This window comes from Crassostrea angulata, chromosome 2 (assembly GCF_025612915.1).
Source record: "Crassostrea angulata isolate pt1a10 chromosome 2, ASM2561291v2, whole genome shotgun sequence".
Taxonomy (NCBI): Eukaryota; Metazoa; Mollusca; class Bivalvia; order Ostreida; family Ostreidae; genus Magallana; species Magallana angulata.
Genome location: NC_069112.1, coordinates 17594500 through 17738678, shown reverse-complemented (window position 1 = coordinate 17738678; position 144179 = coordinate 17594500). Strand labels below are relative to the sequence as shown.

The window sequence follows — 144179 nt, the reverse complement described above, 5'->3', positions numbered from 1 at the left end:
TGGGTTTGTTAATTATAGATTAGAACAACAAGGAATATCAAATAAAGTTGGTTGAAATAAAACTACTTAAACAATAGGGATCATGTCGTTGTAACAAAGAATATTAGCCCAAGTTAAAAATTGGCCCGCGTTTCATTTTTCAATATTGATTATTGATTCGGGGAGGGGGTGGGGGTGGTGGGCTTTTTTAACGTTGAAAACTGAGACCAAAAGTCGTGAAATGTATTCCCGGATTTCATTTTTCAACATTGATTATTGATTTGGGATATTGGGGGGCGGGGAGGGGGGGGGGGGAGGAGGGGCGGGGGCTTTTCTAACGTTAAAACTGCGACCAAACGCTCAAAAAAGTTTTTTTTTCTAATCTCCGATGACCTCAAACGTTGAAAATTGACCAACTACAGGTTTTTGAACTGTCTCTGAAATGGAACTTGCTCTACCTAATTATTTTGTATCTGATAAAAAAATTCAGCTCCATGGTTAAATTCCTAATATTGTCCGATATTCATGCTGATATGGATTTTTGTTTTTGCTTGTTTTTGTTTCGGGTTTTTTTCCCGATAGCAGCAGTTTGTTATTAAGACTAAGAATTCTGTCTCTTGTTGTTAAACTGTGTAGATAGAGCTAAAAGGAATATATGTCAAACAACATCGTCTCAAGCCATGGTCCGGTGTCCGTTTATATATATATATCTCTCCACCATGATCGTTCATGTTGACCGTGGTTTGCTAAGATTGTCAAACCAATACCGGCCGTTTATGTTATATTTCCGGTAAATCGCTTCAACTTTAATTTATTTTGAGAAGTCATGATAATTAACTGACAGCACAATAATGAGCAGTTTTCATATTTTTATCAGACAAGTCGCGATCAGTGATTATTTAATTAATTCAACTTAGCAATAACTTTTCTTAAACTTGCAAGATTAACAAAATTATGATTAATAAGCTACTTATCTTGATTTGACAGAAAAAAATATTGTGTTCAATACAGATACAAACACTACACAGAAACTTTTTCGTGGGTGTGTTTAGGGAGTATTGGACATTTATGACGCATTCGCCGGCGTAACGAGGAATCTTGACCCGGGTTGAAATTTGACCCGGATATCATTTTTCAACGTTGAAAAATTGATACCAAAAGTCGTGAAATTATACCTGGGGTCAGTTTTCAACAGCTTGAAAAATATTTTTCAAACTTCTAAGGACATCGACACGTTGAAAACTGACCCTGTTGAAAATTGACTCCGACTTCAAAGTTTTGAACTGTCTTTGAACAGAAGTGTAACTTGCTCTTCACAGTTTAATTGTACATGTGTGTACTTAAAAGTTTCGGTTTCAAAACTTTAACTCTTTCATACTATCCGCTATATTTGCCGTCTTGGGTAATTTGACATTTCAAAGGTTGATTTTTCTGACTTCAATCATTTAATATTTCATTTGACTGAAAACGTGGTATGTAGCAACCTCTTTTATTATACTTTCATGTTAAATACTGAAATCTGATTGGTTTAGACGCAGTTGATAATTTGCTCTATTACCCTCAGCGTTAGCAACACACTTGGCAACGGGTAACACAACGAATTGTTACATGCGCGTAAATTATGCGCGTACAGTTCGCCGTAGAATTCACGTCATTTCTATACAAAAGCAGAAAAATTTCTTTAAAATTAAGACATTCAGTATAATAAAATAAAAAGTGCCTATTTGGGAGGATAACAGTTGAAATTGACACCCCTCGAAAACCATTGTCAACCGACGCGAAGCGGTCGGTTGACAATGGTTCTCTCGGGGTGTCAATTTCAACTGTTAACCTCCCAAACAGGCACTATTTATATAATGATACACTGACCACTAACGATATAATGTTGCATTAGTGGACAGAATGTTGACCACTAATGATATAATTTTATCAAACCCGGGTCAATTTTTAACCCGGGTTAACATTTTTTGTTACACCGACATAATCACCATTGTTGAAGTAGTTTTAATTCAACCAACATTATTTCATATTCTTTGTTGTTCTAAGGTATAATTGACAAACCCACATATTCAACTTAACAATAAATTAGTGATTCAATTGTGCTACAGACCATAATAGCAAATAGTCTTGTGTTGTCTATGGTTTAATTTTAAAATTCTTCAGAAATATTTTTTTACAAGCTAACCACTTTGAGTTTAATATACCCGGTAATCATTTTTGGTACAAGTTAACTATATCTGGTCAATCACTCACTTCCTGTCAGCCTTACTGACCAGTCCGATCTCACTTTGTCAATCGTCTTCAATCTTGTTAGATGCGTGCCTCGAACCACTAAGTAAGTCTTTTTTATTGAAGTAATTGCTCAAATTTGTTAGTATTAAATTGTATTTTTGAAGTATAGTTACAGATGGAAATTTATTTTACAGATAAAACATTCTTAAAAGTATGGCACACCATTATGGTCTTTAAAGTAATTTACAGTTAAAGGTATAAAGTTAAATTCTATATATTCCTATTTAGTAATTTGTTATTTCTATTTGTTGTAGTTTTTTACCAATATTATTCATGACGGCAACGTTTCCACACAAAATATGAAACCCGTGTGACTTTTGTTTGCGTTGTGCAAGAATAGCTATCTGCCTGCACCAGGCAGAATAAGTCTTATGAATTGGACCTTTTTCATGTTAATAAAATCCCGCTAAAAGTTTATCAATAATGTTTTAATATCGTAAAATTGCTTTTCTTCAAACTTTCTTCAACTAAAAATATTTAGCACAAGTACTTTTTGATTAATGATAATCAATTTGGATCTTCAAGTAAACAGACGAAGTCATAAAAGGTATGTATTTTGTCTGTATGCGACTATTTCAGTTCAAGTAAAAAGGCAAAATATCAGGGTAATGTCAGAATGGTGTATTTTACAATAACGGACAAAATACATGTATATGATCAAATAAAGCCCCCCCCCCCACCAAAAAAAAAATAATAAAAAATTAACCAATTCTTATGCAGTATCGTATGAAAATCAAATCAAAAAAAAATATATATATATATATATATATATATATATATATATATATATATATATATATATATATATATATATATATATATATATATATATATATATATATATATATATATATATATATACAATTTTATATTAAATTATATCCTATTATATCATTAAAGGTTGCAAATCCATCCACTAATGCAATTAAAAATGTGTGCAAATGTGTATCATTAGTGGTCAAGGTAGTCCTTATTTCTCATTTTTTTCCCATATCATTAGAGGCTACGGTTTTTGACCGCTAATGATATAAATCTAAAATTATATCATTAGCGGACGGTTAGGTTGTTCGTTAATGATAAAATTATATCATTAGTGGTCAACATCCTGACCACTAATGCAACATTATATCATTAGTGGACGTTGTATCATTAGAGGTTGCTACAATGCTGGTTTCCACTAAAACGATATTTTTTAAGTCAAAATGGCGGACAGCCAGATTTCATATTTTTTTCTTTAAAGTTTCTTAAAACGGAAAAAAAGCTTGAGACCAACACGTTTAATTTGGTCCAGCAAAGTTTATCAATATAACTAAGACATGCTGAGTCTTAAGAAATATGCTAACTATAAAGGAAATTCCGTAAAATAGGTCAAAATGGCAATTTAAAATGACCTACAGCCAGATTTTATCACTTTCTATTTAAGTTCTTTGACAAGAAACAAAGATTTAAAACAGTTTTAAACCGGTCCAACAAATAGTTTTTATTCATAACTAGGGTATGCTGAGTTTGTACAGAGAGAGAGAGAGAGAGAGAGAGAGAGAGAGAGAGAGAGAGAGAGAGAGAGAGAAGGGAAAGGGGTAGTGGCATTGTTTACATACGATATAATATATAAACCATATTCACGTGATAGGACCCTGTTCTACATGGATACTTGAAAGCGGATAAAGAAGTTTAAGAAAACCTATTGCAGTTCTAAACAAAATGGAAAAAAAAATCACAATAAAGAAACAATTTAACCATACATACTACAGTACTACAGCTTATCACATCATTTTGCTATAGCTTTTATACTCCTTATATCTACAATCTTTCATTAGCATACATTTTTGCGTCAAAACCATTTCTATTATAACAGTTTCTAATTCATACATATTTGGATTTGCGTTACTTTTAAATTTACAAGAAAAAATATCTTGCTTCACAATAAGAACTACTAGATCAAAAATTGTATAAATTTCTCTATTTTCATTTTTCGAAAAAGAACTGATTGTTTATCAAATGTTATTTACAAATCAAACTGTATCAAAATCTATTCTTCAACATCAGTTCATAATTCTTTTACTACAGTTCATTCATAAAATAAATGTTAGATACTCTCTTCATCTCTTTTATAGTATAGTCCTAATTTCTAAAAAGAGCTCTAGAAACACGTTTTAACGGCAAATTATTATCATTTGGTCCAGACTATTTTTTTTTTAATGATAATTAAAGTATGTTGAGTCTAAAAAAAATATGCTGGTCTTCATGAAAATGGTGTTAAGTAGGTCAAAATGGCGATTCAAAATGGCGGACAGCCAATCTTCAAATTTTTCTATTAAAGTCTCTTCAATGGGAACAAATAATGACAAACACTAATGAATTGATCCAAAAAGTATTTCATCATATCCAATGTGTGCTGAGTCTGACAAAATATGCTGGCTTTCCACAAATGTGGTTAATAAGGTCAAAGTGGCGATTTAAAATGCGGATAACAAATTGTTAACTCGTCTTATATTTCTGAAATCAACATAAAGCGTGAGACAAACAATGAATATATAGTCCAGCTAAGTTTTTAATCATAACTTAGGCGTGGCTAGTCAAGAAAATGTCGTAAATTATCTTTAAAAAATGGCGATTCATAACGGTGGACATCCAGATTTTATATTTTTCCCTCTAGTTTCTTAAAGGGTAAAAAAGCACGAAACAAGGAATTTTTTTTTTTTAAATAAATTTTCAAATCATAAAAAAGACGTGCTAAGTCTGAGGAATCATGCTGGTTTCCACTAAAACGATATTTTTTATGTCAAAATGGCGGACAGCCAGATTTCATATTTTTTTCTTTAAAGTTTCTTAAAACGGAAAAAAAGCTTGAGACCAACAAGTTTAATTTGGTCCAGCAAAGTTTATCAATATAACTAAGACATGCTGAGTCTTAAGAAATATGCTAACTATAAAGGAAATTCCGTAAAATAGGTCAAAATGGCAATTTAAAATGACCTACAGCCAAATTTCATCACTTTATTTTCAAGTTCTTTGACAAGAAACAAAGATTTAAAACAGTTTTAAACCGGTCCAACAAATAGTTTTTATTCATAACTAGGGTATGCTGAGTTTGACGATAGATGTTTACTTTCACAAAAATGGCGTTGTCTGGGTTAAAATGGCGTTTCATAATTCTCTTTTAAAGTCGTTTACAGGGATAAAACGTGTAATTCTTACATTATACAAATATGCACATGAAAAATTAGATTGGAACACTTTTACGAAGAAAAAAGAACAGTTCCATATTTTACAATTTTTTTCCGTTTTGTCTTATTAAGGAGTATACAAGTATCTTATTTAAACATGCTTTGTTCATGCTTTTCAATATCCGTCTTGTTTCTAAACCTTTCTGGGGTTTTTTTAAATTATACTTTATGTACCGATTTCTTCGACCTGCAAGTTCATGAAATACAACACATGCTTACAAAGCAAAGTTTGAGAGAGGAGAAATATTTTTGCACTATAAATCTGGTGATTTTGGGCTTTTCGGACATCGATGTCATAAGCTTATATGATACAATCAGGTACTTAGGAACAGTTTACGACATGAAGAACTATTCTAGTATATGTCTGTTTCTTCCTTTAATACCTTTCCAGCAAAAAAATCTAACTAAAATATCATCATATAAACTGGAAAAGCTCGTGATTCAAAACGAGTCGAGATCAGCATATCGTCCAGCTTTATATATAGTAATATGTATGCGCAATATGTTTTGGAGAACCCAAATACTTTTACTCTTTTTAACATTACTAGGGACAATTTATATATTGTATAAGTAATCAAACTGTCTTTGTCTTCGTTAAAGATAAAAGAACCTCTTGCAAAATTGTTAACATGTGTTTGACCAAATTGGCTGAGGAAATTATAGCAATGCGTGTCCATATCCTCATAAGTAGGTTTGCTGATCATCGTCAGGCATACCACCACACACTCACTACCCAGGCCGGGACACCTACCACCACCCAACCACTACCCAGGCCAGGACACATTCCACCACCCCACTCACTACCAAGGCCAGGACACATACCACAACCCACCACCCACTTTCTACCCAGGCCAGGACACATACCACCACCCCACTCACTGCCCAGGCCAGGACACATACAACCACCCCACTCACTACCCAGGCCAGGACACATACCACCACCCCACTCACTAGTCAGGCCAGGACACATACCACCACCCACTCACTAGTCAGGCCAGGACACATACCACCACCCACCACCCACTCTCTACCCAGGCCAGGACACATACCACAACCTCACTCACTACCCAGGCCAGGACACATACTTCCACCCCCTCACTTGTCAGGCTAGTGACCAGACTTCCACCTATGGGAACACTATCACATCCAATAATCAAAGTTAATATGTCATTTTTTTTTAACTTATTAATTCTTCCCATATTTATTTTCATGTGTTGCTTTATTTACTGTCAAAAACCCCCAGCATCACTTAACTCTTCCAAATGTTTTTCAAATGATTGCAATTGGTGACAATTATTATGTAATACTAAATGATACCCATGATTTAATTTTTGAGAGAGAAAAATCATTAAAAGTCATGAAATGCATGAAAACAAACAAAACTTGAATTTAATTTTTTTTATTTTGTTTGCATGCTATTGATTATTTCAATTCATTACTTTATGTTTTAATTTTATTTCTTTGATTTTTTTTTCTTTTTGTGTATGATATACTAATTCCTGTTGCTGAATGTCTTGTGCATGTAAGTAGCTGAGTCACTCAATATTTCACAAACTGTATTGATATAATATTTAAATGCAGTCTGTCTTAAATTGAGTTAAACCAGAATAAAGGAGATCTAATTTCTTTGGGGTTTTTCAACATTTGAACTTAGTATTGGGGTTGGGGATGAGGTGTGTATTTCGTAGATGCAGACGCCGCCTCATCGCCAGGAGGAGGAGGTACGAAAACCGTCTCAAAGAAGAAGTAAGTATTGTTTTATATTAGTATTTTAACTATCTTTAGTTCTTTACTATGAGTCACATTAAATACTGTAGACGTACTTTTGTCCGCGTGATATTAATTTACGCTATGAACGCGGGCACAAATTTTCCGTGGAATTTTTTCCCTGTTTACTGGAAAGAAATTTTGAAATTGCATTACATGAATAAGGATAATAGGAAGTTACTACATTATATAACACTTGCATATACGTGTACGCAAAGTATATCGTTTTTATCTATGCAAACTGTCAAACAAATTTTTATTGAGAATTCTCATAATAAATAATTTAATCTCCTAAAGATTTGAATTTTCTGTAAATTTGCTTGCATGAAATTTAAACCTCCCAGCTTGAGATAACGACACGTGTCAGACGACAAATAGCCCCAAGCGGGCCTGTCTTTCAATGACCCAATTAACTTCACGCTAAGACCCGTGTTTTTACTGCAAGTTTTAGATCCCTTTGTGCTCTGACTTTTAATTGATAAAACTGATCAACTCATAATTTAAACGACACGTGAACCAATAAATTGACAGTTAATAAAGATTCAAAGTATTTTAGCCAGCGTTGTAACATCTTGACGGCTGACTAAAGGCTATCGACCAGTGCACATCCGATGATTACTGTTCACTGTGAACAGTTCTTACAATTTAAGTTGGACAAATTCTAGGTAATGAAAATCGCTCAGAACTAATAATTATTCGAATGATTTTTTTTTCATTCAAAGAATCCGTGTAAATTTTTACCCGCGGATTCAATTGATATAATTGTGATTCCGCGGAATTATGACCCCGTGGAAAAAAATGCGTCTTCAGTACACTTTTTTATGTCAAGTAACTTGCAGCTAAATTGTTTGTAGAATATGTCTTTGTTTCATACATAGATTGAGATGGGATTGAGGTCAGAGGGGTATGCTCCCACCCCCACCGCCACCATCACTTTAAAAATAGCGAATTGTGGGGGCCAAATTTGACTAATATCATGTATAGTTCTTTGACGTAATGTATACTGAGGCTTTTTTTATTAAATGAAATAAGTTTAGGTATACTTTAAAAATAGTCCGATTTTAAATAGTATGAACAATTTGGATATGTTTTGCAGTCGTATGTATTCCTACGCCGGAGTTCAATATACTCTCGTTCAACCATCTGCCTGTCGGGGATTTATGGAGACAGCCGAGAGTCAGTCTATATTAAGAGGTCGCGTCATCAAGCTGTCACGTGACCTGCCTCTTGCTTTTCGGAGATTAACGAAAACAGCTGAGCAATTGGTTGAACGAGACTAGAGTTCATTTTTGCATAGATCCATACAATTTCTGAAATATTTCGATTACTGATACATAATTTGATGGAATCAATTCTATTTTTAAATATTACACAACATGATTCATAAAGGTTTTTTTTTTCGAAATTCCTGTTGGAATAGCCTAAGAATTCATATTATGATAGTGTGCGTAATTCAAATACAAATTATAAACTACTTGCCAAGCAAAATAACATATTGTTGATTTTAAAATAAATAATAATCGATAAAATCAACTCCCGTTAGTACTTCAGTACTTTATTTAATAAGAAAAGGACATGTTGTGTAATACCATTAACCGCAAATCGTAATTTGAAGGCATAGCCCTCTTATTAAGACTGCATTTTAGTCAAATCTTTTATGAATGTGGTAATCTTTGTGATAAATTTTAATTTCTGTACCAAGGTTCAGAGATTCATGATGAAGTTTAATCTACCGCTTTTGGGTCAAATTCTCTATCAGTGTATCAATCTATATCGTGATGAATGGTCATTTCTCTACGGTGTCGTCTGTTTATGGTGAAATTCAAGTCTGTTCACAGATCCGCAGTGAAATTTAATCTTAAGATCTCTGTGTACTGAAATATTACACTGTCATTGCATTCAGGTGAAAAATATCTGACTTCTGTAACACGCCAGAGTATTCAATGAAGCCTAAAAAGTATTCGTGTTGGCTAAATGTTCTGATGTATAATTTTAGAGAAATTACTAAAACTGCTTTTATTATAGAAATGACGTGTTGCTAACGCTTAGGACAATAGAACGGATTATCAATTGCGTCTAAACCAATCACATTTCAGTATTTAACATGAACATATAATAAAACAGAATATTTGCTACGATATCACAGAAAAGCCCTAGGGTGTTATGTAGCCCAATGCTTTCATCTTGCAATATTACACTTCAGGGTTTCTTGTCACCGAGGGACGTCTATTCTGGTATTGTTGCCGAAAAAAAACCATGCAATATATGTTATATAATTTTTTTTAAACATCAATCAAATTTATCTTACGAAAAATTCATTTGATTAACAAGTATATTTTTTTGAACATATTCATATTTTACAAATCAATGAATGTAAAATATTTTGTAAAAAGTCGACCGATGATTGTTAGTTTCAATAGATTTAATGATAATGTGCATTAGTGTTGCTGTTTAGGGTTGGCTGAAATTTTGGAATGCTGTTTTTTTCCACGAATTAACTTTTCTTGTTTTCCAGCATGTTTGAGTAGGATTACAATAATTTTATTCATCATTTTTTTTCTAATTAATTAAACAATTAAGGTACCACTGAATTTAAGACGAATCGTAGACGTTCTACATACATTCTGATTTTCTAGGAACTGTTAACATTTGCATAGCAATTTGAACGTCGAGTCCAACGTGATTATTATGCCGAGTATTTGTACTTGATAATTGATAATCGTTCAACATATTTGTTGATGTGTAGAAATATTTAAGAGGTGTGCAGGTAATGAATGCAGAACGATTAGCATCATATAAATGCATATACACTAATTGAAAACATATTAACCGTTTTCGCTTAAGAATCAAACATGCCTGCATGAATGCACCATAATCCACGAGGTGCAAATAATTGTCAACATGCAAGTATGTAGGTAAGTAAGTAAATGATTTATTATAGTGACGTGATTTATAAACAAATATAGATACATGTACGTATATCGTATATTGTCTAAAAACTTGATAAATAAACCCGGACCATCGGACCTACGTGTCACTTTATAAACATGAGTAAACAAATAATAATAAGTTTACGCATTGTTATTTTTTTATATACAGGATCAATTGTATGCACATAAAAGCTAAATATGCACATTTTGCAGTTTGTCTAGGAAAGTTAGATATGAGAAAACCAGTGCAGTCTGACACGTTTAGTAATCGATTATTAAAACCAGTACTTCGGTTCTAAGTTTCGAATAAGATGTACAATGTAATAAAAATGAAACTCGTTTTCTATTGCTTCTTCAGAACATGTCATACATAGCCCATCGTTTTCTTCCACCCCCCTAAATTGCCCTGTTTCTATTCTGATAGGAAGAACGCCACACCTAAATTGTGCTAATATAGATCTGTGAGGTTTGGGGTATGTCCATAATTGCTTGGATCCATACAGTTTTTGGAATATTTCGATAACTGCATGATAGTTTGATGTAAATGATTTTATCATAGTACATAACATGATTCACATGGGGCTACAATTAAATTATGGAATAGTTTTGATGCAGAAATAAAACATTCATCATCTATGTCTATTTGTCACACACTGGTTTCTACCGTCGTGACTAATTGTTCGGGGAAATTAGCTCAAGGATTAACCTGTGTCTAATTGCAATAAATTTGCTTCCACAGCACCTGAATGAATCAAAATAAAATCCGTAAATCAAATTAAAGACCGTCTTTATTCGATTGCTGCAAGATGGAAAGTGTTTTAAAGAAAATGAATGAAATAAATAAATAATAAAATAATGTTATAAATTCAAAAAGATGACAAAATTTCCGAAACACAAATAAAACAGATAAACAATAAACATAAAAAGAAATCAATATCGAGCATAGCACTAACCTAAAACATGATTCCTACGTGTGAACATTGTTGATTAATAATATCGAAAGATATGTTAAAATAATGAATTAAACTTGTTTTGTAAATTTAGCGGAAAAAGTTTCTATTTTCCTTTTTGTTTACGCTAACGTATTTATCTCCTCACGCAGAAGAGTTCTATCTAGCAGGGCGCGGTAAAGTTTGTTAAATCTTTAAGGAATAAATTTTAGAGTATAAAATAATACGCAATAAGCATAATTTAAAGTGTAGAATTAAAAGATTACAAAGTCACTTAATTAAGGCGGACAATTTTTTAGCGAATAACAATTTAACATTGAAGTAATGAAAGAAATTTAAAAAATATCTAATTAATTTGATCAGGGTAAATTATTAAAAAAAAATATTTCAAAAATATCCTTTATTTTAAAAAAATAAGTTATAAAAACCTTAAATGAAATTTAGCTTAAATAATGAAAAGAATAAAACAGTAATTTCAAGCTTACCTGAATGAATCAAAATAAAATCCGTAAATCAAATTAAAAAATGTCTTTATTCGATTGCCGCAAGATGGATAGTGACTTTGTAAAAGTCACTCACCATTGCGGTCAATCTACGGACTTTAGTTTTGACCAATCAGGTAACTTGTTTTAAAAAGGTTTACGCCCAATTTCGGCAAAATTTCTTTGATGCTTGATTAGCTAAGCCACAAAAGTTGTTACAACAATTACTCGTAATTCCGCGGAGAAGGCCTGTAACAAAGACAGGATTAGCTATGTGGAAATTCGAGGTGTCAAGCCAAAAGCGTAATTTACCTCCAAAGGAACCGAAATAAGAATGTCTTCTTAGTATCTAACAGCTTGTCAAACTCTGTTCTAATTGGGAATGTCATCCCTAGTTTACAAAAGATGTGCGAATGAATTAGCTAACAAAGGGAACAACAATTTGTTTTTCAGAAAAATACTTAAAGGAAATTGTGAGAAATAGTAGATATTATTAAACTAAAATAAAAAAAAAAATTACCCATACATGAAGAAAATCCTAATTGAATGTTAGAATTAATCTAAAATATAAAATCAAAAATATCATGAATTATAAATTCATGTTAATCATAACTGTTACCGTATAACATTATTTTTAAGTCAAAACTCAAAAACCAAAATATACCCAAAACTTGCAAACATCACAGCTTTGATAATAGGAAAGAAAATATTAGTTTATGTCAATTACGGAATAAAACTAGCAATTTAAATGCTCATTTATTTAAGGATTTTTTTAATTGATGATAGTCGATGTGTCGTGTCGTATTTTTGACTACGATTGAATTCTATAACTCGCTTGCAGTGTGAGGACCCGTTTTGCAATGTCCAGTCCAAAAGGTTAGGGACGATTGCACTGAAATTAGAATAGGGAAGCCTTTAGACAATTAAAAGATGACGTTTATTGTTGCATGTCTCCTATTAGAATAACCGAGGTAGGGTACGCTATCTCAATCGGAGACCTGGGCTTCCCTGATCTATTTCAGCCAATCAAAATTTAGATTCTTTGTTCGGACTCAATTTTGGTAATTAAAAATTAACCCACGTGACCCTAATCTCAGGACACTGGCCATAAAGAAATAATTAAGTTAACGTAGATAATCCCCTAACAAAGAAAAATCTGCTGACACCTGAGCACATCTTGATCTTGACACTAGATAAAAAAAGATAAAAGGAAACCTTAATAACAATTATAAACATCGTAACACCCATATGTAAATTAACTTGGTCGTTGAACTAATAAATTGCATAATACTACATTTTTGCGACATTGTTACTCCGCATACCTAACAGGATAAGTTTTGATAAGTAATTAGACAACCTTTAGGTATTTATTTTGAACAGCGTTGCTTTGTACAAAAAAAACTGCAACTGTTGGATATGCCGAAAACGACTTTTAAAGTAATCAGTGTATTCAACATGTTGTAATGTATTTTGAATTAAAAGAAAAAGGCAATAAATGTATATATTGCTGTAAACCATAAACCTGAACAAAATATTGAGATCAATAAAACAACATTACTACTCTACTTTATCAAACAAACTATGACTAAAAATGCCTCTACTAATATTCTTCACTAAACAATTTAACTCATATATATATATTTACTTAAACATACATACACTGTTAATAAACATAAGTAGTCATGTTGTATATTTTATTTGATAAAATGAAATATATCAGAAAGGACAGATGTACAAACTGTGGGTCTGAATCTGAAGGTAATATACATTTTTTTCTTGAGCGTCCAAGATACATTCAACAAAGAGTTAAACTTTTTAATCAATTTAATATACCTTTTCATATTAACTATATTCTTTATGGTAGTTCTGACTTTTCATACAACTTAATTTGTAAAAATCGTTTCTTATGATTAGTTATATCATAGCTTCTAAGAGTTTTTGACTTTTTCTTACTTCTTATTTTTTTTACTGTTTCTTTCAAATGGGCTGGATCATGACATCAATATTCTATGTCTGTCGATATGAATGAATGAGGTGATGGATTTATAAATGTAGGAATGAATGTATTCATGTATATGCTAAACAACAAATTAACTTCTAATTTATAATTAGATGAAAAAAGTGAAGATTATTAATAATTATCAAATTATCTTTTGTCTTGTATACAAAAAATATCAAAAATGTATCACTCTGTAAACTGGTAAATTATATTATATACTATATACTATATTCTATGATTATTTTATAACACCACTTTTTGACTTTGTATTTTGGAGGGGGTTTATATAGGCTTTGCCTGTTGCCTAATCCATTTGATTACTCAATAGAATGTTTTTAAATTAAATTACATGGGGCTTTTTCGAAATTCTTATAGAATAGTCCGAGAAATCATATTCTATAAATGTGTGTAATTCAAATAATCTTAAAAACTACTTGCCAAGCAAAATGACATATCGTTGATTTTAAAATACTAGTAAATGATAATCGATAAAATCAACTCCCATCAGTACTCCAGTATTTTGATTAAGGTTTTTTTTTATAAGGTGTTCTTGATATCATTCTGCACAAAGCAGCAAATTAAGCATTCAAACTATTTCAAAGACTTCTAAAGAAATGCGCCCAATTTGTATTCCACATGGAAAAGGGATCAAAATGCTAATTTACGTATGCTTGACAACAACTGTATCTGGATTTTGATCTCAACAAAGACTGACATTGTTTCAAAGTTCTAGAGCTTTTTGTAAAGAACTGTCCCAACACTATTGCGTGATTTTTGTGTTTAGGACTGTATGTGATTCACCGCGTCGTCGAGATTATGCGTGATAACAGCCGTATCTTGATTTTGATCGCAACAAAGACTGAAATTGGGTCAAGGTTTTAAAGCTTTTTGTACAAAAAGCTCTAAAACTTTGACCCAATGTCCCAACACTATTGTGTGATTTTTGTGTTGAGGAGGTCATGTGATATCTGATATATATTATTAAGTTATTTTAAACTAACAAAGACAAAGTTCATTATTCCGAAACCCAATATAATATTTATAATCCAATTTTAAGAATATCAAGAGAAATGTGAACTTGATACACGGTGAACGCTGCTGAAAAATCCTCACAATATCTAAATTGTAGGTTAGGCATATGCGTAAACTATTTTTGATATAGAATTTACATATCTTTAAATGCGCGATTTGATTTTTCAAAATTAACATTATAAACATACTGTTGGTACATGTGTCTGTTTTTTCATGTACAAAAAGACATGTATTTTTCTGTAAATGTTAATTTCTAAACAAATGTTACGATTTTCTTATAAACGTAAACTATTTTTGATATAGAATTAACATATCTTTAAATGCACGATGTGATTTTTCAAAATTAACATTTTGTATATACTGTTCGTGCATGTGTTTGTTTTTTCATGTACAAAAAGATATGTATTTTTCTGTTAATGTTAATTTCTAAATAAATGTTACGATGTTCTCATTGATTTTTGTTTAATGCACTTGGCAGATCATATGGTTTTCCCACATTACAAATCGGGGGTCGTACATAGTGTTTTGAATTTGTTAGAGTGTAATGGAGCGCTCGTCCATATTAATGGATATTAATAAATCATCATTACAATTGATATTAAAAATACATTAAAACCAAATTACTATCAGCGTTTCCTTTGCGTCCATCTTTATGTCCGGCTGTCTGTCCCCTTTCAGTTTTCCACTCTTTTTTTCTTCATGCGTTTGAGGAATAGAATGAAACTTGTGAACTGCTTCAAAATGTCAACTACAAATCAAGTTTACCCTTTTGTAGCGTCTGGTCGAAATATTTTCGAGAAAATTATTTTTTTATTTTCCAATTTGTAATGTTCGTGTCCGTTAACGGGTTCGGGTCACGTGGGTATTGAATATGCGAGGCCAGTATGTGGTCAGTATTTAAATCGAGCATTATTTGTCCATTCCTTTGATCATTTCTAACAAGCAAAAAAATTCTGTAAAATAGAGTCAAGCATTGTGTTGTTAATTTAATCGGCAGGAATTTCTGTATTATAACAATCGGGTTCGTTATCGGTATGTGCTGTTTATCTGTTTGGTATGATTTGGGGTACAGAAGACGATAAGAAATGTTTTTGTGCATAACAGTGCATTGTTTTCACAAATTTCTATCAGCGAATACTAAATGGACTTAGCGAAATTACAGGAGATAAAATAAAAGCGTATTATTTTACTCACTTTGTATTTAATTTCGATATCAACTATATGCATGTAGTTTGATTTTCCACTCTTCTTTTATTTCTGAATAATAAAGCATAACATCTCGTTTATAATTGTTTTGAAATAGTTATATGCTCCGAAGCTTCCACGTAATAATACAAACCGGTAGAGGGGACGTGTGTTGCTTATGCAATACTTTCATGCAATGCTTGTTTACATTGATGATATGTATGTCTAGAGACCCCTAAAACCCCTAAAAATAAGCTGGTAATAAAAAATCATTTAAACGCAATCGCATTACTGAAGCATTTTTAAAAACATGCCATTACATTACGATATAAACTATGAATCATAAAGTATGTACACAATTTAGTGGGTCTTATTAATCGTAGAGCATTTGCAGGTTATTGTCTGTCCGTTCGATATTCGAATTACGCGATGATGACCGATACCAATGGACGAATCGTCAAAAGACATTATAGCCAACCCTTTTACATGGTTTCGTACACAATTAACACATATTTGCAATTTTCTCAAGCAAAAAATGCATAATATTAGAGTATCACGTATCGTAACGAATTCTTCTGCAGAGGAAAATTAGTCTCTGTTCATTGCTCAATAGCAATAAATCTTACACAGCTGCCATATTATGGCTTTAAGGGTAACCTTCAATTAACAGACCTTATAACCACATTTAACAATATGCTCAAAAGAATAACGATGCAAAAAACTAGCACTACTGGCTCTAAACAGTACTGAAAGTGCCATTTTTTGCTGATAATTTCTGATATTTACTGATTGTGTACTGTTAGTGCTGAGAATTGGTGATATTTACTGATAATTTTACTGTTGTTAGTGATAATTGCTGTTAGTTCTGATATTTACTGATGCTTTTGCTGCAAGTTCTGATAATTACTGAGATTTACTGTTGTTAATGAGAATTGCCAATAATTACTGATGATATTTTAAGGCCCAAAACATTGTCTTTTAATTATTAAATAACACATATTTCAGATTTAACACAATTTATTTAATAATATATTCCTTTTTTATTTACTTGATATTCAGCTTCTTTTGAACTTTGGAAGCTCACATTTTAGATTTAATATTAGAAAGCCAGTCAAAAACTGGTAACTTAAATTAGGCAGACTCAACAAAAAATTTAATTTCTAAATGCGGTGGACATTTTTTTTTTTCAACAATGAAAAACACCATATTTCTTAACATGATCATTTTTTTTTCAATATAAAGAAGATACCCGGTCAGGACTTCAAAATGTATTTGAGGTTTTACTTCACAGAAAGATTAGCGAGGCAGTATTTGTGTATAGTACACATACTTTCAGCAGATCAAGAGGTTTGAATGTCGCAATTCAACCTTGCAAATTGTCAGTCTGCCAACTTGTCTATGACTTTACGAAATATCCGTATACAGGTATCCATGTTTTTGAGAATATTTATATAAAGTGAAAAGTGTTATTTTTATTGACAACAATATAAATAACGTATTAGAATGATTTTCATATTCATAATTTTAGTTGTTGTGCGTTTAATTGATTCAAATAAAGCTGGATATATAATATTTATTACTACATGTAGAATTCCCCTCTCTCTCTCTCTCTCTCTCTCTCTCTCTCTCTCTCGCAGATAATCTACCTAAAGTAAATTTTGAGGCGTCAATGCAGAAAGGCATAAGCATGATTCCTTAACATATGAAAAATCTTCAGAAGCTATACAATTATATAGCTTTTGAAGATTTTAAAATTAAAGCGCTTAAGCTATATTGAACGTTTTTCATGTTTTCTTTTTTTTTAATTTTTTCTCTATATAACATATATACACACACACACTCATTTCATCTTCTTATCTATTTTCCTAATCTGAAGTTTATAAGCAAGTTCAATTTTCTCATGAAAACAATGTTAAAAGTTCAAAAAGCTGAATCCAGATTGTGATTTTCTTCTTACCCTCAACGTCATGGTTTACCTTTGAAACTTTCTTTTGCTTTTATTAATGTAAAAATATCATTATTAACTGAGTTGTTTTTGCTATTAATTATTATATTATATTATATCATATATAATATTAGATACTATATTAATTTCTCAGAAAAATCCACAAGCAGTTTAAGGTACCTCAATATACCTAGACTTATACTGTTTAAGACAGTAGATCACAACATGATGATTTAAATGTTTTGTTCAATTGTTTATGTGAACTAGTTTGTTGTAGCTCAGTATCAGGCTTGTGATTTCCAGATCATGAGTTCAAATCCGCCTTGGCCTTTTGTTCATAATTACTGAATAAAATTCTTGAAAATATAATTTTTATCCAAAATTGTATATGTTTTAATTCGCCTATTTGACTCGTACATTTCTTAACCATTATGCTATCTGTCACAATCAATTTATTTTCTGCTCAAACTATTTCAAGGTATAGTGAGCCACCTTCAAATCAATAAAAAGCCATAGAAAAAATCAGTTTGATCAATTGCAACAAGTGTGCATCACACTTTGTAGTCTTTACCTTCATCAAAATTATTGAGAGGACAAAGTACATGTAAATTGATCAGCATGAAAAAGTATATAATACATGTGCTACTTGCCTCATTTTAAGCGATCGTAATTTTCTGTCACACTCTTCTCCAGTGAAATTATGGCCCTCTAGACACATCATCTCCGATACTTTCTGCCACGCATGTTTCTGTGTTGTCAAATTGGATGAAAAAAATTCTAGAGTGTTCTTTTTTCAAAGTAATCAAGCACATCACTGCTTCGTTGCTCCATTTATTTACAACAGAGTCTGAAATGTATTGATGCATCACTCACTTGCTGAAATCAAAATAGGTAACAATCGGCGAAGATAATTGACCGACCTTTCACTCTTTCTCTTTTAATACACGTGTAATATATCTTCTGTCGCACGGCTAAGTAACGTTGTCATGATCTAGTGACATTATCTTAAATCAGCCCACCCCTTCTCTCTCTCTCTCTCTCTCTCTCTCTCTCTCTCTCTCAGAATAATCTACTAAAAGGTATTTTGAGAGGTCAATGCAGAAGGCATAAGCATGATAAAGTCCCATTACAGAATCACAACCGCTGATTGCAACAGCGATTTGATTTTAAACCTCTCTCTCTCTCTCTCTCTCATTCTCTTAAAAAGGATTTTGTTTTAAATATGAATTAAATCTACATAGGAGTTGAAAGCTCTGTGGTTAAAAATTGTGGACAAAAAAGAAATTTATATTAGAATGAACACTGTTCATTAAATGAAAATGCATTTTCCAAAAGTTTGCTGAAAGACATTAATCTTAAAAAAATGTTAATTTTACAGAAAGTGATGCCTCTGCCACAAATGCCACCACTGCTGAAGATTGTTGTAATATTAATGAAGACTCTGTAGGCATATCTGAGAAACAAGGTTCTTTTTTTTTTTTACAAAATGTATTGAAGGAATTAATATCCTATTGCTTTATCAAATCTTCTAAATATCTTATTAAATAAGCTTTGAATTTGTAATATTTGTTCTAATCTTTTTACAGAGCTTAATTTTTAAAATTGTTCATTAGTAAATGACCGTACTATGCTCACATAGGAAAACCAAACACAAAAAGACCACCCTCCAAAAAAGACGACAACAAGAGCCATCGTGGATAGTTGAAATATACAGCAGAATTAAAGACCATGCACGCAGAGCGGATGGAGTTAGATAAAGAGAAACTTAAACTAGAGGAAAGGATGGTTGCTGTGTTAGAAAACTATTAAAAGACAATTAAAATTAATAACTGATGTGTTCATTTATTTATTGACCTAATTGATTATTTTTTTCATTTATTTATTTTAAATTTATTTATTTACTAGCATACATTTAATGTGTCAAATCCTCTTGTTCATCTGATGTCATTGATAGCTACAGTTTACTTATTCAAAGTGAAATTCTTAAGCGAAGTTAGAAAATCAGATATTTGTTTCATATATACTGGTATATTGTAGATGAAAAAAAGAAGTTTTTTCTTTATACACATAGAAATACTTTACCTATATATTACTATCAATTAATTAATTACAGTGTAAAAGATAATTATAATAATTCATGTATTATTTTTAACTCGGCATTTATATGCAATTCTGAAGATTTGATGAAGAGTTTTGTGGACTTTGTGTTAATGCCCCTTTATAGAGAGCCATATTTCATTGATAAAGCTCAAAAATAGGGTATGGTAGTTGAACTAAACAAACTTATATTAATCAATATTTGCATAAAAATGATGCAAAATTTGGTTGAAAATGGCCAAGTTGATGCACTTCAGGATAAATCAGTAAAATAAAAGATGTGTTAATTTTGAAAAGCTTTGACAGATGCAAAAACAATGGATAAAAGAACAATTCTGATCAAGATAGCTTAATAAACACATATTTGACTAATTATCTCAAATGATCTAGCTTAAACAAATATCCCACTAAGTGCTGCAGAAAGCTAACGCATATCATATATTTTGGATGAAAATTACAATTTTTTCTGTAAAAGTTACAACATTAAAAATTGATTCGCATACACATACTGATACTTTGCATGAACTATAATCTATCGCAACAAATTCATTATTTCTTTGCGTTTTTCAATACCTGAAATGTTTTCAGCACTCCTCTCAGAAATCTCAGAAGTCTCACTCCCACTCTCATTCACATTCTCATCCCTCTCAAACTCAACCATGTCTTCATCAAAACTCTCATTCATTAAAATAAAAATTATGTAAAACACAACAAGTCACTATTACACCAGAAAATGCCTCAACATTTCTCATATCTAGAAATTTTAACTTTCTTAATTTGCCTTTTAACAAGCCAAATGAACGTTTAATGACCACTCTGGTTGAACTCTGGGCTGTATTGAATTCTTTTGCTTTGATATTAAGTGGCCATTATCACGAAAGGGTGTCAATAACATACTTGATAAGGGGTATGCTGAATCTCCCAATAGATGGTACTTACCTGGGAGATTCTGGATAGCATCATGAAGAGGGCTATTCCTGAAGACTCTAGAGTCATGGACAGAACCAGGATATCCACAAAATAATTTCTCAGATATTTGAGTGCATTCTACATCTGACATCGGCCTTGAAATGAGATTTTTTAGAATCTGGTGCCTCTGCATGACCTCTGTAAACTTTGACAGGTAAAGATGCAAGTTACCCTTGCTTACACCAAATCTATCTGAAACACTGCGGAATGTCTCAGTGACATCTCTGGCCCAATTAGCAGTAGTAGTTTCTGAAAATACAAAGTTGCATAATTTTTCAAGCTATCCAATTAATTGGTGAATGCAAGGACCTTAGTATTACATGAGCATCATTTAAATAGTGTACCAGTAATAACAGTTTGAATAGAAACTAAATAAAACCCATTACTACATTTGAAAATATCTTTGATTAAAATGGATGATTTATATGTATTGTTTTCAAGTCACCAAAACCCTCTAACATATATGAATTTCTATACAAAGAGTAAGGGAAGGAGTTGTAGTTAGTAATTTCATAGTGACCAACCATAATTTTTACACTACTTTTGGCCAAAATACTGTGTGCAGCATAATTTTCACTCTTTTAATTGGTTTATTTCTTCTCCCACTAAAAGAAGTTTATATGCATGTATGTATATTGTACTTGTGAAATTTAAAGTTGAAAACTGAGATTTTTTTCTCTTCAACCATAATAGCTTGACAGAAGCTGAGAATAACATTGTACACAGTATGTTTATGAAAGTGTAGTGGTGGGGTTCGAACCCACAAGTCCCTTTAAATAAGACAGTTAGGGTACAAAAACAAAGGATTATAACATACACATACATGTAAATATATCCATGCAGGGTAAACACTTTGGTAAAAGGTAGAATAGGGAAGGAGTACATGTACAGGGTATTAAAGACATACAAAAAGATAAAACACACGTCGTATGTACAGCACAGACATCACTGATCAATGTTTGACTTCAAAATAGACGAGTTCACTTACTTACCTGAAATAAATCAATCTAGCATTAAAACTATACACAACTTATTAGTATAACTATAGATACATGTATATTATAAATGTACAAAATAACCCATTCTTACAAGTTTAAAAAAAAAGATAAATATTTCTGAAGATTTAGAGGTATCAACTGAGTAGTTTATTGTACTGGTTTTTTTTAATGACATAGTTTTCAATATTTAGTTGATGCATCCGAAAAATCTAAAGAAAAATAAAAATAGACTGAGATCTTATTTTACAAATCAAGAGTATTTTCAAGCTGGAGAGATCGATGTAAACATAAGTTTATCACTTAACAAATTAAATACCCAATAGTTCAATACCTCATAAGATGACCTTGTCATCCTAAAATGTGCTCTAAACATTGGATCTGTATATGTTGGTACTGTCTCTTCCACATAATTTTCAATTCGTCCTGGTCCAAAGGGAATGCAACTTTTATCAGATATACAAGAGCTAATCATGGGGAAAACTTCCACAGCCGTTGTCAGGTAGTCAAATTGCATATCTTCATAACTACAGTCACTTTCCAGCAATGGCAAAATTGAAGTTATACTGACAAAAATAAATATGGATAATTTTCTTTCAACTGATATATGTTATATAGAAAACACGAAAAGTATGAATCTAATATAGCTTAAGCACTTGCATTTTAAAACCCCCAGTACACTTACAAAGTTTTGGTGGGTGTTGATTTACACAAAAACCATTTATAAAATCATTCTTTAGGTGATACACTATTTAAAATCATATACTTACCCCACTCTTTGAGAACCAATGCTCAAAGACATGATGGATGGAAGCAGACGATTTTGATATGCAACAGACGAACCACTTAAATGATACTCTGTTTTTAACGTATGATAACAGAGACAAGAAAATGGTATAATATATTACATCTCTTGATTGGGCTAACCTTTGATCCATAATCTCTCCACAAGACATCTTGGATAACATATTTCGGAGAAAAGATTGTAATTGATTTGTGCCAACAGAAACTTCCCCAGTATAGTTAAAGTTTAGAATCAAGTCCGGTTTATGATTCCGAATTCATCACCGATGTTTTTTTTAAATCACATCTCTCTACATACTTTCAGAAATTTTAAAATGAATAATTAGTTACCAATTGGACGCCATTTTTGTTCCAAGGGCGAGCGCTCGCTTCTGTTCAGCACATCACTGTTCACCACTGTCGAATGTGACAGCGAGCGCTTGCGTTGTTGAACACGCCTCCGGTTTCATTGTAATCTTCGGGAGTTTTGAACAATGACCATAGATACATAGATACATACATTTCAAATGATCATTGTGACGCCATATAACATCAAGTATATGTTGCACTTTTCAAAGTTCACTATGACGTCATAGTATACGCGTTTAGTAATAGTACGAGAAAAACATAAAATATATTCAAATATTCTATAATTGTCCATGCAAAACATAAAATATATTCAAACATTCATTTTTTTAATGCATTCAGTTTTGGTTTATATAATGAAATGAAATGGGTTTTTTTTTTGTTTCACGTTCTTTCTAGGTTGGTGTTTTATAAAATTTATAGATAAGACACACTGTAAAGTTCGGAAATATGTTTTTGGCACTGTTTCTGAGATATCCGCTAACAGGCTTGCAATGGTATTTTGTTTCACGAATGTGTTGTCGGTGGACGGTCATTCGATGTCTGAGGGTATCCCGGTTTGACCAATATAGTGTTCCCCACATCCAGCACATGTTATAACGTAAATTAAATTGGATCTTTCACATGTAATAGAGGAATGTATATTAAAATTTCTGCCGTTTTTGAATTTGAATTGTTTGCCTTCTTGTAGGTAAGGGCAGGTTACACATCTTGGCTTCTGGCAATTACGGACAGCTGGTGTTTCTTCGATATTTTCAAATTTGGCACTGGTTTAAATCTTTTTTAGAGAGGGACTTTGTCGCTTACTTCTAATGATCTGAAATTTGTTTAAAATTTCGTTCATTTTTTATCAGGTTCTAAAAGTGGAAGGTTGCTTTTTATAATTTGGTAAAACTCGGAATTTTTCGGGTTGTGTGTTGGGACGTATGAAATAACACATTTTTCTGCTTTATCTTTTATCTGTAGTAGCTCATTTCTCTCATGGCATGTGACGTTTTTGATTCCATGTTCAACTAGTGATTTAGGGTAGTTCCTTTGTTGTAGCAGGTAGCGTAGTTCACTTAGTCTGGAATTTAGAAGATTTTTGTCCGATATTATAGTACAAAGGCGCCTGGCTAAATTATAAGGTATGTTGTTCTTCATGTATTTTGGATGGCACGAATCATAAACAAGGTATTGTTTGGTGTCCGTAGGTTTATAATATATATCAGTAATAATTATGTCCTCTACATAATAATCATGAATAGTGAATAATAATTAGGTAGAGGATGTAATTATTACTGATAAATATTATAAACCTACGGACACCAAACAATACCTTGTTTATGATTCGTGCCATCCAAAACAGATTAAGAACAACATACCTTATTATTTAGCCAGGCGCCTTTGTACTATAATATCTGACAAAAATCTTCTAAATTCCAGACTACGCTACCTGAACTACGCTACCTGCTACAACAAAGGAACTACCCTAAATCACTAGTTGAACATGGAATCAAAAAAGCCACATGCCATGATAGAAATGAGCTACTACAGATAAAAGATAAAGCAGAAAAATGTGTTATTCCATACGTTTCAACACACAACCTCAAAAATTAAGAGTTTTACCAAATTATAAAAAGCAACTGTCCACTTTTAGAACCTGATAAAAAAATGAATGAAGTCTTAAACAAATTTCAGATCATTAAAAGTAAGCGACAAAGTCCCTCTCTGAAAAAGATTTTAACCCGTGCCAAATTTGAAAATATCGAAGAAACACCAGCTGTCCATAATTGCCAGAAGCCAAGATGTACAACCTGCCCTTACCTACAAGAAGGCAAACAATTCAAATTCAAAAACGGCAGAAATTTTAATATACATTCCTCTATTACATGTGAAAGTTCCAATCTAATCTACGTTATAACATGTGCTGGATGTGGGGAACACTATATTGGTCAAACCGGGGATACCCTCAGACATCGAATGACCGTCCACCGACAACAAATTCGTGAAACAAAATACCATTGCACGGCTGTTAGCGGACATCTCAGAAACAGTGCCAAAAACATTTTTCGGAACTTTACAGTGTGTCCTATCTATAAATTTTATAAAACAACAACCTGGAAAGAACGTGAAACAAAAAAAAAACCTTTTCATTTCATTATATAAACCAAAACTGAATGCATTAAAAAAATGAATGTTTGAATATATTTTATGTTTTGCATGGACAATTATAGAGTATTTGAATATAATTTATGTTTTTCCCTTACTACTACAAAACGTGTATACTATGACGTCATAGTGAACTCTGAAAAGTGCAACATATACTTGATGTTATATGTCGTCACAATGATTATTTAAAATGTATGTACTTATGTATCTATGGTGATTGTTCAAAACTCCTGAAGATAACAATGAAACCGGTAGAGTTTTGAATTGGTTTTCTGTTATTTTTTATTATATCGCATAGCCCCCTAACTCCGTCACTACCCTAACTCCGTCACTTTCAGGAAACTCCTCGCCGTTTGAAATCAAGTACGATTATGACGTCATTTTTTTCATGTCAAAAATCTTTAACCAAATGTCAACCATATACAACGGTTAAATTTTAGAATGTGTCAAAAAATAACAGAATTAAACCTTGTTCATTTTATGCACCATTAATTGTGTGAAATCAGCTAAAACTTTTTCACAGGTGCACTAAAATATTGATATTTCTGACATGCGGGACCATTCGATCATTTACGGTGGTCAGCCATTTTAAGAGAGGTCAAGATGAAACATTTCACATGAAATACATTTTTGATTAAGGTAAATAATACATTTTTTTCAGTCCGCAATAGCCTTTATGCACTACTCTTGATGATAACGTCAAATCGCTCATGCCGATACTTTTGCCTTATACAGGGTATAGATACATCCGGTACATCGCTATTTAAAATATGCTACATTTCTAAATATGTAACAAATGAATAATATAATAAGTAATATATTAATTAATGATATAAAATATTTGAAATATGTAAGGACATAAATCAAACGGCATCCATACATTCTGAAAGGGCCATTGTGATTGTTGTTACATGGACCCATTTTTTATTCTGGCTATCATTTCAATTCGATGAAATTAAATACAATTTAAATTTCATGCACCATTTTTACTTATTATAACTTGGCCTAGATACAAATGGAGTTTTAACTAAATTATAAATGTGTCTTCATTCCCTACCATATCATAGAGCATGTGGGTGACGGAGTTAGCTAGGTTCATAAGATATAATAAGCACGCGTGATAAACGTCGTATTCAGAGGGCTTATTTGAATAATAATAGAAATATTTTTGTTAATAAGTTTATAAATTATATTGTTTCAGATTATATTTAGTGATTGCAAATGATAAAAACCACAAAATATGATTTACAGAGAAACGCGGGAGGTTTTCTGCTTATGGTGACGGAGTGTGGGTACTCGGGGATATATATATATATATATATATATATATATATATATATATATATATATATATATATATATATATATATATATATATATATATATATATATATAATCCAAAATGAGTAAAGTTAATCCACACAAGTAATATGCATTTTGCTAGTGTATCAACTGTTAATAATGAACCAGGTATGCCTCTGCATGGACCAGGGCTTCCCAATTATTTAATTGCTTATTTTGTTATTACAGAACAAGATGTACTGGATCAGCTACAAGTATTAAATGTAACAAGACCTTCAGGCCCTGATAGAATGTCTCCTTTGGTTGTACGAAATATTGCTAAATCTATTAAAAAACCACTTACAAAAGTTTATAACAATTCCCTTACAATAGGTCAACTTCCAGATATTTGGAAAAACTCCCAAATTTTCCTATTTAACTCCTATTTAAAAAAAAAAAACAAGGGGAGTGCACATTATTTAAATTTAGATTGTTGTAGTAGGGTAACTTCCTCTTAAATGAATTTTGAAAAGTTTTTGCCTGTCCCTTATCTCCATAAAACAAACTACGGAGACCCGTACCAAAAGCATTTAAGAAATAATACTTAACTTGTGTAAATTTATAATGATGTTATCGTTATGCGAAGCACGCATTTTTGTTGAAAAAGCCACCTTCCGTACTTGCCATTAAATACCTATTAATCATCTCCAAAAAATAGCATATTATTGATTCTTTTTTTACAGTAATGTTAGATTTAGAGATAACAAATGTTAACAAGCAGAGTACACTCACATACTAGAGTATTTCAAAGACTGATACTGGATTTGACCACGCTATCAACCCAGAATTTTTTTTTTAAAAGAAACCTAAATAACTAGAACGCTCTAAACATGTAGTTTGTGTTCAGTTTCATCCTTGCCATATTTCAAACTAGATACGATCACGTTACGAGTAACGAGTAGATCTTCCGTTCAATTTTTAAACGATACAATTAAAATATCAATGAAATTTCAGCATTCCCCTCAACCTCTCCCTTTCAGATAATGTATTGATTGTCAATACCCTTTAAAATGCTTAACAAAGAGTTTTGCTTTTTCACATACAACACATTAAAGATTTAAGATTTTAGTCCCCTAAAATTCCTGATAACGTCATCACTGGGTTTGGAAATGAGTTTTAAAACTAATATTGTTACAATCAATAACTTTGTTTCTACAATGCATTACAAAATCTGTATCGTTTTTAGGTTATCTGTAATAGAGTTTACGAGAGTCTTGGCCCCTAAATAATAGATCAGCCCCTTTTCCATGAGTTCATTCGAAAGGTCTCACAAATAATCATCTTTTTGTTCTTACACTTTTCTAGAATTGCTGTTTATTTTTTAGATACAAATGATTGAATATTTTAGGGGCCAGCCCTGAAGGTTCTTAATGGGGAAAGACATTGGTGTTTTGATTAATGGAATCGATTAGAATTATCAATGCAGATATTTTCTCTTCTACAGTGCTAAACAAAATATGTCTCCTTCTCTAGATAATTTGCGCCAAAGTTTAAGTACATTGGCCCCTAAAAATCCCTAATTACGTAATAAATGAGCGTGACAATGATTTTTTCAGATAGGTATTGTAAATATCAACAACTTTGCTTCTATAATGCATTACAAAATCTGTATTGTTTTTAAGTTATCTGTAATAGAGTTTACGAGAGTCTTGGCCCCTAAATAAAGGGGCCAGCCCCTTTTTTCCTGAGTTCATTCGAAAGGTCTCACGAATTATAATATTTTTTTGTTCTTTCACTTATCTAGAATTGCTGTTTATTTTTTAGATACAAGTGATTGAATATTTTAGGGACCAGCCCTGAAGGTTCTTAATAGGGACAGACATTGGTGTTTTGATTAATGGAATCGATTAGAATCATCAATGCAGATATTTTCTCTTCTACAATGCTTAACAAAATATGTCTCCTTCTTTATATATATTGCGTCAAAGTTTAAGTACTTTTGCCCCTAAAAATACCTAATTATGTGATAAATAAGCATGGCAATGATTTTACCTGATCTGATAGATATTGTAACTATCAACAACTTTGCTTCTATCATGCATTACAAAATCTTTATAGTTTTTAAGTTATTTGCAATAAAGTTTAAAAAGATCTTGGCCCCTAAATAAAGTGGCCAGTCCCTTTTACCTGACTTTGTTAGAAAGAACTTTGGATTCTCTACCACTTTTGTTATATATGTTTCAACAAAATATCAACTGATAAAAAGATACAGATCAAAACGCTGGAAAAATTTGATTCAAAATTCGTACTCAATTTTCGTGCCAAGGTGAGCTCCAAGAAATGGTGCCACTGGTGTAAAGTAATATAATAGTGAACAACTTCAAACTATAGACTACCTATCCTGAAAGTTTCATAGTCATATCTCTGATAGTTTCTGAGATCAACTCTGCACAAAATAGGTCGTAAAAATGTGCAAACTGGCCAATAAATCGGTACTGGAAGTGATGACAACAAAAATTCAAAAACCATATACAATTCAGATTACATCTCATCATCTGTGAGAAAATAGTTGAATTCAGTCCAATAGTTTTTGAGAAATCGCGTGCACAAAATTTGGAGAAAAAAATATTAACTAGATACGATCTCGTTACGAGTAACGTTCAGGTCTTCCGTTCAATTTTTTAAACGCTACGAATAAAATATTAATTAAATTTCAGAATTCCCCCTCAACCCCTCCCTTTCAGATAATGTATACGATTGTAAATATCCTTAACAATGCTTAACAAGGTATTTTGCTTTTTCACATACAGCACATTAAAGATTTAAGATTTTAGTTCCTTTAAATCCTTAATTATGTCTTCAATGGTTGTGGCAATGAGTTTTACAAACTGATATTGCTACCATCAACAACTTTGCATTTATAATGCATTACAAAATCTTGATCGTTTTTTAGTTTTGTGTAAAAACCTTTACGAGTGTCTTGGCCCCCAATTTTAGGGGACAGCCCCTTTCTCTTGAGTTCATTCAAAAGGTCTTAAGCATACTAACATTTTTTGTTTTAATAACTATCTAAAATTGTTGTTCATTTTTTAGATACAAATGATTGAATATTTTAGGGACCAGCCCTGTAGATCCTTATTTGGGACATACCTTGGTGTTTTGATTAGTGGAATCGGTTAGAATCATAATTGTAAGCATTTTCTCTTCTACACTTTGTGACGAAATATGTTTCCTTCTCTTGATATATTGCGTCAAAGTTTAAGTACTTTGGCCCCTAAAAATCCCTAGTTACGTAATACATGGGCGTGGCAATAATTTTTCCTGATAGATATTGTAACGATCAACAACTTTGCTTCTATAATGCATTACAAAATCTTGATCGTTTTTAAGTTATTTGTAATAGAGTTTACGAGTTTTTTGGCCCCTAATTTAAGGGGACAGCCCCTTTTTCTTGAGTTCATTCAAAAGGTCTTAAGCATACTAACATTTGTTGTTCTTATACTTATCTAAAATTGTTGTTCATTTTTGAGATACAAATGATTGATTATTTTGGGGGTCAGCCCTTAAGATCCTTAATGGGGACAGATATTGGTGTTTTGATTGGTGGAATCGATTAGAATTATTAATGCAAACATTTTCTCTTCTACATTGCCTAACAAAATGTTTCCTTCTCTAGATATATTGCATCAAAGTTTAAGTACTTTGGTCCCTTAAAATCCCTTATTACGTAATACATGGGCGTGGCAATAATTTTTTTCTGATAGATATTGTTACGATCAACAACTTTGCTTCTATAATGCATTACAAAATCTTTATCGTTTTTAAGATATGTGTAATAGAGTTTACGAGTGTTTTGGCCCCTAATTTAAAGGCCCAGCCCCTTTTTCCTGATTTTGTTGGAAAGAACGTTTTATTCCCTACCACCACTTTTGTTATATATGTCTTAACAAAATATCAAATGATAAAAAGATATAAATCAAAACGTATGAAAATGTTGAAAAATATTTGTACCCAATTTTCGTGCCTTTGCGAGCTCCAAGAAATGGCGCAACAGACATTTAACAACTACATGCTGCACAACTTCAAACTATAGTCTACCTATCCTGAAAATTTCATATTCATATCTCTTATGGTTTCCGAGTTTATAGCTGCACAAACTGAGTCGTCAAAAATTATAAAATGGCCGACAATGCAGTACTGGAAGTGACTTCGAAAAAATGAAGAAAAATTTATGAAGTTTAGATCACGCCCAAACATCTGTGAAAAAATGGTTGAGATCGGTCGAATAGATTTCGAAAAAAAGAAATAATAATAGGAAACAGTACGAAAACAATAAGGTCTTCCGCTGGAAACGGAAGACCTTAAGAAGAAACAGTACGAAAACAATAAGGTCTTCCGCTGGAAACGGAAGACCTTTACTAGATACGCTCTCGTTACGAGTAACGAGTAGGTCTTCCGTTCAATTTTTAAACGATACGATTTAAATATCAATGAAATTTCAGAATTCCCCCTCAACCCCTCCCTTTCAGATAATGTATGCAATTTTCAATATTCTTTCAAATGCTTGACAAAAAGTTTTGCTTTTTCACATACAGCACATTAAAGATTTAAGATTTTAGCCCCCTAAAATCCCTAATTACGTCATAAATTGATGTGGAAATGAGTTTTACAAATTGAGCAATTTTCGAGGCATAGTATTAAAATTACCTTATTTGTGACATAATGAGAAAACTTAAAAGAAATGTTACATGTGTATATCCAAATGGGGCACAGCATTTACAAGCATGGAGTCTGGATCGTAATTAAGACCTCCGATTGATTACTAAAAAAGGGGAAAAATTCAGCATATTTAAGAGGTGTGCAGGTAATGGATGCAGAACGGTCAATGATCAGGTCAATGAAATTACTTAATACTAGTCAACGTATTTTATGCGCACTTTTACACATCTATACTACTACATTAAAATAAAAGAAGTAGTAATAGCGACCATACAGGGGGTATTAAACAATAGAGCTATTGTTCTGAGAACAATGGGAAAGGTAATAGGATAGCCTTAGGGGAGAAAACAATAAGAGGTAAGGGGTGCCCCCTTCAAATGACATGGGAGGACTAAAGGGATATCCCATATAAAATGACACAAAGAAGAGTGAGGCTGATACCCTAATAAAGGTTATATGATAAGTATATAAGTAGATAGTTTGAGGGTAAGGTACTATCTTATAAAAATGGTAAGTATGTTATCAAGGTATTTAACAATGAATCAGCTAAAATCAAAATTTAATGCGATGTGTAATCGATGGAGACAAATTGACCTTTGCTTATTTTATACTTTCTGAGTGTTCAAATGGCGATTTTTTGTATAAACTTGTACATTAACAACCACATTTGAGTATACAAGTTCAAACTACCAAATATATCAATTTGATTTTTTCAGTTAGACAAAGTTATCTGTACAAATCAAAGTAAACGGATGCGCTCAATCACATGTATATACTATATTTGTATATTCTAAGATTTTAAAGTGACATATAGTCCAATGGTCTGGATGTAACTCGACGATGTATAATATTGTATTGTAATATACTTTTACTTACTTACTGAAGGGAGCGACGCAGTTGTGAAACCCAGCTGGTGATGCTGGTAGACCTTGCTCGGAACTACCGAAGGATAAACAAACCGACCTGATCATGCTGGACTTCAGCAAAGATTTTGAAAAGGTCTCACACAATAGATTACTCTTTAAACTACATCAGTTTGGTGTTCGAGGCCGAAACGTAGCATGGATTAAGGGGTTCCTCAGTAATCGTTCCCAGAGGGTAGTGGTAGATGGCGAGTTCTCTACATCCAGTCCTGTCACATCTGGGGTCCCCAAATGGCGCAGTCCTTGGTCACATTCTTTTCCTTGCATATATAAATGACTTACCAGAGCAAGTGAATTCACAAGTCAGACTCTTCGCCAACGACACTGTCATCTATATTACATGTACTTTAGATGACAAGGGACGTCAGTCAATGCTCCAAGAGGACCTAAGGGGACTTGCGCACTGGGAGACCCGTGGGATATGGAATTCATTCAAGTTATCCGTGTAAGGGTGTTGGTATGTGTTCTGGCCTGGGTAGTGAGTGGGTGTGGTATGTGTCCTGTCCTGGGTAATGAGTGGGGGGGGGGTATGTGTCCTGGCCTGGGTAGTGAGTGGGGTGGTGGTATGTTTGATGATGATCAGCAAACCTACTTATGAGGATATGTTGCAAATTAACACTGGCATGGCATAAACAAGCTTCAACTTTTCATCTGATTATGGACATGCATTGCTTTACTTTCCTCAGCACATTTGGCCAAACACATGTTAAAAATTTTGCAAGAGGTTCTTTTATCTTTAACGAAGACATAGAAAGCTTGATTCCTTATACAATATATAAATTGTCCCTAGGAATGTTAAAAAGAGTAAAAGTCTTTGGGTTGCCAAAAACATATTGCACATACTTATTACTTTATATAAAGCTGGTTGATATGCTCATCTCGACTCATTTTGAATTACAAGCTTTTGTTCCAGTGTATTTGATTATATGTTAGTTAGATTTATTGCTGGAAAGTTATTTAAGGAAGAGACATACATATACTAGAATAGTTCTTCATGTCGTACATTGTTCCTAATTACCTGATTGTATCATATAAGCTTATGACATCGACGTCTTTAAAGCATTTTATAGGGCAGAAATATTTCTCCACTCTCAAACTTTGCTTTGTAAGCATTTGTTGTATTTCATGAACTTGCAGGTCGAAGAAATCGGTACATAAAGTATAATTTAAAAAAAAAAACCCAGAAAGGTTTAGGAACAAGACAGATTTTGAAAAGCATGAAGACAGAATGTTTAAATAAGATACATGTATACGCCTTAATAAGACAAAACGGAAAAAGTAACAATTTTTTTGTAAAATATGGAACAGTTCTTTTTCTTCGTTAAAGTGTTCCAATCTAATTTTTCATGTGCATATTTGTATAACGTAATAATTACACGTTTTATCCCTGTAAACAGCTTTAAAAGAGAATTATGAAACGCCATTATAACCAAAAGAACGCTATTGTTGTGAAAGTAAGCAAAAGTCGTCAAACTCAGTATACCCTAAGAATGAATAAAAACTTTTTGTTGAACCGGTTTATAATTGTTTTAAATCTTTGTTTTTTGTCAAAAAACCTAAAATGAAAGTGATGAAATTTGGCTGTAGGTCATTTTAAATTGCCATTTTGACCTATTTTACGGAATTTCCGTTATAGCTAGCATATTTCTTAAGACTTAGCATGTCTTAGTTTGGTTGATAATAAACTTTTCTGGACCAAATTAAACTTGTTGGTCTAAAGCTTTTTTTCCGTTTTAAGAAACTTTAAAGGAAGTGAACATGAAAAAAATAATTGTTGCTTGATAAATTTTAAAAGCCTTTTGAAACTTAAAAATGAGGTCTGTTACCTTTTTGTTTATTTCTATCAAGAGATTTTATCAATTAAACACTCTCAGTGAAAGGTTTATGGAGGTAATCCATTATTCCCCAGCATGCATCTGTTCTCTGACGTAGATAAGCCACATTGCTGCTGGTGACTGGGTCAATGTTGGAACTAGGCCAGTGTTTATGTACAGAGTTGATAAAAGTTAAGAAGAAAAAAATATGCCTTGATGTGAAAAAAAAATTTGTGTACTGTCATGAGAAGACAAGGATTTAGTACATTTCTATAAATGAACCTCAGATAACTATTTATAATTTATACAAAAAATGAATATAGATAAATTAATTTGTGAAATATAAGACCATCACATTCCAGATCTTTCTACGGAGATGCATGTGGCAGTCAGTGTTTACATAAATGAAATGCTGTTTTTAGATTTCAATTTGAATTAATATAAAATTGTAATTCCATTTTCTTTGTGGGCTTTCTTACCATTACTTTTTATTTAAATGCCCTGGAAATTTTTTCATTTGTTTTTTTTTTATACATAAGATCTTGATGATATGTACGCCGGTTCTGTTTATGCTGTCAGAAGAATAACAGGACTAAGACACTTTTTAAAAGTCAGGATGCTGTGTAGTGCACCTGGTGTGCTCATTTATGTAGCACACATAATGTTCAAACCCATAAACAAGAAATTCCCGAGTGCAACAAAAAATAGGTCACAATAACACTGATCCACGGACATTCCATTCTAGTTACATGTCACATTAACTGCTGGTGGGAATGCATCATTCTGAGATCCAAAATCTTCCTCCATAAACACTGTTTAAAATGACAACTCTTTACATTCCTTTCAAGTTTCCATTCACATTTTGATGATGGCATTTTATCTCTGTTACTAAACGTGTGTAAAAATGCAATGTGTCTCACTGACGGCAGCATCAGTGCTGCCCTCTCTTAGATGCTTAGAGATAACCCAGCAGGGAGGTAATGATTTTAACAATATGGCAGCTCTCATGGATTGCAAGAATTAGTTATTCTAAGTGGTATATCTTTTTACTGCGGAAAGCTCTGTCTAAACGGTTTTCAGATATCATTATACACATCAAACAGACAAATTTGAGCCCTTGATAATTTTTTCATGTTCACTTCTTTTAAAGAAAAAATATGAAATCTGGCTGTCCGCCATTTTGACATAAGAAAAACCCATCGCTTTAGTGGAAACCAGCATGATTCCTCAGACTTAGCACGTCTTATTTATGATTTGAAAATTTATTTTAAAAAATAATAATTGCTTGTTTCCTGCTTTTTCACCATTTAAGAAACTAAATGAAAAAGAATATATAAAATCTGGATGTCCACCGTTTTGCATCGCCATTTATTTTATTTTTTTTGATAATTTGCGACATTTTCTTGAAAATGGCATATTATTCCTGACTAGCCACACCTAAGTTAGGATTAAAAACTTAGCTGGACTGAATATTCATTGTTTGTCTCACGCTTTATGTCCATTTCAGAAATATAAGACGAGTTAACAATTTGTTATCCGCCATTTTAAATCGCCACTTTGACTTAAGTAACCACATTTGTGGAAAGCCAGCATATTTTGTAAGACTCAGCACACATTGGATATAATGAAATACTATTTTGGATCAATTCATTAGTGTTTGTCATTATTTTTTCCCATTGAAGAGACTTTAAGAGAAAAAATTGAGGATTGGCTGTTCGTCATTTTGATTCGCCATTTTGACCTACTTAATGCCATTTCTATGAAGGCCAGCATATTTTTTTAGACTCAGCATACTTTAATTATTATAAAAAAAAACATGCTGGACCAAATGATAATAGTTGCCATTGAAACGTATTTCTAGAGCTCTTTTTAGAAATTAGGACTATACTATAAAAGAGATGAAGAGAGTATCTTACATTTATTTTATGAATGTACTGTAGTAAAAGAATTATAAAGGGATGTTGAAGAATAGATTTTGAGACAGTGTGATTTGTTAATAACATTTGATAAACAATCAGTTCTTTTTCGAAAATATAAAAATAGAGAAATTTATACAATTTTTGATTTAGTAGTTCTTATTGCGAAGCAATATATTTTTTCTTGTAAATATAAAAGTGAAGCAAACCCCCAAATATGTATGAATTAAAAACTATTATAATATAAAGGTTTTTGACCTTAACATGTATGCTAATGAAAGATTGTAGATTTAAGGAGTATAAAAGCTATAGCAAAAGAAATATGTGACAAGCTGTAGTACTGTAGTATGTATGGTTAAATTGTTTCTTTATTGTGATTTTTTTTCCATTTTGTTTAGAACTGCAATAAGTGTTTTTTTTTTTAACTTCTCTATCCGCTTTCAAGTATCTATGTAGAACAGGGTTCTATATTGTATACATATGTAAACAATGCCACTACCCCTTTCCATTCTGTCTGTCTGTCTGTCTGTCTGTCTGTCTGTCTGTCTGTCTGTCTGTTTGTCTGTCTGTCTGTCTGTCTGTCTGTCTGTCTGTCTGTCTGTCTGCCTGTCTGTCTGTCTGTCTGTCTCTGTCTCTCTCTCTCTCTCTCTTAAAATTTACTTTAACTACACACAAACTGTACAGTATAAAATATTCAAATAGTCAAAAGGTTTCCATTTTCATTGTATCAACTAATGCACGAGATAAGTCACGTTTGTACATGCATATGTTGTGACAGTGGACAATTCGATTTAAGAAATAGTAAACAACGAAGTCATCATCAACGTGTTGCATATTGCATACATAAAGTCAGGAAGGGGGTCCTTTACAATATTGCAATGTACATGCACTTGACGGTTCGTTATAGGTCTGATTAGAAGATTATTTTAGGCAAAATGCATCTGTCAGGTAAACATCACTCGGTCTAATATAGCGTCATAATTGAATCACTGCAACATTGCATTCTCTACTTACTTGATTCAGCGATCACATTTATCATTACCTTTTGATTAGAGTAAAGTTTCATGCATGTGTATATTTAGGACACAATTTAGGAACTTCAATATCAGAACATTGAATAACGCAAAACGTTTTGTGACCTTTACTGTTTGTTGAAATAAGCACAAATTGGTCTCTGCAAATAATTTTTTTCTCAAAAAAAGTATTTGATATAGGTATTGGTCGATACTGAAAACAGTCTGAGTTAAATTACAATGTACATTGAACAAAATCCATGCCATGCTAATACAATGACAGTATTACATTCGAAAATTAATTTGGAATTTAAAACCAGACTTGATCAAAATATATTAGAATCAATCACTCATATGTGTACCTGTAGTCATAAATATGTTTCAATGGAATATAAGACACTAAAAGCCATGTAGAGTGATGATTTATGTTATTGCACTAAAATCCGTAAAATTCAATAAAATAATCAAAACGTATGTGTATATCAAATATGAAATTAAAGTAGAGGCCAGTAATTTTTTTACAGGCTAAATTTGGGGCCAAGCCAGATATGGAGACCAAAAGTCCTCATTCAAATTAAAGGCCTGGAGGGCCTAGTCGACTCGCTATGAACATGTTGTCAATATTTTGATGTATTTGTTTTTATTACATTGTTAGGAATACATAAAAAAATTCTGTCTTTTGAAAAAAAAAAACTAACATAGGTGGAAAAAGATTACAGGGCTCATTGTGGCAGAATCACCTTTATGAGACCAGTTTTATCATATTAAATTATATGATAATAATATCTAGATATCCTATTTATTTAAACAAGAGAAAAGCTGTCAATGTGACAGCAAACCGGGTTTTCTTTTATGTGAACTGTATCCATAATCCTATCAACACGTATCCAGTGAAATGGAGTACCCTATATGCAACATTTTGCCAAAAAATGACTAAGTTCAAAAGCTAGTATTTTTTTCATAAATTATCGGAAATCAAAATCCTAGCAATATGCACACCTCTGATATATGTACAATTGATCTGCAAAAGAACAACTTCCTATCTCAAAAACTGTAGGAGGAGTTATCCGTACAATGAGGGTACCCTATATGCAACATTTTGCCAAAAAATGACTAAGTCCAAAAGCTGGTATTTTTTTCATAAATTATCAGAAATCAAAATCCTAGTAATATGCACACCTCTGATATATGTACAATTGATCTGCAAAAGAACAACTTCCTATCTTAAAAACTGTAGGAGGAGTTATCCGTACAATGAGGGTACCCTATATGCAATATTTTGCCAAAAAATGACTAAGTCCAAAAGCTGGTATTTTTTTCATAAATTATCAGAAATCAAACTCCTAGCAATATCCACACCTCTGATATATGTACAATTAATCTGCAAAAGAACAACTTCCTATCTTAAAAACTGTAGGAGGAGTTATCCGTACAATGAGGGTACCCTATATGCAATATTTTGCCAAAAAATGACTAAGTTCAAAACCTGGTATTTTTTCGATAAATTATCGGAAATCAAAATCCTTGCAATATGCACACCTCTGATATATGTACAATTGATCTGCAAAAGAACAACTTCCTATCTTGAAAACTGTAGGAGGAATTATCCGTACAATGAGGGTACCCTTTTGGCAGCCGCCCGCCCGCCCGCCATTTTCACCATTTTAATAACCGGATTTTTCCGTTGGAAAACCCGGTTAAAAAAGTATCTTTCACGATTCATGATTTTTTTTTATCTTTGAAATGTTGAATCTAGTAATCATAAGATAATTCTATACTTAATTCATGATTATTTCAAATTCTGCGTGTTGAAAGCAGAAAAAGGTCAACAAATGTCTGATTCCTGAATCATCAACTCGTGGCAGTACTTTCAGTACTTTCATGCAACACGTTCTGTTGACATTTCAATAATAGACTGGCAATGGCTGCCAGACTGGCAATGCATAATCTCGTAGTATAGAGACAAAGGACCAGTGAATTTCAATGACGAAGCAATAAGAGCTATTTGCATTATAACGCACAGTATCAATTCACGTTTGTGCTCAAAATCCACTCCAAGAGATCCGATGACAGCAAGGGTCTTCTCGCTTCGCGACCTGGGTTTTTCTAAAGATAGATTTTACGCTAAATATGGAACAAGGTTTTCCCCGTGTAAGTTAATGGGCGGCGATTGAACAAAAATTACATTGTTTTGTTTTATTTTTTGAACGTCAAGAAAAACTTCAAAAATATATGTTTAAAAAAAGATTAAATTGTTTAACCATTTCAAATCGGGAATCACGCAAACAAAATAGGTTAATGCATGCACTATTTTCGTTAGCGCATGAATATTGTAGTGTAAAATTTTCGCAGAAACGGCTATGATAACAAGGACTCGCTCGCTTCGCGAGCCGACTCAAAAAATGTTTGTTTTTGTTTATTTGTTTTCCAGCTTCTAGTTTCGAGAGCTGGCCACTTTGTTTATCGTTAAAACAAGTTGAATTCCAAACCTCTCCTCCCATGGTAAAATTTTTAAGTTTGTAAAGAAATTAAATTTAGAAGGACCCCCCCCCCTTCCGCGTCCTTGGAAGCAGATAAAAATTATAGCCCCCCCCCCCCTCCCACGCATTAGGATTTTGAAAACTGGTGAAAAATATTTTCTTTTTTTCTTCCCTCCGCCTGTCCTGATTTCGGATTAGTCTGTCCTGTTTCCTTTAAAAACGACACTACATGTACGTGTCTGTATTGTTCCGAATTTACATGTGAGTTGCTGTCTTATGTGTACCTGTAAGATAAGTCTGTTGGTATAACAGTGTTTTGTTAAGTTGTCAGACCTTCATTGTAACCAAATAGAGCAGATACTAAAAATCGGCTTTATTTGTCGAAATTTCACATCTGTCTTCTGGGTTTTTTCTTCTAAAATATACAATACTTAGTTTATGTTTGTCTATTAAATCATCTACTATAATAATGGGGCCTATTTGGTAAAGTGGGCATAATGCAGAAAGAGAGCGCATGCGAGCACTTCGTAATGCATATACCGGGGGGAGGGGGTGGGTGGGGGCAACAACCTTAAAGGGGCTTAGCGAATGGGCAAGGCCACAAGGCAAGCTGACAAGTACATGTACTTCAAGATAAACCAAGGTCGCTTTGGTCAAAGAGATGTTGTAAATGTAAAAAGGGTAAAACGTGAGGCGCATACTTAGTTTTGTATAATCTTAAATATGCTTTTGCTGCCCCCCCCCCCCCCGGGACACTCATCAAACATGAATGCTAAACGCCTTTCATTTCTATATTTTCTATGTAATTTATATGAGGTAAAAATTCTATGGGGGTCAGTTTTCAACGTGTGGGGGGTCGTAGATCAACAGGTCTGGAATATTTGGCCCCCGGTTCAATATTCTACGGGGGTCACTTTTCGTCGTTACACCAGTATTCACACCATTCCACGGACACGTGTTAGGTAAATCATCACAACCTGTCGTGTGTATAGTCTGAATATATCTTACTTCTAGATCTACTTTGCAGTGACAATTACAGTTGAATAGTGACTGAACTTTTCAAAAAAAAATTGAATTGATTACAAATGTACATTGAACATATATCTATATTTGATTTAATTTGAATACTCTCATTTGACGAAAAAATTAAATGCTTCATTTCATTTTGCCTAAAATAAAGTTTCTAACTTAACTAATCAGACCTATAACGAACTGTCAAGTGCATGTACACTGCAATATTGTAGAGGACCCCCTTCATAAGTTTCTGTATGCAATACGCAACACGTTGATGATGACTTCGTTTTTTACTCTTTCTTAAATTGAATTTTCCACTTTCACAGCATATGCATGTACAAACGTGACATATCTCGTACATTAGTTGATACAATCGAAATGGAAACCTTTTGACTATTTGAATAGTTTATACTGTACAGTTTGTGTGTAGATAAAGTAAAATTTTGAGAGAGAGAGAGAGAGAGAGAGAGAGAGAAAAAGGGGTAGTGGCATTGTTTACATATGTATATAATACATACACCATATTTACGTGATAGGACCCTGTTCTACATGGATACTAGAAATCGGATAGAGAAGTTAAAAAAAAACCTTTTGCAGTTCTAAACAAAATGAAAAAAAAATCACAATAAAGAAACAATTTAATCATACATACTACAGTACTACTATACTCTTTATATCTACAATCTTTCATTAGCATACATTTTTGGGGTCAAAAGCCTTTCTATTATAACAGTTTTTAATTCATACATATTTGGATTTGCGTTACTTTTATATTTACAAGAAAAATATATTGCTTCACAATAAGAACTACTTAATCAAAAATTGTATTAATTTCAAATCAAACTTTATCAAAATCTATTCCTCAACATCAGTTCATAATTCTTTTACTACAGTACATTCATAAAATAAATGTTAGATACTCTCTTTATATAGTATAGTCCTAATTTATAAAAAGAGCTCTAGAAATACCTTTTAACGGCAATTATTAATTATTTTTATTTGGTCCAGCATGTTTTTTTTTATAATAATTAAAGTATGCTAAGTCTGAAAAAAATATGCTGGCCTTCATAGAAATGGCGTTAAGTAGGTCAAATCGGCGATTCAAAATGGCGGACAGCCAATCTTAAAATTTTTCTCTTAAAGTCTCTACAATGGGGAAAAATAATGACAAACTGATAATGATTTAAAATGGCGGATAACAAATTGTTAACTCGTCTTATATTTCTAAAATGGACATAAAGCGTGAGACAAACAATGAATATTCAGTCCAGCTACGTTTTTAATCATAACTTAGGTGTGGCTAGTACGGAATAATATGCCATTTTCAAGAAAATGTCGTAAATTATCCTAAAAAAATGGCGATTCATAACGGTGGACATCCAGATTTAATATTTTTTTCTTTAGTTTCTTAAATGGTGAAAAAGCACGAAACAAGCAAGTATTATCTTTTAAAATAAATTTTCAAAAAGGAGCGATCCTGTGACGCAAGCAGATGAAGAAACTTTTTGTGATACCGGTGTTTTTCCCTTTTAATACGGCCGAGGGAATATTTAAACGCTGTGTTCTATTACAATGGAAAAGCATTCGGATTTGGAGGGATGGAGTGGCATAAAAACATAAAAACGCAGAGCAATACGAGATAAAAACTGACCCTGAAAACAAATTGAAATACATTCAATTTACTGCTAGAGTTTCCAAAAAAAAACATACAGGGAACGCTAAAACATAAAAATGTAGAAAATCAAATTGTTCAACAATACGAACAACCGTCCAATTCTCGGTGTTTAGAAACACTGTTCTCATTTTACTTATCGTTGATTCCCCGCGTTGGTCCATTCTACAGAAAAACGTTGATTGAAAGTGTCATTTCAAGTGGTGAAAACAAAGTCCCGCGATTCAGTGCTGGAAAAATTCCAATAAACAAATTATCTACAATGTTTAAGAAATTTTATGAGGAAGCCGGAAATTCCTTAGATGGTCGCATTATTACAAATCCCTCCGGGAGGGTAACTCTATGCACAACACTATATAATAGTGATTTTAATGACAAAGCTGTAGCCAGCAGAAGTGGTCATCGTTCTAACGCCATACAAAAATATCAAAGGTAACAATATCCTATTCTTAAGGAAATAAGCAACACTCTTGCTCCTCTTATGGCAAAGACAGATGACAACCTCTTAAAACGTTCCTCACAGAGACAACCCTGGATTCCGATACGTCTGTGCTTGACGATGCATGTGTATTTTTGTCTGTGCCGAAATGTGTCAAAAAGGTTATAATTCAAAAAGGTGATAACAAAAATTGCTGTGGAAATTTAAAACTAAAATGTGCAAATTGTATTGCAAATTTAATAAAGAATAAAACAATTGTATTTGTACTACTTGTATATAACTTTGAGTGTTGGGGATAAATTATATAAAGTAACGCCCATTTACTGCTTCTTGATATTGAACGGACCAATCAAAAACTCTTTAGTATTTCAGAAAAAGATTCTTCGCCATTAAGAATGAATTATTTACGAGAATCGGAGTCATTTGATTGGATAAAGACTTGGTTATGTTCTAAGTGGAGCGACAGCAGCTCTTGGGGTCAATTATAATACCAGATATCTTCTTAAAGGATACATACTATGTTAAGCAGGAGTGACACCAATAATTAATGTAAGATTTTTTTCTTATTTTATATATAGAAGAGCATGTAAAATGAAAAAAAAATCGCTTTGAGAAAAACTCAATATTTAAGACTTAGTGTCATCGTGCAAATATAACCGCCAGCTTTGTACCGTATGGGGTATTTTCCGTACCGGGCGATTACTAGGGAATTAGCTCAACACACGCAGTACTTTCCACATCTTTTCCAGTTAATATCACAATTATAAAACTCGCTTATTAATAATTCTAACTTAATGTTAACCTACATATGACAGTGAGGGAAAACGTAACGCCTTATCCAGACGACTTTTATCTTGACTCGTAACCTCCAACTATCGAACTCTAACTCTCTACTCTCTGCAACTAACTAGGAATTATCTATAAAACATATAATAATATTTTACTGGCGTGACCATCTAAATAATTGACATGTATAAATCATCATATTCAGGGAATATTTCTTTATCCCTAAACTGACCATCTCCCAGGTAAACGCCCATTTATTCACCTGCGTTAATCCGGTGATTGTTATGTATCTGCTATAAGTCTATAAATGTCAAACACATATTTGGTAGCTGAAACCATTGTCCTTCAATCCTGCCTTTCTAATAAGTATATTTCCTAAAGCTACACTTGATTACTTTGATGTCCTATTTCTTTGTTACAAGTAAGACGTTTGATAAACATTAATTTACATTCTATCGCACCACAGTCAGGAGGAATTTCACGATAATTAAGACGACTAATTAAAGAACGTTAATTTACCAACAAGCTAAACTATAGAAAATGTTTGCAACATGTAAAATATACATTTTATATGGTGATCACCATGTAAAATGTATATTTTACATGTTGTGAACATTTTCTATAGTTAAGCTTGTTGGTTAATTAACGTTATTAAGCCTTCTTAATTATCGTTAATTTACCAACAAGCTAAGCTATAGAAAATGTTCGCAACATGTAAAATATACATTTTACATGGTGATACAAACGTCAGAAATCTCAGAAAAGGAACTGTTTGCTCTTTAAAATTATGGATATTTTATCCTTAGCCAAAAAAAAAAAAAAAGAAAAGAAAAATAAATTAAAAAAATAACCTATTCTCTTTTAAAGCAATATGAGCTGCATTTTTCATGTTGAATTCTTTTTTTTACTAAAATGTTTTTTCTTCTAAAATGACAAAAATAACATAGTTTTTAAATTTCTGTTAGCCATATTTTTGTATAAAAGGTCGCTAAGAAGCCTTAATTGGAACAAAGAAGAATTATTGTTGTCCTGTACAAAAACTGATTTGCTATATATTCATATCCAATGTGTGCTGAGTCTTACAAATTATGCTGGCTTTCCACAAATGTGGTCACTTAGGTCAACGTTGGGATTTAAAATGGCGGATAACAAATTGTTAACTCGTCTTATATTTCTAAAATGGACATAAAGCGTGAGACAAACAATGAATATTCAGTCCAGCTACGTTTTTAATCATAACTTAGGTGTGGCTAGTACGGAATAATATGCCATTTTCAAGAAAATGTCGTAAATTATCCTAAAAAAATGGCGATTCATAACGGTGGACATCCAGATTTAATATTTTTTTCTTTAGTTTCTTAAATGGTGAAAAAGCACGAAACAAGCAAGTATTATCTTTTAAAATAAATTTTCAAAAAGGAGCGATCCTGTGACGCAAGCAGATGAAGAAACTTTTTGTGATACCGGTGTTTTTCCCTTTTAATACGGCCGAGGGAATATTTAAACGCTGTGTTCTATTACAATGGAAAAGCATTCGGATTTGGAGGGATGGAGTGGCATAAAAACATAAAAACGCAGAGCAATACGAGATAAAAACTGACCCTGAAAACAAATTGAAATACATTCAATTTACTGCTAGAGTTTCCAAAAAAAACATACAGGGAACGCTAAAACATAAAAATGTAGAAAATCAAATTGTTCAACAATACGAACAACCGTCCAATTCTCGGTGTTTAGAAACACTGTTCTCATTTTACTTATCGTTGATTCCCCGCGTTGGTCCATTCTACAGAAAAACGTTGATTGAAAGTGTCATTTCAAGTGGTGAAAACAAAGTCCCGCGATTCAGTGCTGGAAAAATTCCAATAAACAAATTATCTACAATGTTTAAGAAATTTTATGAGGAAGCCGGAAATTCCTTAGATGGTCGCATTATTACAAATCCCTCCGGGAGGGTAACTCTATGCACAACACTATATAATAGTGATTTTAATGACAAAGCTGTAGCCAGCAGAAGTGGTCATCGTTCTAACGCCATACAAAAATATCAAAGGTAACAATATCCTATTCTTAAGGAAATAAGCAACACTCTTGCTCCTCTTATGGCAAAGACAGATGACAACCTCTTAAAACGTTCCTCACAGAGACAACCCTGGATTCCGATACGTCTGTGCTTGACGATGCATGTGTATTTTTGTCTGTGCCGAAATGTGTCAAAAAGGTTATAATTCAAAAAGGTGATAACAAAAATTACTGTGGAAATTTAAAACTAAAATGTGCAAATTGTATTGCAAATTTAATAAAGAATAAAACAATTGTATTTGTACTACTTGTATATAACTTTGAGTGTTGGGGATAAATTATATAAAGTAACGCCCATTTACTGCTTCTTGATATTGAACGGACCAATCAAAAACTCTTTAGTATTTCAGAAAAAGATTCTTCGCCATTAAGAATGAATTATTTACGAGAATCGGAGTCATTTGATTGGATAAAGACTTGGTTATGTTCTAAGTGGAGCGACAGCAGCTCTTGGGGTCAATTATAATACCAGATATCTTCTTAAAGGATACATACTATGTTAAGCAGGAGTGACACCAATAATTAATGTAAGATTTTTTCTTATTTTATATATAGAAGAGCATGTAAAATGAAAAAAAAATCGCTTTGAGAAAAACTCAATATTTAAGACTTAGTGTCATCGTGCAAATATAACCGCCGGCTTTGTACCGTATGGGGTATTTTCCGTACCGGGCGATTACTAGGGAATTAGCTCAACACACGCAGTACTTTCCACATCTTTTCCAGTTAATATCACAATTATAAAACTCGCTTATTAATAATTCTAACTTAATGTTAACCTACATATGACAGTGAGGGAAAACGTAACGCCTTATCCAGACGACTTTTATCTTGACTCATAACCTCCAACTATCGAACTCTAACTCTCTACTCTCTGCAACTAACTAGGAATTATCTATAAAACATATAATAATATTTTACTGGCGTGACCATCTAAATAATTGACATGTATAAATCATCATATTCAGGGAATATTTCTTTATCCCTAAACTGACCATCTCCCAGGTAAACGCCCATTTATTCACCTGCGTTAATCCGGTGATTGTTATGTATCTGCTATAAGTCTATAAATGTCAAACACATATTTGGTAGCTGAAAACATGTACAAAAACTGATTTGCTATATATTCATTAGAAGAGAAATATTTCCTTTGACAAAAATTATTGATTTTTTCAAATTTAATTTAGCATAAAAGTTGAAGTTATATGCACACTTATCATACTAGCAGGTTTTTGCAGCAAAATAAAGTTTTGAAAAATACAGCTCATATTGCTGAGCTGCAATTTTCAAGGTGAAATTTTTTTTTTTACGAAAATGTTATTTTCTACTAGATTTGCAAATATATCATGGTTTTGAAAGTTCTGTTAGCCATATGTTTATTGAAAAAGCCGTAATTTTTAATTGAAGCAAAATTGAATTATTGTCGTCCTGTACAAAAATTGATCTGCTATATATTCCTTAGAAGAGAAATCTTTTTTTCTGACAAAATTAATGATTCTTTCAAATTGTATTTATCATAAGAGTTTAAGTTACATGCAGACTTATCATACTAGCAGGTTTTTGCAGCTAAATAAAATTCTAAAAAATACAGCTCATATTAAGTTTTTTTAGGCGTTTAAGAAGGACTATTGTTTTTTAGTTCATGGATGCTGTATGTAGATTGACTTTGGAATTTAAATCCTTTTAACTCAGTCAAGATGTTTAACACACAATAAAACGTGTTCCGACACCTAATACTAGGGGTGTGTTCAACAGAGCGGATACCCACGAACGCTCGCCGAAATTCCATATACCTGCAACAAAGTTTGGCAAGCGCTCAGGTATCAATAGCTATTAAAAAAGAGGCACGCATTCAAATACCGTATTTGTTTCGGATAAATTCTCACATCATGAATGTTTATATGAATGAAGGAGTTTAAGTGTCATGATATTTTACAACTTTTCATGGTTAATGATTTTGTCTACTTTGTAAAAAGGGGATATAGAGGGGATAAGTACAAATAAAATGTACATTCTAAACAGTGAATTTAGTTAGTTTTATTTTTGTTTTCCTCGCATGGTTTAACATAGAAATAAAAACAACAGCATTTATTTTACCAAATGCTTTGGAAAAGAAACATGTATTTTGCATTGAAAAAATTCCGTAAGTAAATGCATTAACATATTCATTCCTAAAGTGTCCAGCTGTATACCTAAACATCAACTACAATTTCAGTTATTTTTTTTTCAGTTATTAGAAATGTGGTTTATAGTGAAATTATTTTTTGAACGAATATTGCATCCATAGCAAAAAAATTAACCTATTCTCTCTTTAAAGTTAAGTAAACTAAAAAAATATTTGACACTTAACAAACACTACTTCTTTATAATGCAATCGAATTCTTTGGTACATGTAGCTTATTTTCCTTTTTCTTTGTTTTATTACGGCATATTCCTACTTTATGAGCTCTATCAAGCACTAAAATAAAAATAACTTGTTAACTTTTAAATTACTGGATTTTATTTTATGAAAAATACTTCTAATTGTGCACAATAAACTCCTAAATCATTCCACCGAGTCTCAAAATCTGACTGTCAAGAATACCCCGTTTGTTAAAGAGACCATGGGATGCACTGATGATACAGACCCTGAAACGTACTACTACACCACACGCTCGCTGCACGTTCGCTACACGCTCGCTAAACGGTTCATACGAAACGCTGAACGGTTTACACGAAACGATGCACGATTTGCCCGAAACGCTAAATGATTTACACGAAACGCTGAACGGTTTACACGAAACGCTGGACGCTTTGCCCGAAACGCTAAACGATTTACACGAAACGCTGAACGGTTTACACGAAACGATTCTTGCACGAAACGACTTGCTCGTTTTTCACACGCTTTGGACACGCATTTATAAGATCGCTTTTCGTTTCCTTCGGGTCCTCTCGGATTTTTCCTTTGACTTTGTTAGTATGAATTAATTTTAACAAAACAAGAAATAATAGAAATACTAATATTAGAAACATGTATGTACATAAGTATTAAATTGATTAATTAAATGAAATTGATACTATTATTCAGAGGAAAAAATACTTATTCATAGAATTAACAAGAAATACTACTAAATATATTTATTGCTCAAAAGAAATATCCACTGTTCTTATCAGTGCCGTAAATAATAAAAAATCAAGAAAAAAGTTACCTTAACTCAATAATCAATACCAGAAATAAAATCCGTATGATTATAAAATAAAATCGGTTGTTCAGTAGTCTGCGGGATTTGATATTTCTTCCCACTTAAGTATTTTTATTGGTTTCAGAAAATACGATGTAAAAAAACTAACAGTAAATAAACCTGTCATTATTTACATTGATGATGTTGAAAAATATTTAAAATTAAATTAGTCACATACGTTAAAAAAACAAATGTTATACAAACAACCGATTATTTTTTTCTTATGTCGTATCATTCGCGTAAATAAATATGTTCCATACATATATCACAAGAAAAATTCAAACGATTAAACAAAATTAAAGTTGTAATTACTATTTTGGAATTTAAAAAAAAGAAGTAGTTTAACATTGTATTGAAAAGAACAAGAAACTAGATACGATCTCGTTACGAGTAACGAGTAGGTCTTCCGTTCAATTTTTAAACGATACCATTAAAATATCAATGAAACTTCAGAATTTCCACTCAACACCTCCCTTTCAGATAATGAATACGATTTTCAATATTCTTTAAAATGCTTAACAAAGAGTTATGCTTTTTCGGATACAGCACATTAAAGATTTAAGATTTTAGTCCCCTAAAATCTCTTAATACGGCATCAATGGCTGGGTAATGAGTTTTACAAACTGATGTTGTTACGATCAACAACTTTGCTTCTATAATGCATTACAACATTTTGAACGTTTTTAAAGTATTTGTAAGAGACTTTACGAGTCTCTTTGCCCCCTAATTAAAAGAGCCAGCCCCTTTTTTGAGTTCATTCAAAAGGTCCCGCGAATACTAACATTTTTTTGTTTTTACATCCATCTAAAATTGTTGTTTATTTTTGAAATACAAATGATTGAATATTTAAGGGGCCAGCCCTTTAGATCCTAAATGAGGACAGACATTAGTGTTTTGATAATTGAATCGACTAGAATCATCAATGCAAACATATTTTCTTCTACCATGCTTAAAAAATATGTTTCCTTTTCTAGATATATTGCGTCAAAGTTTAAGTACTTTGGCCCCTAAAAATCTTTATTAACGTATTGAATGGGCGTGGCAATAATTTTTTCTAATGGATATTGGTACGATCAACTACTTTGCTTTTATAATGTATTACAAAATCTTCATCGTTTTAAGTTATTTGTAATGGAGTTAACGAGTGCCTTGGCCCCTAAAAAAAGGGGCAAGCCCCTTTTTCTTGATTTCTGTGAAAAGGTCTTAAGAATACTAACATTTTTTGTTCTTACACCCATCTAAAATTGTTTATCACTTTTGAGATACAAATGATTACATATTTTAGGGGCCAGCCCTCTTAATCCTTAATGGGGAGAGAAATTCGTGTTTTGACATGTGGAATCGATTAAAATCATAAATTCAAACATTTTTTCTTCTATGATGTCTAACAAAATATGTATCCTTCTCTAGTTATATTGCGTCAAAGTTTAAGTACTTTGGCCCCTAAAAATCCATGATTACGTAATAAATGGGCGTGGCAAAAAAATTGTTCTAATAGATATTAGTACGATCAACAACTTTGCTTCTATAATGCATTACAAAATCTTGATCGTTTTTAAGTTATTTGTAATAGAGTTTAAGAGTGCCTTGGCCCCTAATTTAAGGGACCAGCCCCTTTTTCTTGATATCTTTGAAAAGGTCTTAAGAATTCTTACATTTTTTGTTCTTACACCCGTTTAAAATTGTTGATCATTTTTGAGATACAAATGTTTTACTAATTTAGGAGCCAGCCATCTAGATCCTTAATGGGGACGGAAATTCGTGTTTTGATAAGTGGAATCGATTTAAATCATAAATTCAAACATTTTCTCTTCTATGGTGTCTAACAAAATATTTTTACTTTTCTAGTTATATTGCGTCAAAGTTTAAGTACTCTGTCCCCTAAAAATCCCTAATAACGTAATAAATGGGCGTGGCAATAATTTTTTCTAATAGATATTAGTACAATCAACAACTTTGCTTCTATAATGCATTACAAAATCTTGATCGTTTTTAAGTTATTTGTAATAGAGTTTAAGAGTGCCTTGGCCCCTAATTTAAGGGACCAGCCCCTTTTTATTGATTTCTTTGAAAAGGTCTTAAGAATACTTACATTTTTGTTCTTACACCCATTTAAAATTGTTGATCATTTTTGAGATACAAATGTTTTACTATTTTAGGGGCCAGCCATCTAGATCCTTAATGGGGACGGAAATTCGTGTTTTGATAAGTGGAATCGATTTAAATAATAAATTCAAACATTTTCTCTTCTATGGTGTCTAACAAAATATTTTTACTTTTCTAGTTATATTGCGTCAAAGTTTAAGTACTCTGGCCCCTAAAAATCCCTAATTACGTAATAAATGGGTGTGGCAATAATTTTTTCTAATAGATATTGTTACGATCAACAACTTTGCTCCTATAATGCATTACAAAATCTTGATCGTTTTTAAGTTATTTGTAATAGAGTTTAAGAGTGCCTTGGCCCCTAAATAAAAGGGCCAGCCCCTTTTTATTGATTTTGTTGGAAAGAACTTTTAATTTTCTACCACTTTTGTTATAAATGTTTTAACAAAATATCAACTGATAAAAAGATATAAATCAAAACGTGTGAAATTTTTAAATGAAAATTCGTACCCAATTTTCGTGCCCAGGTGAGCTCCAAGAAATGGCGCAACATGCATTAAACAACTACATGCTGCACAACTCCAAAGTATGGTCTACCTATCCTGAAAATTTCATATTCATATCTCTTTTCGAGTTTATAGCTGCACAAAATGGGTCGTCAAAAATTACAAAATGGCCGACAATTCGGTACCGGAAGTGACTACGAAAAAATTAAGAAAAATGTATTAAGTTTAGATCACGCCCTAACATCTGTGAAAAAATGGTTGAGATCGGTCGAATAGATTCCGAGAAATCGCGTGCACAAAATTTGGAAAAAAAAATAATAATAACTAGATAAGATCTCGTTACGAGTAATGAGTAGGTCTTCCGTTCAATTTTTTAACGATACAATTAAAATATCATTGAAATTTCAGAATTTCCTCTCAACTACTCCCTTTCAGATAATGTATACGATTGTCAATATCCTTTAAAATGATGAACAAAGTGTTTTGCATTTTCACATACAGCACATTGAAGATTTAAGATTTAAGTCCCCTAAAATCCCTAATTGCGTCATCAATCGGTGTGGCAATGAGTTTTACAAACTGATATTGTTACGATCAATAACTTTGTTTCTATAATACATTACAAAACTTTGATCGTTTTTAAGGTATGTGTAAAAGACTTTACGAGTGTCTTGGCCCCTAATTTAAGGGACCAGCCCCTTTTTCTTGAATTCATTCACAAGGTCTGACATTGGTGTGTTGGTCAGTGGAATCGATTAGAATTATCAATACAGACATTTGCTGTTCTACAATGCTTCACAAAATATGTCTCCTTCTTTAGATATATTGCATCAAAGTTTAAGTACTTTGGCCCCTAAAAATCCCCAATTCCGTCATAATGGGTGTGGAAATAATTTTACCTGATAAATATTGTTACGGTCAACAACTTTGCTTCTATAATGCATAACAAAATCTTGATTGTTTTTAAGTTATCTGTAATATAGTTTACGAGTGTCTTGGCCCCTAATTTAAGGGGCCAGCCCCTTTTTCTTGAGTTCAATCGAAAGGTCTCACGAATACTAACATTTGTTGTTCTTACACCCATTTAAAATTGTGGTTCATTTTTGAGATACAAATGATTGAATATTTTAGGGGCCAGCCCTCTAGATCCTTAATTGGGACATACTTTAGAGTTTTGATTAGTGGATCCGATTAGAATCATCAATGCAAACATTTTCTTTTCTACATTGCCTAACAAAATATTTCTCCTTCTCTAGATATTTTGCGTCAAAGTTTAAGTACTTTGGCCCCTTAAAATCTCTAATTACGTCATAAATGGGTGTGAAAATGATTTTACCTGATAAATATTGCTACAATCAACAACTTTGCTTCTATATTGCATTACAAAATTTTGATCGTTTTTAAGGTATGTGTAAAAGGCTTTACGAGTGTCTTGGCCCCTAATTTAAGGGACCAGCCCCTTTTTCTTGAATTCATTCACAAGGTCTGACATTGGTGTGTTGGTCAGTGGAATCGATTAGAATTATCAATACAGACATTTGCTGTTCTACAATGCTTCACAAAATATGTCTCCTTCTTTAGATATATTGCATCAAAGTTTAAGTACTTTGGCCCCTAAAAATCCCTAATTACGTCATAAATGGGTGTGAAAATGATTTTACCTGATAAATATTGCTACAATCAACAACTTTGCTTCTATATTGCATTACAAAATTTTGATCGTTTTTAAGGTATGTGTAAAAGACTTTACGAGTGTCTTGGCCCCTAATATAAGGGGCCAGCCCCTTTTTCATGATTTTGTTGGAAAGAACGTTTAATTATCTACTTCTTTTGTTATATATGTCTTAACAAAATATCAACTGATAAAAAGATACAGATCAAAACGTATGAAAATTTTGAATGAAAATTCGTACTCATTTTTCGTGCCTAGGCGAGCTCACAGAAATGGCGCCACTGGCGTAAAACAACATAATAGTGCACAACTTCAAACTATCTCTGATAGTTTCTGAGATCAGCTCTGCACAAAATAGGTCGTAAAAAAATAGAAAATCCGCCGTAACTCGGTACTGGAAGGGACGATTTCAAAATTTCAAAAAACGTCTAGAATAATGACCTCTGGCAATTATCTGTGAAAAAATGGTCAAAATCGGCCGAATAGTTTCTGAGAAATCGCGTGCACAAAATTTGTGGAAAAAAATAATAATAAGAAACAGTACGAAAACACTAGATAAGATCTCGTTACGAGTAACGAGTAGGTCTTCCGTTCAATTTTTTAACGATACAATTAAAATATCATTGAAATTTCAGAATTTCCTCTCAACTACTCCCTTTCAGATAATGTATACGATTGTCAATATCCTTTAAAATGATGAACAAAGTGTTTTGCATTTTCACACACAGCACATTGAAGATCTAAGATTTAAGTCCCCTGAAATCCCTAATTACGTCATCAATCGGTGTGGCAATGAGTTTTACAAACTGATATTGTTACCATCAATAACTCTGTTTCTTTAATACATTACAAAATTTTGATCGTTTTTAAGGTATGTGTTAAAGACTTTACGAGTGTCTTGGCCTTTAATTTAAGGGGCCAGCCCCCTTTTCTTGAGTTCATTCACAAGGTCTCACGAATACAAGCATTTTTTGTTCTTTTAACCATCTAAAATTGTTGTCCATTTTTTAGATACAAGTGATTGAAGAATTTAGGGGCCAGCCCTCTTCCTTAATGGGGACTGACATTGGTGTTTTGATCAGTGGAATCGATTAGAATTATCAATACAGACATTTGCTGTTCTACAATGCTTCACAAAATATGTCTCCTTCTTTAGATATATTGCGTCAAAGTTTAAGTACTCTGGCCCCTAAAAATCCATAATTCCCTCATAAATAGGTGTAGAAATTATTTTACCTGATAAATATTGTTACGGTCAACAATTTTGCTTCTATAATGCATAACAAAATCTTGATTTTTTTAAGTTATCTGTAATATAGTTTACGAGTGTCTTGGCCCCTAATTTAAGGGGCCAGCCCCTTTTTCTTGATTTTGGTGGAAAGAACTTTTAATTATCTACCACTTTTATTATATATGTCTTAAGAAAATATCAACTGATAAAAAGATCAAAACGTATGAAAATTTTGATTGAAAATTCGTACCCAATTTTCGTGCCCAGGCGAGCTCCAAGAAATGGCGCCACTGGCGTAAAACAACATAATAGTGCACAACTTCAAACTATAGACTACCTATCCTGAAAATTTCATAGTCATATCTCTAATAGTTTCTGAGATCAGCTCTGCACAAAATAGGTCGTAAAAATGTACAAAATGGCCGATAAATCGGTACCGGAAGCAACGACAGGAAAAATTTCAAAAATGTATTAAGTTTACATCAAGTCCCATCTTCTGTGAAAAAATAGTTGAAATCGGTGGAACAGTTTTGGAGAAATCTCGTGCACAAAATTTGGAAAAAAAAATAATAAGAAACAGTACGAAAACTATAAGGTCTTCCGTTGGAAACGGAAGACCTTAAATAAGGTCTTCCGTTGGAAACGGAAGACCTTAAAAATCCTTAAGTTTTGGTGGTATCGAACCCACAAACTAAAACCCCAAGTTATATAAAGTTCCCTAATGCCTGGTGCTCTAACCACTGAGCCATTTCATTCACAACAAAAAGCGATCTTTAAATGCTATATGAGACGTTGGCCACGAATTTACGGACTTGTATCATTTTTCTAAAACGTTCCATTGTTGAGCTACAAAATGACATTTTTAAAGTATAGTGGGTCATCTCTCCATATTTGTGTTGATTAAAATCGGTTTAAATTTCATATAACCGCATTTAGACTATGACAAAAATATGGAGCACAGACCCACTCTATGAAAGGAAAGGCTTTGAAGTTATAAAAATTACACTATTTGGAGGTTTTTGACACGCATACGCCAGTTTAAATCAACCTATTGCAAGTATTTAAAATATCTAAGGGTTACAAACCGATGTTACGTTAAATATACATTGTTTTTAACTAATTATTTAAAAAGTATCAGAATTAATTATATTTAAATTTTGCAGTATCTAATTATTCCTCAAATGGGCATTTTACACGCCTTATTCACCCATCTTCTTTGTCAGTAAATCTATTACGTGGACAAAATAATGTAATCCTTCAGAATTTTCTAAATAACGAAAGAAAAAAATGTGAACAATATCAAGAAATACATAGAACACCATTTTCACAATTGATCAGAGTATGAAATGACCGAACGTCGATATTACCCCTTTCAGCGACCCTCTACTCAAAACATTCTTAGCTATTTAAAACTATTTCAAGCGGTTTACTTATACCCTACATACTTCATGCATTGTCAACAAAACTAGAATTACACAACCGGACATGTACACTGCTTCAGGCAAGGACGTCGTCCTCTGAATCTGCATAAATAGTTTATGTTTCTAACTTTCTCTTGTTTCCTTTAATTAATCTTTTTGCTTTCAAATCAAAACTGTTCATATTAAGAAGTCATTAATTGACATAGATACATTTTTATTTCGAACTCTTAAAGAGAACGAAAGTTTTGATCCAAAATCCATTTAATGAAATATATAATATAGAATTTTCTGACCTTCAAAATCAATAGCAATCTTTTTTTTTAGATTTTAGAATAGTACGATATTAAATGGTATTGCACAGAGAGAGAGAGAGAGAGAGAGAGAGAGAGAGAGAGAGAGAGAGAGAGAGAGAGAGAGAGAGGGGACTCTAAAATATCGCCCGAAAACAAGGGTTTTTCCACAACAGAATATAAATAATATATCCTTTGACTTCAAAATCAAAACGGTTTTTTCTAGACCATTTAAAGTTTTGATACATAAAGGCTTTTTGGGATATGATTGTTTGAAAACAAAAGTGTTGCACACAGACAGACAAAAATGTTTTAATAAAAAAACAAATTTTGATATCAAATTTAATTAAGTACATTTATGAAAATAAAAGTTATTAAAAGCTTCACATCAAACCCACTGTAATAAGTAAAATCAGGTTGTTCATTTTAGGAGCTATTTTAAATCCTTATCATAAAAATTTTGATCATGCCATTCAAACAGATTGAATATGTAATAAAATGAATCAATAGTTTTTCCCAAAGTGGTTTTGCATCATATGTTGTTTTTTCATTTTTACATAAACCCCCCCCCCCCCCCCAAGATTTGGTCTTTTTTCATTATTTATCGAATAGAAAACCTTTAGACGACGACTTCTCCCAAGAAACGGCTGCTCCATCATATCATGATATATATCCATATGATAATATCATTCCATTTAAGTTTTGAAGAGTAGAATTCATAAAATAACATTATATGACTAGCATTCATAAAATAAAATTATTTATTATTTTACGGTGAAGTGCGATTGTTGTCCCAATTAATGAGCATACATTTACATAATTATATAAAATACACGAGTGTCTGAAATTGAAGCAAGAAATAATGTAAAATAATTTCAAATTGAAATCCAACTCAGAAGATCCATTTTACAGCGGTACTTTCTTTCCAGCGCATACTAGTTTGCGACTGGTCTCACAAAGGTTACTTTGATTTTTTTAAAGACATTTTTGTTAATAGCACCAGCATTAAAAGTAAAACTTTTTTGGACAATGAATTGATACATACATCATCAGGAGTTAAAATTTAAGCCAAAATGAACCTTCGATATACGTATGCACGAGGCGCGTGTCTTAATACAACAAGTTACAATCTTACTCCCTGTAGTTTGAACATTCTGAAAGTATCAACAGTCTTTCAATGAAAACATGGCTGTTGAAGTCAAATACAACCCAAATGATACATTAATAGTTAATAACCATCAATGTTTCTTGCCCTTTGTTTAACTAAATTATGCAGATGCAAATTGTGCAGAAGTGTCTTTCATGTCGAAAATTTTATTAGTTGCACATGCATTTGTATATTTCTGAAAGTGTCGCGACACTGTCTCCATACTTTAAGAAAGAAAGATATCTTCATTTAAAAACCTAGCCTGATATGAGCAAACTCTTATCAAACTATCTGCACGTGGAACAGTGTAAAAATATAAGGGGATCTTTTCAGAGTTCATGTCATAGTTTTTGTTGTTATAAAAACCGAAACAAAATTCTTATATAAACATGTACATGTGAATTTTTGTCTGTAAAGAGTACATACTGAGATAAAGTTAAATGAAATTTTTGGAACTGACTGCTATTGTTCAGTCGTTAGATTGTATAAGAGATTCTTCTTGATCAATTAAAATCTATTGGGATTCAGTTCACTGATACTACAATAAACTACACTTAAAGGGACTTGGACACGATTTGACTTAAAATTTTCAAATTTTATTTTTCAATTTTCAATGTTTATACTGATAAATATAGAAGTTTATAATGCTACAGCTGTATGTCAAAATTTGAAACTCAAAAATCAAGTTATAAGCAAGATACAGAGTTCATAATTCGTTGTTTTGTAAACAAAGCTCGAATATTGTCATTTTTTTATATATGTGTTGTATTATGGTAAGTTTCAATCAATTGTACCTTTCTTTTGATGATAACAATTTTTATGAAGATATTGAATTAGTCTAAATTGTTTTTTACATGTCATTTTGTCTAAGAAATGGTAATTCTCTACATTACATTTTTGTAACTCTAAGACTCGACCTTTGTTTACATAACAATCAATTCTTACCGTTGAATCTCACTTGTGACTTGACGTTAACATTCAATATTTTGGCCTGTCTTTTAAAATGCTCAAGTAAACCATTTAATACATAAAAAATTGAAAATATTTTTTTTTATCTCAAATCGTGTCCAAGTCCTATGATAATGTTTAATTTATTTGGACACAATTTGCATTTTGAGTTCAATGGAGTTTATAAAATTTTAACATAATTCAATGGAGTATCCGAGGTGGGAAGGGTGTATTGTTGACAATTTCTAAAATATATGACTGAAATACAATATATACCTCTCTCTATCTCTCTCTCTCTCTCTCTCTCTCTCTCTCTCTCTCTCTCTCTCTCTCTCTCTCTCTCTCTCTCTCTCTCTCTCGTTAATTTCATTTTTGAGGGTTTAGTAGGAAGTTTTTTTTATACAGAAATACTCTATTTCTAAGTTTACAAAGTTTACCATAATCATATATTTCCTTTTTTGCAGATCTTTTTAAGATGAAAAGTAATGTCTCAAAAACAAAATTGGTGTCATTTATCAGCATTGTCATAGCAATTATAATTTTGGGACATTATTGGAATATTCACAATGGTTATAAAAACGAAGTATCAAGCAGAAGCCAGTCCTCTGATGAAAAATTGTCTGAAGGAAGTGATAAAACAAGAAATTATATTGTAACGGATAACGTAGAATTTAAAATGGAAACAAAACAAACACAAAAGAAATTGACGAAATGTGGAGATATCGAGGAAGACATCCGGAGGTCTAGTTTAGAGCAAGTTAAACCACTATTGCCTAAAGTACCGCAAAGTCATAAAATTAAAAAGGGGATTGAACCTTTATGCCGTGAAGATACTCGGCCTATACCAGACAACCGTCTTACAGATGAAGAAAGCAAAAGAAAACAATCATGCATCAATAACTTTAAAACTGACCATGCTAAAGGAGGTGGGCAATTTTGGAGTGGTGATACTCAATTTATACGTCATAAGCATCACAAATACTTAAACTCGGAAAGTGTTGTTTTAGATATCGGTGGAAACAAGGGCGAAGATGCAGAGGCTATTATAAAGGATTACAACCCTGGTGTTTATGTCATATTGGAACCAATTAAAACATTGTATAAGGCATTAATTACTATGTTTAAAAAGAATCCAAATGTCGTGTTGTACGATTTTGGATTGGGAAAGAAAAATGATAAGTTTTTTGTCAACGTAGTCGGACATGGGGGAGATGCTACCTCGGTGTTTATTGAAAATAATAAAAAAGACTCTTGTTTACTTCGTGTATATAATACCACTGAGTTTTTAATTCGATTAGGGGTTTCTTGTTTCGATGTCGACCTTATAACAATCAATTGTGAAGGATGTGAGTATGATATTCTCGAGACTCTGCTATCAACCAACATCACCCAAAGGTTCAGACATATACAGTTTGCAACACACCCAACACTCAAACACCTGAAACAACCTGCGGAGCGATATTGTGAAATCCAAGAAAAACTTTCCAGAACTCACATTATTTCATATCAGTATAAATTTTGCTGGGAAAGTTGGACAAGAAAGGATATTGCAACCAAATAAATTCCAAAATGTTTTAAAGTGACTTCATTTTAATTCACAGTATTTACATTCTTAATGCACATTTTGTGTTTTAAAGCATTTTAACTAAAATCAGAATTTTGTCTTTGTAGTTTATTTGAAAATAAACTTTATTAGGGAAAAAAAGGAAACTGAACTTTCATAATAAATTTGTTTGTAAATTTTTGCAACCAACTTTTGTCAATAAAGTGTTTAGTAGTTCATAATGGGCTTTATTCTAAGTCGAATATTAAAAATTGCTCAGAGTGAAACGAAATCCAAAGACATATCAATATTATATTATAAGCTTCGCACACAGATATATATATATATATATATATATATATATATATATATATATATATATATATATATATATATATATATATATATATATATATATATATTAGGGAATTAAAAATTTTTCGTTCAAGTGCCATGCACGGCGTTAAGCTATTTTCCTACTAAAACATTAATATGAATGTACAAGTATCAAACTTGTCAAATTTTCGTTCTTTAAATCAAAACCAATTTAAAAAATACAGCCCCTGTTTATGCAAGGTTTATCAACACATACGGTTTCTATATCAAATTAGGATGCTAGTATGCAGAATAAATACATACCCCGTCTAAATATTGTAATTTTATCTGCAATGTTCGTCACAACTGTTTGATCTCTATCACCCATACCATTTTTATTTTTATAAAGCTCCTGCTTTACATCTTCTTACTCAAAATATCTTTAATTTGCCCACCAGTATCTAACATACCTTAGTAAATGTAAATTATGGAGGGTAATCGTGTTCAAAAATCCAGACATGTAAACTTGTAAATCCGAATACGTAATCGTGTTGTTGTGCGAGTCTGAGTATGAATATGTGTAATTCTGATCGTGTAACCTATAAAACTCAGGGACATTCGCATGATGCACAATTTGCAGCTTTATTGCTTTCATCAGTTAATTAAACCTTCAACTTTGCACACTTTCAATCCGTAGTTTTTGCATTTGTATCTTCAAGCTCGGCAATAGCACATCTGACATAATACAAATTGACAAATGTAAAGTCTACAAGTTTGTCGAATTTTGACATAACCCTATATGGCAACTGCCTTGCTGCGGGGAAACGGCATGCCGTAATCGCCGGAATGGATAAAAAATAAACATAATATTCAGCTTAACTTTTGCATTAAGCATTTAATGAACGACACTTTTTATATCGAAAATACCGGTATTATCTTTAGAAAAATGTTTGAGGCATGATTGAAACTGGACCAAACAGGAAGAAGGTCATGCATATAAAAATCGTCACCGATGGGACGAATGCGCTAATTTCTGTAATATAATTCTCATGACATTATACGATAAGGGGTAAAAAGAAATGCCTAATATCTTATTTCTCTAAAATAATTTGACATGTTATTTAAAATGGAATATATTAATAAGTTAATGCGTACTCTTTTCTAGAAATGAGACGGGTCAAGAAATTTCCTTAAGGGTTAAATATATTTTGAGCGGCATGAGGTTCGGAGACCGCGTGAGGTCCCATGTAGCTCCATTGCTTCTGAATTCTTAGAATTTTTCGAGAGAATATTTAACCGGGTTTTTCGATTATTAAAATAGCGAAATTGGCGGGCGGGCGAGTGGCTGCCAAAAAGGTACCCGTATTGTACCGATAACTCCTCGTACAGTTTTCGAGATAGGAAATTGTTCTTTTTCATATCAGTTATAAATATATCAGAGGTATGCAAATTGCTAGGATTTTTATTTCTGATAATTTCTATATAAAAAAAATATCAGCTGTTGAACTTTGTCATTTTTTGGCAAAAACATTGCATATAGAGTACCCCATTTCTTTGGACAGGTAGTATTTATCAATTCAGGATTGACAAATGGATTATGAATGCTGTTCACACAAAAGAAAACCCGGTTTGCTGTCACATTGACAGCTTTTCTCTTGTTATTTTTGTTATTTTTCTGAATTAGTTAAAATAAACGACCTGCAAAGATTTGGTAATTTTTTGCGGAAAAATGTATGTAACTACTCATGTATTTATACTTTTGTTAAAACATCAAAATGATTTTGTTGTGCAAGTGAAAGATAAATAATGAAACAATCTATACTCTGTCCCAAGCTTTTGCTTCCATCACTTTTCGCTTGATATGTCGATAATCATAACTACCTTTGAGCTCAAACTACGTTCATCCACTAATATGAAAAATGTCCAGATTATCTGTTTTGAAACGCCCCCTCTACCGCTTCAGGTTTCAATACACATCCCAAAATAGAAAGTCTACGTGGATTTTGCATTGCATCAGCCATTAATAAGCCCGGATGATGATGTTGGAAAAATGCGCAAGGTGTCCCGAATACTTCCAAATGTAGAAAAGATGTAAACATTTCCCATTATAAATCTCTGTAAGAAATTTGTTTCATTCCTGTAAACTTTTATGAGTGAAAAGGGATAATTTGTCAACGAAGATATCTTGGATATTTTTCATTTCATCGATTTCAACAACAGTACTTCTTTCACAGTCATGCGCGGATCTAGAGGGGGGGGGGGGGGGTCGGGATGGGTCCATTGAAGATCTAAGATTTAAGTCCCCTGAAATCCCTAATTACGTCATCAATCGGTGTGGCAATGAGTTTTACAAACTGATATTGTTACCATCAATAACTCTGTTTCTTTAATACATTACAAAATTTTGATCGTTTTTAAAGTATGTGTTAAAGACTTTACGAGTGTCTTGGCCCCTAATTTAAGGGGCCAGCCCCCTTTTCTTGAGTTCATTCACAAGGTCTCACGAATACAAACATTTTTTGTTCTTTTAACCATCTAAAATTGTTGTCCATTTTTTAGATACAAGTGATTGAAGAATTTAGGGGCCAGCCCTCTTCCTTAATGGGGACTGACATTGGTGTTTTGATCAGTGGAATCGATTAGAATTATCAATACAGACATTTGCTGTTCTACAATGCTTCACAAAATATGTCTCCTTCTTTAGATATATTGCGTCAAAGTTTAAGTACTCTGGCCCCTAAAAATCCATAATTCCCTCATAAATAGGTGTAGAAATTATTTTACCTGATAAATATTGTTACGGTCAACAATTTTGCTTCTATAATGCATAACAAAATCTTGATTTTTTTAAGTTATCTGTAATATAGTTTACGAGTGTCTTGGCCCCTAATTTAAGGGGCCAGCCCCTTTTTCTTGATTTTGGTGGAAAGAACTTTTAATTATCTACCACTTTTATTATATATGTCTTAAGAAAATATCAACTGATAAAAAGATACAGATCAAAACGTATGAAAATTTTGATTGAAAATTCGTACCCAATTTTCGTGCCCAGGCGAGCTCCAAGAAATGGCGCCACTGGCGTAAAACAACATAATAGTGCACAACTTCAAACTATAGACTACCTATCCTGAAAATTTCATAGTCATATCTCTAATAGTTTCTGAGATCAGCTCTGCACAAAATAGGTCGTAAAAATGTCCAAAATGGCCGATAAATCGGTACTGGAAGCGACGACAGGAAAAATTTCAAAAATGTATTAAGTTTACATCAAGTCCCATCTTCTGTGAAAAAATAGTTGAAATCGGTCGAACAGTTTTGGAGAAATCTCGTGCACAAAATTTGGAAAAAAAAATAATAAGAAACAGTACGAAAACTATAAGGTCTTCCGTTGGAAACGGAAGACCTTAAACTAGATACGATCTCGTTACGAGTAACGAGTAGGTCTTCCTTGCGATTACTGTTTTAAATCATACCATGAATAATCGATATCATTTCAGAATTAACCCCCCCCCCCCCACACACACACACAACTTTCAGAAAATGTATACAAATCCTAAATTACGTAATAAATGGGTGTTGCAATGAGTTTTCCAGATAGATATTGCTACAATCAACAACTTTGCTTCTATAATGCATTACAAAATCTTAATAGTTTTTATGTAATTTGTAATAGACTTTACGAGTCTCTTGCCCCCCCCCCCCCCCAAAAAAAAGGGGCCAGTCCCTTTTTCTTGTTTTCTTTGAGAAGGTCTTAGGAATACTAACATTTTTTGTTCTTACACCCATCTAAAATTGTTGTTCATTTTTGAGATACAAATGTTTGAATATTTTAGGGGCCAGCCCTTTAGATCCTTAATGGGGACAAAAATTCGTGTTTTGATAAGTGGAATCGATTTAAATCATAAATGCAAACATGTTCTCTTCTATGATGTCTAACAAAATATGTCTCCTTTTCAAGTTATATTGCGTCAAAGTTTAAGTACTTTGGCCCCTAAAAATCACTTATTACGTCATAAAGGGGCGTGGAAATGATCTTTTCTAATAGATATTGGTACGATCAACAACTGTGCTTCTATAATGCATTATAAAATCTTTATCGTTTTTAAGTTATTTCTAATAGAGTTTAAGAGTGTTTGGGCCCTCAAAAAAAGAGGCCAGCCCCTTTTTCTTGATTTCGTTGCAAAGAACTTATGATTATCTACCACTTTTGTTATATATATATCTTAACAAAATATCAACTGATAAAAAGATACAGATCAAAACGTATGAACATTTTGAATAAAAATTCGTACCCAATTTTCGTGCTTAGACGAGCTCCAAGAAATAGCGCCACTGGCGTAAAACAACATAATAGTGCACAACTTCAAACTATAGACTACCTATCCTGAAAATTTCATAGTCATATCTCTGATAGTTTCTGAGATCAGCTCTGCACAAAATAGGTCGTAAAAATTTACAAAATGGCCGATAAATCGGTACCGGAAGTGACGACAGGAAAAATCTCAAAAATGTATTAAGTTTACATCAAGTCATATCTTCTGTGAAAAAGTAGTTGAAATCGGTTGAACAGTTTTCGAGAAATCTCGTGCACAAAATTTGGAAAAAAAAAATAATAAGAAACAGTACGAAAACTATAAGGTCTTCCGTTGGAAACGGAAGACCTTAACTAGATACGATCTCGTTACGAGTAACGAGTAGGTCTTCCGTTCAATTTTTTAAACGATTCGATTAAAATATCAATGAAATTTCAGAATTCTCCCTCAACCACCTCCTTTTAGATAATGTATACGATTGTCAATATCCTTTAAAATGCTTAACAAAGAGTTTTGCTTTTTAACATACAGCACATTAAAGATTTAAGATTTTGTCCCCTAAAATCTCTAATTACGTCATCAATGGGTTTGGAAATGAGTTTTACAAACAGATATTGCTGCTATCAACAACTTTGCTTCTATAATGCATTACAAAATCTTGATCATTTTTAAGGTATGAGTAATAGAGTTAAGGAGTCTATTTGCCCCTAATTTAAGGGGCCAGCCCCTTTTTCTTGGTTTTATACGAAAGGTCTCATAAATACTAACATTTTTTGTTCTTACATCCATTTAAAATTGTTTATCACTTTTGAGATACAAATGATTGAATATTTTAGGGGCCAGCCCTCTAGATCCTTAATGGGGACAGAAATTCGTGTTTTGAAAAGTGGAATCAATTTAAATCATTTTTTCAAACATTTTTTCTTCTATGATGTCTAACAAAATATGAATACTTCTCTAGTTATTTTTCGTCAACGTTTAAGTACTTTGGCCCCTAAAAATCCCTAATTGCGTAATAAATGGGCGTGGCAATGATTTTTTCAAATAGATATTGGTACGATCAACAACTTTGCTTCTATAATGCATTACAAAATCTTAATCGTTTTTAAGGTATTTGTAATAGAGTTTAAGAGTGCCCTGGCCCCTAATTTAAGGGGCCAGTCCCTTTTTCTTGATTTCTTTGAAAAGGTCTTAAAAATACATTTTTTGTGCTTACACCTATTTAAAATTGTTGATCATTTTTTAAATACAAATGTTTGGATATTTTAGGGGCCAGCCCTCTAGATCCTTAATGGGGACAGAAATTCGTGTTTTGATATGTGGAATCGATTTAAATCATTAATTCAAAAATTTTCTATTCTATGATGTCTAACAAAATATTTGTACTTCTCTAGTTATATTGCGTCAAAGTTAAAGATCTTTGGCCCTTATCAGTCCCTAATTACGTAATAAATGGGTGTGGCAATATTTTTTTCTAATAGATATTGGTACGATAAACAACTTTGCTTCTATAAAGCATTACAAAATCTTTATCGTTTTGAGTTATTTGTGATAGAGTTTAAGAGTGCCCTGGCCCCTGATTAAAGGGGCCAGCCCCTTTTTCTTGATTTCTTTGAAAAGGTCTTAAGAATACTAACAATTTTTGTTCTTACACCTATTTAAAATTCTTGATCATTTTTGAGATACAAATGTTTGAATATTTTAGGGGCCAGCCCCATAGATTCTTAATTGGGACAGAAATTCGTGTTTTGATATGTGGAATCGATTTAAATCATTAATTCAAACATTTTTTCTTCTATGATGTCTAACAAAATATTTCTACTTCTCTAGTTATATTGCGTCAAAGTTTAAGTATTTTGGCCCCAAAAAATCCCCAATTACGTAATAAATGGGCGTGGTAATATTTTTTTCTAATAGATATTGGTACGATCAACAACTTTGCTTCTATAATACATTACAAAATCTTTATCGTTTTTAAGTTATTTGTAATAGAGTTTACGAATGTTTTGGCCCCTAAATAAAGGGGCCAGCCCCTTATTTTTGATTTTGTTGGAAAGAACTTTTGATTCTTTACCTCTTTTGTTATATATGTCTTAACAAAATATCAACTGATAAAAAGATATAAATCAAAACGTGTGAAAATTTTGAATGAAAATTCGTACCCAATTTTCGTGCCCAGGCGAGCTCTAAGAAATGGCGCAACAGGCTTTAAACAACTACATGCTGCACAACTCCAAACTATCGTCAAACTATCCTGAAAATTTGATGTTCATATCTCTTATGGTTTCCGAGTTTATAGCTGCACAAAATGGGTCGACAAAAATTACAAAATGGCCGACAATTCGGTACCGGAAGTGACTACGAAAAAATTAAGAAAAATGTATTAAGTTTAGATCACGCCCTAACATCTGTGAAAAAATGGTTGAGATCGGTCGAATAGATTCCGAGAAATCGCGTGCACAACATTTGGAAAAAAGTAATAATAATAACTAGACACGATCTCGTTGCGAGCAACGAGGAGGTCTTCCGTCTGATTTTAGAATTTGAGATATATGTTAGATCTTGATTTTGCTAAACATGATTTAGAATAGAAAAACGGGGTCTACATTCTAAGGGCCAGATACTATTTTGTTTCAGGGATAAGAGCTTTGTTCAACAAGGGTTTAGAAATTCGTCACCGTTCTTGAGATATCTGAGAAAAACAATTTTTAGCGGCCAGTCCCTTACCTCCTTATTGGAGCCGCTGAACCAAATTTTGAAGGTTGCATTTTGTAAAGTACATCATTTTTAGTATCTTTTCTTCTACAATGCATTTCAAAACATTTTCCTTGGTGAGATATAGCTGGCCATAGTTTGTGGACCCTTGACCCCTAAAGAATCCTTATTCCATAACACATGAAAAAATCATCACATTACTTGGATACAGAACTGTAAGATAAACATATTTGCTTCTATAGCCTTTTATTAAATTTCCCTCAGTAAAGAGCTACAGATGAAACATTTTAGAGCCCTTTAGTTTCCTAATTTTAGGGGCCAGCCCCTTTTTTGATATCAAATAAAAGGTCAATTGAATCTCAACACATTTTGTTAAACAACTGTTTAGAAATCCGTTACCGTTCTTGAGATATATGGGAAAGAACGTTTAAGGGGCTGATCCCTTAACTCCTTATAGGAGCCATTTAACGAAATTTTGAAAATTGCATCTTATTAAGTACATCTTTCTGAGTATCTTTTCTTCTTTACTGCATTTCAAAATATATTTCCTTTCTGAGATATTTGTGATCAACATTCTATAATTTTGGCCCCTAAAAAACCCTTATTATGTAACACATGATAAAATCATTACATTGCTTGGATACATAACTGTAAGATAAACATATTTGCTTCTATAACCGTTCACAAAATATCCCTCAGTAAAGGGCTACAGATTAAAGACTTTAAAGGCCTTTGGTCCCCTAATTTAAGGGGCCAGCCCCTTTTTCTTGGTATCAAATAAAAGGTCATTTTATTCTACACAAATTTTGTTCAACAAGTGTTTAAAATATCGTTACCGTTTTGGAGATATATGAGAAAGAAGGCTTTAGGGGCCTGTCCCTTAACTCCTTTTAGGGGCCGTTTAACGAAATTTTGACGGTTGCATTTTGTTGAGAACATCATTTTGAACAACTTTTCTTCTGTACTGCATTACAAAATATTTTTCCGTTCTGAGATATGGGTGATCAAATCTTTTGACTTTTGGCCCCTAAAACCCCTTAATTACGTAACACATGATAAAATCATTACATTACTTAAATACATAACTTTAAAATAAACACATTTGCTTCTACATCATTTCATAAAATATCTCTCAGGAAAGGGCTACAGATTAAAGACTTTAGAGGCCTTTGGTCCCCTAATTTAAGGGGCCAGCCCCTTTTTCTTGGTATCAAATAAAATGTCATTTAATTCTACACATATTTTGTTCAACAAGTGTTTCAAATATCGTTACCGTTTTGGAGATATATGAGAAAGAAGGTTTTAGGGGCCGGTCCCTTAACTCCTTTTAGGGGCCGTTTAACGAAATTTCGAAGGTTGCATTTTGTTGAGAACATCATTTGAAACAACTTTTCTTCTGTATTGCATTACAAAATATTTTTCCTTTCTGAGATATGGGTGATCAAAATTTTGGACTTTTGGCCCCTAAAAACCCTTAATTACGTAACATATGATAAAATCATTACATTTCTTGGATACATAACCGTAAGATAAACATATTTGCTTCTATAACATTTCACAAAAAATTTCTCAGTAAAGGGCTACAGATAAAAGACTTTAGAGGCCTTTGGTCCCCTAATTTGAGGGGCCAGCCCCTTTTTTTTGATATCAAATGAAAGGTCCTGTAAATATTAACCTTTCTTACATTACATGTCTTAACAAAATATTTTTCAGAAAAGAGATAAACAAAGAAAACAAGAAAAAAATACGACATTTTTTTAAACTCAATTTTCGGGTCCAGGCGAGCTTCGGCGCCTTTCAATCCAGTTCAACATGAAAATAAAATTGCAAATCTACAATCTTTTGTCTACCATTCCATGAAAGTTTGAACTCAATATCTGTTATAGTTTAGAAGAAGTTAGAGTAACAAGCAACCCCTCTAAAAATCGCTAAAACGTCAATATCTCAAAAACGGAAGTGACGTCATCAATATAATTGAAAAGCTGTAAGATTTCGATCACTATCTATCTTATCTGAAAGTTTCATGACAATCGGTTGAGCCGTTTCTGAGAAATCGCGTGCACAAAATTTGTAAGAAAAAAAAATAATAATAACTAGAGCAAAGCTCGTTGCAAAGCAACGAGTGGGTCTTCCGTTAATGTCGGAAGTAAAGCTGGAAACTCCTGTAAGAAGCAGAGCTCTTAAACCAATAACAAGAGTAACTAAAATAAAAAGATGAAAAAAATCGAGTTATTCCTGGTACGACTTAACAAAATCCGAATGATTTTAAGTACGACTTAACAAAAACCTTTCTGATTTCAAGAACGACTTAACAAAAAAATCCGAATGTGTTACAGTACGACTTAACATTTTTTTTTGGTACGAGTTAATTTCACTTTGAACATTACGCTATTTTTTAAACCAAGGACGCGGAATCAAGATTTCCGGAAAAATCATTTTTTGAACCCCGATATCTCTGTAATACATCGTCCGATTTTAAAACGGATTTCAGTGTTAGATTCAGCTTGATAAGGTCTACAAAACATATATTCATTTTTTATTTTATCGGAAAATTCATTTTTTCAAAAAATTTGTTTCACTTCCGGTTTGGACCGGAAGTGACAGATTTTCATTTCGAGCCTTATTACAGAGGAAAATCGACCAAAACCGCTTTAAGATAAAGGCTTGAAATTTTCAACGGTTATGAAACCGTTGAAAATTTCAAGCCTTTATCTTAAAGCGTTTTCGAGAAAAGTCCGGGACAAAATGACTTTTTTAAATTCTTAAAATTGACGTCACGTCAAAACGGACGTGACGTTCTCTTTAAAATTTTAACACTTCTGAGGGACGCCAATTTGCAAAAATCTCTGAATATTTCATCAAAATCGGTTAAAAACCTTTTGAGTTATGAAGCAAAAAAGGAGTCAGAAGAAAAGAAAAAGAATAATAACTAGAGCAAAGCTCGTTGCAAAGCAACGAGTGGGTCTTCCATTAGTGTCGAAAGTAAAGCTTGAAGTTCCTATAACATGAAGAGTTCTTAAACCATAAGAAATAAGTAACTTAGACAAAAAAAACCCAAATCGAATCATTCTTGGTACGAGTTCACAAAATTCGAATGATTCTAAGTACGAATTAACAAACCTTATCAATTTTAAGAACGACTTAGCAAATACAAATCCCAATGTGTAAAAGTACTATTCAACAATCATCGATTTATTTTAGGTACGAGTTAATTTAACTCTGAACATAAAATTATTTTCTTAACCAAGAGTGTGGAATCAAAATTTCCGGAAAAATCAATTTTTAAACCTATATATCTCTGTAATGCATCGTCCGATTTTAAAACGGATTTCGGTTTTAAATTATGAAAAATAAGCTCTCTTTTTTTGCTTTATGATTAATATCAAATTATTGCTAAAAAAAATCATAATAAAAGACTTTGGAGCTCTTTTTGCCCCTAATTTGAGGGACCAGCCCCTTTTTCTTGATATTAAATGAAAGGTCTCGAAAAAACAAACATATTTTTTCAACAAGTATTCACGAATTGCTAACCGTTCTAGAGATATCCAAACAACTCTGTTTTAGGGGCCGACCCTTTAAGTCTTTACTGGGGCCAACAACAAAAAATTTTGGATTTCATATTATCAATAACATTATTATGAGCAACTTTTGTTCTACAATGCTTTTCAAAATATTTCTCTTTTTCTAGATATTAATGATCAAAGTTTTTCACTTCTGGCCCCTTGAGACCCTTAATTACGTAACATATGACTTACGTATGGTACTGTATAGATAAACAGCTGTACAATAAACATTTTTGCTTCTATAACTGATAACAAATTATTTTTCAGTAAAGAGTTATTTTAAAAAGACTTTAGAGCCCTCTTGGCCCCTTTTTTGAGGGGCCAGCCCTTATTTCTTGATATCAAATAAAAGGTCTTGTAAATATAAACACATTTTGTTCAACAAGTGTTCGGAAATTGTTGACCGTTATAAAGATATCTGAACAAATGTGTTTTAGGGGCCGACCCTTAAAAACCTTACTGGGGCCACCAACAAAAATTATTTAGGTAGCATATTGTTAAAAACATTATTCTAAGATTTTTTTGTTCTACAATGCTTATCAAAATATTTCTCCTTTTCTAGATATGAAAGATCAAAATTTTGGACTTCTGGCCCCTTGAAACCCCTATTTACGTAACATTTGTCTTAGGTATGTTACTGTGTAGATAAACAGATGTACAATAAACACTTTTGGATGTATAATTGATAACAAATTATTTTTCAGTAAAGAGTTATTGCAAAAATACTTAAGAGCACTTTTGGCCCCTAATTTGAGGGGCCAGCCCCTTTTTCTTGAAATCAAACGAAAGTCCTAGTTAATCTAAACAACTTTTGCATTACATGTCTTAACAAAATATTTACACATTAAAAGCTAGGGCCGAAAATGTTCGAAAATTTCGTAAAAAAAATTGGTGCCAATTTTTGAGCTCGGGCGAGCTTCGCCGCCTTGCATATTTTTCAAAAAATCTAATAAATAGGATCCTCTACAGACATTCATCTACTATCCCTGAAATTTTTACGTTTCTATCGCAATTAGTTTTTGAAGAGCTACGTGGACAAAATGGTCCTTTAAAATTCACTTTATCCTCATAATCTCGAACCGAAAGTAACGTCATCAGCTAGAAAATTTATAATTTTAAGTACTTTTGATGTTCAACACGTCCTGCAAATTTCATGCAAATCGGTCAAGTAGTTCACGAGAAATAGCGTTCGAAAAAAGTCAGAAAAAAAAAATAAAAAACTAGAGCAAAGCTCGTTGCAAAGCAACGAGTGGGTCTTCCGTTAATGTCGGAAGTAAAGCTGGAAGTTCCTGTAAAAAGCAGAGCTCTTTAACCAATAACAAAGGTAACTAAAATAAAAAAAAGAAAAAAATCGAATTATTCTTGGTACGACTTAACAAAACCCGAATGATTCTAAGTACAATTTAACAAAAACCTGTTTGATTTCAAGAACGACTTAACAAAAAAACTCCGAATGTGTTAAAGTACGACTTAACAATTATTTTTGGTACGCATTAATTTTACTATAAACATTATGCTATTTTTTTAAACCAAGAACGCGGAAACAAAATTTCCGGAAAAATCAATGTTTAAACCCCGATATCTTTGTAATGCATCGTCTGTTTTTGAAAAGAAATTCAGTTTTTAATTTAGCTCAATAAAAGCTGCTTTGTTGCTCTATAATAAATATCAAATTATTGGTCAGAAAAGAGTTATCATAAAAATACTTAGTAGCCCTTGTGTCCCCTAATTTGTGGGGTCAGTCCCTTTTTCTTGATATCAAATTAAAGGTATCGCTAATATAAACATATTTTGTTCTACAAGTGTTCATGAATTGTAAACCGTTCTCGAGATACCTGTACAAATGTGTTGTAGGGGACGAACCTTTAACCCCTTACCAGGGCCACTAACAACAAAATTTTTGGTTTAATATTGTTCAGAACATTATTTTGAACAACTTTTGTTCTACATTGCTTTTTAAAATCTTTCTCTTTTTTCAGATATTAATGATCATAGTTTTGAGTTCTGGCCCCTTGAAACCCCTAATTACGTAATATATGACTTAGGTATGGTACTGTATAGATGCACAGCTGTACAATGAACATTTTTGCTTCTATAATCAATAACAAAATATTGTTAAGTAAAGAGTTATTGTAAAAAGACATTAAAGCCCTTTTGGTCCCTAATGTGAAAGGCCAGCCCCTTTTTATTGATATCAAATTTAAGGTCTCGCAAATATTTTGTTCAACAAGTGTTCATGTAATGTTAACCGTTCTTGAGATATCTGTACGGATGTGTTTTAGGGGCCGACCCTTTAACTCCTAAATGGGGTCATAAAAAAAAAACATTTAAGGCAGCATATTGACAAGAACACCATTTTAAGCAACTTTTGTTCTACATTGCTTTTCAAAATAGTTCTCCTTTTTCAGATATTAATGATCAAAGTTTTGAACTTCTGGCCCCTCGAAACCCCTAATTACGTAATATATGACTTAAGTATGATACTGTATAGATAAACAGCTGTACAATGAACATTTTTGCTTAAATAATTTATAACAAAATATTGTTGAGTAAAGAGTTATTATAAGAAGATTTTAGAGCCTCCTTGGCCCCTAATTTGAGGGGTCAGCCCCTTTTTCTTGATATCAAAGGAAAGCTCGTAAAAATTGAAACAACTTTTGCATTACATGTTTTAACAAATTATGTGCACATCGAAAGGTATTACAGAAAATGTGCAAATATTTTGTGGAAAAATTTGGTGCTAATTTTCAGGTTCAGGCGAGCTTCGAGGCCTTGAGCAATTTTCATAATTGGAAGCAAGGGGGTACATCTACAGACATTCATCTACAACCCCTGAAAATTTTAAGCTTCTACCTTGATCAGTTTCGGAGGAGATGCCTGGACAAAATGACCCTTAAAAATTTACAAAATCGTCTATATCTGAAACCGGAAGTGACGTCATCATGCAAAAATTTTATAATATGTAGCGACGATGATGTTCTATCACTCCTGAAAATTCCCTGCAAATCGGTTGGGTAGTTTTTGAGAAATAACGCTCCAAAAAAGTCAGAAAAAGAAAAAAAAAGAATAACTAGAGCAAAGCTCGTTGCAAAGCAACGAGTGGGTCTTCCGTTAATGTCGGAAGTAAAGCTGGAAGTTTCTGTAAGAAGCAAAGCTCTTGAACCAATAACAAGAGTAACTAAAATAAAAAGATGAAAAAAATCGAATTATTCCTGGTACGACTTAACAAAATCCGAATTATTTTAAGTACGACTTGACAAAATCCTTCCTTATTTCAAGAACGACTTAACAAAAAAAATCTGAATGTGTTCAAGTACGCCTTTACAATTATTTTTGGTACGAGTTAACTTTACTTTGAACATTACGCTATTTTTTAAACCAAGGACGCGGAAACAAAATTTCCGGAAAAATCAATTTTTAAACCCCAATATCTCTTTAATGCATCGTCCGATTTTAAAGCAATATGAGCTGCATCTTGGTACAAAAAAATAAATCTATATATGTTCCATTTTATAATTGTTTAACTCTATACTCTACATAAAACGGCTTAAGAACAATCCCCTACCCGAGTTAAACTTGCAACAGCGTGTTTTTTAATCACGACGTGCAACAGATTCGCCATTTTTTGGACGTCAATCATTCGGGTCAACTGAGGTCAATAATCAAATATGGATGCTGAGGTATACACAATACTTTCGATTGCAACCTAACTTTGAATGCATTTTAACTCAAATCTTACTGAAAGTTAATTTTTGTTATTAGCTACGATGTTTCAAGCTAATATTTGTGAATATATAGATCGATAATTCCTTGGTTGACGATTGATAACGAAAACTTTAAGCTTTGACTCACTGTGTAACGAAAAGAGGCCCCCCAAGGGTTAATGCGTAAAATGCAAACTCAGTTAATTTTTATTGACTCGTAAAGAAATCTAAAAAAAATGGATTAATTAGAATCTCTATATCGATGAAATTTTCTAAAATATTTTTTCCACTGCCTGTCTTCAAAAAATCAGATTTAATTAATGTATTTTTACGGGTCTTCTAGATCTGTGATAGACATATCTATATTAAGCCTTCTGTACAGTACTGAATATTTTACGTTATTACTTGGATCGGACTTCACATTGTTAAAGAATTTTTATATTTAACATGTACAGCTTAAAAAACGACATAAATATTGATATAAAGACAAATTAATAACTAGGCTACATGCATATATATATATAGCTTGTATTTCACTATGGGCCTACACTTTACATGTAATTTGTACACTACAGTTTTGCCAGCGTATGTGCACGCAATTTTTATCATTATTATGTGTTTAACGTATACAGCAGTAGCAGTAATATTGTTAGTTTGGTGTAATGCAAATAAATCCTTTACAAAATTCTGAAATTGGCTTACCAATAGAAAAAACTAAAAGCTGCTGGGTCAAGAAAACGAGGCCGGGGCAGAGGAGGTAAACGCATGAGGAGCAAGAGAGTTCGAGACATCCAGGATGTTATAAATGCCCGAAAGCAGAAACTACAGGTGTGACATAAAATAACTGTCTTAAAATTAACTGTCTCCAAGTCAAAGTATTTTGATTTTTACATACACCCAGTTTGAACAGTGTTTCTTCATTTTACACATTCACAAATCCAAATTTGGTTCCCTTGTCAGTTTTCTTGAACATAAACTGAGAAAAAAATATTTTGGTGTGTATTAACAAGTAGTTATAACTCTTATGCTTTGTCACTTTAATCAGTTAGGCCAAAAAAAAATTTGTGTAATTAGGGTAACACTGATGAAAAATTTAGGTTAGGTAGGTTGGGATACAGATATAAAATCCTATTTTGAATATTAAACATAGGTAATCACAGATTACAAAGCTCACCGAGACAAGGCATCACCTGTACGAGACGAACTTTATCATATTATATGAAAATCATAGTTGATGATCTTGGATATACATGGCTACTGTTTTGACACAATATCATATTACTATATCGTATGTGGAAAAAAAATTGTATGATAATCATATGTTCATTTCATACAGTAATCTAAGATACAATATGATACAATATCATATCACATAATACATCACAATACACAAACATCTGATATTATATTATATAAACCAATATATTATACAATATCGTATCATATGATAAGATATTATATATTATACAATTTTGTATCATATGATATTATATATTGCAATAATATATAAACCAAAAGTATGTGATAAAATAGTATGTACAATATTATATTACACAATATTGTATCATAATATACCATACTATACATAACAATATTCTGATTCATTATCACATCATAATGTACAAATAATTGATACAATATTATATTGTATCACATAACTTTTTACGATATAATATATGATATGATATGGTATCATATAAAATAATAGTGTACAGTATCATATAGTACTATATCACAAGAATCGTGTTGTATCATTTAACAACAAACATATCTATCAAGCAGGTTTGAGTGAGGTAGATTTTTTTTTAGCATCCTTGATAATGGAGATGAAGCTCTGCATCTAAAGCTTCCTCTGCAATTCATCTATATCATAATTAAATCAACTATGCAAGCTATTATCTATAAAACATGTGACCTGTGCCAAATACCTATGGCTCAGATTCAGCATTCAAGCCTGTCTAGTGCATCAGTATCATAAGACGCATCATCCATATAAGTTTGGTGAAGTTAAGACCACTAGTTACTTAAAAATTGCAATCAAAGGGCAACTGCACCAAAAACTTTAACCTGCTCAAAAACCTTAACCTCCTTTAGCATCTGCAATTCATGGCCCAAATTCAGCATCCAAGTCTTTCAAGTCCACAAGTAGGTGGAGATGCATCATCCATGCAAGTTTGATGAAGACAGGACAAGAAGTAACTTATTGATTCAGGACCTGCAACAAAAACAGGGTCGGGACACCGAACCGAGGGTATAGCATAAGCTCCTGACTTCGTCTCTGTGAGCATAAAATGGGTTTTAATGGAAATGATATGAAAATCACAATCAAATAAAAAGAAACATCTAAATATATTAGGATCGGGGCATTTTTTTAGATTAGGTCGGGTTACCCTAAACACTCAATACTTTTTTTAGGCCTTATTAAGAAGTTATGCTATTGACTATCATTAATTAGTTAGTTTTATTTGAATTTAGGAAACAGTTAGCAAGTTAACAGGTGAGAGTTGTCGTCAACTCATTGCGAAGCTCTGTGATAGGGATCCCTCGTTGATATTTGATATTTTAGAAGAATCGTCGGAGCAAATGTCAGCGCATGGAGGGTACCATCCTCCACCAGGTGAAGCACCATCTGGTGCACGTGTGGAAATTGTAGACAGATGCCCTCTGACATAGAGAGGGTATGCTGTCAACAAATCCCGGAGAACTGTTTTTCATTATTGCCAGTAAGAATAGATTAAATGTCTCCATAATACTATATGCAATGGCTAAATATTCATGAGATTACATCTACACCTTCTTCGTGCATGAAAAGATTTGTTGATTGTTCAAATATTGTAAATAATGTAACAATGATTTTAGGACTTTAGCATGTTGGTCCTAGATGAGGCAGTTCTATCAATTGCCCAGAGATACAGGGAAGATGTTCTGGCAGTACCAAGGGACCAGGATGTCAACAGGGGGTATCGCCACACAGCCTACCGCCAGTTTATCTTGTGGCACTATGGTAGGTTAGGTGCAGGTAATAGGCGTGTTGTGCCCAGCTGCTGTGTGTGGCAAATAAGAGACAAATTCCCGGACAGCTTTGGACAATACACAGGCTTTAAAGATGGACGTTTGGCTTAAAATGAACAAAATAATCATTATTTGTACCTGAATTAAAGAAGATGAATACTAACAAAATTTTGCAATTCATTATTATAAGAATACACAAATACATGTACACCACACAAACTTTGCATACCAGTATATCAGTTTGTCATTAGAAGATTTGATGAATGAATGTTCCATTACTCCAAAATCATAAAAGACTACAAGCAATGCATTATCTATATCCAACTATTATCATATATTTAAAAAACTTAGGTATACACACAGACACACATTTATATTTAGCAAATTAAATACAGGAAATATGATATTGCACTTACATATTGTATTGTGTCACAAATGAAAAAAAAATCCAGCTGCATTTCAATTTGAAAAAGGAATGTACTTCACTGAATTTTAAACTACACAGAAGTTAATTTATTCTGCAAATCGATCATCAGTGTTTCCAATTTTAATGCACAGATCTGTTACTGAAATCTTGACTTCAGCTCTGTGGCAATTTTTTCAGTTGGTGGTGGTGGAATAGGTGCTAATGTACTTGACAGCCATCGGGGATCATCAGGCTCGAGGGGTACAACCCTGTTCATCCCAATATGATCCAACAATCTTTTCCTCACAATTTCCACCATAAGCTGGGGTATATGGGGGTATCCCTTTCCTTCTTTCACAGGGTAATAGTACCACACTGAAGTCCTTTTGCTATAAATCCTCTGCCTTCTAATTAAAGTAAATAAACATTGAAAATGGGTCATAATTCATGCATGTAAAACATATATGTAACCATTGTGACCTAAAAGTATCATGTACTTGTAAACTTCAAGAAAACTAAAACAGGCAATCCCCTTTGTTCAAATATATTACCTAATTTCTCCATTTTTGTTCAGCAAGACTGGTCTGTCAATGTGAATGTTGTAATCCAAAGCTGCCAGTCTGTTCCTAACCCTATATGCTGGCGGTTTGTGTGACTCTCTCTTAGAGGTGTACATAAGGATTAAACTTTGAAATGTTTCCAGTTCCGCTGTGCTTCTATAGAGTACATGTAAAATTATCATCAATATGCATGTACATGTAAAATTTAATCACGGTACTGGTTATTTGAATTGTGCAGAAATACAGTATGAAACAGCATACCGAAAATTTAAAAAATAAGGAATCTTGTTGAGTAATCTCTTGTCCATGATAATGCTCCTCAATGTTTCGTGGGTAAGACTACCCTTCTGAATGTATTCCTTAGACTCTCTATACTTGTGTTCCTCCAAATCATCATGCTCACAGCCATTTACACCACTAGTTGAATAGGGTAACACCCACTGATGTTCGTCAACAATGTGATGAAGAATGCCAAACCAAATTCCCTAGGATAAAGATATATAGAAATACTAGTAAACAAAGAAATCAGTCATCAATGTTCTCTCAAAAACTTTGTTTGGGTTACTTTTGTTTCTTTAAAAAAAAACCTACAATAAATTCCTCGTATGTTTCAGCTTTCTTTGAAGAGTACCAAAAATGGTTGACAATGTCTTTAATCCAAGGCAGTAGGAGTCTGTTCCCTCTTTCCTGTCCTGTCTGTAAAATATTACATTTAGTTTTACATACTTTTACATATTTTGTGAAATGCTTAAAACGTGTGTATGCAATTGTATCTGGCAATTGATTGGAAAATGCACACTGGTCATAAATAATGTAAAATAAAATTTAGAACATACAGCTTAACCATAAATATAATTTTACATGTTTTCATCCTCAAGGTCAAAGGTCAAATGATTTTTTTAACAAGGTCAAATTAAGATTTAACTACACTCACAGCCACCAACTTCTTTGTCAAATTCTTCGTACCGTGCCATACATCATATGAATGCTTTATTTGAGGATATTCTTTCTCTGCAATGTAAAATTAGATAAAATACATGTACATGTTGTTTTTAATTGAAGTATAAATTTTGGACGCTAATATACATGTAGATACTTTTTAAATATCTACTTACTCATAAGGGCAGATATCTGCAAATGCTCATCAGTGATAACCTCTATCACCTGTATGTCATTTTGAAGAAGAAACTGTAGTCCTTTAACAAAACATGCCTTTTCCAGATTAGTACTTTTGCGATCAGTCATCCTTTTGTCCATTGTAATCACACAAAGAATCTGCTTTGTGCTGTTTTCCATGAACGTGTATGTGCAATATTGGGCATTATGGCCAGGACTATCCATCCGTCCGTCTCCTATTCAAAAAATAAAACACAACCATGATGTTATACATGAACTTAACTTTTAATTAGCGTACATGTAGTTGGTGAAAATAGATGAAAACAAGGTATCTGTGAGCCAAGGCTCACTAGTACCGTGTAATACCCCCGCTCTGAAGTAAAAAAAAACAAAATAAGCTAAGTCGACATTTAACACGAAATTGATGTCCACTTGGAACAAAAAAAAGATCCCAACGTAATGGCATGCCTAAACAAAGAGCGGGTTAAAATTTCAAGCATCTGCAATGAATTGTTACCGAGAAAAATGCAACAAAAATTTTTGTTACTGATGGACAGCACAACACACATGCACTTGGGTAAAACACTTTACCCACTTTTTTGGAGCGGGTGTATAATAAAGATTTGCATTACATATATATATGTATGGGTGCATATTGAATGGTTTGCACAATTACCAAGAATGGCAATATCCCTTCCTCGAAAGTTTGCAAGTATATTCTCCTGATGATTACACCAATACTCATCCACAGCTGGGATTAAATAGGTCTTTTGTATCTTGCTAAATGTAGTGGCACATAGAAATGGCAGTCGCAAAAATTTCGCAAAATGTGCAATTTTCTGATAATTATTGCCTGACAGTAATATGCTGGCTGCTGAGAGGAGATCTCCTGCATGGAGACGTTTGTTCAGTAGAGGCTGTGAGCACCATGAATGAATTTTGTGACCATTCATACATTTCTGAAATTAAAAAAAAAACTAGTAAGTAATTATTTCCATGTAAAACCTTTTTTTCAAGTTCAAGCTTGTTTAATCTTTTCTTTTCTTTCAAAGCTAATGACCTGCCAAGAAAGTGACCGACACACAAACAGGCACACCAACATACAGGATCATTCCATTACAAATGTACCAGTATTATAATATTTGATGCACTAACCTAATTAGATCATGTTAACTGATGTACCTTTAATTACAGGTATGTACTATGTGATTACAATGATTTCAGATTATTACCAGCAGAAATGAAATGCCAGACACAACATGTGGTATTTGAAATCTTTGCAAAACTGATGTCCCAGATTTTTTTTTTTTTACAACCAACCAAGTTTGAAAATTTCTAAATTTAGAGTTGTAGTGGCAACTCCAATATGAGATCCAACCCTTATTTTTGATAAAGTTACTGTGAAGATGATAAACTTGATTATTAAATATCCTTCATATAAAAGGTAAAAATAACAAATCTATACTTTATCTTTTGAACAAAACCATGGGCTAAAGTAAAGATGTTTAACTGTGTACTATGTCATCAGTTTTTAAGAGGAGTGATATGGATTCAGACAACCACAGTGTGGTGGTCTGAAAAAATAGGATCACACTCAGTACAAACAGCATAAAAAAAAATTAATGTGTATTTTTAAAATAAATTATTTCATTTCTCTTGATCATGCAGCTGTTCATTAGACATCTGTTCTTACCCAATGAATGTAAACAGCTGAACCCACACACTCTGTAGACAGCTCAACTCTGGATAAACAACCCTCTGAGGTACAAGTCATGGGCACCACAGTGTTTGCCAGGGATAATAGCTGGTCTTCAAAAACCATAAAAACATTCTGTATGGCATCATTGACATCATTTGCTGAAGTTATATGGTTTATGCCTTGTCCTACATTAAACAACTCTGGATTGAATTCTTCATCAGACTCCTCCTCACTGTCTGAGGATTCATCCTTGTCTGAACTGACATCCTCGAGCTCATCCCTAAAAAACATTAAACACTTCACCAATGATACATCTACATGTATATCAAGAGAAAATTAGAACTTTAAAATTTAACTAACATTAACCAATTAAACTGAGTTATAAAACTAATACTGATGTATGTTTGACTTATATTATAACACCACTGCTTGTAAATCAAAGCATAAATTGCAGTTAGGCATGTAAGTAAAACTCCTTTTGGTTTTGTAGTTGTACATTGATATACTTTCAGAACCCTTAATCACTGACAAGATGACACACTGCTTTTGTGCTATAGATTTACTTTAAATTGATTGTGATGCTTGGTTCATAGTCTTCGTCTGATGAATCTTCTTCTTGAACATCAGGTTCAGACATGTCAATGGTGATTCTATTAATGAGTTTACCCGTAATCAGTTTAATATACAAATATACATGACTAAAAATTATGTAACAATACAAAAATAAATAACTTTTTTCATGAAAACAGATTACATAACTCCACATAAGCATTTGAGATAAATCTGGTAATAAAATAAATCTTATTCTGCTTTTTTAATCCTTGCAGATTTTGTACAAAAATTACCCTAACTATTACATGTACATGTATAATGTATTTGAATTATAGCTTTAATAAACAGTAATTCTAACTTACGAAAAGGGGTCCACAAAACTACTTCCAAGACTGATTTTCTTTGATGTACACTCCTTCGAATTGATGTCTAAACTATGTTCAAGTTCTGAGTCTGATGCTCCCATCTCTTCAACTCCTGACATGCAGCCAAAAGACTCACTTGGAAGAAAAGATTTATCATTGATTATTTATATAAAACTATTCATAACATCAACAATTAAGCATGCATCTAGAATACGCACATCATTGTTGTTCATCACTGTATTTTAGTTGTGTGTGTGTATATATGCATGCTTTACATCAGTATAAAGTTATATATATATAATTGGCTACATGTACAATATGTGCTTGCTCAAAATATGTTTCCAACATTGGGCAAAGAAAATATAAATTCATATTGCATTCAGAGATATGTGCCTCTTCTGACATGCAAAATATTTTTGAGATATATTACAAGTGGTAAATTTTATTCATTTTATGAGAGAGAGAGAGAGAGAGAGAGAGAGAGAGAGAGAGAGAGAGAGAGAGAGAGATTTTCACAGTAATGTGCACTTACTTGTTCACTGCATCTGTTAGGGTGTGCAAGGGATCAGTTCCAGGAGTTGATGTTAGTTTAGGGTCGAATTTTGATGGTTGGATTGGTCCAGGTCGGAAAGGTGTAACATTACCGCCAACGGTGTTAAAACATGGCGATACACTTGGATCAATTGGACGGACAGGCTTCGTAGATTCATAACTAAGCAAAAAAATATTTTTCTGTACACATTTAAAAGAGTTTATTTTAAATGGTTAAAACGATTTACTTTGATTTTGCCGTGTCTTGAAAATGTTTTACAGCCGGAGTCGAAGCAATAACACGTTACCCCTTATGGGGCCCCATTAAAAAGCAACTTTAAATTTTATCATTGGTTATGCCTACAGATTTTACGTAATCCTTGAAAATAAAGTTTTATATAAAATACTGAAATAAAAAAGATTGTATGATTGCATTGATTTCTTTGTACATACTTTGCAGGTTGCACTACAGTATTAAATTCTACTATATATTCTTACCAAAATTGCACAACTTTACATACAGATTAAAAATTCAAAACGAACTTCTGGAAAAAATCCTCTTGACATCTTTTTAAACAACGCTTCATTTACAAGTTTCTAGCAAAATACACACGTGCATCCAGCAAGGCGTGCGACTTTGTTTACATCGAAGTCAACATGTGCTTGAAAATCAAGCCCGGGACTTTTCACCCCCCTCCAGAAACAACGCGCATCAAAAATTCAAATGACCTCGCATTATTACAAAACTGGGATAGTTAGACCTCTTACACATTGTTTTTCATCTCATACAAAAAATCAGCTCCTGTCTCGAGCGGAACCGCCCCGAATTCAAAGGAAAATTCGGGAATTATTTTGGCTCAGCCATGTTTTGACGTGAACCTTCAGTGAAATACTGTTATGACACCTGTAAATACTTTTTTTAAAATAAACTCACTGGTCCAGAAGAAATCGTGCTGTTTCCATGTGTGTTTTTCCCTCTAGCGTCTCCCGAAGTTTATTCCAACGATCGATTTCACAGCCGATATATATTCTTGTTTTATTTATGTTGGATAAAACATCTTTCCTTCGTCTTTTCTTTTCCGATTCGCTTAAAATCGCCCTCCTACCTCTACTTTTTTTCTCACCGCCCTCCATTGTGCGCGGAGAACTTCAGATTTTCTGAGGTCATGCGCCAGGTCATGATAAATGGGGCGGAGCTATATACAATTTTTGTACAGGACGACAAAAATTCCGAAAATGTTTTTTCGGGACATACTTACAATTCCGACGGTCACAAAAAAATATTTATACATTAAAATTTCCCTTTTCCCTTCAAGAAAAAGGCGATTGTGATCATATAAGAACATTTTTTATTGGTGGCAAAAATACAGCTCATATTGCTTTAAAACGGATTTAAGTGTTAGATTCAGCTTGATAAGTTCTATAAAACACATATTCATTTTTGATTTGATCAGAAAATTCATTTTTTCGAAAAATTTGTTTCACTTCCGGTTTCGACCGGAAGTGACGGATTTTTATTTCCAGCCTTATTGCATATGTAAATTGCCAAATTCATAACCACAGAAAATTTCAAGACTCTATCTTAAAGCGTTTTTGAGAAATGACGCGGACAAATTGACTTTTTTTTAAGTTTAAAAATGACGTAACGTCAAAACGGAAGTGACGTTGTTACGGAAACTTTAACATCTTTGAGGCATTATAATTGCACATAATCCCTGAAAGTTTCTTTCAAATAAGTTGAAAACTTTTTGAGTTATTAAGCCGAAAAGGAGTCAGAAAAAAAGAAAAAGAAACTAGAGCAAAGCTCGTTGCAAAGCAACGAGTGGGTCTTCCGTTAATGTCGGAAGTAAAGCTGGAAGTTCCTGTTAGAAGCAGAGCTCTTAAACGAACAACAAGACTACGCAAATAAAAAGATGAAAAAATCGAATTATTCCTGGTACGACTTAACAAAATACGAATGATTTTAAGGACGACTTAACAAACACCTTTCCGATTTTAAGAACGACTTAGCAAAAAATTTCCGAATGTGTTCAAGTACGACTTAACAATTATTTTTGGTACGAGTTAATTTTACTTTGAACATTACGCTATTTTTTAAACCAAGGACGCGGAATCAAAATTTCCGGAAAAATCGATTTTCAAACCCCGATATCTCTGTAATGCATCGTCCGATTTTAAAACGGTTTTCAGTTTTAGATTCAGCTTAATAAGCTCTACAAAACGCATATTCACTTTTGATTTGATCAGAAAATTCATTTTTTCGAAAAATTTGTTTCACTTCCGGTTTCGACCGGAAGTGACAGATTTTCATTTCCAGCCTTATTACAGAGGTAAATCGACCAAATCATAACCATTGAAAATTTCAAGCCTCTATCTTAAAGCGTTTTTGAGAAACGCCGCGGACAAAATGACTTTTTGAAAATTTTAAAAATGACGTAACGTCACAACGGAATTGACGTTGTCAAGAAAACTTTAACATCTTTGAGGGATAATAGTTTCACATTATCTCTGAAAGTTTTATTAAAATCGGTTGGAAACTTTTTGAGTTATAAAGCCGAGAAGGAGTCAGAAAAAAAAAGAAAAAGTATAATAACTAGAGCAAAGCTCGTTGCAAAGCAACGAGTGGGTCTTCCGTTAATGTCAGAAGTAAAGCTGGAAGTTCCTGTCAGAAGCAGAGCTCTAAAACCAACAACAAGAGTAACGAAAATAAAAAGGTGAAAAAATCAAATTATTCCTGGTACGACTTAACAAAATACGAATGATTTTAAGTACGACTTAACAAAAACATTTCCGATTTCAAGAACGACTTAACAAAAAAAATCCGAATGTGTTCAAGTACGACTTAACAATTATTTTTGGTACGAGTTAATTTTACTTTGAACATTACGCTATTTTTTAAACCAAGGAAGCGGAATCAAAATTTCCGGAAAAATCAATTTTTAAACCCCGATATCTCTGTTATGCATCGTCCGATTTTGAAACGGCTTTCAGTGTTAGATTCAGCTTAATAAGCTCTACAAAACACATATTCGTTTTTGATTTGATCAGAAAATTCATTTTTTCGAAAAATTTGTTTCACTTCCGGTTTCGACCGGAAGTGACAAAATAATTTTTTCTGTACATTTGCCATAAGTCAATCCGCAGATTTACAATCACAGAAAATTTCAAGTCTTTATAAACAACCGTTTACGAGAAAAGTGCTGGACAAAATCACTTTTTGAAAATTTTTAAAATGACGTTTCTAGAAACCGGAAGTGACTTAATGACTAAAAGTTTGAAGGCTTCAAGCGACAAGAAATTAAAATAATCCCTGAAAATTTCTTGCAAATTGGTTGAATAGTTTTTGAGATATAAAGCAAAAAAGAAGTCAGAAGGAAAAACAAGAAGAATAATAATAATAAAACTAGAGCAAAGCTCGTTGCAAAGCAACGAGTGGGTCTTCCGTTAATGTCGGAAGTAAAGCTGGAAGTTCCTGTAAGAAGCAGAGCTCTTAAACCAATAACAAGAGTAACTAAAATAAAAAGATGAAAAATCGAATTATTCCTGGTACGACTTAACAAAATCCGAATGATTTTAAGTACGACTTAACAAAAACCTTTCTGATTTCAAGAACGACTTAACAAAAAAATCCGAATGTGTCCAAGTACGACTTAACCATTATTTTTGGTACGAGTTAATATTACTTTGAACATTACGCTATTTTTTAAACCAAGGACGCAGAATAAAAATTTCCGGAAAAATCAATTTTTAAACCCCGATATCTCTGCAATGCATCGTCCGATTTTAAAACGGCTTTCAGTGTTAGATTCAGCTTAATAAGCTCTACAAAACGCATATACATTTTTGATTAAATCAGAAAATTCATTTTTTCGAAAATTTTGTTTTACTTCCGGTTTCGACCGGAAGTGATAGATTTTCATTTCCAGCCTTATTACAGAGGTAAATCGATCAAATCATTACCATTCAAAATTTCAAGCCTCTATCTTAAAGCGTTTTTGAGAAAAGTCCGGGACAAAATGACTTTTTGAAATTTTTAAAAATGACGTCACGTCAAAACGGGAGTGACGTTCTCTGTAAAACTTTAATATTTTTGAGGGACGCCAACTTGCAAAAATCTCTGAAAATTTCATCAAAATCGGTTAAACACTTTTTGAGTTATGAAGCAAAAAAGGAGTCAGAAGAAAAGAAAAAGAATAATAATAATAATAATAAAAAGAAACCGAAGAATAACAAGAGGGTCTTCCGTTGAAAACGGAAGACCCTAAAAAAACAATAGAATAACAAGAGGGTCTTCCGTTGAAAACGGAAGACCCTAATAATAAAAAGAAACCGAAGAATAACAAGAGGGTCTTCCGTTGGAAACGGAAGACCCTAAAAAAATAATAACTAGAGCAAAGCTCGTTGCAAAGCAACGAGTGGGTCTTCCGTTAATGTCAAGAGTAAAGCTTGATGTTCCTGCAAGAAGCAGAGTGTTTAAATCAATAACGAGCAACTTAAAGTAAACGATAAAAATAAATACGAATGATACTATTTACGAATTAACAAAAACCTTAACGATTCTAAGAACGACTTAACAAAAAAATAATTCCGAAGGTGTCAAAGTACTTAACAAAATTCGAATTATTTTTGGTACGAGTTTGTACTTCACGCTATTTTTGAAACCAAAAAAGCAGAATCAAAATTGCTGAAAAATCAATTTTTAAACCCCGATATCTGTTATGCATCGTCCGATTTAAAAACGGATTTTAGTTTTGTACTCATCATGAAAATTACCGTAGGTTACATATGTTTAATTTTTAATATTGAAAAACAATGAAAAACTAAAACAAGACGCAAATGGGCCATATCGCTCACCTGAGGAACAATAGGTATGATAAAATCAGCTTAATGGAGTCACAATGCAAACTACCTGGACAATGTACAATAATACATGTAGATCCTGTATAAACAAAATCCACTCCCCCCCCCCTAAATATTCTTATGTTTATAATCATTAGTTCCTTTTCTAAAAGGATGATTTTATATTGATTTTATAGTCATATCGCATATTGAGTATTGCAGTTCTCAAAAAGCTCCTTAACAATAGTTTATATATGAGATATAAACCTACATCAAACTCTGAACCTTCTTGTGAGACCAAAGAACTGTCCTGGGGCCAAAGTCTTAACAATTATAAAGAATCATCAGGCTGATTAGTTTCTGAAAGGAAGATTTTTAAATATTTACTCTATATATTCCTATGTTGAACTTTGACCCCCCCCCACCCATTGTGGCCCAAACATATCCCCGGGGTCATGATTTTCACAACTTTGTATCTACACTACCTGAGGATGCTTCCACATAAGTTTCAGCTTTCCTGGCTGATTAGTTTCTGAGAAAAAGATTTTTAAAGATTTTCTCTATATATTTCTATGTAAAAATACATTCCCCTATTGTGACCCCACCATACTACCTGGGACTATAATTTGAACAAACTTGAATCTACACTACCTGAGGATGCTTCCACTTTAATTTGTGCTTTAATTTGCACTTTAATTTCTGGCCTAATAGTTTCTGAGAAGAAGATTTTCAAAGATTTTCTCTATATATTCCTATGTAAAACTTGATCCCCCTCTTGTGGCCCCTCCCTACCCCCGGGGACCATGATTTGAACAAACTTGAATCTACACTACCTGAGGATGCCTCCACACAAGTTTAAGCTTTTCAGGCCGAATAGTTTTTGAGAAGAGGATTTTTGAAAAATACAAACAAATTTTCAATAATTCTCAATTGTCTCCCCTTTAAAGAGGGCATGGCCCTTCATTTGAACAAACTTGAATCCCCTTCACCTAGTGGTGGTGCTTAGTGCCAAATTTGGTTGAAATCTGCCCAGTGGTTCTTGAGAAGAAGATGAAAATATGAAAAGTTTACAACAACGACAAATTATGATCAGAAAAGCTCACTTGAGCCTTTGGCTCAGGTGAGCTAAAAACAACATAAAGGAAACATAATTGCATACTTTTATTGAAAAACAAATTTTCACAGCCAACAATTGTAAATTACTTTAAACAGCCATAATTTTGTTGGTTATAATTTCTTATCAAACACAAACCACAACAAGGCATGATGCTTTCCTAAAGTTCCATTGCAGTAACTGTTCATGAATTATCCGATTTAATTTTTACTGGTAAATAGTCTGTAGAACACATTAAGGAATATGCATGTGGGTAGAGGTGACAGGTTAACCTCAAGAGCTGAAAAGAATCAACAGGTAAAAACCATGTGGCCACCAATAGCTGAAATTAAAAAAATCAATAAGCTGTGTTAATACATGTACCGGTATAAAGTTTACATTAACATATGCATAGTATTTCTGAAAAAAATACACTGACCATGCAGTGTAATTAGTATGACATATCCCGATACGTGACATTAGATGGCACAGGACAGTTTTTTTTATACATTTCATAAGTAGCCTGGGGACGTGTGTCTTCGGAACCCTGTAACTGGAATTTCCTCAGTTCCCATTCAGCACAAATACCTTTAATTCACTCTTTATAAGGCCAATCACTAATTTCTGAAGAAAATTACTAGTCAAAATCTGTAAAATTTTCTACATACTGGTTTTTATGAGATTTTGACCCTTCCATATATTGCTAATTTTTCATGATTTTTCAGCTTTTTAGACCTCCCGCAGCCAATTCCCTGCAAAGGGTTGACCTTCCGTACCATGTGCATGTTGCACCATCACATGTCAGAAACTTACCAGTGTATAGTTTATAATGCCCCATCCACCTACTTTTCGTGTTATTTACCCTCCCATCTGTAACAGTCATAGCCGCAGGTTTCACATTTTACTTCTGAATCTCATGTACCTAACATATGGGGCCTATATATTGAATATCAATTTCAACAAGAGACATCCCTCTAAGTAATGATAATCATTAAAAATCATTTCATGAATTTTAGCAACACTCATAAGCCTTTAAGTACAGCAACTCTCAATTTTACAAAAATATTGACGGGTACTTTATCGGAAACTGTCCCTTGCTACCTTTAACTTACACTAACATTCTCTGAAAAGTCATCTTGTCTTAAACTTACAAAGCTTATGCTATTCTGAGAAAAAGTATACCTCATTTTGCCAATTCCATTAAGGATTAAGAAAAATATGGCCATTTAAGTGAACCCAGCATTTCCACTTTCCTCTATTTAACACAGATTCATAGGGCTCTCCATAAATATTGCATCTTTACCTAATCTTATAGAGGTCAACTGTTGTTCAACCTCCCTAAATAAGAAACCTTATTCAAAACTACATACATATACATGATATTATCATGACAAAAGCATCACATCACTTAGAAATACCCTTACAAGTATACCCTCCCCCTATTTTTTGATTTTCCTAAGAAGCATTAGTTTGAGCACTTTAACCTAATATTATGAAACTTGTGGCAATTCCCTTAAGTCATTTCTCACACATATTTAAAAACAACCATCACTGATATTGAAAATTGATCTTTTCTTGGTAAATGGATGAAATGTAACATTTTTTTCACAAAAAGACATGCCGCCATACATGTGATTTCTTGTTTTCATGAAACAGTAAGCTTATAATCATATTTAGTGAATATCTTATTTATTCTTGTTTCTAGTCTCCTTTTAACTTTGCTAAAATAGTAAGACCTACCAGTGTGATGTCTGCTCTTAATTAAAATGAAATTCAAACACAACCGGGTACCTGGGGACGGATGAGAATTCCATGATAAATGTTCATATATACAATAAAAGGGTAAACATTTGTTGTTTCTTGATCATTTCGAAAGTAATTATTATAGCAGATGTTATTTCAAGGTCAAATGTACATTCCATAAACAATTTTACAAAGCTTTGGATTTAGTTGCACTATGAAAAAATGAGGGATTGCACGATAATACATGCTCATTTTGAAATTTAAAGCATTGTTGATTTCTTTTCCTAGATAGAGATATGCACAAAATGATGTTGCTCTGTGAGGCTTTGCCAAGATTAAAAGCATGAGAGAGAGAGAGAGAGAGAGAGAGAGAGAGAGAGAGAGAGATCTGAGGCACATGTAGTAAAAATTATTACATACATTTGTCTTACTGTAAAAATTGTTTACAATGTAGATGTGTTCTGCATGTAAAGTTTACCTAAAATGAATCAATAAAATTCAATATATATTAAGGATAAACTAATCTCAAAGAATTTACAATGTTCTGTGAAATAATCAAATCTTGAGTAGAATGTTTTATAGATATCAGGGAACATTAACCTAAAATCTGAACTTAAAGTTCTTTTCATCTTGCACTCTGTTTTACATGCTCTTTCACAGGCGATAATTATATATAACGGCGAGCCAGACAAAAGTTCTAATTTTATTTAGACTGAATATTTACCATGTCAAATATATTTATTTAATTAAGCACAAGCCTGTCTGAGTTCTTTAATTCATTAATTAGGGAGGTGATATGGTAAAGATCTGCTATTTTCAAATATTTAGGGTAAAGTTATCATCATGCAAACATGCACTCTAATTACAACATTCTACTCTTTTGTGCCTTTGGACCCCCACCCCTTTTAATTGCACTGTTTTACAGTGTGTGGTGTGTTGTTCAATACAAAATAAGACATACATATAAATAGAAATTCAAAAGAGTAGTGTGCAAAACATACACGTGAAAATACATTGGACAGATAATATCCCGAGATTTCTCCGACTAAAATGCCCGCTTTTATATCGTTACGCACGTCAAAAGCGGAGGTTAGAGTCAGAGGAATGTCGGATTAGATTGAAAAGTGCACAAACACTTTGAAAAGAAAAAGTCAATACGACATATCCTTATTGAAACATACCTTTATAATCTGTCATACGTTAGTTGAGCTGAAATTTCCACTATCGCCGTCTTGCAGGCCATTCTTCTGACACACCGCTATCAGCTGTTGTTCGCAGTCAAAACATGGCGAGTTGACATGGTGAATCGTACGATAATTATTTCGATTATAACTAATAAGACTAATAAAAACTAACAACGTAATTATCGACCGAATTAACGAAATTGTTTCAATAAACACTCTGATTAACTATATAAAAAAAGAGTTCGGTTTTATGACCTGTACGAAATCTTTTCAGCAGGAGTTACTTTAAGTGTGAATTTTGCACTATTTTTTAAACCAATAACGAGGAATCAACATTTCCGGAAAAATCAATATTTAAACCCCGATATCTCTGCAATGCAGTATCCGATTTTAAAACGAATTGAAGTTTTGTATTTAGCTTTGCAAACTATACAATATGCATATAATTTTATGTTTTTTATAAAGTTTTATGATCAGTACGAATTGTTACAGTAGAAGTTACTTTCAGTGTGAATTTTGCACTATTTTTGAAACCAAGAACGTGGCATCAAAATTTCCGGGAAAATCAGTTTTTAAACCCCGATATCTCTGTAATGCATCCTCCGAATTTTAAACGGTTTTCAGCATTAGATTCAGCTTAAAAAGCTCTACAAAATACATATACGTTTTTTGTTGGATCAAAAAATTCATTTTTTCGAAAAAATTGATTCGCTTCCAGTTTCGACCAGAAGTGACAGATTTTTATTATATAGCTTCATTACAGAGGTAAATTGACCAAATCATAACCATTGAAAATTTCAAGCCTCTATCTTAAAGCGCTTTTGAGAAAAGTCCCGGACAAAATGACTTTTTTAAAATTTTAAAAATGACATCACGTCAAAACGGAAGTGATGTTGTCTTTAAAACTTAAACATCTTTGAGGGACGATAACTTGCTAAAATCTCTGGAAGTTTCATTGAAATCAGTTGAAAACTTTTTGAGTTATGAAGCAAAAAAGGAGTCAGAAAAAAAAAGAAAAAGTATAATAATAATAAAAAGAAACCGAAGAAAAACAAAAGGGTCTTCCGTTGGAAAACGGAAGACCCTAATAAAAAGAAACCGAAGAATAACAAGAGGGTCTTCCGTTGGAAACGGAAGACCCTAATAAGAATAAAGAAAAAGAAACCGTAGAACTAGAGCAAAGCTCGTTGCAAAGCAACGAGTGGGTCTTCCGTTAATGTCAGAAGTAAAGCTGGAAGTTCCTGTAAGAAGCAGAGCTCTTAAAACAATAACAAGAGCAATAAAAAGAAAAAGATGGAAAAAATCGAATTATTCCTGGTACGACTTTACAAAATCCGAATGATTTTAAGTACGAATTAACAAAAACCTTTTTGATTTTAAGAACGACTTAACAAAAAAAATCCGAATGTGTTTAAGTACGACTTAACAATTATTTTTGGTACGAGTTAACTTTACGATAAACATTATGCTATTTTTTAAACCAAGGACGCGGAATCAAAATTTCCGGAAAAATCAATTTTTAAACCCCGATATCTCTGTAATGCATCGTCCGATTTTAAAACGGCTTTCAGTGTTAGATTCAGCTTAATAAGCTCTACAAAACACATATTCATTTTTATTTTGATCAGAAAATTCATTTTTTTGAAAAATTTGTTTCACTTCCGGTTTCGACCGGAAGTGACAGATTTTCATTTCGAGCCTTATTACAGAGATAAATCGATCAAATCATAACCATTGAAAATTTCAAGCCTCTATCTTAAAGCGTTTTTGAGAAAAGTCCGGGACAAAATGACTTTTTGAAATTTTTAAAAATGACGTCACGTCAAAACGAAGGTGACGTTCTCTTTAAAACTTTTACATTTTTTAGGGACGCCAACTTGCAAAAATCTCTGAAAATTTCATCAAAATCGGTTAAAAACCTTTTGAGTTATGAGGCAAAAAAGGAGTCAGAAGAAAAGAAAAAGAATAATAACTAGAGCAAAGCTCGTTGCAAAGCAACGAGTGGGTCTTCCGTTTATGTCAGAAGTAAAGCTGGAAGTTCTTGTCATAAGCAGAGCTCTTAAACCAACAACAAGAGTAACGAAAATAAAAAGATGAAAAAATCGAATTATTCCTGGTACGACTTAACAAAATACGAATGATTTTAAGTACGACTTAACAAAAACATTTCCGATTTCAAGAACGACTTAACAAAAAAATCCGAATGTGTTCAAGTACGACTTAACAATTATTTTTGGTACGAGTTAATTTTACTTTGAATATTACGCTATTTTTTAAACCAAGGAAGCGGAATCAAAATTTCCGGAAAAATCAATTTTTTAACCCCGATATCTCTGTTATGCATCGTCCGATTTTGAAACGGCTTTCAGTGTTAGATTCAGCTTAATAAGCTCTACAAAACACATTTTCGTTTTTGATTTGATCAGAAAATTCATTTTTTCGAAAAATTTGTTTCACTTCCGGTTTCGACCGGAAGTGAAAAAATATTTTTTTCTGTACATTTGCCATAAGTCAATCCGCAGATTTACAATCACAGAAAATTTCAAGTCTTTATAATTAACCGTTTACGAGAAAAGTGCTGGTTTGAGGGCTTCAAGGGACAAGAAATTAAAATAATCCCTGAAAATTTCTTGCAAATTGGTTGAATAGTTTTTGAGATATAAAGCAAAAAAGAAGTCAGAAGGAAAAACAAGAAGAATAATAATAATAAACTAGAGCAAAGCTCGTTGCAAAGCAACGAGTGGGTTTTCCGCTAATGTCAAAAGCAATGCTAGAAGTACGTCTAAGAAGCAGAGTTCTTAATCTAGAAACAAAGAAACCTAAGTACAAAATGATAAAAAAAATCGAATGATTCTTGGTACAACTTAACATGATCCGAATGTTTTTAAGTACGACTTAACCAAAAACCCTTAACCATTTCAAGAACGACTTAACAAAAAAAAAACCAATGTGTTTAAGTACGACATAACAAATTTGACTTCATTTTAGGTACAAGTTTACTTTACCTTGAACTAACATCTTTTTTCTTAACCCAGAATGCAAAATTAAAATTTATGTAAAAAATCAATTTTGTTTAAAACATAATTCTGAGCAACTTTTCCTCTTCACTGCTTTTCAAAAGGTTGACCTTTCGTACTGTGTGCTCGTTGCGTCATTAATTGTCAGAAACTTATCGATGTAAAGTTTACTTTACTGTATTTCTGTGAATATTTTCTATGTAAAATTACTATGAACCAGACAACATTGAAATAGTGAACATTTCAAAGGGCCCCGCGTATGTTATTTCAGAGAATTCTGCTTTGACCTTGACCTATAACTTGAAATTTTTCCAGCTGGCATAGAACTTTTAATTCAATATCATTCCCCCTAACATACATGCATTTTTGTTCAATCTGACCAAGATTAAGCATATTTGGAAAATAATCTACTATTTAAAACTAATTTTAAAAAGATCTGCTATGACCTTCACATTGACAGACTTGGTTCAAGGTCACTGCACGCCATTAACCAATAAACTCTGTAAAAGTAAAATATTAGCCAAATAGGGGCTAAAAGGAGAGTATATCTATGCTCTTAAAATATGGATTTTTGTGTGATCTGATATGACCTTGACTCTTCATCTACAAATATCATTCGAGGTCATTGCATATATTTTGAACAAAGGCATCATGTGGGTGAAGTATGAGGCTGAATGGAGCAAAGGGAGAGAAGATATACTCCGGACAAGGATTTTTAAAAATATAATTCTGGTATGACCTTCACAGTTTCTTTTCACTGAAAATAGGTTCAAGGTCACTACACACCCTTTCACCCTTTACTCAAAAGCTCTGCTTATGTGAAGTCTGAGCCAAATAGGGGTTAGTAGAAATTATATATGCTCTCAAAAAAGGATTTTTGCATGATCCGATATGATCTTCACCCGTTACCTAGAAATTTCATGCAAGTTCACTGCACATCGTTTAACCATAGAGACACTCTGTGAGTATTAGCCAGATTGGACCAAAGGGAAAAAAGATATGCCCCAGACAAGGATTTTATATATATAATTCTGCTATGACCTTAACCTTATACCTAAAAACATGGTTCAAGGTCACTGCACATCCTTCAACCAAAGGAACCCTGTGGATGAGGTATGAGCCAGATTGGGCCAAGGGGAGAGAAGCTATGCTCCTGTCAAGCCATCTCGGATGGACAGACGGACAAATTGATCACTAGAAGGCGCCCACATAAACATGCCTTTTTATCTAATTTAAAATAGTATCCATGCTATCTGCCCATGGTGAATAGTCATCAAAACCATTCATCAGCAGAATTTGATTTCCCTCCTTTTTAAGGTGGTATGGGACATCTGTCGATATTAATGTGGATTAAAGTACTATATAATTGAAAACTTTTCACCGGTTTAGAATTTTCAAATTTTACAATATTTAACCAAAAAATAGCTTTTAAAAATATTTGAAAAGGTAAAAATTGTAAAAACCCCAGCGGGATTCGAACTCATGACTTACAGGTTCCTAGTAAACCCTCTAACCCACTGTGCTAAGGAGTTAGGTGACCATTTTTGAAAAGAAACTACATGTACTTATATAATTACACTTTATTTTATTGTTTATTTCGATAAACAATACGTCACAACATGGAAGTGTCCCATATCACCTTAAACTCGGAACACCTCTGACCTAATAAGATCGCCGCATTAAATACAAAGTTTGATTTAACTCTACTTTGTTTATCATCAAGAAATTCTGCATCCCTGACAAATAAAGTTTTCTGTATAATGAAATACCAATTAACTGACTATTCGGACAATAGCAAGTTTATTGTCCCATTCCACAGCAACTATTTCCCTTGGCTTTGCCTCATTAAATAGTTGCTGTCTTGGGGGACAATAAACTTGCTATTGTCCTCATACCCAGTAAATACTAAATAGGCATATAATATCCCATCCACCTACATTTCATGTTATATAACCTCCCGTTTGTAACCTTCAATTTCACTGTAAAGTCAACATATCTGTCATAGCCGCAAGTTTCACAATTTATTTCTGCTTCTCATGTACTTAAAATTAGGGGCCTTAATATTGCTTACCAATTCCAACAAGAGACATCCCTCTAACTATTGATAATCATTAAAATTCATTTCATGAATCTATGCAACAATGATAAACCTTCAAGTACAGTCACTCTCAATTTTACAAAAATATTGACGGTACTTTATCCGAAACTGTTCCTTGTATCTTTAACTTAGTACACTAACATTTTTATGAAAAGACAGTTTGTCTTAGAATAAGAAAGCTATACAATTCTGAGAAAAAGAATACCACATATTGCCAATTCCATTGAGGTTTAATAAAAATATGGCCATTTAAGTGAACCCACCATTTCCAATTTCCTTTAGTAAACACAGATTTACAGGGTTCTCCATAGTAAAACATCTTTATCTGACCTTTTAGAGGTCAACTGTTGTTCAACCACCTTTAAAAAGAAACCTTATTCAATACAACATATGCCTACATGATATAATCATGATAAAAGCTTCACATCACTTAGAAATACCCTTACATGTATACCCCCCACCCCCCAATCTTTTGATTTTCATAAAAAGTCATGGTTTGAAATGTTTTACCTAATTTTATGAAACGTGTGGCAATTTCCTTGAGTCATTTCTCACACATATTTGAAAACAATCATCAATGATTCTAAAATTTGATCTTTATTTGTTTATTGTATGATTTGTACCATTTTAATTAACAAATAGACAGCTGTCCTGCTTGTGATTTCTTGTTTTCATGAAAAAAGTAAGCTAACAATCATATTTAGTGAATATCTAATCTATTCTGATTTCTAGTCTTCTTCTAACCATGCTAAAACAGTAAGTTACAACCTACAAGTTAGACATCTGCCTTAAATTAGAATTAAATTCAAACACACCCAGGTAGCTGGAGACAAAGTTGATTTCAATGAAAAATGTTCAAATTTGACATGTTTTTCTACTTTTTTATGCATATATACCTTAGAAAGGTAGAAATAGGTTGTTTCTTGTTCATTTCAAAAGTAATTATCATAGCAGATGTTATTTCAAAGTCAAATGTACATTTACATATCCTACATGTAATCTTAATGCAGACAATTAAATAGGGGGGGGGGGGGTTCAATTATGTAAACACATCTAAATATCTTTATGAAATAAAAAATAAAGGAATCATAATTGTATACTTTTATTGAAAAACAAATTTTCACAGCAATTATGAATTTCTTTAAACAGCCTTAATTTTGTTTTCATAATTTCTTATCAAACACAAACCACAACATGGCATGATGCTTTCTTCAAGTTCCATTATTGTTCATGCATTATCGGATTTAATTTGAATTACCGGTAAATAGTCTGTAGAACACAAGGAATATGCATGTGGATAGAGGTGACAGGTTAATCTCAGGAGCTGACCCACAAGAATCAACAGGTACCGGTAAAAGCCATGTGGTAACAAGAGTCTGTTTTGAGCTGAAATAAATAAAAAAAAATAATTAGCTGTGTTTACATACATGTACTAGTAATAGCTGTGTTTACATTAACATATGCATAGTATTTCTGTAAAAAATACACTGACCATGCAGTGTAATAAGTATGACATATCCCAATACATGACATAACATTTAGGCAGTACAAGATCAAAAATTTGCATATGAAGTCATAATATAATATTAAAAAATTTTCATAGGTATAAACACTTATCAAATTGAGAAAGAGAGAGAGTTTGAGAGAGAGAGAGAGAGTTTATTACCGTACTTGTAGTGCAACAGTCAATATTTCAATTCGTAAATTACAAACGAATATTACCCACCGAACAGCGTCAAAGTACATGTACTGGTATTAGCTTCTGGTATACCATTTTTTATCAATTCTACTGTGTTTTTTTTTTTTGCAAATAAATTTAGCGAGGGTTTTTGTTTATTTTCTTATAAATTACATGTTTTAAAAACAATACTACGTGTAATAAGCATAAAACATGTAAGAGTAAACTTAATGAAGAATTTTTAATAGATTATTTTTCAAAGAATGTGGTACATTACATGTATGTCAATCTTTATAAAACTAGCGTATATTTTGTGCGCCATAAATTGCAAGTTTTTTGTAAATATCATTTACTTGCACGATAGGTATATATGGTCTAACCAAAATTTTCTTCATAAAGCTACAGCTGTATGTACCACATATATGTTTTGTCACAAGTATACATTTTTAAAAAAAATACCCAAATTCCAACAGTTTAAATAAACTCAACTCATTCTCTGATAAGTTCATTGTGTTTTGTGCGTGCATATCTTATTTGTCTGCTGCAACAGCAGCCAATCAGCGGTAAGCTGAATCCACAAAAAGAAAGTTTGTGTTTTAGGAGCGGGTAAATTGTTTATGCGACACTGTCAAGAAAACCACACCAAATAATAACAAGAAACATAAATATTCACTTAAATGTATTCTGTTGTAAAGTAAAGGTTTTTAACACTTATTGCATCTTGCAAAACATGTGATGACCTTAATCATCTGTCATATATCTGATATACATGTATATGTAAAAGATGGGAGAAATAACGACAGAACAAAGTGGGATTCGAACCTGGCCCTCTGAATCTCTAGTCAAGTGCTCTACCAACTGAGCTACATGTATCTGGCACCGGTATTCAAACCAGTCTGACCGTCACATTCCTCCCCCTTAAATGATCTTCACCCTCGAAGATCATCCCTGGCAGGTTCGAGTTAACCTGTTAGTTCCAGGGGTTGGTCACAACACCAATATTGTAACAGGATGGGAGAAATAATGAAGGACCAAACCGGGATTTGAACCTGGGCCCCCTGAATCTCTAGTCAGGTGCTCTACCAACTGAGCTATCTGGCACTGGTATTCAAACCGGTCTGATCGTCACATATATAAAGAATTATTTTAAACAATGTTGTTCAATAAAAAATAACACTCGCAACCTTCAGTTTTTGTCTGTAATTAATCAATATTGGCGTGCGATCAGTTCTCGCCGAGTACCATTTCTCACCAGTGCATTGTTACGTCATTTTATCAACACATAAAATTATATACGAAAATATGATGTAACAGTGCACCAGCGAGAAATGGTCCTCGGCGAGAACTGCTCGCATGCCAGTACTGCCAGTAGTCAGATTAAAAAAAGAGAATAAAAAATTACATTTAAAACATTAACAAGGACAATTTAAGTACACATCATAACTGCTAAACAAGAAAAATTATGTGAACTGGTAGAATGGTAGGCATAGTTCTAACTTGTAACCTACATGTACAAGTACATGTACCGGGTACCCGTTGGTCTGCTAAACCTCTTTAATGATACAATGATCGGCATCATAAAGATATTAAAGTCATGTTTTAACTCTGAAGTCTGAAGTATACAATTTTATTTACTTGAAGTTATGTCTACAGGGTATTCATGACTACATCTGGAGTCTTCTACACAAGAATATATGATATGTTTCTATACTCTGTCCCAAGATATTTTGGATTCACGTTTGGACGATTTTTAATAAAAATACACTTACCTGTGAAAGAAGTGCAATTGAAATAGTTGAAAGGGATATTTTCCAAGATAATTTCATTGACACATTATCATCTTTCACTCGGAAAAATTCACAGGAACGAAAACAGATTCCTTACGGAGATTTATAATGGGGAATGTTTACATCTTTTCTCCATTCGGAATACACTCGGAATACATCGCGCAATATTTCAACGTTATCATCCGGGCTTGCTGCAATGCAAAATCTCCGTAGACATCACATTTTTTAGCATTGTATTGAAACCTGATAAGCTAACAGGGGCGTTTTGACTGAGAAATCTTGGAAATTTTTCATACTTTTGAATGAACATCGTTTGGATCCTGAGGTATTTATAAATATCAAACAATTAAGCCAAACGTGAATCCAAAATATCTTGGGACAGAGTATAATTAGACCCTGCTTTGAATTTTGAGTTGAAAATTCACAATCTGTTATTTTTTTAAATAGATAAATTCAGTTACCCTTTCCAGTCCCCCATGAACCTCGAGCAAGTCTAAACATCCATGAAACATGTAAAAATTACACGTTAGTAAACAAACACCCACACCATAACAAAAACATCTAACAGTGTGCACGTACTTACATGTACATCTATACTATATACTTAATTTTAACCAGTTAACAAGAAACTTTAAAAGGAGTAAAAGCCTCACCTTGTTCAGTAACATCCACATAAATCACACACTTTAATGTCCATCTTTTCTCCTTTATTACTCGTAGCTTATCAACGGCTGATCGTCGACAGAAGTGTGGCTGTCAGAATTTCCTCGTAAACGATTCACACGAGAACATATCCCTCCTTATACAAATATGTAGTATTGTTCCCTGTGCATGTTCATATGTTTCACAGTAACTTGAAAATGCACATGTGTACACCGAAAGAATACACAACTTCTCTTCTGCATTACGGCTCTCTCTTTTCTACAATGCCGTTCGTTACTGTTTACATTCGGCGCGCGCGCGGGGGTTACAAACAGGGGCGCCCCGACAAATAGTTGCACATAGAACGTTTAAATAATGTGTGTTCATTGAATTCAAAAAAGATGAAAAAAATGAAATAGAATCACAACAATTTATCTAAGACGCAACACAACGTAATGCAGTAAATTCCTGGGCCTTAATGTGGCATTTGTTCGCTTGTGTGTCTATGTAGACATATTAACTCGTTCATGTACGATTCTCACATATTTGTTTTATGAAATTTGAAAAAAAATATAGCACAGAACTTGTTTAATTTGATACCAAATGACATTATTTAATATATTAACAATAACTGAATTAATTTTTTTTCATAAAATGATAACGATTTTTGCTATCAGAAAAATACGTGTATGAGCTGCTGACCCCTAATTATAGGGGCCAGCCCTTTTTTCTTAATTTTAAATGAAAGCTCTCGTTATTCTAAACAACTTTTGTTCTATATGTATTAACAAAACATTTTTAGTTTAAAGGTTATAATACAAAAAGCAACAAAATTTCAGCCCCGAAAAAATCTTAAACTTTGGCGACAAATAGCTCAAAAACTAACAAAGAAATTACCAAAATTTTCATGCCAGCAAAACTATAAAATGTTACCGACAATTTCGCCAAATTTCATGCATCTATCATCTGTAGTTCCCGAGATCAACTCTGGACAAAAGACCCCCCAAATTTCAATTAAAGGGCAATAACTCATAACCGGAAGTGAATTTTAAAAATTTGAAAAAAACGTCTAGAGATATTATTATCATCTACATACCCTGAAAGTTTCATAGCAATCAGACAAAAAATGTTCGAGAAATCTCGTGCACAAAATTTGCGGGAAAAAAAAAAATAATAATAAGAAACAGTAGAATAACAGAAGGGTTTTCCGTTGAAAAACGGAAAACCCTAAAAAAAACAATAGAATAACAAGAGGGTCTTCCGTTGAAAACGGAAGACCCTAACTAGACACGATCTCGTTGCGAGCAACGAGGAGGTCTTCCGTCCGATTTTTAGAAGGTGAAATGACGTCATCGACTTTAATTTTCGACAACAAAACATGATATGGAAAAAGGGGTGAAGTACTAATGCTTTTCTGTAATGCTTTTTATAAGTTCTCTAACGTTGCTTTTTTAAATACCTGCATTTCTTCCAATTGAAATAGAAAAGCTTAAATTATTTTACCTCTGGCCCCTAATATCCTAGTTAGGTAACGCATGAGAAAATCATTATATTGTTGGGATATATAAACGTATTATACATAAAGTCTGTCCCAAGATATTTTTGCCACACATTTTCTCAAATTATTCGACATTTGTAAATATCTCTTGATTCACACGACGTTCATTCGATAGTATGAAAAAATCCCAAGACTTCCCTTTTGTAACGCCCCCTTCTAGGTTGTCAGGTTTCAATACACGGCTAAAAAAAGAAAGTCTACGGGGATTTTGCATTGCATCAGCCATTATAAAGCCCGAATGACAACGTTGAAAAATTGTGCTAGATATTCCGTGAGACTTCTGAATTGAGAAGAGATGTAAACATTTCCCATCATTAATCTCCGTAGGAAATCTGTTTTCGATTTTGTGAATATTTACGAAGGAAAAATAGTAATTTCTTAATGAAGTTTAACCCCCTAAAACGTTAGTACCTAATTACGTAACACATGATAAAATCAATAGATTTCTTGGATACATAACAGTTGAGATCGACACAAAATTTAAAATTTTGATTAATTCATGTGATTTTGAATGACCACAGTTGTGAATGGAATTGTAGATCATTTTGGAGAATAAGCGGGTATTGAACATAATTAATGCACATGATCAAGCATACTAGTATGACAAATAAAGTGTCTTACACATGTAAATCTTAATGTTAAAGCTGCTTGATCCAATTTTCAATAAAATAATTGTACGATTTTAAACGATGGTTATGCTAAGTACTTGTATGTGTGCAATAATATACGTTGCAGTAGTTTTCCCGGTCAATTAAGCCATATTTCAATGCAAAAATTATGTAAATGTTAAAACTCGTTTAATCCGGATGTTGGGTATTACGGCATTATTCAGCCCCCTGACATTTTCCCATCATTTTTGTTTAAAAAAAATTGTGCAATCCGGATCTTGTCTATTCTGTAAACCGGCGAAATGAAAAAACATTATGCTTATAATTAGTGAGAGTTATCTCCCATAGTCCGTCTACTTATCAATCGGTCGGCCTTCTGCGAGATATTTTAAATGCTCAATTATCGACCATTTTTTTTGTCGTTGCTATTGATTTAAATAACTGTAAATATTAGATCTAAACTAGCAAATCATTTCAGTTAATACCGTAAAGTCTTGTTATGAATTGCAAAAATTAGATAATTAGATTATAGTTCACCCCATTTTTTAAGGCCGTGTTTCAGGATACTGTGAGAGTAAGACTGCCGATAATGTTTGGTATTCCCGTTGTATGGCTACACGTACTGAGTTGCATATTATTCTGTCAAAATGCTCAATTTTTAAAAATAAAATTCTCATTATATTAATATTTATCCATTGTTTCCCTGCATCATAACAGTTCTCGCCATCAGGTGTTTCAGCCACCTGTTGACTTGTTAATGTTTTGTTTAACAATTTACGGTTAAGCATGCATTTTTCAGGTAAATCGGATGCTTGAAAAATTATCAATAACGATGATTTGATTCAAAAAGTATTTCAATCGTATGTATTCCGTTATGGATTTATTGTTTCCAAAAAAAAATTTAAAATGAAAATTGGTACCGTATAAATAAGATCGATGAAATCTAATATATTTCAGAACAATTTAAAATTTTACAAGAATACACGGTCAGGACCTACTGCATTAAATACTTAAATTAATTTGCAACAATGTCCTCTAAACCGGATGTTGCCTAATCCGGCCATTTTTTTCAGAACCACCCTCCGCCGGATTAGACAATTTTTGGTGTATCCACAAAATATTCGACATAAAAGGGTTTTGCGTTATTTCGCCTCGTGATTAAACTGGCCCCTTACGTCGAAGCTAGTATGATTGTATTACGACTTTGACATCTGTCTTTTTTTAAATAATCTATTATAACATATGAAATATCCAGTAAGACTATTTAAACAAAAATAAAGCAGTGTACATTTTTTCATTAATAGTTTTTATGTTTACGTTGCTTATAATCATTGCAAAACATGCAGGATGAATAAACCCAATCATTCGAAGGATGAAACCCACGGTTTTCTTTTTTAAACATTCCGATGATGTATTTTGGGGGGGTTTTTTGTATGCCCAAAATTTATTTTTATTTACTTTGAATATTTCTAACGTTGAAGGAAGAGCAATTCCGTGAAAATACATCTGTAACTTTTTAAGATCATTCATTTGGTTTGCAAGGAAAATTATTTGATAATGTAATAGCCGACAAATCGGAAGATGCAGCTTAAAGAAATTTCTCAACTTATTATACCTCGAAACGTTATTTCAAATCAGGCACCAAACAATAAAGAGAAATCGAAATAATCGACGGATATAAATGTTAAAGTATTCTTATGATAAAAATTTGTATTTTTGGCAAACATAAATTAATAATTTTTTATCTCCTACAAGATATAATCGCACCTATGTTTTGTATCCATCTCCTTTAAACTCTTTTTAGCCAAACCTGTCAAAATTCGTGGTCGTTTCACCCTCTTGTTGTAAACCCCGCTGAAATGTTCACCATCGATTCGCTGTTGAACGAAAGACTCGACTAGAAAAACTTGCTGCATGGGCCGTCTAACATTACTAGTTTTAATGATGAATTCAGAAACTTATAGATTTCAAAAAGTGTCATTTTTTGTTTAGTTACATGAACATTGCCATTCATGCACATACAACTTGTACAAAATAAGTTATATGTTATTCAACCGGTGTTTGAAATTTAAGGCCGTTCTTGAAATATTTGGGAGAGAAATTTTAGGGGTCATCCTTTCATCTTTTTATCGGACCCGTGTAACAAAATTTGAGCCATTTTCGAATAAATGTGTGCACAAAAATCGTTAATAAAAGAAAGCAGGTAACGAGAGTTTTTAACAGGGGAGCAGGGAGTGCTTTAAAATTCATATTTACTTGTATTAATTTACCTTGTAAAATTATCAATCAAAGGCATTAGTTAACTGCTATTGCCTGATTGGCGAATTTGATTTGCCTATTGACTCCATGACATCTACAATTTCGCTTAGTTAAACGTAAACATTTTTAAAAATATATATATAAGCATGTACTCCAATCAGGTGCTGTACTTTACAGAACGCTAAAAAATTACGCGATTGCCGAGCGCTTCTTTTTTGGGAAAAATAGTCCTAAACAGACAGCAAATACTGTACATAATACAGCATACAGACGTTTTTATTAATATATATATAATTTATGTATCAAATATTTAAGTGTGCTTCAATATACAAATTTTAAAGCCAATTCTATTTTTAACCATGTGTTCTCTACTCGATTTTCAACTGTCCGAATACAATCAAAATATTTACAATGAATGCACATGTACATAAACTTTTTAAAACTCACATATTCTTTCAGAATCAAAAATAAAATTTGATTAATAAATAAATAAAATCAGCAATTAGTATGCTTTTTAATGAATCTGACAACCATTGAGAAGAGGTTATACCAATATTGTGACCCTTATTATTTTACGGCCTGAATGTAAATAATACTTCAACTTCTTTAAAAATGGTTAGTTTTATCGTGCCTGCACCTACCGAACGCTTTTTAAATATATTTCAACTTTTACTTACTACATCCTGCTGAACTCTCTCTCTCTCTCTCTCTCTCTCTCTCTCTCTCTCTCTCTCTCTCTCTCTCTCTCTCTCATAACTCATAAAAAATTCTAATACTTTGTTAGACAAATGAAGAATCACATTATCATAGATTACAGATACGTATGTGAATATCGCCTATATTTTGTTGAAATTGGTAGTGTAATGCATTTAATTCTCAGCAGCAAAATGTCACAAATAAACATAGATGAATTTATTTACATTTCAAATCGTACGACTGTAAAACGTATTATATTCATTGATGGCAGTTTTTTCCTTTATTTTACGAACTATGATTTAAATCAATGGTTTGATGCATCGTTGACCGATATCATTGGAAATGAAAATAACAACGAATCAATGAGCATTGAAATGTGTGATAACGTATAAACACGAGAAGCATGTGTCCTACAGCGAATCGGCTGTCCACTAGCGCGGCTTCTCCTCGGCCCGTGTTATGAAAATGTACACTGACTCAACGTGGTGGATTTGAAATGTTTGCAGTTTGATAACTAAATTTTATTTTCCAACAATAAAACTATTTCATGACATAGACAAGATCACAAAGAACGCCCTTTTTTTTCAATGACAGCAATACATCGTAGGTAATGGTATAATCTTTCTCCATTTACTCTGTAATATCGTTTAAATCTGAATTCTTTTTGTTTGCAGCAAAATAAATAAACCCGTGTGTGCATTTCAGCAAGGCGCATATCTTGTGTATTGGATAACGGCCGGTAGACTGCTCGCTAGTCCAGCCGCGACCCATTTCCTCGGCCGCCGGCAAGGATCGGATACGTATAATTGTTTACATACATGAGGCTCGGAATACAGCTAGCTAGATTTTAAATGCGACTCAAATACATTGCATAGAAGTAATTCTTTTACCCATAATGTGTTTCCTTAGAAAAGAATTAAACTGTTTCAACACTTTCCGAATGCAAGTTAGTACACTGTCTGTGGTAGTAGGTAAAGGTATAATCTTTTTTATTTCCTATTAAAATCACTAAAATCGGAAGTTTAGTGTTTGCAGCTACATATAAAAACCCATGTGTGCATTACAGCAAGACGCAAATCTTGTGTATTTGATAACGGCAGACCCGCTCGCTATAGCTAGTCCAGTCGTGACCTATTTCCTCGGCTGCGGACAAGGGTGGATACGCAACTGTTCACATACACAGCTCGGAATACAGCTAGATTTTAAATGCGACTCAAATGCATTGCATAGAAACAGTTCTTTTATCCATAATGTGTTTCACTAGAAAATAACTAAAATGTTTCCGTATGTAAACCGGTACCCTTTATGTCAGTTATGCGCACAAATACCCCGTTTATTTGCCAAATAAAACACAAATACATGGTAACAAGTCTGGCTTTTTTCACTCATATTACGCAATACCCGAACAAAATATTATTGTTACGACATTAATAAGATCATAATGAACAACTTTTGCTGCGACAGCCATATCGAAATCTTAATCAATTTTGAGTTATAAAGTGAAAACTTTGAATTGTTCTAGGCCCTTAATTTGTGGGGCAAGCCCCTTTTTTGAGGTGTCAAACAAAAGATCTTGTAAATATAATTTTTTTTCTTCTATATGTCTTAACAAAATATTTGTGAGAAAAAAGATAATCTAAGAAAACCAGGCAAAATCACAACACTTTTTTAATCTCATTTTTTGAGCCCTACCGAGCTTTAGCGCCTTTTGTGCCTGAAAATTGTTAATGCCTTATTACATATCTACAATCTTTCGTCTATCATTCCTGAAATTTTGAACTAAATGTCTTTTGTAGTTTTTGATAACTCTCTTGGACAAGCCGACACTCTGAAAATCAAGAAAACGTCGATATTTCAAAAACGGAAATGACGTCATCAACCAAAAAAATTTCCGATCAAGTTTAAACTAATGTCAGTAAGATCTGAAAATTTTATTGAAATCGCTCAAACAGTTTCCGAGTAATCGCTGACACAAAATCGGTAAGAAAAAAAAAGGAGAAGAATGAGAAAAAAAAACCGAAGAAAAACAATAAGGTCTTCCGTTGGAAACGGAAGACCTTAATAATAATAAAAAGAAACCGAAGAATAACAAGAGGGTCTTCCGTTGGAAACGGAAGACCCTAAAAAAAACAGTAGAATAACAAGAGGGTCTTCCGTTGAAAACGGAAGACCCTAATAATAACTAGAGCAAAGCTCGTTGCAAAGCAACGAGTGGGTCTTCCATTAATGTCAGAAGTAAAGCTGGAAGTTCCTGTCAGAAGCAGAGCTCTTAAACCAACAACAAGAGTAACGAAAATAAAAAAGATGAAAAAATCGAATTATTCCTGGTACGACTTAACAAAATACGAATGATTTTAAGTACGACTTAACAAAAACATTTCCGATTTCAAGAACGACTTAACAAAAAAAATCCGAATGTGTTCAAGTACGACTTAACAATTATTTTTGGTACGAGTTAATTTTACTTTGAATATTACGCTATTTTTTAAACCAAGGAAGCGGAATCAAAATTTCCGGAAAAATCAAAGTTTAAACCCCGATATCTCTGTTATGCATCGTCCGATTTTGAAACGGCTTTCAGTGTTAGATTCAGCTTAATAAGCTCTACAAAACACATTTTCGTTTTTGATTTGATCAGAAAATTCATTTTTTCGAAAAATTTGTTTCACTTCCGGTTTCGACCGGAAGTGACAAAATAATTTTTTCTGTACATTTGCCATAAGTCAATCCGCAGATTTATAATCACAGAAAATTTCAAGTCTTTATAAACAACCGTTTACGAGAAAAGTGCTGGACAAAATCACTTTTTGAAAATTTTTAAAATGATGTAACTAGAAACCGGAAGTGACTTAATGACTAAAAGTTTGAAGGCTTCAAGGGACAAGAAATTAAAATAATCCCTGAAAATTTCTTGCAAATTGGTTGAATAGTTTTTGAGATATAAAGCAAAAAAGAAGTCAGAAGGAAAAACAAGAAGAATAATAATAATAAACTAGAGCAAAGCTCGTTGCAAAGCAACGAGTGGGTCTTCCGTTAATGTCGGATGTAAAGCTGGAAGTTCCTGTAAGAAGCAGAGCTCCTAAACCAATAACAAGAGTAACTAAAATAAAAAGATGAAAACAATCGAATTATTCCTGGTACGACTTAACAAAATCCGAATCATTTTAAGTACGACTTAACAAAAACCTTTCTGATTTCAAGAACGACTTAACAAAAAAATCCGAATGTGTTTAAGTACGACTTAGCAATTATTTTTGGTACGAGTTAATTTCACTTTAAACAAAACGCTATTTTTTAAACCAAGGACGCGGAATCAAAATTTCCGGAAAAATCAATTTTTAAACCCCGATATCTCTGTAATGCATCGTTCGATTCAAAAACGGATTTCAGTTTTGAACTCAGCATGAAAATTACTGTAAGATACGTACGTAAAATTTTTAAAATTGAAAAACATGAAAATTCAAAAAAATTGGTTTTGCTTCCGGTTTCAACCGGAAGTGTCCGAATTGAGTTTCCAGCCTTATGTCATAAGTAAAACGATTGTTCTACCTTCTCTGTAAATCTCATAGCTTTATCTTAAATCAAAAATGAGAAAAGCTCCGGACAAAATCACTTTTTAAAACGTGAAAAACGTCAATATCTGACGAAATTGATGACGTCATCAAATAATTTTTTCATATCATAGAGATCTTTTAGATACACATTACACCTGTAAATTTTAAAACAATCGATGCAAGCGTTTTTGAAATATTTGAGTTGGAAAAAAAATAAAAAGAATAATAATAATAAGAATAAGAAAAAAAAGAAACCGTAGAAAAACAAAAGGGTCTTCCGTTGAAAACGGAAGACCCTAAAAAAAACAATAGAATAACAAGAGGGTCTTCCGTTGAAAACGGAAGGCCCTAATAACAAGAGGGTCTTCCGTTGGAAACGGAAGACCTTAATAAACTAGACACGATCTCGTTGCCAGCAACGAGGAGGTCTTCCGTCCGATTTTAGAATGTGATATGACGTCATCGGCTTTCATTTTCGACAAAAAAAACATGATCTGGAAAAGGAGTTGAATACCAATGCTTTCCTATAATGCTTTTTATAAGTTCTCTTACGTTGCTTTTTTTAAAATACTTGCATTTCTTCCAATTGAGAAAAGATTAAACTTTTTTACCTCTGACCCCTAAAATCCCTATTAAGGTAACGCATGAAAAAATCATTATTTTGTTAGGATATATAAAGGTATTATACCTAATTTTGCTCTTTTATCCTATCACAAAACATAAAAGACTTAGGCTCATCTTGATCCTTAAATTGGAGGAGTCAATCCATTTTTTCTTAATATCAAATGAAAGATCGTTTAACTTTAAACACATTTTGTTCAACAAGTGTTTAGAAATTCATTACCGTGTGAGAGAAAGTTTTTTGGGCCGATCCCTTATCCTCTTATAAGGGCTGTTTAAGGACATTTTGAAAGTTGAATATTATTTAGTGTAGCATTTTGAGCATCTTTTTTCCATACTGCATTTCCAAAGATTTTTCTTTTCTGATATATGGCTGATTAATTTTTCTGATATTTGACCTCTGGAAACCTATAATTACATAACGCATGATAAAATCATTACATTGCTTGGATACATAACTGTAAGGTAACATATCTGCTTTTATGACCTTTCACAAATTATCTTTCAGTAAAGAGCTCATGATGAACAACTTTAGAGCCGTCTGGTCCTCTAACTAGATAGACAAGCCCCCTGTTCTTGATATCAAATGAAAAATCAAATATCAAATTATATCTGGGTGATCAAAATTTTGGACGTTTGACCCCTTAAAACCTAATCACCTAACTACGTAACACAGGATAAAATCAATAGATTCCTTGGATACATAACAGTTGGGATTAATTCAAAATTTTCTTTAACTCTCGTGATTATGAATGATAACAGTTGTGAATGGAATTGGTGACCCCCCTTTTTTTTTTTTAGAATAAACATGTACTGAAAATAATTGATGTACAGTGTCGTGTCGTGTTTTTGACTACGCTTGTATAGGGGGAATTCTATAACTCGCTTGCAGTGTGAGGACCCGTTTTGCAATGTCCAGTCCAAAAGGTTTGGGACGATTGCACTGAAATCAGAACAGGGAAGCATTAAGACAATTAAAAGATGATGTTTATTGTTGCAGGTCTCCGATTAGAATGTGAACATGATATTAGTCACCAGGCACAATAAAAATTATGACACTATCTGCATTACGCATTACAAATGTGGGTGCCCTAGCCTACCTAACACTGGTGACTATCAGAGTGATTAAACAAAATAAAAACACTCACTCTGTATAAAAAAATATAAACAATGACATTTTCATTAATAAAAAATAAGGTAAACAATTGTCGAGGAAATTCGAACTTATAGAAGTAAATAGAGTTAACAGTTAATCTAATGAACGAGGCTTTACACCAACGAAGCGGTAATTCAAACAATGCATAAATTTATAAACTTACGATATAAAAGTTAACTGTTGCATCGCTGTGCAGTAAACCAATTTTAAACTCAAGAACCAACAATGGAATAACTATTTCCGAGTTTGTAAGAAGAAATAAAGTGCAAGGGCCGCAGGTGTCAGTTATGAATCAATAAACAAAAATAATATAATTAACTGATTAAAATAATGAATTCATAGATTAAGACAGAATTGTAACTAAAGTTAACAATTTAAAATAGAAAAAACAAGGTTTAAATCAAATATAGCTCGACTAAGAAAATTAATGAAGTAAATCAAAACTCTAACTTAGACGAAAGCTCAAATTTCTTACAAACACATTAAACTTGAAAATGTCATGAAAAACTTTTATGCATTTAAAAATATAGAAATGATTAAACTTTTAAAATAAACTTTAAATTAAAAAGAAGTAACATAAACCATATTTTACCTGAAATCAGAACAGGGAAGCCTTTAGACAATTAAAAGATGATGTTTATTGTTGCAGGTCTCCGATTAGAATGACCAAGGTAGGGTACGCTATCTCAATCGGAGACCTGGGCTTCCCTGATCTATTTCAGCCAATCAAAATTTAGATGCTTTGTTCGGACACAATTTTGGTAATTAAAAATTAACCCACGTGACACTGATCTCTGGACACTGGTCATATAGAAATAATTACGTTAACGTAGTTAATCCCCTAACAAAGAAAAATCTGCTGACACCTGAGCACATCTTGATCTTGACACTATGTAAAAATGATAAGAGGAAACCTTAATAACAATTATAAACACCGTAACACCCATATGTAAATTAACTTGGTCGTCGGACTAATAAATTACATAATACGACATTTTTGTGACCTTGTTACTCCGCATACCTAACAGGATAAGTTTTGATAAGTAATTAGACAACCTTTAGGTATTTACTTTGAACAGCGTTGCTTTGTAAAAAAAAAACAACTGCAACTGTTGGATATGCCGAAAACGACTTTTAAAGTAAACATTATATTCAACATTTTGTAATGAATTTTGAATTAAAAGAAAAATGCAATAAATGTGAACATTGCTGTAAACCATAAACCTGAACAAAATATTGAGATCAATACAACAAATTTACTACTCTACTTTATCCAACAAACTATGACTAAAAATTCCTCTACTAATATTCTACACAAAACAATTTAACTCATATATATTTAATTAAACACACATAGACTGTTAATAAACATATCTGTCTTTTCTGATATATTTCATTTTTTTCAAATAAAATATACAACATGACTACTTTCCCCCTTGCTCCAAGGAGCAAGGTGAAACATTACACTGGTATATAACCAAGAGAAAAAAATAAAACAAAGACTATTATATATACCTACAATTAACTATGTACAACAGCAAAGTATTGAGGGGAGTAAAAAAAATACATGTTATAAGTGATTCTTTAGAGAGAAAAAAAAATGATATACAATAACCTTGAGTTAAGTCTAATGATATACGAAACCATGAAAATACCATCACATTATATAAAAAAATTGACTGAATACAAGAAAAAAAGTTAAGAGAAAAAAAACAAAAACAAAAAATATGCTGTTAAGCTTGTTAATTTGGATAAACAAAATTTGGTTAGTAACAAAGAAAACAAGTCTGGTAACGTTTTGTGATTCTATTTTTTTTCTGATAATTTTGGAGAAAAAAAAAATTTGTTTAACATTTAACCAATCCAATAATGAAAATTATCAAACTAAAAGGAACTAGGAGAAATTTAAAGTTAATTATTTGTTTGTTTGTTAGTCATTGAAAGAAATTGCCCAAAAATAATAATGTATTTATTGCAAGTGGAATGCATATTTGTTGTGAATAATGATTACGTAAGCTCTGAAGGGTTGTTTTAAAATGTTGTGTAACTTGTAATGTAAGAACGGATTGACAGAAAATTTGTGAGGGATTTGTATGGTTGTTTGTGTTTGTTTATCTGTAACAGAGAACTCGGACCATTTAGTAATTACTTTACAAGACGGAAAATTTGATACTGAAACATCAGAAATGATTGGTTTGGTTATGACATAGTATGAAGGACAGAGTGATAAACGGGTAATAGGAACTATAACACAGTTTCCACCGGAGGTTAACTCTAGTGCTATAATTGACCCTTTCTGCGACTTAGATTTGTACAATAGATATAGTACAATTAAAAGGATAACCAAAACAATTACCGATATGATGACTGAAGCATGTACCCAAGTAAATTCAATAAATACACCAGAAGTCTCTTTAAGAGTTGCTTCATTACTGGGCTTTCTATATATAAATGAAGGGACATTTTGAGAAGATGCATGGTGCACCTCCTTCAAAATTAACAAGGTGGTACAAATTTTCCTCACCTTGATACATAATACAATACATTACACAAAACATATACCTGCTAAACTTAGAGAAGCTAAGGTAATGATATCTGAAGTATTAGGCCACTCTTGAGGAATTTCAATCTGACCGTCTAACATGGGTTCAGCAAGATACTTTCTGATCCTTCTTAACTGCATTAGCTATTTTCTTAAGATTTAAATGAGCTTTGTGGTCATTGGCTAAAACATCATGCATTGTATGATTGTAAAAGATGAATTCTGGGATAGACATATTTATAGGGGTCGGGAAGAAGGTGTTTCCATATATTTGTTGTAGGGAAGGTTCATCAAAGAATTGTTGCAAAAGGGCTAAATTTACAGGATGAACAACAGAAAAATTTGATACATTCTCATAACAACTGACCAAACGTGGTGCGAAAAACAATGTTTCTGTAGACAACGAACATCTACAGGGAATATGGAATATACAAAAAGCACAACCTTTCAAAACCCTCTTTTCACTGGGACAATCAAGAACAACTGTAGGTGTATTGTACAATAAAACCGAAGTAGAAGACAATTCTATAATATTAGAATTTAACACCTTTTGAAGATACCTAAAATTACATAATTCCTTAACCTTGAACATTGTTTGCAAATAACGCTATGGTACAATCAGGAACAGTTATTGGGGATTGAGGCCAATTAGAAAAACACAAGATTAATGTACCATGAACACAATCAGGCAAATCCTGAGAATTTAAAGACAAAAAATAATCATGATGAGGGGTAATTGCAAAATAATCTGACAGTGACAAAAGTTGGGTTGCTTGCATCTTAGAGGTGACATTTTCTGAAGTTGGTACAGGTAGACTGATTACTTTGTATAGCTTCAGTGGAATTCTCTGAGAGGAAATAGGAAATTTCACTGTTACAAATAAATCATTATTGTGACGAGCAAAAAGGAATTTATTACTTGAGTAATAAAATGAAGAATCCAATTAAATCAAATAAAATTTTTGGTAAGACTTTCGAAGTTTATGCCGAATACTTGAGAGGACCTCTGCCAAAATGTGTTTTGGAATCAAAAATGGGCTAATTTTTCCTTCTAAGAGACTTTCTACTGCATTTTCTAACTTTGCAAAATTTGTTCTATGTAAAGAAGCTTGATTAACCTGATTAATGAGGATTTCAGAGAAATTAGTGAAAGCAGACTCAAGATCAAACAATGTGTTGTTAAAAGAGGTTGCTACACTGGTTATATAGTCAGAATTAGCCTTGATACCATGCACTAAATTTTTCATACGTTTATCGGTTAGTGATATAAAAGAGGAAAGATGAGCACCATGTTGTTCTAAAGCTTCAGCTAATTTCTCTTTCGATTCAAAGCATTAATATGACCAGACAAAATGTTAACGTCATCCATGGTTGCTGTACCAAAAATACTTTTTGACAAGGAACCAATAAAGGGTTACAAAGCGCGTGTTTGACGTTGATTGCTTGTAATTTTAGTTTGAGGGATCATGTTATGAATAGATTTAATAGTTTCATTAAATTGTAAAAGAGTTTCCTCATGCAAACCATGGATAAAGTTAGCCAAGTTGTTGAGTAGTAAACAAGAAGTAATACTGTGAGTAGTACTAAGTGAACAAAATGGAACCTTATTGACCTTAAATCTAGCAGGCAACGGAATATGAAAAGTATGCAGCCAGTACTCTTGAGCTAACATCATGTTTGACTGTTCTTGAAAAATGACACCATAGTTGATTCGCTGTACCACATTGTAAGAAGACGGATCCACTTGATTTGCCTGGGCCATTACCATACACAGGGACAATATCATGAATACTCCAAACATGTAATGTTGAATTCCAAAGTTTCCTACAAAGTTATGAGAAAGGGAAAAAGAACTTTAATGATGTGATGTGAAAGATGTAGTCATGTTGTATATTTTATTTGAAAAAAATAAAATATATCAGAAAGGACAACAGGATCATGCATGTGACAAAGAACGTGTCTTACACATGTAAATCTTAATGTTAAAGCTGCTTAGTCCCGATTTTCAATAAAATAAGTGTACGCTACTAAACGATGGTTTAAACAGGCTAAGTATGTTGGCAATAACATACGTTGCAGTAGTTTTTTCCCGTAAATTAAGTCATATTTCAATAATAAAAAAAAATAATGTACATGTTGAACCTCGTTGAATCCGGATATGTGTATTCCAGAATGCTGTCCAATCCGGCGACATTATTTTGACATTTTCCTTTCATTTTTGTTTAAAATGTTGTGCAATCCGGATCCTGCCTATTCTGTAAACCGGCGTTATGAAAAAAAACTCACTAATAATAATTAGTAAGAGTTATCTCCCGGCCACTTATCGATTGATCGGCCTTCTGCAAGATAGTTAATTAATTTATCGACCAATTTTTCTGTCGTTGCTATTGATTTAAACAAATGTGATTATAGATCCAAACTAGCAACTCATTTCAGTTTATACCGTTAAGTCTTGTTATATAAAATACGCATTTTTGCAAAAATTAGATAATTAGGTTATAGTTCATCCCATTTTTTTAGGCCGTGATTCAGGATGCTGCGGGAGTAAGACTGCCGATATCGTTTGTTATCCCCGTTGCATGGTTACACATACAGAGTTGCATATTACTCTGTCAAAATGCTCAATTTTTTTTTATAAGATTCTCATTCTTATTAATATTTATCCATTGTTCCCTGCATCAAAACAATTCTCGCCATTAGGTATTTCAGCCATCCGTTGACTTGTTAATGCTTGTTTAACAACTTCTGGTTAGGCGTGCACTTTTCAGGGATCGAATGTTTTTGAATTTATCAATAAAGATAATTTGATTGAAAAAGTATTTCCATCGTATGTATTCCGTAATGGATTTATTGCCCGGGTTTTCCGAAAAAAATTAAAATGAAAATTGGTACCGTTAATAAAATCGATGAAATCTAATATATTTCAGAAGAATTGAAAATTTTACAAGAATATGCACGATCGAGACCTACTGCATTTAATACTAATTAATTTGCAATAATGTCCTCTAAACCGCCTTATCCGGCCAATTTTTTAGAACCCCCCTCTGAGACAAGGTTTGCTGTACAATGTACAAATCTATTTACAAAATATTTCGCCTTATGTTTAGACTAGCTCCTTATGTCGAAGCTAGTATGCTTGTATTACGACTTTGACATCTTTCCTTTTTATATGATCTATCATAACATATAAAATATACAGCATGACTATTTAAAAGAACAAAAATAAAGCAGTGTATTTGATACTGTAATGGCCGACAAATCGGAACATGCAACTTAAATAGGCACCTAACATTGAAGGGAAATGGAAATATCCAGCGGATCTAAATGTTAAAATATTCTTATGATAAAATTTTGTATTTATGGCAAACATAGATTAATTATTTTTTATCTCCTTTAATATATAATTGCACTTTTGTTTGTATCAATCTCTTTTTAACTCTTTGTCGCCAAATCTGTCAAAACTCGTAGTCGTTTTACCCCCTTGTGTAAACCACGCTGAAATGTTCACAATCCTTGTACCACTTAAGTTGCCTTTTCTCGAACGCTTTTCATTAAATATATTTCAACTGTTACTTTCTACACCCTGCTTAATTCTCTCTCTCTCTCTCTCTCTCTCTCTCTCTCTCTCTCTCTCTCTCTCTCTCTCTCTCTCTCTCTCTCTCTCTCTCTCTGTGTCCTAGACTACAGCGAATCGGTTGTCCACTTGCGCGGCGTCTCCCAGCCCGTGTTATGTAAATGTACCCTCAACGTGCTGGGATTGAAATGTTTTCAGTTTAATAACTAAATTTTATTTTCCAACAATAACACTATTTTATGACATATACAAGATCACAATGAACGCCTTATTTCATTGACAGTCATACTATATATATATATTTTTTAATAACGAGGCCAAAACAGCATTACTTCGTAGGTAATGGTATAATATTTTTTTCATTAACTCTTTTAATATAAGGTTAAAATCGAAATTCTTTGTGTTTGCAGCTACATAAAATAAACACATGTGTGCATTACAGCCAGGCACAAATGTTGTGTATTGGATAACGGTAGACCGCTCGCTAGTCCTGCCGCGACCTGTTTCCTCGGCCGCGGGCAGTGGATCGGATACGTATAATTATTTACATACATGCAGCTCGGAATCCAACTAGATTTTAAATGTGACTCAAATGCATTGCATGAAAGCAGTTCTTTTACCCATATCGTGTTTCCCTAGAAAAGAATTAAACTGTTTAGACAGTTTCCGAATGTAAGCTGGTACACTGTCTATGGTAGTAGGTAGAGGTATAATTTTTCTTTTTTATTTACTATTCAAATCGTTAAAATCGGAATTATTGAGTTTGCAGCTACATAAATAAACCCATGTGTGCTTTACAGCAAGACGCAAATCTTGTGTATTAGAAAACAGCAGACCGCTCGCTAGTCCAGCTAGCCGCGACTTATTTCCTCGGCCGCGGGCAAAGATGTTCACATACACAGCTCGGAATTTAGCTAGATTTTAAATGCGACTCAAATGCATTGCATAGAAGCATTTATTTTTTATCCATAATGTGCTCACTAGAAATAACTTAACTGTTTAAACACTTTCCGTATGTTAACTGGTACCCATTATGTCAGTTATACGCACAAATACCACGTTTATTTGTCAAATAAAACACATATACATGGTAACAAGCTTTTTACTCTCATATTACGCAATAACCGAACAAAATATTATTGTTAGGGCATTAATAAGATCATAATGAACAACTTTTGCAGCGAGAGCCATATTGAAATCTTAACCGTTTTTTAGTTACAGAGCGATTACTTTCAAGAACTTACTTTTCAAGAAAGGCCAGCTCCTTTTTCTTGATGTCAAATGAAAGATCTTTTAAGCATAAATCTTTTTTGTTCTACATGTCTTAACAAAATATTTCCGAGAAAAAAGATAAAGTAAGAAAACTATGCAAAATCACAACACTTTTTTAATTTCATTTTTGGAGCCCTGACGTGCTTCTGCGCTTTTTGCGCTGAACAATTATAAATGCCCTATTGCAAATGTACATTCTTTTGACTATCATTCCTGAAATTTTGAACTCAAAATCTTTTTTAGTTTATGAGATCCTTCGTGGACAAGCCCACCCTCTAAAAATCGTTGAATTGTTAATATCTCAAAACCGGAAGTAACGTACCGATTAAAAAAAAATTTCAATAAGGTTCAGAGCAATATCTATCAGATCGGAAAGTTTCACGTAAATCGGCCAAGTAGTTTTTAAGAAATCATGTACACAAAATTTGTAAGAAAAAAAAAGAATAGGGAAAAAGAAACCGAACGAAAACAATAAGGTCTTCCGTTGGAAACGGAAGACCTTAATAATAAGAAAAGTGAAATAGAAACAATAGAATAATAGTAGGGTCTTCCGCTGAAGACGGAAGACCCTAATTAAAGCCATCGAGGGATTCGGACTAATAACTTTTAGATTCCCAGTAAAAGCTGTAACACATTGTTTTACGCTGTTAAATAGCAACTTTTGGTAAGAAAAAAAGCATAAACTTGATTTTATTGTGTCTTTTGATAGGAAGAACGTCATAATATTGAAATGTCCAATACCACCTAAGATGGATATAGTATATAGTATATATATATATAAAAAGTATAATGTATGATGTTTCATACTTATTACAAACCTACCTTTACTTACAAGAATATAATTCTCAAATCGCCTATGTTTATTAACGAATGATTTCTTTTGGCATTTAATTAGCTGTGTAGATGACCATGAGGAGCATCTCTTAAAAATATTTCTTCAATAACTTACATTATTTGTTTTTCTTTAGGTTCTTCAAGCATGAAGCCTACCAATCTGGCGTTCCTTGTGTTTGGTATCACGGGTATGCTTCTTGTTTTTATTCTGGGATATTTTTCATCGTCAGAAAAAATATATTTCACTGATGTTCATCCACATATAAAGAACAGTGACACACAAACTACTTCATTTAATGCTGAATCAAATTCCATCAATAACAAAACTTTGGTAATCTTGTGGTACAACCTTCCATTTTATTTAAAGTCTTCAGTGACATATTTTCCAGCGAACAAGTGTAGCAATTTTAGATCTACCTGTATATTATCAACCGTTAATTCTGATATACTTAGAAGTAGTGGTGTTATCTTCACTCATTCAACTCTGCCAAGAACTCCTCCCATGAGGAATACATCTCAAGTCTGGATTTTCAATACTCTGGAAAACAAAGCATTCACACATTGGCCAAATAGCGCTTGGGACTATAAATTCGAATGGACCATGTCTTATCGTAGAAATGCTGACGTTTCAAGACCATATGGCAAAATTATAAGACTGGACAAAAGTATACATAGAAATTATTCTGAGGTTTTTCGACAGAAGACAAAATTCGGTGTTTGGATGTCTGGTCACTGCCCTGTCCCATCTCGTCGTAAAGAATACATTGAAAAATTACAGAAGTACATAGATATTGACACGTTTGGATCGTGTGGGAAGAAGAAGTGTGGGAAGAAGAAGTGTGGGACTCGAACTCCTGCTATGAATGATTGTTTGAAGAATTTCTCTAGGGATTATAAGTTTTATTTCTCCTTCGAGAATAATATTTGTAGAGATTACTCCACAGAAAAAGTATTTAACTTCTATCAATACAATTTGAGCATCATACCAGTTGTAAATGGTCCACCTCAAGCACGTGAATATTTACCAAAGGGAACTTTCATAAACACTTTCGATTTTACGTCTCCGGAAAAATTGGCCAAAAAACTTAAAGAAATTGGATCCAGTGAAAAATTATATACTCAATACCTGAGAGAAAAAGATAAATATGGTTCTTTAAATATCTCTGAAATATTTCGCGAGTCAATGTGTTCTGCTTGCAAAAAGCTAGATCAACTAAAGGGTAGAAACATAATAACAAAACCGAAAGTGATTGACGTGTTTAAAAGTGAATGTTAAATGACCATACATTATAACTGATTGTTAACAGTTCTAGTAAACATTTGGAGGGAAAACTCTCACTAACATCATGAACTCATCCTTATAGTTTCTTTATTATTTCTAACATTTTAATTAATCGCTAATTCCCTGAATTTATTAATAAAACAATTTGATGCTCGAAAGGACTTTATTTGATATGGGCCTAAAATGGCCCCCCAAAATGATCATCGTCAATTTACTGTAATTCTTTCATTTCTTTGTACAGATATATATGTGTAGTTTTTACATAATGTCCATTTTGATTCAACTGCCCACAATTTAGAAATATGACGTCGTAAAGACAACCTTTTCCCGCCCTTTTTGCATTTGTAGCATACATTTCAGAAGACATAGAGCGCGTGCTTGTACAAACAAAGTATTTTAACCAGAGATGTATCTAGCCAAGGCTAATAAGTGATAAACAAAATTTCCTTGATCATGCATGCGCTCTTTATTTCCCATTCATAAAAATATTAGAAAAATGTCAATTTTTGGCTGATTTTGATTGAATTATAAGAAATAATGTCACTTCTGACGTCATATAATGCCAGTGAGTGCAAATAAAACAAATAAAAAGGTGAACAATATATTTTACTTCAACACCTCTAAAACATAACATAACAATATGTAACATTTTATTGTACCAGAAATTATGGGGTCAAATTGAACTTTTATTATACGGTTTTTTATATTATTTTTAAGCTTGTATGCTAATTTTTCTTGCAAAATGTAACTTACCCAAAAATAAATCTTCCGACTTTTCATCAATATCTGATGACAGTAAATATCGGAGATGCATTGCTTCAAGATAAGTAGAACAGATTGTACGGGATATACATAGAGAAGAGCCTTGCTCGTAAAACATCTGTTCTGCTTTTTGCTATAAACAATGTCTAATAAGAGTCACTAGAAACTAAAGGTGACTTTCTTATGTTTTCAATTTCGGAAAGACGCAAACAATCGGCATATCCTAAAGGACAAAATACAACAGGTTCGAAGGTTATATACTGTTCCATCACTCTTTCTAAACTTTTCAAACACAATAAACAATACATCCGATGGAATTGGTTCTCTCTTAACGACGGGGTGACTATGTTCTCTGATACAACCTTCTTTCACAAACTTAACAAAGGTGGAATCACAAGGACTAGGTAATCCAGCTAAATCATGAGCCCATTCTTTTGCATAAGAAGCTTTTTCTATATTCGAAGAAGAACCAAAAGTGTTTGCGAGATAAGCTAAATATAATGTTGCACGTACATCATGGCCTGGTAAATTATCAATGGTTGGTTTTTAAGTTCTACAGCCCTTGGTTTTTGAAGTGTGGCTTTTTTTATACTGTATTTTCGGCTTTTGACTTTAGGCAGTAATTCGGTAAGGTCTCCGCAAGCTTAAAAAGAGATGGATCCTGAGCGCTTTCAAATAACGAGTCCACCTGCCAAAAATAATTCTGCAAAACGTATAAGACAGATACCCAATTTAAAGAAACTGTTCAATGAAAGTCATTTGAATATTTACTAAGGTACATGCTATTCTAATCAATGCACATTAACCAAACATCTGCAATACAATTATGTACCAGGACCATAAATCAAAACATATCAAACATCTGCAACACAATCATGTACCAAGACCTAAAATTAAACTAAAACAAACTTCTATATTACAAATACATGTATGTACCAGACTTTAAACAATACGAGTAAATACCTATATACATGTATATTTATATTATTCAGAAGTACATTGATGTACTAGGATTTCCATCAACGTCTGCAGTACCATTCTCCGAGTTCAAGTACCTACTGTTTATGTATACATGTCGTATGATATGTACCATTATATCACAAAAACCTTCCATATAATACTGGAGGTAAAATTCGGTCAGAATTCGGTCACTGAACTCTAAGATATCTGTGATATATTCATAAATAGAATATTTATCTTTATAAATGTAAGGCAAAAAAGAAACAGATCATCAAGTTTCCTTTCGCCTTGCTATTAATGATATATTTAATGGTTTTTGTCACAATATATAAATAGTGCCTGTTTGGGAGGGTAACAGTTGAAATTGACACCCCGATAAAACCATTGTCAACCGACGCGAATGGCGAATAGTGAATGGTGTAAATTTCAACTGTTATCCTCCCAAACAGGCACTATTTATTTTGTCATACTGAATGTCTTAATTTTTAAAAAAATTTTACTGTTTTTATATAGGAATAACATGAATTCTACAGCGAACCGTACGCGCATAATTTTCGCGCATGTAACAATTTTTAATGTTACCCGTTGATAAGTGCGTTGCTAACGCTGAGGGTAATAGAAAGTATTATGAACTGCGTCTTAACCAATCAGATTTCAGTATTTAACATGTAAGTATAACAAAAGAAATTGGCGGAACAAACCAATCGTTTTCTGTTCCATAGTCTTGAGTAAATGAATTTACAGCTTCCGTAGCCGGATTCCATAACAACAAATTAAATCGACGCCACTTGTGTGTTTTTTGAATTAGCAAATTTGTCAACGGAATGTGGACCATATAAAGATCAATGAAATTAAAAAAAATCTTGAAACACCTCCCAGTCTTCTTAATCTACAAGTTTGCTTGAATAATCAACTTTCTGCTTTTTGTCTCTGGTGATCCACTGAATGTCGACTGAAATATCATGTTCCCTGCAAAATAAGAATATAATAAGTACTATTTCTTGTAAATCAGCTCATAGTGCCCGACTGCAAAATATACGCACAGCTCTAATTATCTTTAAACCATTTGACGCATTTGTTAAATAACGTTTCGTTAAATGATATTAAAGCCAATTCTATCGCTTTTTTTTTTTAGATTTTTGTTCATTTCATTTCCATTTCACATTTAATAAAAGTTTTTTTTTCTCATTTAAACCCAAAGTAAATGCCCCATTGCCTACAGGGCTAGATCTGAATAAACTAACGCACTTTCTCTTTCTGTTACAGCTACATGTAGTTTTTTGTCATTGTATTTTCGAACATGTATTAACCAGAACTTTAAATCGTTTATTGGTTCGATAGGAAATTTGAAATTAAGTGTACTATCCCGTAATACTTTGAAAGCTAGTTCCTTATATCAGTATCTTGTCATTAGTCTACAAACATTACCAAAGACTGGTTGCAATGAAATCATTTCCCCCGCAACTCTGACAAGCGCCTTTGATGAAACTTTTGGTAAATCTGAAAAATAAAACTGAACAATAGTAGACTCGACATCTTGGATTCTTCTTTCTAGAATGGAAATGCTAAATCTTACTGAATTTCACCTGATCCCTTACTATTCAATATCTTGAACTGGTCTGAAAATAGATTTTCTTGGTTAACTAATAATCCAGCATCCTCTAGTGATGATTTGATAAAATTGAAAATTCCTCAAATGATTTTTAGCCCGTCATCTAAACACAGAATTATTCTTATATTGTTAGATCTCCAATACTTGACCTCAGCTCTTAAACACTTTGTAGGTATGTATGGGGCTGTAGACAAACCAAATGGAAGTACTGTAAAGCAATATCATCACGTTTATCTGAATATGCGGTGGATATCACTCATAATATAAGTTTTTGATATCCCACTGTGTGTTTTTAAGCGATTTAACGCCATATTGAAACATTACGTAGCTGATTGGCGTAGAATAAAAACGTTAATAATACTATTCAGTTGAAAAGTGTTGAGTTATAAATGTAAAGTATTTAATGATATTATCATTATTTTCATGAAATCATAAAAATTGTTCAAAAATGAACTGTGTGTTTGTTATACTTCAAGGAACTTTTTTTTTCATGTGTAAAGTTGTTGACGTTTTGTTGATAATGTGTTGTGCGGCTCACAATTTTTACAGAAAAAGTTGGGATTAACAAATTTCTTAGTAAAACATGTGATAAAAAATTTCTCATGATTTGCGATGGTATATGATTTTTATCCAACTCGTTGTGTGTTTTATATCCCTTCGCCAAGGCCCGGGAATAGAAAATACACAACGAGTTTGATAAAATCATATGATGAAGCATGAATAGTGCTCTCGGCCTTATATAGGGGATGTGTAGCGATGATCAAAATATACATCGACAACTCATATGGCGGTAGTAGCCGGGAGATAAAAGGAAAACAATGCGTATTTATGAATTCATGTCAGCTTTAAATTTAATACAGAAACAAAAGCCAGTGTGTGATCCTCGAACTTTATTTTGTCTTGTTTCAGAAAACCATTTAACATACTGAAATCTAAAATCAAACTCTTCTTTCTCTGTTTTTGCGACTCTCAATGGACTTACATTGAATGGTCTAAACGGAACTTGTATAACGCAACCCGATTTTATTAAGCCTTCAAGGCTTTCTGTAACAAAGGAAAAGTTCTGTAAAGCTGACTTTTTTATTTTCATATAAACCCTCAATGGGTTAACTGCAAAAGGAATGTTGTGGCTAATTTGGAACAATCTCAAGATATCCTCAAATACTTCTAACTTTCTCCAAAATTCATAATGATTTTGTAAACTATTGTTCGCATCTGTGCATGATTGATTTGAGTCTACGATAGATAATAACTTGCAATGCAGGCTCATTTATTATCTCATCTGTTATTCGTTCGAACAAATCTACAGATGATGAATACTTATTATCAAAATCACTTCAAATTTGAACGTTTGGAGATGTTGAGGGGACATCTGGTCTTTCAATGCCCAGTCTGGAGGCACCTGTAGCAGACGTCGCTGTGCTGTAGGGTACGTCTACAACCTGATCGAAAGAGCTGGTTTAACAAATTTGAGGCACCAGTATTGGTCTGCAAAGTGTTAGTCTGTTGCAAGGGGAGACAACTGAGCAGCAGAGGACACGGGTTTGATAAAATCGTAAAAAATCGGCATCCAGTGACAAGATTTCGTGCTTTAGGGCATCCATCTATTTCAAATCAGATCTGAACATTTTATCGCCGCAACTTGTAACTTAGCCCTTTATAAAAGGTTGACCACGATTCCCTGTTCACGTTTCTTATAATGTTTTTAATTAAACTAGAAATACTTTGAGGGCGAGGAATGCTTTTTTTCGCGAAATTTCAGCGTTATAACGCGAAAGTTACGCTTTTTTTGCTAATGTTTGGCGCTAAATTGCGAAAGTTACGCGTTTATTCGCGAAATTTATTTTTTTTACCTATGAAAATGTGCTTAACGGGCTTTTGTAATATATAACTCATACAGAAGGTCAAGTTTTTTGCTTTGGGTAATTTTGTGCAATAAATATATGAATTACATCGCGTTACAACGCCAATTTGTTTGTGATGTAATAAATAAAAATGTACATATGTCTATTGGTCTTCTAATACAACTCTTCAATTTTTGTCAAAGTAATTTGACTAAGGTTGTAAGTATTGCTAATTTTCTTTTCAGATACACATATCGTTTTATTGCATGAAAATAACATTATGTATGATAACGTTACCATAACGTTGAAAAACTTACAAAATTACATTAGCATAACATTTTGAAGAATTTCTTTTTCGATTTTATAAACCTAATTTAATAATTTAAAGTGTTAATATTTATCTAATGTAAATGTTAAATAAAACATTTTAAACTACGTTATAATAGCGTTAAAAACCTTACAAATTCACGTAATTGTTACAATTACAACTCTAAAAATAGAAATTTTATGTAACTTAACAATTGACATTTTCGGTTCTTTAAAGTAAACATTTCAAATCAGCAACTTGATATTTTGTTGAATTTAGGAATAGTAAACGTGAAATACAAACGTTTTTAAGAAATGAGGACTTTAAAAAAAAAATTAAGTGAAAAATAAAGCGAGAAGGAGATTGAGCTCATCTCAATTTAATCAGAACAAGCAACCGTCTGAACCGATCTCCAGGCTATATTTCCCGATTCACTAAGAGAATAACAGGTTCATAATTCAGAGGAGGCTTTGAAGAATATTGTCAACATTATTTCATGTTAAACGCTGTAGATATGTTACTCTTTTTTAAAATGGGGTTTAAATTAAACTTGCACTTGTTTCTCTTTATCGTCGGAATCTCGCATCTCTAAAGATAAGCGAGACCGGCCGTGGGTTTCCGACGATTGTTTCTCTTTTTTCTAGCTTAATAAGTATATGTACATACGCTAACAAGATTACCTATGTAATTTTATAGATAATAAAAAATGATCTTATTTATCACCCGGTGTATATACATATTCATGTGTACACAAACAAACGTGTTCTCCTTGGGGCTCCACACCTTCCATACTTCTACACTAAACTTACCTTAAGGCTTTGCTATACTGACAGTTGAAAACATCGGTCTTTATTATAACATATAGATTGTTTAATCGGCCCTTCTACAGGATACCTATGTGGTGTATTTTTTACATGGTACGCTTGGATTGATATTAAAAGAAAGCACTGAACAGCATCCCAGAAATCAAAAAAGAATGAGATAGACATTGTATTAAATAAAAGACCGGAATTTACACTGAATTAACAAGGTACGTTTAACCCACATAGTAACAAAACATTGGCATATAATGAATAGATGTGTTAATCTGCTACTCTACAGAATGACCGTCCATCAGTCTCGAAACCATAATATAATGTGAAAGACTTAATATAAAACAAGGGGTTAAAGTTTACATTGAAATAACAAAGCAAATGTAATAGAGAAAGTAACAAAAAGAAGGCATTCATGCAGTTTTAAATAAACAAAGATTTTGGACGAAATGCAAGCACTTCTTTTGGTTTCAGGCGAATACAACCATAATTCACATTGATACATGTATATGGTTTACCTGCATTGTAAGTAAAATGTATTACTTGTAGAGGGCGGGCGCCCTGTAGGTTATATAGGTATGTAGGCTTAATAACTTACTAGTATTCCTGAATATATACCCTTGCATTTGTTGCAATGATTTTCTCTAATGTAAATTAACTATAATTCATATCGTAATTTTTGCTTTTTATCGAATCATCGTTCGCCTCTTTACTATTTTAATCATACTAATCTTCACGTATTGCCTTGTTTTTGATTGATATCTCATATATATAATTATTTTAACATTCGGAATACTTTTCCTGTTGTGTTAGCGCTGAAGCGTAATAAATAGATTTTTGTACGATTAAATAAAATTAACATATATAACCATTTTGATGTGTATTTTGAAAAATAATCGTTATATCATATCTTTTATATGTCAAAATAAATTTCCCCGGCAGCATCTTGCACTATATTTTTAGTCGCGGAAGCGCAACAAATAACATGATGTAATTAGAAATGTATATATAGTTAGCATAGATCTATTTTGGGGGTCATTTATTACATAAATTACCGGTATCTGATTGAACTTTCCGTTATCCAACTGCATCCACTATTTTACTACGATTTTTACCAGTCTTATTGTTATAGCAAAAGTAGGGTTAAATATTATTTCCATTCCCATATATTTATTATGATTTATTAAAAATCATAAATAATATTTTAATTACCTGTTTATACTCGTACATTTGTTCCAAATTTCATATTCGGATGAAAACATGCATAATCAATTATTATACAGTCTTATATTAAAAAAAAGTAATTTAAGTGTTGCCCATAAACATGATGGTATACAAAAATCTGAGGAAAAAAAACATTTTTAAAATACTACAAGACACATGTACATTGTGAATTAAAATTAAGTGCATGTATCAGAATACTGCCATGTCTTATCTTTTCTTCAAACTACTTGTACAGGCATTGCATAAGACTGTAGAGAAATAAATCAAACTTCGTTATAGAAAACATTGTATGCATTAATTAATGCATATTTTGATGATAACAATTTAAACAAAATGTTTATTTTACGACTTTCCGTCTCCGTCAGGCTAAGGCACATCTGTATTGATAAATATAGCAAACCAAATTTTCACGCCTCTATTCACGTAAAATGTGTCAGTCATTTGTTGCTTTTCATATCACTTTAATTTTGCTGGGTGGAAGTAATGCAAACTTTACAACTTGACAACTTTGTAAATTTTGTATTTACTGCCATCCGGTAAATAAACAATTAGAATTAAAAAAAAGTCGGATAGAAATTAATTTTTTAACGAGTTTGACTTTTGCCATAAGAATAAGACTGGTAATAGGCGTAGTTTAAATAGTGGATACAGGGGAGGGGGTGGGTGGGTAATATAAAGTTCAAACAGATAATTTATGTAATTAAATGATCCCCAAAACAGAGCTATGCTAACAATATTATATTATACATTTGTAATTATTCTCATTATAAAAATACAGGTAATTGTCAAGTGAATGACAGGCTATAAATGTTATTACAACACAGTTCACACCTCTTGTTCTGAACCATATAAAATGGCATGGCTTCATAAAATTAGTAAATAAAAATCCTAATCAAGCAAGAACGCTCTCTTGGCCGTGCATGCATAAAGACAAGCACTGTTTCAATAGGTTTTTTAAAAACATATTTCAATTCTTGTATAGGTAATAATTAATTTCAGAGGAATGATAATACGAGAAAAATATCTAAATACAGTGAGATGTTTCGCTCCGAGGCAGGTGCGAAACATTTCAGGGCGAAACAGAATAGGTGCGAACCATCCCGGATTCCAATAATCGATGACGTATATTGCTTCCCAAAAAACGCGCCCTGGCGTTTATTTGTGCGTCCGCTTGTTTCATGTTGATTTATGTTCGTTTTAGATTTATGTCTGTTGGTTTTACTTTTTGATTTTTATTTGTATTTAGATATCTTTGGTTGATTTTATGTACATTTATTTTTCGAAGAAGACTGTTGGTTTTGCACTTATGGTCATTGATAATATTATTTTAGATTGCTGAATTTAGATTATCGTTGATTTTGTAAAAAAGTGGTTTTTGCCCTTTCCGCTGCCCATACCGGTGTCTTATAATTTAAAGTTGGCCCCGTAAAATAGTCCTGCAATTCTTTAATGTTAACATTAAAGGTCCGGCTTTCCCGTATAAAAAAAGGTCTTACCCGTATAGTCGCTTATATTGCAATATAGAGTTATTATTCTTTTTGCTCATGTACTTTTACATGTACCTATAAGATGTCTTTGTTTACATAAACGGTCATTTGCGTATGGTACATGTATGACCGTATCACTAAGTTACTTTGTGGAATATTAAATATTGATGGCGGATTCGATTTTGACGAATTGTTTTAGAATTCTAATGAAAAAGAAATAAACACGTAAGTATTTTGACAGTTATTTGAACACACTATTTACATGTAGTCTTTTCGTTTTTAAATATCTCTTCCGGTGTACATACGGATTAGCAGAAAGAGAGAAAGAGATAAAAATATCTCCAATGTAGTGTTCTACACAACTTAGGTTGCCTTTTTACCTCGTGCTTTGTTTAATTTTCAGTAGATCAGGAACGTATGATAATATACTAACAATTAATACGTCTTTAGGTAGAGTTCATCATTATTTTAAGAAAATTAATAAAAAGTCGCATTATTCATTACCTGGACAGAGGGTATACATTCATAATATAGTGTATACGTAGTGGTAACTATAAGGGTGTGAAAAGACCAAAGAAATTAATTAGATGTTACATGTACTTATAATTAAAAAGCATGTCTTGAATTAAACAGGCGTATAAACAAAATGGAGGAACATATTGTTGTCACAAATCTTTTTGTAATCATGGTAACAAATGTAACAAGTCAAATTTAAATATCTTTAATATTACAGTAGTTTATAGTAGTTTATTCAAAACATTTTTAGACGGAGGCTCTAAGCTCTATGAGCCTCCTCTATTGCTACCGGTCAGCTCACATGTGACGTCGATAGTGGATTTGACGGACACCACCTAGCGGCAAAAATTGCAATATTCGTTTGGGATTCATATTTCAATATTATTATTGAAATAAATATCTTATTTGCAATTACAATAAATAGAACTATACATATTGCGATAAATAAACATAATTTCTCTAGAAAATGTTAGTCCATATGTCAAATTCCAAGTATAAGTATGAATATGCATGAGTTTAAGAATAGCAATGGTGTGTAATCGTTTAGTGGCTATTTATACTTGTTATACAGCTTCCTGTCCGGGACGTCAAATAATGAGGATTCCTCAAGAACCATCTTGTGTTGACCGAAATATTGAATAATTATGAGATTCAATGGAAAAACACGGAGTGGTTCTTAGTCTGTATCGTATATTACTTCCGCATTATCAATCTCCTGCGGAGATATATCTTTCTATGTATAGCTACACTCCCGCCCCCGGCATCGATCCTTCAACAAGTTGAACTACTGCAATGTGAACTTGGGTATTCCCCCAATTAAGTACTGACAACCGTGATCGTAGCATGGCACATTTTAGTTTAGTTTTTCTTGGCATGCATACTAAACCTACTATAAGGATAGTGAAACAAATAAATTAAACATCCAAATTACACCCTTTAACGCACCCCCCCCCCCTCCCACACACATTCAGTGTGTGCATAGGTAGAGTACCCAGGCCACCTGCTGTGAAGTTGATTATCCTGCATTGTCTGGCCAGTGCTGTCGATTTCAAAGTAAGTTGGGAAGTCAGTGTGTTTTTGCAAGCTGATAAGAGACTTTCGCGTTAAAAAGGTGTAAAAACATTTGACAGAATATACATATTTCCTTCCAAAAGTGCAATACGGGGTATTACAAGATCTACCGCTGTATATCATTTTAAATTGAGCTTTAAAGAGATATTACAGTAAATTCTCTTCATTTTGGATATTTCTATTTTGAAACATAGTTAGATAAAAGAATAGAAGTCGTGCATATATTGAAAGATTGAATCTTTTTACAGCCAGAAAAAGCTCGCAACTGCGTGTTAAATATTGTTCCGAAATTCTAAATGTATATCTCTAAAATTGTGTTTACACCACAAGTAAAATCAGTATAAATTCGTAATATTTTCATCCCTTGCAGAGAGTTTACAGTTGATGCGCTGAGCTATTGATCAAAAGGCTGAGCTAGCAATATTTACTTTTTGGACAGCCTGAAATGATTAAATCAGCGGTAATTTTGAGCAAATGAGTTGTAGCGTCTCTTATATATAAATGTCAATTATAAAAAATATAATGATAAATAAACTGTACATATGTCAAAAAAGCGAAAAATTTGCAGTTTTGGGGATAAAAGATGAATAACTCAAAAATTCAATTCAGTATTAAACAACAAAACCCCTGCAGGATTCGAACTCGGGATGTACGACTCACAAGCCCGACGCTTTATTCACTCGGCCATGGAGTAAGTTACATATTGCCGTTGATACAATCCTTTTAATAAAACGAAATGTTATTTCGATCAGAAGTCAGCCATTTTGTGATGATGTGTTATTTCACTTAAAAGGTGTCTTTTCACACGCTTTTGATTTTAACAACACAGGTATCCTTCGCTTACTCTTGTTAAGGTCAGAGTCAATCATCCCAATGTATCCATCCCAACACAATATCACTTTGTGTTTAAGGGTCCTCCGTTTCCCGGTCGGTCTCAGTAATTTTTTCACGAATCGTCTCTTTTTCTATGGATAGATCATTGAAAAATGAAAAAAAAATCAATATGTTTACAATTAGCTGGTCTCTCGTGTGGCATTAAAAATGTTACTAGGCGGAATACAAATCATCTCTGATCTACGACGGCGTATATGTTCAATTTCATATTGACAAAACAAATTATAATAATCGTTTGTATGATTTAGAAAATCGTTTTTACGACGATTTAAATCTTTGTACGATTTCTTTATTCGTTTGTACGATTTAGAAAATCGTTTATACTATTTAAAAATTCGTTCGTAGGATTTAGAAATTCGTTTGTTTGATTTTTAAATTCGTTTTTACGATTTAAAAAAACCCTCGTTAAAATGATTTTTAAAATCGTTTGTACATGTCAATTAAGAAAATCGTTTGAGCGATTAATAAAATCGTTTGTACAATTTAGAAAATCGTTTAAACGATTTTTGAATTCGTTTGAACGATTTCTAAAATATTTTAACTTTTTTCTAATTCGTTTGTTCAATTTTTAAATTCAAATGTACGATTGAGAAATTCGTTTATACAATTAAGAAAATCACTTGTATAATTTTGAATTGTTTAAACAAATTTAAAAATCATACCAGAAGAAATCTTAAACAAATTAATGTCAGTAATCGTTTCTACTCAAAAGGCATTCCAAAAAACTATTAGTTAAGGATATATAATAAATAAACCCATTCAATGACGTTTTATGCTTGAGAACTTCAAAAATATCAAAAATCGACCAGGCAAGTTACAGAATCGAGAAGATCACTAGAAAACAAAAGTATCGCATACCGAAATGCTGGTCCGATGCTAGGCTGGTCCATGAAATTTACAAATTAGATTCCGAACGTTGACACAAATGAGATGTGAAAACAAGTTCTAGTTCATTTTTGAAAAAAGATGTCGCTGCGAATGGTTCTCAAGTCTTCGGACAGTGCGCCCTTATATTCTGATAATAAACCTTGGGATTTTAGAGTGCGTCTTCCAAGATCTCTGCCTCTTACAGGGGAGTGGACAGTGAAGATGACGGAGTTTTGTAATGACAAACTTGGACGATCATCCATTAAGGAAATATTTGTATACTGCTCTAGCTGTGACGTCACAATTGTAGGGGAAAGCCAAGGACCACTTCTAAGACGGATTTATTTAGAAAATACTAAAAATCTAATATTTCCTTATCCCTACCGTATTCCTTTACGTACAAATAACATTGATCATCTGCACTTCTATATTAAAGACAAAAACGGCGAAGACCCGTCATTTTTAACCGGAGAATCAACGGTGACACTTGTTTTCCGACAAATGTAAAATGACAATGATGATGATGACAGTTTTATTCCCATTATTTAAAACAGAACATAGAGAGGTGGAGGAATATTACACAGAAAAAGAGCTTACAGTATTCCAGTAGCTTAAAAACAATTAAGTGAGAGCCCTACCGAAATTTTAAGAATCCATGCATAAAAACGATACCCATATGGCTCTCAGGACAAGTATGAAACAAAAAGAAAGACTATTGTCTTCCAAACATTCATCAACATCTAAAGGAAAAGGACGCATTAAATAAAGAGGCACGAACGACAAATCGAAACTAGATGCTGTCATTAGACAGTAATACCCGCACCATGTGTTTGCCCCTAATAACACTGTTTTGTACCAGTTTAATTAAAAATGAAGGCTACATGCAAACTCCGGTAATACATTTAAAAATTATAATTTTCATAACTGAAGGATGAGATCTCTGCCCATATGATAATACACATCGTGACATGAGCAGCACTTTATGTGCAATTTGGGGTAGAACTGTTTGCAGTGAATTTTCAGTTAATCAATAATCTTAACATTTTATGTCATAGGAAGTATAATGGTCTATATAATTATTACAAACAAAATTAAAAATTAAATTATGCCCCCTCCCCGTGGCGGTTGCCGGTTTTAGATTTGCTTCTGTGTGCCTACATGAACATCATCGTGTGCACAGATTTAGAGAAAGGGTGGGAGTGAGGGGTCCAGACCCCCCCTCCCCATGAAAATTCGTAAATTACCAAAAATACACCTTGGACCCCAATGCTCTTACAGACATGTAAACGCTCTAACCCATTGCGCTTCAATGTTAGGTAACATTATTTGGGGGGTAAATATTTAATCAATATTCAACATACTTTATTGTTTATCTCAATAGGAAGTATACATGTACATCACAATATGCAGGTGTCCTGCACCACCTTAAAGCTGTTATTTACCTAATAAAATAGTGCAAGTGGATTTGATAAGGTCATAAAAATACATGCATGTTACAAATGACTGATCTTTGTCTGAAGTTGCGTACACAACACAGGTTTGCATGTCTCATTAGCGGGTACTAGTTTTACCCAGCTCTTCAATTAGATGGGTTCACGTGTATACATACATGGGTGTTGCTAAAACGCGGAACAGAAAACGGAACGGAAGGAAAACGGAAAATCTTATCTAATGTTATTTACCTCATAGATTTGTTAAGTATGCTAAAACGATATACTTTATGTATCTTTTTAATTTTTTTTTGAAAGATTAGCAATATTAGATTATTTATTCAAGAATATTTATTTCCTCAAAATTAACAGTACATGCATTGACCACTATATTCTGTCCCAAAATATCCTCGATTCACTTTTTGCTGTATATTTATATATACCTCAGGGTTCAAGCGATTCTCTTTTAGAAGCATTAAACATTCTCATTATTCTTTCTTTAAAACGTCCTCTCTAGCTTATCAGCTGGTATAAATACACGGCTAAAAATAAAGAAGTCTACGGGGTTTTGCATTTTAACAGACCGGGATGATAGTGTTGAAAAATTGTGCAAGGTCTTCTGAGTGACTTCCACATGGAGAAAAGATGTCAACATTTTCCATTATAAATCGTCCAAATGTGCTGCATGAATATTTTGGGATCGACAGACTATAGTCCCAATATATAATCGGAAAATCAAACCAGGCAACGTCTAGGGCTCTCTATTCGGATCATATGTATAAAGCTGCTGGAATAAACAATTGCATGCTTTGTAATGCAAACGTAAACAAAATTGCATTGCTAAAAATACTAGTTTCACAAATTACTAGTTTCACAAATTCCCGGGTATTTTAATGTTTACTGTATTTTAACTTTTTAATGTCGTCAGTCCTACAGTTTTTTTCTTCCATCTCAATGATACTGTATCGTCTGTATGATAAAAGATCGTCTAGAACACCGAAAATTCAATTTTGATGTAAGTATATACATGTACATCATATTTGAAAATAATATAAAAATACTCAAAACACGCATAAAACGCTTTCACTAACTGCGTACGTTACGCTAATATGCCAGCAATACCATATAAGAGAAATAAGTAAAAAGTTATAGCTAATTTGCTCGTTTAATCATGTTAATGTTTCACAATTCGTATGCATTTGATTTTTCCGTTTCGTACTCAACTAAAGCCGAATGAATACAATGCTATAATTGATAGACATTCATATGAATATTAATAAGATAGCAACATGTTGATAATCATTCATTAGATATAAATAAAAGATACAAAGTAAATCGTTTCTGGCCAGTCTATACCCTTTTAAAGCGATAAACGTGATGATATTTTCCATTCCGTTCCGTTTTCCGTTCCGCGTTTTAGCAACACCCATACATACATGTCTGTGTTTTCCGTATGCAGAAAAGGATTACGGTAGTTAAGATCAGCTAAAGGAATTCATTATTGTGTTTTAATTGGATTATCATTATGATGTTGACCAATTTAGGTAAGCATAATACATGTAGTAGCAGTAGCACAATATAATAAGATGCCAGCATGGGATTCCTGCCAGCATACATACACATGTATATAAGTTCTACTTTCACTTTCTAAATGTAATCTCCCTTTGACAGCATACTGTATCATCATCTTTTAATATCTAAATAAGCTTATCATCGTTACCTATCCTATCGCATTTGTAAAGTTTCTGTCATTTTAGTTGCAAAAGTTATTTTTTTCATTTGTCAGACTGCATGCACTGTTGAGTTGACCCCATATTGACCCTGTATAAACAATTTCTTATTAAATTTGTGTATTACATATGTAAGTAAGTGTAGACACTTATATTTTTTATATGAGTAATAAAAGGAAGGAAGGAGTATTTCTTTCTTAATGTATTATAATGCATCAAATACAATGTAGGTCATGACCTTATGGGACTGTTCTGACCCCACGAAACAGGAAAATACAAAATATCTTCTAAAGTTATTATCAGTCATCAACTGGTGTAAAGTATATTAATGACCCCCAGGTGTTGTCTTTAAACCCAATCCCCCCCCCCCCCCCCCCCCCCGCCTTTATGAAATAGGAAATGATATGATACACTGTATATTTTGTTAACTTCTGAGATCTGAGATCATCATCCCTAAACCGTTTAATTTATTTTTGCTCTTTGTGTCATTGCGCGTAAAATTGTATTGTAAGATTATGCCCCCTTGGAGACACCCTGACATTTTAGAACTAGAAATAATAATGTATTTTATCTTATTCATATGTTATACAGTAGTGTTTGATCCATGTGGGTAATTCCTAGCCTAATGATGTCACTGCTTTGTTTAGGAGACTTTACAATTACCCCAAATAGGTGAATACACATGGCAGTGATGCATATAACATTTTGTTTATAAATCTTAAAAATTGAATTAAGCAATTTCCAAAATGTTAATGTGAATCACGAGAGAAAAAGCAATCAAGAAATGATTTAAAATTTGCTACTGTACACATGTAAGAATGTATTTTAATAAAAGAAGACTGAATCTTTATAAGCAGGTTAGATTGGGGGGGGGGGGGGTGAATGTGGAGTATAAACATTTATAATTTGCATCATTTATTGTTATTAATTAATTTTAACTTGTCAATGAATACTACTTATTGATCCCAAGGTAGAAATATGACCTCTGATCGTATCTCAATAGATCATTTGTCAATTATGCAAGGTGTAATGTTATTTTTTTTTAAGAAGAACATTTTTTACCAGTTTATAAAAGTTTTTAGACACCCAAATTATATTTTGATTTTAATAGATTATTCGACAAGGAAGGGGGGGGGAGAGAACAGTTTATATTTGAGTTTGTTTGGGAGTGGGGGTTCCAAGTCATATATTTGACAATTTTTTAATGTAATTTAAAATAAGACTAAGCCATACTACAGTCATGAACATGAATAGTATAGAACAAAACACAAACTAATACATGTACATGTATATATACATAGGAAGTATTACAAAACAGATGATTGATCTATATCTGGGTCTTAAATTGAATCATATATCATGTACATATTATATTATTGTTTCTTTGTTCAAGGCATTTAAGATGGTATGTAGGTCATGATCCCAAGTGCTCTTCCTGAAATTATCAAATATCATAAAAACCATTGAGATCCCCACCTTAATCCAAAGATATTATTCCTCCTTAGGTCATGCAGGCGCATCAGATCATTATGGCATGTAAGTCATGACCCTAAGGGGTCATCCTGACCCCCTTAGAATCAGAAATTGTCAATTATCTTTAAATTATTGAATGAAGTTTGGAGACTTATTGTTTTTGTACGGTTCTTAATACATGTATATATTCTTCATCTTCTTTTTCTTCTTTCCCGCTCTGAACTTGTTTTTCAGAGATTGCTGAACATAATTGTACAAAACTCTAGGATATGATAGGCCTGCAAATCTACATGTAGTTGTGCACCCTGGTTTGATTTTTCTCATTTTGGGTTAGACAACCACTTTTCGGGGGAGGGGGGGGAGGGGGGTGTCAAAAGGGTGTGGGGTCTAACATTGAACCTTGTAGGAAGAATCATAGACTCTATTGTAAATGGTAACTTGAAAACGGACAAAGATAATAATAGAGGGTTTTCATAATCATATATTGGCTGTTACTGGCAATATATAGGGTTTATTAGATCTGACCCCTGGGGTCATCCCCACCCCCCAGGAATTTGAAATTACCATATATCTCAGAAACTGTTATAATCATGACCCCTAAACCATATATATTCATGTTTCTGATGTCAAGGGGCATCAAATCTTATGTAGGTCATGGGCCCTGTGGGTGTTCCTGACGCCCTCAAACAGCAAGTCCCTTAATATCTTCAAAACAGTTGAGATCCCCACCCTTAAACCATATATATTCTTGTTCCTTGTGTCAAGGGGCATCAAACGGTATGTAGGTCATGGGCCCCGGGGGTGGTCATGACCCCCCTTAAACAGGAAGTGCACGAATATCTCGAAAACGGTTGAGATCCCCACCCCTTAACCATATATATTCTTGATCCTTAAAGGGCATCAAAAGGTATGTACCGGTAGGTAATGGGCCTCAGGGTTAAATTTAATTTTTCAAAACCGTAATGCACATCTATGGAACAGTTCCTTTCATATCCCAAGATATGATGTGTCTATCCATTAAATCATAAAAGGAGTTCTAGGATCTATGTTTTTTTCTAAGTGATAAACGTCAATATTCTGCAACATTTTGACTCCCTGGATGAAATTTAAATTTTGAAAACCTTACTGCACATCTATAGAACAGTCCCTATCATATCCCAAGATATGATTGTCTATCCATTAAATCATAAGAGGAGCTCTTGGATCAATGTTTGTTTTTTTAGTGATAAACGTCAATTTTCTGCTACTATTTGACTCCCAGGATGAAATTTAAATTTTTAAAACCTTATTGCACATCTATAGGACAGCCCCAATTATATCCCAAGAGATGACTTAGCTACTCCAAAAGTTGTAAGAGGAGTTCTGGGAACCATATTTTTTTTGCCAAAAAACGTCATTTTTTGTTGCCCACTGATCCCCTTAATTAAAAAAAAAATTCTGGAACCTGATCATGCCTCAATATGACACCCCCAATCATATTCTAGAAGATCATTTGGCTACTGCTTAAAAAAAATGACGTTTTTTAAACCAGTTTTTTTGTAAAAAAACGTCATTTTTTAGCCATTAAATGACCCCCAGGACAAAATTGAAAATTCCGAAACCTTATTGCGCATCTATAGGATACCCTAAAACATATTCCAAAAGATGATTTGTCTACTTTTGAAAATGTAGGAGGAGTTCGAGGAAGAAGGTTTTTTGTGAAAAAACGTCATTTTTTACCAATTATTTGACCCCCAGGACTAACAGAGAATATTTGAAACCTTTTTACAAAACAACATGATACCCCAAATCAAACTCCAAGAGTTCAGTTTGCTAGTTTATAAGATGTAAGAGCAATTTGAGAAAGTAAAACGTGACAGACGGACGGACGGACGGACGGACGGACAGACGGACGGACGGACGGAACATGGTAACAACAATATACCCGAACTTTCTTTAGAAAGTGCGGGTATAAAAAAGGCTTTTGTCTGAAATCAATTCAGTTCAAAACATTGCTGTCGGCAATATACTCCGTTTAAGAAATCATTCTCAAGAACGAAGCGCAAAGTTGGCATCTGGGATACAACGTTTACATCCATGTGAGAGAAAACAACCCTTGTGTGGATATTCGTCAGTACTGGAAACCGAACGAAGAGTCAGACATTGTTTCTACTAGAAAAGGACTCTGCTTTAGACCTTTTGAATTTAACGCTCTCAAAGACTTATTGCCAGACATTGAAAATTGTCTACCCGAATTTAAAAGACGTGGAATGCTGTACTGAACGCACCGATCATCAGAATCAACAAGGAATGCTGCAGTGCAACATTTGCAATCCAAACGATTTCCAAAACTGGTGAAAAAAAAACAGTCAAGAACAACAAACTCTGATTTTTTTCTTAGTGATTTTGACTTTAAAAAACCTAATTTATTTTCAGTGTGTGTCATTTTATTTCATGTTCTTACTTATTCAAAGCGTTTTTTACCATTTGCTTTATAATGATTAATGTTGTTTGAACCTTTCTTTTAAAACAAACCTTTTTAACAACGTTTTACAATAAATTTCATGTTATTGTTTATTTACAGTCAATGTGTCATTTGTCTTATAATATTTGAATTCTTTCTTGTGTCAATAAAAATAATCAAACTTGAATTTTTTTTCGAAGTTTTTTTTTCCCAACTCATTCTGTAAGATTTAAAACATCAACCAAACGATTTATTAAAAAAGTATATAAAAAAAAACCAAATACCAAAAAATATTTCATTACGAATTCATTACACCAGTCTATTCCGTCCGTTAATTTTATATACGTTCAGGTATCTTTACTCAAGCGACAACGAGATTTAAATCCACCCAATCTCCGTATCATTACTCAAACAACACCGATATTCAAATCTAGCCGATCTCCATTCATAGTTTCCTCTCTGTATATTTAAAAGCACACCTTTCACTCCATATCAATTTTTTTTAACTACGCTCGGGTAATCAATCTACTCCATTTTCATTCATAGGATCGTGTCCTAACTCTAACCCGGTTTTAAAAGTACACGTTCAGTTTTACTACACTCAAGTCTCCTTTCCCTTTCCTCTTTGTTAAGGTCAATGACAAATACTTGCTTTTGTCATCTCCATACAATACCCTGTCGTGTTTTGGGGGTCTACATATATCGGGTCGGGTGACCACCCCCCCCTACAATACCCATTGTGTTGTGGGGTTAAAAATCTCCATTGTGTTGGGGGGTTAAAAATCTCCATTGTGTTGTGGGGTTAAAAATCTTAGGGGGACAGGTGGTCCCCACCTGTCCCCAATCGATACTCCCCATTGTTCTCCTATTGTTCTTTTTTAAAACAATAGCCCATTGTTTTGGGGGGTTAAACAGACGCCTATACTACTATTACATTAATTATTGGTGTCACTCCTGCTTAACATAGTATGTATCCTTTAAGAAGATATTTGGTATTATAATTGACCCGAAGAGCTGCTGTCACACTTAGAACATAACCCAGTTTTTAAGCCAATCAAATGTCTCCGATTCTCGTAAATAATTCATTCTTATGGCGAAGAATCTATTTCTGAAATACTAAAGAGTTTTTGATTGGTCCGTTCAATATCAAGAAGCACTAAATAGGCGTTACTTTATATAGTTTATCCCCCCACCCTCAAAGTTATATACATGTTGTAGAAATACAATTGTTTTTTTTTATTAAATTTGCAATACAATTTACACATTTTAGTTTTAAATTTCCACAGTAATTTTTTTATCACCTTTTAGAATTTTTGAATTATAACTTTTTTGACACATTTCGGCACAGACAAAAATATACAATTATCGTCAAGCACAGACGTATCGGAATCCAGGGTTGTCTCTGAGGAACGTTTTAAGAGGTTTTCATCTGTCTTTACCATAGGGGGAACAAGAGTGTTGCATATTTCCTTAAGAATAGGATATTGTTACCTTTGATATTTTTGTATGGCGTTAGAACGATGACCACTTCTGCTGGCTACAGCTTTGTCATTAACACCACTATTATATAGTGTTGTGCATAGAGTTACCCCCCCCCCCCCGGCGTGATTTGTAATATTGCGACCATCTAAGGAATTTCCGGCTTCCTCATAAAATTTCTTAAACATTGTAGATAATTTGTTTATTGGAATTTTTCCAGCACTGAATCACGGGACTTTGTTTTCACCGCTAGAAATGACACTTTCAATCAAAGGTTTTCGGTAGAATGGACCAAAGCGGGGAATTAACGATAAGTAAAATGAGAACAGTTTTACTAAACACCGAGAATTGGACGGTTGCTCGTATTGTTTAATAATTTGATTTTCTACATTTTTATGTTTTAGCCCTCCCTGTATGTTTTTCGAAACTCTAGCAGTAAATTGAATGTATTGCAATTTGTTTTCAGGGTCAGTTTTTATCTCGTATGGCTCCGCGTCTAAGTTTTTATGCCACTCCATCCCTCTAAATCCGAATGCTTTTCCATTGTAATAGAACACCGGTATCCCAGAAAAAATGCTTTTCCATTGTAATAGAACACCGGTATCCCAGAAAATTTCTTCATCTGCTCGCGTCACAGGATCGCTCCATTTTATTACACTACTAAGTCAAAAAAGTACTGACATTCCCATTTCTTACTGATAAACTTAGATATTGACTGACAATGTACTGACGATACTGATAAACTGGCGGTACTGAGAAACTTGGAAAAATACTGATAAACTTTGACAGAACTGATGAAGTTAGAGAAGTACTGACACTTTTTACTGACGTTACTGAAAAACTTAGAGAAGTACTGACAAGTACTGATAGGTACCAGTTGGCACTATTGTTTTTACTCCCACTAGAGCTTTAAAAGTGTGAAATTGATTAAATAATTTTTTTTTTAATTTTAATAAGGAATGAAATTATTATTAAACTTATTAGTAACATTTTACTTGAATGAAAATGTCAATTTCATGTGTAATATTATAAGTGGAGGAGAAATTGAGCCAAGTACTGATAAGTACTGACTTCATTGTTCTTACTCTTACTGAATGAAATTTTATCTGATTTTTTTTTTTTTGATTTATGTCATTTTTCACAATTAATTAATTAAGCTACCTAGATACAATGTAAAGTTAACATAGACTGATACTAATTTTGAAGCAATAACTGGGTCTGTTATATTTAATTTGTTTAATGTTGACAAAAACCAATGATAAGAAAAATTGTCATAATTAAAAAAATGTAATAAATTATGTGGTTTTATTTGGTACACATAAAATTGTGTTGTACAAACAGGAAAGGGTGGAATTGGAGTTGGATGTTTGCAAATGACTCGAAATGTCACGGGTTTTTTTTATTTGTAGACGTAAAACATCTTAATGTTTTAATTCACCGTTAAACCATATTCAGCTAATCACATGAAAAATGAAAAAAAAATCATTTGTATATACAATTTGATGCGGGATAAAGCGTAAGGCTATCCGGTAGTCAGGACTACTGCGTTAAAAAAAAATATCAACTATTACAAGGTTTATGGTGACATGGTAAAGAAATTGTGTTAACTTTATACCAACATTTGTACAGTTTGTACAGAGAGAGAGAGAGAGAGAGAGAGAGAGAGAGAGAGGGGGGGGACTGGTAGTGGCATTGTTTACATACAATATAATATATAAACTATATTCACGTGATAGGACCCTGTTCTACATGGATACTTGAAAGCGGATAAAGAAGTTAAAAAAACCTATTGCAGTTCTAAACAAAATGGAAAAAAAATCACAATAAAGAAACAATTTAACCATACATACTACAGTACTACAGCTTATCACATAAATTTGCTATAGTTTTTATACTCCTTATATCTACAGTCTTTCATTAGCATACATTTTTGGGTCAAAACCCGTTCTATTACAACAGTTTTTAATTTATACATATTTGGATTTGCGTTACTTTAAAATTTACAAGAAAAAATATCCTGCTTCACAATAAGAACTCCTAAATCAAAAATTGTATAAATTTCTATATCTTCATATTTTCGAAAAAGAACTGATTGTTTATCAAATGTTATTTACAAATCAAACTGTATCAAAATCTATTCTTCAACATCAGTTCATAATTCTTTTACTACAGTTCATTCATAAAATTAATGTTAGATACTCTCTTCATCTCTTTTATAGTATAGTCCTAATTTCTAAAAAGAGCTCTAGAAACACGTTTTAACGGCAAATTATTATCATTTGGTCCAGCATGTTTTTTTTTAATAATAATTAAAGTATGTTGAGTCTGAAAAAAATATGCTGGCCTTCATAAAAATGGCGTTAAGTAGGTCAAAATGGCGATTCAAAATGGCGGACAGCCAATCTTCAAATTTCTCTACTAAAGTCTCTTCAATGGGGAAAAATGATGACAAACACTAATGAATTTATCCAAAATAGTATTTCATCATATCCAATGTGTGCTGAGTCTTACAAATTATGCTGGCTTTCCACAAATGTGGTTCCTTAGGTCAAAGTGGCGATTTAAAATGCGGATAACAAGCTTGAGACAAACAATGAATATATAGTCCAGCTAAGTTTTTAATCATAACTTAGGTGTGGCTAGTCAGGAATAATATGCTATTTTCAAGAAAATGTCGTAAATTATCTTCAAAAAATGGCGATTCATAACGGTGGACATCCAGTTTTTATATTTTTTTCCCTTTAGTGTCTTAAATGGTGAAAAAGCAAGAAACAAGCAATTATTATTTTTAAAAATAAATTTTCGAATCATAAATAAGACGTGCTAAGTCTGAGGAATCATGCTGGTTTCCACTGAAACGATTATTTTTTATGTCAAAATGGCGGACAGCCAGATTTCATATTTTTTTCTTTAAAGTTTCTTAAAACGGAAAAAAGCTTGAGACCAACAAGTTTAATTTGGTCTAGCAAAGTTTATCATTATAACTAAGACATGCTGAGTCTTAAGA

At 32.8% G+C, this 144179-nt stretch overlaps 2 protein-coding genes, 1 long non-coding RNA gene and 1 pseudogene across 6 annotated transcripts; 3 read left to right on the top strand and 1 right to left on the bottom strand.

Annotated features, from left to right (window-relative positions):
* Positions 1-7085: 7085 nt before the first annotated feature.
* Positions 7086-19611, top strand: LOC128172207 (uncharacterized). 2 transcript variants are annotated; one of them, XR_008242212.1, is made up of 3 exons: positions 7086-7244; positions 19167-19253; positions 19428-19611. It is a non-coding gene; the product is annotated as an uncharacterized LOC128172207 (long non-coding RNA). The 2 variants fall into 2 exon arrangements; XR_008242213.1 differs by lacking the exon at positions 7086-7244 and adding an exon at positions 9405-9499.
* Positions 19612-42726: 23115 nt separating this feature from the next.
* Positions 42727-121003, top strand: LOC128172196 (4-galactosyl-N-acetylglucosaminide 3-alpha-L-fucosyltransferase 9-like). Of its 3 annotated transcripts, XM_052837977.1 has the most exons (3): positions 42727-42969; positions 45631-45815; positions 119114-121003. In XM_052837977.1, exon 3 carries the CDS (start codon positions 119125-119127, stop codon positions 120253-120255), a length of 1131 nt encoding a protein of 376 aa, XP_052693937.1. In that variant the 5' UTR covers positions 42727-42969; positions 45631-45815; positions 119114-119124; the 3' UTR covers positions 120256-121003. The 3 variants fall into 3 exon arrangements, with proteins under 3 accessions (XP_052693937.1, XP_052693939.1, XP_052693940.1); XM_052837979.1 differs by lacking the exon at positions 42727-42969 and having other exon boundaries at positions 43863-45815; XM_052837980.1 differs by lacking the exons at positions 42727-42969; positions 119114-121003 and adding an exon at positions 58295-59609 and having other exon boundaries at positions 45664-45815.
* Positions 74628-77126, top strand: LOC128172205 (P2X purinoceptor 7-like; annotated as a pseudogene).
* On the bottom strand, positions 77551-83762 carry LOC128172195 (uncharacterized). The gene is made up of 12 exons (XM_052837976.1): positions 83159-83762; positions 82226-82405; positions 81691-81828; positions 81340-81426; positions 80771-81056; positions 79754-80036; positions 79077-79313; positions 78896-78972; positions 78553-78657; positions 78223-78446; positions 77953-78117; positions 77551-77808 (listed from the first exon to the last, which is right to left on the bottom strand). The coding sequence occupies exons 1-12, from the start codon at positions 83356-83358 to the stop codon at positions 77559-77561; spliced, it is 2232 nt and encodes a 743-aa protein (XP_052693936.1). The 5' UTR covers positions 83359-83762; the 3' UTR covers positions 77551-77558.
* Positions 121004-144179: the final 23176 nt, after the last annotated feature.

What these genes read in the sequence shown, in the direction of transcription:
- LOC128172195 (XM_052837976.1), bottom strand. Translation starts at nt 83,358, where the DNA reads ATGGAGGGCGGTGAGAAAAAAAGTAGAGGTAGGAGGGCGATTTTAAGC. An exon ending in GCAGATATCTGCCCTTATGA is followed by an intron (nt 78,973 to 79,076) that starts GTAAGTAGATAT and finishes TTTACATTGCAG; the next exon opens with AGAAAGAATATCCTCAAATA. An exon ending in TGACAAAGAAGTTGGTGGCT is followed by an intron (nt 78,658 to 78,895) that starts GTGAGTGTAGTT and finishes AATATTTTACAG; the next exon opens with ACAGGACAGGAAAGAGGGAA.
- LOC128172196 (XM_052837977.1), top strand. Translation starts at nt 119,125, where the DNA reads ATGAAGCCTACCAATCTGGCGTTCCTTGTGTTTGGTATCACGGGTATG.